At 40.2% G+C, this 118,743-nt stretch overlaps 4 protein-coding genes across 5 annotated transcripts; 2 read left to right on the forward strand and 2 right to left on the reverse strand.

The window, feature by feature from the left end:
* Nucleotides 1–1,495: 1,495 nt before the first annotated feature.
* Nucleotides 1,496–8,635, forward strand: ndufa11 (NADH:ubiquinone oxidoreductase subunit A11). The gene is made up of 4 exons (XM_031740541.2): nucleotides 1,496–1,641; nucleotides 4,038–4,130; nucleotides 7,400–7,522; nucleotides 8,447–8,635. The coding sequence occupies exons 1-4, from the start codon at nucleotides 1,563–1,565 to the stop codon at nucleotides 8,557–8,559; spliced, it is 408 nt and encodes a 135-aa protein (XP_031596401.1). The 5' UTR covers nucleotides 1,496–1,562; the 3' UTR covers nucleotides 8,560–8,635.
* Nucleotides 8,636–9,290: 655 nt separating this feature from the next.
* Nucleotides 9,291–29,517, forward strand: slc5a9 (solute carrier family 5 member 9). 2 transcript variants are annotated; one of them, XM_039601301.1, is made up of 15 exons: nucleotides 9,291–9,911; nucleotides 13,026–13,150; nucleotides 13,417–13,529; nucleotides 13,960–14,031; nucleotides 15,113–15,217; nucleotides 15,865–16,029; nucleotides 16,127–16,232; nucleotides 18,097–18,177; nucleotides 18,424–18,629; nucleotides 21,047–21,182; nucleotides 21,577–21,684; nucleotides 22,794–22,944; nucleotides 25,890–26,058; nucleotides 26,766–26,981; nucleotides 28,821–29,517. In XM_039601301.1, exons 2-15 carry the CDS (start codon nucleotides 13,144–13,146, stop codon nucleotides 29,130–29,132), a joined length of 1,947 nt encoding a protein of 648 aa, XP_039457235.1. In that variant the 5' UTR covers nucleotides 9,291–9,911; nucleotides 13,026–13,143; the 3' UTR covers nucleotides 29,133–29,517. The 2 variants fall into 2 exon arrangements, with proteins under 2 accessions (XP_039457235.1, XP_039457234.1); XM_039601300.1 differs by lacking the exon at nucleotides 13,026–13,150.
* Nucleotides 29,518–31,413: 1,896 nt separating this feature from the next.
* rad54l (RAD54 like) lies at nucleotides 31,414–42,482 on the reverse strand. Its single transcript, XM_031740588.2, has 18 exons — nucleotides 42,164–42,482; nucleotides 41,981–42,061; nucleotides 40,074–40,184; nucleotides 39,907–39,967; nucleotides 39,686–39,821; nucleotides 39,401–39,470; nucleotides 38,415–38,703; nucleotides 37,837–37,961; nucleotides 37,606–37,756; nucleotides 37,399–37,525; nucleotides 36,319–36,393; nucleotides 34,379–34,509; nucleotides 34,088–34,198; nucleotides 33,659–33,782; nucleotides 33,504–33,582; nucleotides 33,243–33,422; nucleotides 32,948–33,111; nucleotides 31,414–31,727 (listed from the first exon to the last, which is right to left on the reverse strand). The coding sequence occupies exons 1-18, from the start codon at nucleotides 42,164–42,166 to the stop codon at nucleotides 31,526–31,528; spliced, it is 2,220 nt and encodes a 739-aa protein (XP_031596448.1). The 5' UTR covers nucleotides 42,167–42,482; the 3' UTR covers nucleotides 31,414–31,525.
* Nucleotides 42,483–51,643: 9,161 nt separating this feature from the next.
* On the reverse strand, nucleotides 51,644–115,103 carry arhgap39 (Rho GTPase activating protein 39). Its single transcript, XM_031740551.2, has 11 exons — nucleotides 114,806–115,103; nucleotides 83,731–84,144; nucleotides 81,020–82,307; nucleotides 74,458–74,622; nucleotides 70,773–70,958; nucleotides 69,200–69,413; nucleotides 63,370–63,443; nucleotides 62,095–62,294; nucleotides 61,311–61,402; nucleotides 60,985–61,154; nucleotides 51,644–56,684 (listed from the first exon to the last, which is right to left on the reverse strand). Exons 1-11 carry the CDS (start codon nucleotides 114,814–114,816, stop codon nucleotides 56,490–56,492), a joined length of 3,009 nt encoding a protein of 1,002 aa, XP_031596411.1. The 5' UTR covers nucleotides 114,817–115,103; the 3' UTR covers nucleotides 51,644–56,489.
* Between the last annotated feature and the right edge of the window lie 3,640 nt (nucleotides 115,104–118,743).

Genomic DNA, 118,743 nt, shown 5'->3' on the forward strand with positions numbered 1-118,743 from the left:
AACCTATCCCCACAAGTTGCATGTCTTTGGACGGTGGGAGGAAGCCGGAGTACCCGGAGGGAACCCACGCAAACACGGGGAGAACATGCAAACTCCACACAGAAAGACCCCGGCCTGATGATGGAATTGAACTCAGGACCTTCTTGCTGTGCAGCAACAGTGCTAACCACCGTGCCACCGTGCTGCCGGTCCTAAAATGTTCTCTGAAATGTGACCTTCAGGAGACTTCAGGAAATGTTCCCTCTGAGGTTTTCACATAACCTGAGAAAGTTAAACAAAGTTTAACGTTGAGTTTTAATTTCATGTGTGGTGTACAGATATATTAGATAAATTTAATAATGCAATGAAATTATTTATATGCAATTGAGAATAACTCTTTGGAAGGAAGGGATTTTTTTTTTATTCTTGGTTTGAAAGTACCAAATATCCTACTTAATGTTTAGATCTGCATTCTGTACCAGTTGGTGGCGCTAGTGAGATAATTTGTTGTTTGGCAACCCAAAAGATTTCAAAGACGAATAAGAGTTGTTTTTTTTTAAAGAGCTTATTGAACATGTAGAAACAAACAAAGGTAGACTTCGGTAAATAAGGCGCACACTGTAACAATAACACTGATTGAATAACTATAATGAAATGTAAATTTACAAATAAAACAAAAACCAAACAAAAAGAGAAAAGCAAAATTTTTTTGCAGAGTTAACGACAATATTCAAAGTTATTAAGTAATGACAATCATTTATAGGCTCATTCATATTTGTAACTAACTTTAGAGACTTACTAAATAGCTTTATGTCTTTCTTCTACTAATTCGGATCATATTTCATTGCTTTTATTGTCTGCTGGAAAATAGTACAAATAGTCTTTTATTTTGGGAGACATTCTGACTTTTGGCTCAGGTGCTTTAAGCATCTCAGTATGCCATAATAATACACCAACATTCTTATCTACTGTGCTCAATAGAGCTTCCTAAATCCCCTTGGGAAATTATACAATTATAAAAATGATTAAAGATATATATTATTTTTGTCAACAGTAATTCTTTGACTTGAACAGCACTGTCATAGCCACACTGTTACAGAATGACCGCGATGTCATGTCATATCTATTGCAGGCTGACAAGTCATTTGATGAGTGATGGTGTTGGTTTGCTCAAAATTGCTGATGATTATTAGATAGTTACTGTAGTTAACTGTGATTTCATTATTTTTGTTAAAATGTTTTAAGATGTAACATAGCTTTTCTGCAGCCTCAGTCTTTGCAGAGCATCTAAAACACAGTACCTGATATACTGAAGAGTATATGAGGTGTTTAGTAAATTAATCATGTATTTCATATGCGCATCCTGTGTATTTCTTTAAATATTTTTTTAATCTAAATTTAAGTGCAAAATGAACTTCAGTAAACACTAAAACTATTCATTGCAATCTAGTTATATGCTAGTGCTAGTGTACTTACTTCACTCTCCAGCAGGTGTCGACAGTGCACCAGTGGGCTCGCCAGACGCCAAAAACCACACGAGCAATTCTCGCGAGAATTCGATTTGTGTCCTTGATAAGTCCGAAATGGGGTACTGGGACCTACCGGAAGGTACAGACTGTGTGGAAAAAACATGGATTACTACGAAACTTGGCACGGCTTTAGGTAACTATCGTTGTTGATATAATTACTTGCAAGTCATGTTGTGCAGGTTGGTGAAAGCAGGCCATCTGTCTGGTGGGTTAGTTAACGCTTTTGAATTTGCAGATTAAGATTGCCTAGCATGCTACATACGGCTAGGTTTGCTTTTGCTAAAGGATGGACCTGGGTTTCCTAAAATACAAACGTTCAGTGAATTACTTAGCGGTGCGTTTGCTTCAGCTCAGCAGATAATCACGTAAACCAGTACTGTAAGATTTTTACATTACAACCTAGAATACCTTGAGATAGTAATGGGCGATGAAACAATACAGATGAACATGGCGCAATAGCGTTTCCTCAATACAAAAATCAGACACGGTCATTATAAAGTCTGTACTTGACTGTTTTGTTATACTACACGAACAACCAACGACCGTGACAATAGCGCCATGCTCAACTAATAGGTTGACGCACACATGCTTGGTGGAATAACCAGGTCGTAATCTCCCAAAAAATGATTGCCCATGTTTGTGTGTTTTGTATTTGTAATATTTTTGCTTATATTGGTAAATAGGCTTTAGAGGGCATGACTTACGAAGGGGCTATATATAAAATATAGAAATGACCTGTTTCGCAACCATCTTAATCACAGGTCTCAAACGAGTTGGCGGCCACTGCTGGCACTGTCATCTCATTGGAAGTCCTCTGGAGTGTTTGACTAGTATCAAGATGGGCATCTGTAAGCCTTGACCTGTACTTGCTTTTATTAAAGTTCATTGTTAAGACCAGTTTCTCACACAGTTCCAAAAAGACACATTACACGACTGAAAACTCTGGACAGCTCTTGCAAGGATGAAGGCAGCTCTCAGGAACTTTGCAGTCTGGTCTGCTTTTCCCTGTGCCTCTCAGAACTTAGTTTTCAGTTCACTGTTGCACCACAAGTCAATAAGTTCATTTTGCCGCATGCTGGGGACACGCTCCACATCAGCTGAGAAGGGGTCTGCAAACAGCTGGACAGTGCTCCGTCAGTGGGAATGCCCACCAGTCTGTTTCATGGCACGCCAAACCGCTCACAGCTGCTAAAATATATCTCTAGCTTTGGTTGGGCCATACATGGGACACAAACTCAGCATTTCTTCTGTCACCTCAAACTTGTCATCAACACCTCTGATGAAAATTGCTGAGCATTGTCAGTTTTGTCAGTACTTTCATCAAGCGCCACAGAGCTTGCAGTGAAACTTCGACCTTTGTTCATAGATGTTACTTGATAATGTATTATTCCACTCTGCCACGTTGTTTGCCGACAGCAACGTTGTTGAACAAACTTTTTTTTTTTCTTTTTTTCTCTTCATTGAATGGCTTCCCCACTTTAGCGATTAATTCACTAACCACATAACCTGCTTTGAAGGCAGCACCAGTGTCCTTACTGGCTTTGTGGAAAAGTTCTTGCTGGGATAGTAGTCCTCTTTGTAGCTGTTTGGCTCATTTTCTCCTCTCCTCTCCCTTGTTCTTTCCATAATGCTCTTTGTGTTTAGTCGCATAATGACGCTTGAGATTATATTCCTTCAGAATAGCAAGTTTCTCCTCACCTAAAAGGCAGATCACCTTGCCACCAAACTCAACAAAAAAATACAGATGTGTCCATCTTTCCGATGTCGGCGTTCGTCATCCACTTTTCTTTTCCTTTTCAGTTCAAACATCTTCTGCTTATATAATACTGCTAATTCCTTGAGACCTCTGATCTTAATGACTGTGTTCTATATTCTAATAAATCCTTTTTAGCCACTTAAAATATCTTTATAAAACATGTTATTTGTTGCAATTTAACAACAGGTAGAAATGCAAGGGACTGAGACGAGGTTGCGGCCATGAGCGAAGTGACCACTCTGGAGCCTTGGCGCAGCTTGATGAGCGAACCAGTGCACTGGCCACATCTGCATCTTGGGCAGTGGCGTGCTGCTCCATCTCCAACCAGAATTTTAGTTAGGTCATCAGGGTCGATGAAAACCAGGGGAAAATACCCAGAGGAACGTCCAATCTCTAAGAGTTCCTCTATGGTGAAAGTGACGGAGAGGATAACGGCAAAACACGGAGTACAACAGGGTGGAAAGATGAGTGTCAAGGGTCATTTGTCACAGAAGGATTTCACAAAAGTGAAAGGGAAGGTTTACAAGACTTTAGTGAGACCTGCTTTGATGTATGGTTTGTACCTGCAGCACTAAGAAAAAGACGGGAGCTGAAGATTTTCACTGGGATTGATCAGAATAAACAGGATTATAAATAAATACAAGTTGCTCTCAATTAAAAACTCCTTCATACCAGCTGGTCTAAAGTGATTGTGATTGTCAGCCCTACAGCAAAACTGTGACTTTTTTTCTTATTCTAAAGTTTCTTAATTTGTTTATGTTTGTGTGTTTCAGGTCTGGTTGGTTCAGCTTATCACATAGTGGCGTTCCAACCTGACTCTGCAGTGGCAGCGTTACAGAGGGCTACCAACTCAACAGTTACCATGGGTAAATTTATTGTCATTCAGAACTCCACAAGAACTTCAGTATATGTGGTTTATGTTAAATCTATCTGCATGTCTGAAAACCCCACTCCTTAAGGTCAGAAGCACTGAGATTTTTCCAGTTTCTTTAGTACTGGGAAGATTAGGAATTGCAGTCACTTCTGTAATGATTCACAGGTAGTGATAATGATAATAGAAATAATTATAATGATGATAATGATAATAATAATAATAATAATAATGATATCATCAACAACTACCGAGTAAGGTTCTTTATCTATACACAGTGATTTTCTATGATTCCATACTTTAAATAATTGTGTGAAGCGCTGCCCTGATGGCAATAAAATTCTAAGCGCAAAAAACCCTCCAAACACAAGTTGTGTTTTTGTTTTTTAATTCTGTGAGCACCACTGCACTCAATATTGTCACTTCTTTGACTGACTAATTGAATTTACAACAGTAAATTCTTTTTCTAGTGCAGAAATGCCATCTGAAAACACAGCCTTAAAAGGTTATTTTATAAACAATCCCACAACACATTCATTTTCTTACAGGTCTGTAAATCATAAAAGTTTTGGCCAAACTAAAAAAGTATTCGTTAACACAAATAGTTGAATTAAGGTGTTTCACTAACTTCCATGGCCAGCGGTGTGTAAAATCAATCACCCTGGCATTCCCAGTGCTTCTGCAAACATTTTTGAAAGAATGGGTCACTCTCAGGAGCTCGGTGAATTCCAGTGTGGTACCGTGATAGGATGCCGGACACTGATAAATAGTGCACAGTCAACTGTTGGTGGTATTAGGGCTGCAGCGATTCATTGACTAATTCAATTATAAAAACATCCACAAGACAAATTCTTTGCTTCGATGCTTCATTTAATACTCGGCTCTGTAGCGTGTCGATGTGTTAAACGATGTCAACACGACTGTTTGACCCACATTTTCGACTGAAAACAGACCTGCATACAAACGTATTTAGGAACACCATATAAATATTAAAAAGTTTGACATTGAGCACATACATACACCCCAGATTTTCAGCAAAAAGACTGATAAACAACAAGTGATGATGATGGTCTCATAGTTTAACATGGCGCTGGAGTGTGTTTACACACACACCACGGGGAGCAAAGAGGAGTCATCGTTAGAGAGGTGGTGAGCTCAGGTTAAGTGAAAGAAACAGTGTTTCTAGTGCAGTTAAACTTTAAAACAATGCAATGTAAAAGAATTTCTAAAATAGAAACCAAAGAGCAGTTAATTCTGAAAAAGCTGTTTTATTTTTTCTTGTTTTTGAATATTCATTAATGCTCATTAATAACACCAGTGTTTCTTATCCAGTTAACTGAAAGAATAATGATTAGATTCATTCATTCAAACATTAGAGCTTGGCTTGGCACCTTAGTTCCAGTGAAAGGAACTATGAATCCTTCAAAATACAAGAATTTGGGGCATTTTCATGCTCCCAACTTTGTAGGAATAGTTTGGGGATGGCCCCTTCCTGTTCCAGTTGTGCACCAGTGCACAAAGCAAAGTTTTACAAATACACGGATGAGCGACTTTAGCATGGAAGTACTTAACTGGCCTGAACAAAGTCCTCAACTCAACCTGAAAAGCTGTGAGATGAATTAGAGCGGAAACTGCGAGCCGGGTCTTATCATCCAGCAGGTTGTGTCTGACCTTACAAAATGCGCTTCTGGAGGAATGGTCAAAAATTCCCACGTAGGTGCACTGCAAAGGGTGAGCCAACATCATCTTAAACCCTTTGGATTAAGAGTGGAATCTCAAGTTCATATGCGTGTGAAGGCAAACGAGCAAATACTTGTGAAAGTATAATGTATTTGTGAAGGTATTTCAAATTAGAAAATGTTTCATCTCTTGTTTGATGATGTACCAAAACATTTCCTGTATAATCCTGTTCCACCTGATGGTGGACAAGGGTGCACCCACGACAGGTTTCCAGTACATCAGAGATACGGCTCATTCAAAGGATGAATTGAGTTAAACACCAACTTTAGTTGATGAGTGAAGGAATCTTTTCCTTAAATGAAAATCACATGTAGTACTATTTACAACGAATGCATAAAAATTTTCTCGCACTGGAACGGTTCGCAGCCGAGTGTGAAGCAGCGGGAATGAGGATCAGCACCTCCAAATCTGAGGCCATGGTTCTCAGCCGGAAAAGGGTGGAGTGCCCACTCCGGGTCGGGGATGAGTTCCTGCCCCAAGTGGAGGAGTTTAAGTATCTCGGGGTCTTGTTCGCGAGTGATGGGAGAAGGGAGCCGGAGATCGACAGACGGATTGGTGCTGCGGCTGCAGTGATGCGGACGCTGCACCGGTCCGTCGTGGTGAAGAGGGAGCTGAGTGTAAAAGCGAAGCTCTCAATTTACCGGTCGATCTACGTCCCGACCCTCACCTATGGCCACGAGCTGTGGGTAGTGACCGAAAGAACGAGATCGCGGATACAAGCGACAGAAATGAGCTTCCTCCGAAGGGTGGCTGGCCTCTCCCTTAGAGATAGGGTGAGAGGTTCGGCTATCCGGGAGGGGCTCAGAGTAGAGCCGCTGCTCCTCCACATCAAAAGGAGCCAGTTGAGGTGGTTCGGGCATCTGACAAGGATGCCCCCTGGGCGCCTCCTGGGTGAGGTGTTCGGGCATGTCCCACCGGGAGGAGGCCCCGGGCAGACCCAGGACGCGCTGGAGAGATTACATCTCGGCTGGCCTGGGAACGCCTTGGTGTTCCCCCGGATGAGCTGGAGGAGGTGGCTGGGGAGAGGGAGGTCTGGGCTTCTCTGCTTAGGCTGCTGCCCCCGCGACCCGATCTCGGATAAAGCGGATGAGGATGGATGGATGGATAAAAATTTTCTTGTTGGTTGCCATGAACATTTCAGTCGCTGTATCAATATCGTTATCCACTTCATTGTCCTAAAATAAAAATGGTAAATGGCCTGTATTTGTATAGCGCTTTACTAGTCCCTAAGGACCCCAAAGCGCTTTACACATTCAGTCATCCACCCATTCACACACACATTCACACACTGGTGATGGCAAGCTACATTGTAGCCACAGCTGCCCTGGGGCGCACTGACAGAGGTGTAAAATAAGTCAGAAGGAGCCTGAATAACCTCAATCTCAGGCTTGCAGTACACAATGAGGATATATTTTCTATGTTCAGTCATGTAGTGGGTTTAGCTGTTTCAGCTGCTGACCTTTGGATGTCATGAATTTTTTAAGATGACTGAAATAATGAGGGAACTTGTCTCCCTGTTTTCAGCCGCCATGGGAGCCATCTTTGGATTGACAACATGTCTCAGTGCTCAGGCCCGTGAAGCTCCAGACGACCCACTGAATTATTTTATCGGCGGCTGTGCCTCAGGGATTTTTTTGGGAGCACGAAGTAAGTATCAGTCCTGACAGATGTGACTAGACAAGAATTCAAAATTTTTTTTTTTTTCAGTAACACAGTAAAAGGTTAGTCCTTTTTAAAGAGAAAGTGTGATGTGCAATTAACACACCACACTCTTTAGAGCATATTTGTTCTAATGTGCCACAATAATAATCAGCTGTATAACTAAAATGAACTTGGACTGCACTGGAGTGTAATTCTAGGTCTGCATAAGTTTCAAACAATCCTTTTTTGTGTTACTTATTGCTGAGAATCATGGCTGTGGATTTTCTGCACTGTTTCTTATAGCACAATGGTTTGTGGCCAAAAAAACCCGTATTGGCCAGTATGAAGAATATATAAATATAAAATAAAAAAAACTCACAAGGATTTAAAAATATCTGTTCTGTATAATTTCTTTAAATCTTAGAGTAAGTCCCAGTTCTTGGTGTAAACCCAGCTCTGCTGCTTGAGGGGAAAAAATAATGAGAAGTTTAGGAATTGCAGTGACCCCTATAATCACTAACAGGTGATGATGGTAGACGGCTTGTTATGGCTGATTAAATCTGTTCTGGACATTTTACATTTAAAGTCATTGCACAGTAGGGATGGGAATTGATAAGAATTTAGCGATTCCGATTCTAATATCAATATCTCTTATTGATTCCCTTCATGATGCTCATTGGCTCCACTTTGAGTCACCACCATCTCTAAGCAGCTTTTCAAAGACATTATTAATGCAAATTAATAATGTGCTGTGTGGTCAAATGTTTGTGCATGTTGGACAACCAATTTCCCTCAGGGGAAAACGACAAGATCATACATACTGTTAGATTCTGTTTAGTAACTGAGAAAATGTCTCTGCAGTTCTACAGTAGCATTTGGTTTGCCTAATTAAAATCATATTGTGTGCTGTGTCTGTGTGCGTATCTCCAGCCCACAGTGCTGTAACTGGTACATCCGCGTGCCTGGGTCTTGGAACACTGGCTTTCTTTACAAAAGTGGGCAAGATGGAGGGATGGAAACTTGCTGGACCACCTGAACTATAAGAGGAAGATGCCTGGAAGATCGTTATATTGTAAAAAATACCTAATGTAATAAAGTTTTTTGAAAAGGCCAAAAGAATGTTGGTTCATTTTATTTGATTTCATTTTACCTTTGAAAACACTTTTAATTTAACTAGCTGTTGATCTAGAAACTGGAAAAAATGTTCGGCTATAGCTGTGCCACATGGTTCTTATGTTTACAAGGGTTTGTGTCCTTTTTTAAAAAAAGCCTGGAAGTAGCCTAGCTCCTAATAATATTGTCATTTATTTACACATTCCACAAAATGTGTAAAAACATTGTATTTCTGTGTAATTTAGTGTTAAATATTATTGTTAATGACATTAACAAGTATTTTTGTTAGATAGCAGGAAAGTAGGATGGTTGCCAGAATTGATCTCTTGAAAATTTGCCAACAGCACAACGAAAAGGCAATTCACAACAACACTGAGTGAAATGCTGAGTACAGTACAAATGCATCACCTTCTAATTTTCTACTTTTCACCTATGTTTGTGGATGCTGACAAGAATTTTAACTTTTTCTCGAGTTCAAGACTCATTTCCAATTTTTTGGAAAACAAACAAAAACAAAACTGATGTAGTGCTGACTACAAAAGCATACTTCAGAAGATAGCACTGGTCACTGCAAACTCATAAAACAGGTTCTTCCGGTAGAAAGCTGCAATTTTGCTGTATAAGTAGCTATTGTGTCTTTTTTTTTTTTTTTTTTTTTTTTTCCCCAATGAAGGAAAAAACAACTTCAATAAAAGTTATGGAATCCAGCACCAGCTCCCCACTTTACTGATGCTTGGTTGCAGGTGCTTCAAGTCACATCAGAATTACTAAAACTAGCATTACCAAGCAGGAAGAGCCATTCCTGAGTAGATTATGCTCGAAGAATACATCAAAGTACAAGATGCTTCCAGACTCCCAACATCTTTATTCAGTTAAACATCAGTAGAATGCAAAGGAATAACAATGTACCATGCAGCGTACAGGTTCAAAATATGGTAAGAGGACTAGTTCTTATGTGGCGCTTTTCTACTCGAGCACTCAAACTGCTCAGGAAAACCACCAGTTTTCTTCTGTCATAGGTAATCCCAATTGACCTGCGATAGATCTGTATGTCTATTGTCAAGATATAATAGCTAACCAGTGGAGTTTGACAGTCTCATTAACGAACTTATTAATCATTGACCAGCTGAGTGCACAGATGCACATACCTTTGTCAGGTTTAGAGGAAGGAAAAACAAATGCTTCAGTCAGAGGATTCATGCATATGAATAACTGTAAAATAAACGTTGTGTGATCATTGTCTGGGAGATTGGAATCAACATGTCTACCAGTTTTACAACAGGTAAAAGCTTTTTTGTTTTAATTAAATTTGTTCTTCTATATACAGAATGCTTTTTTTTTTTTTAATGAGAGAAAAACTGTTTTGTATGCAGCTTTGCAAAGCATAAAATGGTCAATAAAAATCAGAGAAGCAGCTTATAACACTAAACGTCCAGGAGTTTTTTATACAGTTAATTTAGCTACTTTCAGCCTCTACAGTCTGTCACCACAATAGTTTAATCTTTTCTTTAAAGACCTTTGACCAAGGGTTATTATAAGGACAATGAAACCAAAGAAAGCTGGAGGCAAAGTAGGACAGATTCAAAATGATTACTTTTACCATTTACACTGTCTAAAGTACTGAGACTTTTTCAATAACATCTACCAACATTTTTACACACTGGTTACAGTCAAAGCATAGATTCATACAGTTCATCCACTTACTGGACTGCACTGTATCATTTTCCTCAAAAAAGCATATTAATTCATTTTTTAAATTCACATCTTTGAGGTCTGTTTATTTATGTATTTATTCTTTTATTAGGGTTCACAAGCTTTCAAGCACCACAGTCTATCTATTTGTGTAGGAGTGAAAGCTGTCAGATTGGGTTTTTTAAGGATTTGTAAACTGACAAAAAGGCCTTTGTATAGCATAATTTAATACTGCAATACTTTATTCTGTGTACTTACAGGACTTTATCTAAAAGCACAACATGGCCAGTTTGCAATTACCAATTAAAAATTTACTTTTACTTTTGATCAGAGGAAGTCAGAGTAGAGGAAAGACACACACACAGGCATCAGACGACAGCTTTGCTTTTGTGCTCAGCTCTCTCTTCAACATGACGGGTACAGCATCCACACCACTGCAGACGCCACCCCAATCCATCTGTCAATCTCTTGCTTCCCCCTCACTTTTGAACAAGACTGCAAAATACTCAAGTGAGCATTCCCGTCTTTTCTGGCTGAGGACCATGGCCTCAGATTTGGAGGTGCTAATTGTCATTCCAAGGCTTCACACTTGGCTGCAAACCACTCCGTTGTGAGCCGGAGGCCACCACTTGATGCAGCTAACAGAACCACATCATCTGCAAAAAGCAGAGATGCAATTCTAAGCCAACCACATTGTAAGCCTTCCACCACCTGGCTCCGTCAAGAAATTCTGTCCATAAAGATTATGAACCAAATCAGTGACAAAGGGCAGCCCTGGTGGAGTCCAACACCAGCTGAGAATGAGTCTGACTTCCTACAGCCAATGCTGATCAAGCTACGGTTGTACAGAGACTAAATGGCTTTCCAGCAAGGGGCGAGACACCCCATACTCCCAAAGCACCCCCCAAAGGACACCCTGTGTGATGCATTTGAATACCTTCATGTTCACAAAATGCATGTAGACTATAAGCCTTTCAAATAACCTTGACAGGATAAAGAGCTGGCCTAGTGTTCTTGACCAGGGCGAAAATCACATTGTTCGTCCTGTATCCAAGGTTCGACTAACCGACAAACTCTCCTACCCAGCATCCTGACATAGAGGGTGTTGGCTGACATTAAAGATGGGAATTCAGCAGGACCCAACCTCCACTGTACACTGTGTGAGTGGAACACTGCTTCCCCTTTCTGAGTCAGTTTGCCAGAATCTGAGTCACAATTATACTGACATTGGCCTGCCGTTACCCATTCACTGTCTCCGAAGTCCCACAGGTAGCAGCGGACCATCCTGGCCGCCGTATTGTGCAGCAGCCTGGCTTACGCAAAGAGTTGATCATCCAACCCCATCTGATCTCCCCAGTAATTGTGGTAGTAGTCTTCTGGGGTAAGCCCCAGCCAGTCCACACAGTGAATGTCTCCAAAACTGGCCCTCGCCGTCGTGGGGAGGCTGAGAGCTACCACATGGGCCTCCCTAGAGCAAAGTGAGCATCCTCGGCAGGCCTCCCTTGACACCACACCACTGCTCCACCCCTCCCCTGTAGCTGAACCACAAACCACACCCCAGACCACACGACAGATTGAAAAAAGGAAAGAATCAAGGTATTGCAATGGCCCAGGTAAAGTCCAGACCCCAACTTAAAATGCTATGATAAGACCTTAAGAAAGCTGTGCATAAATGAATGCCCACAAACTTCAGTGAACTGAAGCACAACACTGTAAAGAACACTGGACTAAAATTCCTCTTTTTTAGGACAATGAAGTGGGCTAAATTGTGCGAAGGTGACATAATTCAGGGGGCCTGAAAAATAAATTAAAGCCCATATAGATAAATAACGTAGTTTAACTGAAGAAACAAATGTTGTACTGAATTTAAATTTTGCAGACATGTATGCATGGATTTTACTTAGATCGGGAATAATTTTTTTTCCAACGTTTACATTGGCACAGCTTTGTGGTGACCTTTGGGTTGGCGTTAGATCTTTTTAGCCTTAATTAAAACACAGTTGTAGCTTATTTTAACTGTATATTTAAGTAAAGAAGAAGTGTGTGTGTGAGTGGGGGGTGGATTTCTTTTCTTTCTTTTTTTTCGTTTGAAGATAAAGAATTTAACTTTATCTAATCCATTCTGGTTAAAGTGGTTATGATCTGTCTATCTAACAGAAGAAAATGCTGCCTAGGTTGCTATCTCCTTTAAGCCCCAAGATGTTTCCAAGCTACAGATTTACGTGCATAGACTCCTTTAGAGGTTGAATGGCTGATAACTTTCTTCAACTTAATGAGGAGAAAGCTGAAGTCCTTGTTTGTGCTCCCGAAAAATTTGTGCCCAAAGTTATGGAAAAATGAGGTCCTCTTGCAACATTTGCCAGATCTTCTAGTAGGAATCTTGGTGTTACTTTTGACTCAGCTCTGACTTTGGACGCTCATGTTAAATCCCTGGTTCACTGCTGTTTTTAATCATTTAAGAAACATTACTAAGCTGAGTCCCATTGTGTCACACTCAGAACTTGAAATTGTCATTTCATCTCGTTTGGACTATTGTAATTCTTTGTTCACTTGTGTATGTAAGCCCTCCTTGGAATGAATGCAGGGTGTTCAGAATGCTGCTGCAAGGCTTCTGACCAATTCCTTCAAGTACTCTCATGTAACACTCAGGCTGCACTGGCTCCCCATTAAATTCAGAATTTAAGATTATGACTCTGTAATTCAGGGCTCTGCATGGACAAGCACCGGCATACATCAGTGATCTTTTACATCCATACATCCCCAGCAGGTCCCTGAGGTCATGTGATCAGGGCTTGCTGGTTGATCATCACACGAGGCTGAAAATGAAAGGTGACAGAGCTTTTGTAACTGTGGCCCCCAGACTCTGCAGCTCTCTCCCTTCGAGCTTGAGATCTGTGGACTCTTTAAAAAACAGCTAAAAACTCATCTTTTTAAACTTGCTTTTGGTTAATTTTTGTTTTTATGTTTTAGCTTCTGTGAAGCACTTTGTTTTTTGTTTTTTTTTATCTTGATAGGTGCTATATAAATAAAATTTTGCTTCACTTACTTTTACTTTACTTACCACACAGAGGTTCTGTTGTCTATTTTATATTTAGATGGCAGCCCCCTGCCCACCACTGCAGCTCCCAGGACAGCTCTCACTGTGGGTGCTGCTGACATTGCTATTGTTGTTGTCTACTTTATAATTGTCATGGTGGTTGGAATCTGGGTAAGAAGAGACTAAACTAATTTCATATTTACATATGAATCACTAAACAATTTAGACAAAAGCTAATTTAAGCTTGATTTCTTTGTTCCTTTATATGTAAAAAATACAAGAAAGTTCTGTACAAGTTCATGCTAAACATGTTTATATAGAAAAATACAATTATTTTTACATATGTTTTTTTCTACGTGTTTAATTAACTATAGTCATTATGAGTGCATTTCTCCATTTACTAGAAAATGATTCTTGGATGTTCTACAGAGTTCATTCTTGCGAAGAGTGAAAAGATTTTTTTGACCCAGCTAATTGAGTTTTCTGATGTGGAAATGTGGACTATGATTGTAAATGTATTTATTGTATTTCGTACCAGATCAGTCTTTGGTGTTGTTTTAAAACTGTATTATCCTAATCTTTTCTTTTGTCCTTACTATAGTCATCAATGCGTGTCAATCGCAGCACTGTTGGGGGGTACTTCTTGGCTGGTCGTTCAGTGACTTGGTGGCCTGTGAGTAACAAACGATTGACTGTTGTGCATCATATAAAGCTCTTGATTTCAAATCGATTGTCACGCCCTGTGCTATGAGGACCCTGTACGGCACACACACAGCCAATGTTCTAATGCAAGCGACTGTTTATTTACAATAAACAACACGCTTAAGTCAAAGTCAAATTTATTTGTGAAGCACATTTAAAACAACTGTTGACCAAGATGCTTTAAAATTAAGATAATCAAAAGAAATAAAAACATAGGGAGACATGATAAGAGTTAAGAAAAAGAATCATAACATTAGAAGATTTGAGTAAATGATAAGATATATAAAAGTAATACAAACTCAGTCTGGTTTGCAGCCATCATGTCTCCAGCTCAGCTCTCCTCTCCTCCTGGTCCGAGAAAAGTGCTGCCAGTCTCAATGACACTGCCCCTGAATCCACTGCAACACCTCCTCCTCTGCAGCCGAGCTGCAGACCACACGCCACCACACTGATATATTCCACACTACATGTAGTTATGTAGATTGCATGGCTTTATTAGAAATAAATAAGCACATTATATTATATTATACTGCCAGGTAGTAGGAGGGAAGAAGAAGCTTTTAGGCATGTGCTCTCTGGGGAAGTGTTGCTGTTACACAGAGTCAAGGTACAGACTTGGAATCTAAACAAAACCAAAAAATAAATACAAAATGAACATTTGCAACATGAATTATAATATATAACTAGAAAACTGGAAATCCTACGGAAGAGAATTGGGGCCACTGAAAAAAAGGGATGTCAGAATTCTGAAAAGAAAAAAGACATCCCCACTTTTTTTCAGTGGCCCTAATCCTCTTTCGTAAAATCCACCCTGGAGAGTGACTGAAGACAAAACTTTGTTAAAATTAAAATAAAAATGAGAAATACAAAATTATAACATCTAATATTTCAAGTTATGGTAGGAATTGTGTTGATTCTCTGTATAAACTAAATATGACGAAAGTGCATTCACAGGCTGTCATTTAAAAATGTTATTATGTAGTTGTAAGTATTTTAAGCAACTATTCTAAAAGCTTTTGTTGTTATTGTCTAATATCCCTATTCAATTACAGATTGGAGCCTCTCTGATGTCCAGTAATGTTGGCAGTGGTTTATTTATTGGTCTAGCAGGGACAGGAGCAGCTGGAGGGATTGCTGTTGGGGGATTTGAATGGAACGTAAGAGTTGCATATACACACACACACACACACACACACACACACACACACACACACACACACACACACACACACACACACACACACACACACACACACACACACACACACGCACACACACACACACGCACATGCAATCAGTCTCTTGAACCTCAACTGGGAGCTAATTCCACAGGGGAAGGGGCTGAAGTGCCCTGTTGGGCACTGTAGGCAGTATTTAAAATAATAACATGATCATTCAGTAGTTTCTTTGTAAGGACAATGATTTCATAATCAGTTTGTGATTCAATCGGGTGGCAATGAAACTAATATGGGAGAAATATGATTTTTTTTCTTCTAATCCCTGGAAGTATTCTCAGTTAAGTATTTTGGATCAACTGAAGGATTTTCAGAAAACATTTAGGACAACATGACTATTATCTAAACATGCCACTGTCCGACCTGGATCACTACGAGACTAAAGATTTAGATATGCTATGTAAATAGGGCGAAAACTCATAGTACACGCTTGTTTCTTCATTTATGCTATTCCAAACTTTGCAATGTCCACTTGAAAAACTGAAAAACATGAACAAGTGTTATATTTACTTTTGACAACACGTACAATGTCTCAGTGCAACATTTTGTGTTTCTGTGTGTTTCTGTAGGCAGCATGGGTTCTGGTAGCTCTGGGTTGGATATTTATCCCCGTTTACATCGCTGCTGAAGTGGTAACAATGCCTGAATACCTGGCCAAACGCTTTGGAGGCCAGAGGATACGCATATACATGTCTGTTCTCTCACTTATTCTCTACATTTTCACCAAAATATCAGTAAGACATTTATTTTTTTTCCAAAAATATAAATGATCTTATTATGATACAGTAGCCACATTACCTGTGTGTGCATGTGTGTGTGTGTGTTTCCCAGACAGATATTTTTTCCGGGGCATTGTTTATCCAGGTGTCATTTGGTTGGAATCTGTATCTGTCTACAGTCATACTGTTGCTGGTGACTGCTGTCTACACTGTGGCAGGTAAAACACAAACACGTTTTGACTGTTTTTAATATTAATGTTAAAAGTTATGTCAGTGCAAGCTTTCAACAGCATAACTGTTTGCCATCATTTAAAAGAAATTACATCAGTTTTTTATCTGATCTGTTTTTTCTGGACGAGAACCAATTTTTTTTATCCCACATGCAGTATCCCAGTGTTAATTTTGACAGCAAATTTTGATTTACTTAGTCTCTTGACATTTGGTCATAATTATTTTTGGTTTAATCAATTTTTTTTTCAACAAAATATCAGAAGATTATTATATACTATAGCAGGAGTGATGCTGATGAGTACCAAACACAACACTGGAGACATTAATCCAAGTGTCTAATCAAAGGGCTTCCAGGAGGTAGTAATGAAGAGAGTCGACTGTCCATGGGATCGTCAGACACTTCTTTTCCACAATATTATACCTACCTGATGTAAACCACAGGGCAGTCAACCCCCTTCCTGCTAGGGCAAAATGGCCCCCAGGCCTCTGCTCTGCAGCACAAAAAGGGAGGGAGTAGTTAGGAGCAGGGGTTTCTCATGTCCCAAGTGGGCCCTAGATACTGTACCTCCCTCCGTCCAGCCGCACACTTCTTTGTGTTGGCCATGTGCTTCACCTGCCTCAGGAAATCCAGGACCGCAACCACTGAATATGCTCCACCCAGGTGTTACTATGGATGATGATGTGTTCCAGATAGGCGTCAGTATACAAAGTGTGCGGTTGCAGCACTCGGTCCATGAGGCGCTGCAAAGTGCCTATTTTTTCCTGGACTCTGCAGACAAGGCAATCTGCCAGTAGCCCTTGGTCAAATTCTGTGTTGTGAAAAAATGAGCTGTGCCTAACCAGTCCAGTAGTTTGCTTACCCTGGCACATGGGAAAAGCAGACGTGGGATCCACCCAGCAGCCACGGTGCAGAAGCCACAGGGGGCTGCAGTGACGATCCCGCAGGCATGGGGACAAACAAAAATGGACACTGTACACACACTGACACTCCCCAAATATACTCTATACCTCAGGTCCAGGTACCTTTGCCCCCAGAGGGGCAATCTGCCCCGAGACTCAGGAGAAGTTACCCTTTTGCCTGGGGTGGGGACAGTCCTGCAGCAGCAGGGAGGCCCAGCATCCCAGACCCCAACCAGGAGGCCAACTCCTCCTCCCAGCCCCCTGCCCCGATGGCGAAGAGAGAACGGGAGTGTGAAGACCCCATACCTCTCTCTGCCCACTCATGTGTAGTGTTGCTGCGTGTTGTTCTAAAGTGCATTTAAAACACGGGAGGGGCATGGTGTTTTCTGCCAGAGAGCAGCAGGCGACACCACGGCCTCACCAGCTGCGGGAGAACAATTGTATTAAATGCTAACTTAAGGTCAGCAAGAGGTGATGATGAAACATTGTCATCTACTGTTTTTCAAAGTGTCTGTAATTATGATTAAGGAAAATGAAAATGTTACCATGTTTGTTCAGTGCTCAGAGTGCAGTATATTTCTCTTTAGTAACTCACTGTGACGGGAATGATGGACCCGACCACATATTTTGCTCTTTACACACTTCGTTATTCCTGGTTGCTGCTCTCCCAACAATCGGCTGCAGCATTTAAGCTACAGCCACACACAACAACAACAACAACATCACCCTCAGGTCCTGGCACATTTGACATAGGGTGATGAGCTGATGGAGCTCAGGTGTGTCAGCCTCCACCCACAGCCGGGCCACAAATCACACCCCGTCACACTCACCTAGTTCAACTGTTTTTGAAATAAGAATTTGTTAAATTATTTCTGTTGAAAACTGTCTAAATAACTCTATTACCCTAACACAGATAATCTGACAATAATATAAAAATCTGTATTTATGTAGGTGGTTTGGCAGCTGTGATCTACACTGATGCTCTCCAGACTTTGATCATGGTTGGGGGAGCTTTTGCCTTAATGTTCATAGGTATGGTACACAGACTTATGCAGATACACAAACACAATCATGGGTTCTTAATTACATGACGTACATAGTACTGAAAGTTTGGATTAAAAGGTGTTATTGGCTGAAATGTTTCAAGTTAAGTATCAATCAAAAAATAGAAAACTGTTTCTCTACATCCAATTATCCTCACTGAAGGTGTCATGTCATAATATTTATTAGCTAATAAGTGAAGTTATAAAATTGTAAATGTCATTGTACATTTTCCAGCATTCTCCAAGGTGGGCTGGTATGAGGGCCTTGTGGATCGTTACATGTCAAGTATTCCCAATGTGACTGTTCCCAACACCACCTGCCACTTACCCCGTAGTGATGCCTTCCACATGTTCAGAGACCCTGTAACAGGGGATTTACCCTGGCCAGGTCTACTGTTTGGGCTCACCGTACTGGCTACATGGGTCTGGTGCACAGATCAGGTGATTTGATCTACACTAAAGCTCAGCATGGTGCAGTAATGTTATTGTAGCGCCAAACTGCTGTGGGAATTATCCTGGAGGTGGCGGTCTCAAAAACTGATAACATTCGTCTTTGTGAGTCTAAAAAATATGTCTCTGTGAAGGTTCTCAGTCATCCAGGTCATCGTAGTCTAAGGAGCTTGGAAAGAAAAGCGTCTGGACTTCTTTAAGTTGCTTGAAGACGTTTCACCTCTCATCCAAGAAGCTTCTTCAGTTCTAAGGGTCAAATGGTGGATCTGGGACTCTCCACCATTTGACCCTTAGAACTGAAGAAGCTTCTCGGATGACAGGTGAAACGTCTTCAAGCAACTTAAAGAAGTCCAGACGCTTTTCTTTCCAAGCTCCTTAGACTAAAAAATATGTCCCAATACAAATAAATAATGCAATTGAGTTGAATTTTTAATTCCTCAAAACACACCTTGAACTCTAAATACAGGGACTAAAGAATAGAATAGACTAGCCCTTTATTGTCATTGTACATGAACAAGAAAGTAGTGGGTGCTCCACACCAACTGCACCACAATAGAATATAAATAGTACACAGGAGGAATAAATAGCAAACAGTAGAAATATATATATAGTCAAGAGGGATATACACAAAACAAGAGAAATATATTTAAAAAAATAAGAGAAAGGCACACATTAGAGAAGAAAATAATTGCAAAGTGCTCAAAAGTGGTGCAAAGAAAAGACTTGCTCTGAGTATAGATTCAGGCTGGTTTGTGAGGAAATCTTTGCCTGTACTTCACTCGTCTTCCAAGGTTTTCGGTTAGGAAAAACTAGCTGGAGGCAAGCATCATCTGGTTATGTTTTAGTGACCTTTGAGGGGTTTATTTACTGAGTGGGGTGTAGGCAGGGACAGAGGAAAGAGTACAAGGAGACTTGGTGGTGGAATGAGGAAGTAAAGCAAAGTATTCAAAGGAAGAAGTTACCAAAGAAAAAGCTGGATAGACAGATAAAGAAAGTAGACATGAGTACTGGGAAATTCGGCATACCACACAGAGAAATGCTTATAAGGAGTTGTATGTGAGGTGGGATACTAAGGAAGAAGGAAAGGACTTGTATCAGTTGGGTAGGCAAAGAGATTGAGCTGGAGCAGACATGTAAAAGGTTATATTAATTAAGGATAGAGATGGAAACAAGTGAACAGTTTTTTGAGGAAGGAGGAGTATTTTGAAGAGCTGATATAGAAAATGAGAGAGAGAGGAGGACACTCATTTTGTCCCTGTGTTACAACACTAACTATGAAACATCCCCTCCCTTTTTTTAAATTAAAAATGTCAGTGAATTGCATTACTTATTTGAATTCAAACATATTTTTTAAACTCAAAAAGTTATTCGTTATAAGTTTTTTGAGACTATCACCTCTATTGATCATTCTCACAGTAATTTGGCGATGCAATATTCTTACTGCATAACCCTGTTTTGCACAAGGAGATTACTTCTCATTGCATCACTTCCAAACTCATCCTGCCTTTTTACAAAACGTAATTATTTCTGATCGGAGAGATGAGAATCTCTCAAGTACATCTTCATCTCAATTTTATTTGTTGATGAAAGTGTCAAGTGTCATTGTGCATTAGTTTTTGTTCAGCTATCATTTTGTTTATGTCACAAAAAAAAGATCATTGACAAAGACTTTGACAAGAATTATTGGTCAATACAATAAACAGTGTTTAACTGTATGGTAATGTCATTTTTGAGACAGTGTTGACACTTCACAAACCAGAAACCACAGCAACATTTCAGAAAATGCTATAACGAAAAAGAAACACAACAAGAATATACAAAAGTACATTATCTGAACTACAGTTAAGATACAGGGATGCATACAGAAATGCATACACCTGTAAAGGCCAGCTTGCCAATAGTTACTCTTAATCATTAACCAACATTCATAAAAGATGAGAGCTGATTCATATAATCATGTCTGTGTTCTCTGCTACTAGCTTTATATAACTGGGCAATGACATATAACCCACAAGCAAGGCAGCTGAAAATCACATTTCTCCTTCTGAATGTGACAGACTTTCACTAAAATTTTCAACAGCTTGCGAGTGTTACCAGCGTTATGAGCAAAAGACCTGATGCATTTGTGAGGTTTGCATGCACTGACTGTAGAAGTGTAATTACATTTTTGAGTGTTTAACTCTCTGCTATTATCATTAAAACTAGAATCTGTGTGCACACACACTCGGTTTCTATAGGATATAAAAATAAAATCTTGCATATTTTAATACAGTATTTATTTCTATTACTTATATTTGTATTGCTTATTGTGTATAAGTAATACACAAGGTTTGCAAAAGTACAAAATGTGTAATGCGATGATGGATAAAAATGATTACATGTTTATGCTGCTGTGTTTGTTTCTTCAGGTTATAGTCCAAAGGTCTCTGTCAGCCAAATCTTTGTCTCATGCTAAAGCAGGCAGCGTGTTGGGTGGCTATCTCAAACTGCTCCCTATGTTCTTCGTTGTGATGCCAGGAATGATAAGTCAAGCACTATTCCCAAGTCAGTTGTATTCCTCTCAGAGTGGGAATGTTATGCGAAATATTTTTTAATATTGTACTATATGCATACTTATATAATATAATTTTGATTACCTTGGTATTATTATATATATTATAACAGATTATGCATCTCTTATTATTGTTATTATGGTTTTAAAGAGATTGTTAGCAACTCCTTTTTCAACAAACCTATACACTGACGCCATTCTAAGCAGGTCTCCACTAAACTTTACATTGGAAAAATTATCACATTTTTACTTTTGTTGACACTTTCAGTTCATGTAAATGGAGTGTGGATTTGTAGGTAACACATTTGTGGTGTTTTGTCTCATTTAATTCAAACTAAATTGTTATTTTTTCAGCCCCTCCTTCTTTGTTTTCTTCTTTATTTGTAGATGAGGTTGGTTGCGTGGACCCAGATATCTGTCAAAGTGTGTGTGGTGCTTCAGTTGGTTGCTCTAACATTGCTTACCCTAAACTAGTAATAGAGCTAATGCCTGTGGGTAAGACACACACACACACACACACACACACACACACACACACACACACACACACACACACACACACACACACACACACACACACACACACACACACATTTTGATATCTTAGTGAAGACATCTAAAAATCTAACTGACATAATGCTTTCCCTAGCCGCTTACCCTAACTCTAACTATCAAAAATGAATGCTTAACCCTAACCCTTAGCCTAAACCATAACCTAATAGTAACCCTGACACTAAGACCACATTTTAAAGTTTCAAAAATGCCATCAAACCCGTGAGGACAGGCACTTTCCTCACAAGTGACTGTTGGTCCCCACAAGTATAGTAACATTCCAATTTTTGGTCCCTACTAAGACGTCTGAACAGGTACACACACACACACACACACACACACACACACACACACACCTATCTATCTATGTATGGCACAAGAAGTAAGAACATTTTTGTTTGTACTAAATACTAAACAGCTTATTCTGCTATTGACTCTTCTTTTGAGCTTCTGGTACCCAAGATGCTGACAATCAGGTGTGCGACTGGTGCCTAATTAAAAGCAACTGTAAGCAGGGACCCTGCTAAAGCACTCAGTTGGTGCCTCCTCCAAGCATGCCACATTTGACTGATCTCAATAGGGACTGTACCAACCTGGAGCTGGTCTCCCATAGAACCAAGTTCAATTCGATTTATTTCAATTCTTTTTAAATAGCACCAAATCACATCAGCAGTCACGTGCATGCTCTTCATTATTTGGAGTGAGCCCCAGAACCATCTCTAAATTGAAGGCCAAGTTCCATGGGATGTCAGCCACAGGCCACATCCCAAGAAGATGGCACAACAGGGAGACAGTTTCCTCACCCTGTCAGTAGTAGACAGTCTTTTACAGATTTGCAGTCAAGGTTTACAGGACGATACGGCTGATGGCTCTTTACTGAGATAATCCAGAACAGATCTTTTGCATTTTTATCTGTATTGTCTTGATGTTCTCAGAGATAAACACGTGCGTTAAGAGAGTTTATAAAAATCTGTGTTCTTTTTCCATGGCAACAACTGACAATAAGCAGATTTTATAAAATGATGTGCCATCATTTTTTTTCTTCTTCACAGGACTTCGTGGTCTGATGCTGGCAGTGATGTTAGCTGCTCTTATGTCATCCCTGACTTCCATTTTTAATAGCAGCTCTACTCTGTTTACACTGGACCTCTACCACAAAGCCAGGCCTAAAGCTTCTGAGTTGGAACTTATGATAGTTGGAAGGTAAGATTGACAAGAATACCTAATATGCTTTGGAAAACCAATACAAAACTCAGATGTTCTACAACATTAATACCAAACCTATACTTACCCTAAATACAGTTTTCAATTGAGCAAATTAAACAAAAATAAATAAAAAGATAGTAACATAGGGTTGAAGAGCCCAGAGGCCAGAATTGGTATGTGGACCTACAAACAGATTAAAATACAGGAAGCAATAGTAAGATGTCTCACAAACTTTATTGAGCGACAGAGTGTAAAACTAAGGCAGAGGGAATGAATGTCTGGCGTGGAATCTGGACGTGGGAGATGGTGAAACAGATGGAGTCTATGGCTTACTTGACAAGTGGAGTGGCAGTGGCAGTGGGGGAAGTAGTGTTGGCCGGGTGAGTGTCCGACAAAGTGGAGCGGAGTGAGTCCAACCTGAATGACCCAGAGATGCAGAGCTACGAATGTAGGAGAGCAGGCAGGTGGTGAATAGTGAGTCTGTGCACGAGAGGCTGTGAGTGGAGTCCAGTGGAGAAGGTGACCAACGTCCAGGGAGGTATGTGTTCTGCAGACAATGAAAGAAGGGATCCAAGAGGCTATTGAGGGCACAAGAGAACAAGGTAAGTTTACAAAGAACTAAGCACTAGAGACAAAGGCAGCCTGCTACTAACATGTGGTTAGTCTACGAACTGGCGAAGAATAGATGTCGGCGCTGGTCTTAAATACTGCCTTAGATTAGCCTGGATCTCCAACAGGTGCAAGTAGCAGATGTACTCACCAGGGCTCTGCCCAGAGGAGGAAACACAGGGACACCATGGAAAAATCCAGATAACTCACCTGGACCATGACAGTAGTATTAACCAGAGCCAAGACTGGGTTTGGCTCCAAGGGCTGAACAGAATGTTTTCCAAACCTGGGAGGTGCACTGTGGTCCTCTGTCTGACACGATCTCAGTCAGGATGCTGTGCAGCCTAAACACATGATCCACCAGGATGTTAGCAGTCTCGGATGCTGTGGGAAGTTTTTTTAGGGTGATGAAGTGCTCGGATTTGGAGAACCTGTCACCAACAGTCAAAATGGTCGACTTCCTGGAGAAAACAGGCAGGCCGCTAACAAAATCTAAAGCAATGTGGGATCAAGGCTGATTGGGAGTGGACGATTGGACAAATGATGCCAGCCTTGAGGGACTCATCTGGGATTAATTAAAATTCCAAGGGGGTCAGGAGCATTTGGTTATTATTTGTGGAACTGAACCCTTATCCCTGTTTTGTTGCAGCTTTCCCAGTAAACGGGAGTGCTTAGCTGAGCTGCATCTGCTGCTCTTCCACTGAATACTCGTGTTTTGTTTTACTTTATTCTTTTTTAGGTAATCCTGCACGTAGACATAGACAGGTAAAGTGTGGATAAGATAGGATCTGGGGAAGTTTTCATGTTGGGGTAACTTTCTTGTTGATGGTATCTGGTGTTGTGATCTTCTGTTTAGTAAGCATGGTATTTATTGTGGGTGAGTTTGTTACTGAACCTAGTTGGGATAAGCTGAGGAAGTGTAAGAAGGCTGATTTGGTTGCCCTCGCCAAACATTATGATATCCCTATGGTTTCTTCACTCAGGAAGTGATCTGAGAGCTGCACTTTTGGACTGCACTTTTAATTGATAGAGGTGGCTGCCACACCCGGGTTACTGGGTGGCAGTACTGAGGACAAGCTTGTTATCCTACCACGGTTCGATCCAGACTCTGATTAGTCATCTCTAGGTTCTAGATTAGATGGAAGGGTAAAACTGTGTCTTACCATGGAGAAGGAAAGAGAAATAAATTTCTGTTTAAACAAGCGGGTGTCCACCTTGAGGCAAGCTGCTTCTCTGCCTAATGTTGCAGGGAAGGCCCTATCATCTGCCCAGGCCTCAGTGAAACATCTGTATGATAAGACTGCAGTGTCCTAGTCCTGCCCCAGGTAAAAAAAAATGTTAGTTTCATTACCTATTCCTGTCTTAGCCTTCTCAGGCTCATTTCTCAGGACCTTATGTGGTCAAAAAGAAGGTATGTGAACCTGATTATGAGGTTAAAGACCCCTGACTGAAAGCAACAAACCCATGTACCACACCAGAGATGACATTTCCTCAGATGTTGCAAAACCGCTAGTTGTACCTTTGGCAACTGTATCAGCTGGTGACCCTGAGACCTCTCCAGTTCCCATCTCCTCACTCATCTTTAAGGAGTTTAAGTTTCCATGTTACCACTGTAGAGTGCTCTGAGAGTACAATGGATCTAAAACTGTTTAAATCTTCATTTTTATATGTCATCATCAGTCTTATGTTAAAATTTCAAAGGACAACATTTCATTTCCAGATAATTCTGCTATTAATAGCAACTCCGGGCCTCTGCGGAGTCTGACTAAAATAGCTAGCAAAGCGCTAACACAATGCGTATGCTAATTAGCTAATGGTTAATATAGGTAACGAATTAACAATAGGAATTACAGAGTGATGTTAGATGTTGTATAGAACTATAAGATGATAAGATCTGTCTTGTTAATTATAGTGATGTGGCTGTATTTTCTGTTAATTTAATGAACCGTCAGTCACAGTATCATCAGCAGACATCCTCAAAGCTGAAGGAGCCAGACTATGTAAAAAGTGTACGGGGGCATGTTTGCGGGCATTCCAGCGCAAGTCACTACTGCGCCGACTCTGGCTCCAAAAGTGCAGCATGGCAGCCCCTACAAACAGGAAATCTTGACTATCTTGTCTATATCTTACATCTTTCCTACAGTCTTCATTCGAAGATTCTAAATTACCGATAGGTGTGAATGGAAGTCAAATGGTTGTTTGTCTCTCTGTGTTAGCACGCTACTCGCCCTATAGTAGCTGGGATAGGCTCAAGCCCTCCATGACCCTGATATGGATAAAAGGTAGAGAATTGGATGGATGGATAATAATAACAATAATGTGTGTGTTTTCAGGGTGTTCATCCTTGTCTTGGTGTGTCTTAGCCTGCTGTGGATTCCTGTTGTCCAGACAGCCAATAGTGGACAGCTGTTTGACTATATTCAGTCAGTGACCAGCTTTTTAGCACCTCCCATTACTGCTGTATTCCTAATGGCTATCTTTTGGCCACGAGCCAACGAGCAGGTATGTTTGCCTCTTTAGATTCAATCCAATTGAAGTTTATTGGTCTCTGTCTCATTCTATCCTTTATCCAACATATCCACTATCCAATCCTCTTATTAAAGTATGTGTTTACTTCAGTCATTTCTATCCCTTTCAAAAATCACCACAGCAATCAATTTTCACAAAGAATGGAAAAGGCTAAATACATAATTATATATAATATGAATGGTGTGTGTGTGTGTGTGCGCCATTCCCTAGTCTTGAGATTCTTGCAAGTTGATATATATATAGATATGTCCTGTCTCCTCTTAATTTAATTTAGAGCTCGTTCTTTTTTTACTGCAGTCACTGTTATGATGATACCAAGGTTCGGGCCATGGCTGAGAGCTGCATTTCAGCCAGTGGTGTTCGAGAGTTTTGAAAGCATCTGATTAACAGCAGCTTCATTTTTCAGCATGACGATGATCCCAAAAATACTGCCAATACAGTGAAAGCATACTGGATAGAAAAATACACAATAGAATACTACCAGTGGTTGACTGGGCCTCTCAAAGCTTCAACATTACTAAAGCAGTATGAAATCACTTTGACAGAGAATTTAACAGAAAATAATAGAAAGATAAACACAATTTTAAAAACAAGCGGGAGCCTTAATAACTTGGGTTTTTTTTCTTTGCCAGTTCCAAATTATTCAGCCTCCAACGTGTTGTGTATGTCCTCTTTCTCAGGGTGCATTCTGGGGTCTGATGGCTGGACTAGTGATAGGACTGATCCGAATGGTTCTGGAGTTCTCCTATTTACCTCCTTCCTGTGGTCAGCCTGATCGTCGGCCTGCAGTCCTAGCTGATGTCCACTACTTATACTTTGCTCTTATCCTGTTGGCTCTCACGTGCCTCATCATTGTTGCTGTAAGCCTGGCCACTGCCCCAATACCTAAAGAACATGTAAGGAAAATTCCATATAATTATTTTATTTATGTTCTGATCTCTGGAGTGGTAATCAGAAGGTGTCTACTGAACAATATCCAGGATTCATATAACATATGATTCCTGTTGCAAAACAATAGAAAGAAAGAAATGCAAAGGGAAAGTGTAACCAAGTTGCAGTTAAGCAATTCATTCTGATTATGTGGATTTCAACCTTCTTTTGACTGCTTCCTTTAGGGGTTAACAAAACAGATCATCTTTCTTTCATCTGTATGAACTATTGAACCCTTGAGCATGCTTAACCTACAGAAATTGAAGTTGCAAGATTTTTTTTTTCCATTCTCAAACTTATACGTTTAAGGCTGTTCTGGGATCATCATAGGTTACTTTAAACATACAGATCTGAAAAAAAAAATACTTGATCAGGTCTATACAAATATACTGACAGCATATAAGGCACATCCACCTGCGCACCTTGGACTATCAGATCATATCCTTCTCATTCTGATCCCAATGTATACACTGTGGGTGCGCATTGAAAGAACTGCAGTCAAAACAGTGCAGGTGTGGAAGTGAAGAAACCACCTCAGTGCTGCAAGACTGTTTTGATAAAAGGAACTGGGAACTGTTTGCAGGTGAGAGTTATGTGGAAAACTGTGTCTGTTCAGTTTAGGGGGTACATAGAGTTTTGCACTGAAAACAATACAACGAAAAGAACAATAAATCTATTTCCTCACTGAAAAGCCATGGTTGAACAGTAATTTTAGGGCTCTACTTAAAAAAGGCATGCAGCCTTCAGGACAGGGGACAGACAAACCTACAGCACAGGCAAAACTCCAGAGAAGCATCAGGGAAGCAAAGCAAACCATAGAAAATGACAATCCCGGCGGTATGTCGACGAGCTTTAAGGTACTGACAGACTACAAGACCATCAGAATGCTGCCAGTGAGCATGAGCATATAGGATGGGGACTAGCTGACTATGTGGTGTAAGGAAAATGATCTACTCTTTAACACATCAAAATCAAGGGGGATGCTTATTGACTTCAGGAGGTCGAGGGTCAAGAAATGACATCTTCCACTACATATTCATGGTGAAATAGTGGAGATTGTGGAGAACCGTAAGTAGCTGGGAGTCACCTTCTCTGCACAGCTGACTTGGTTTACAAGAGATTCTTCTTTCCTAGAAAGTTGAAGCAGGCCAGATGTCCACAGAAGCTCTTGCTGAAGTTCTACAGGAGTATATACTGATAACTCATGCAACAGTGTGGTATGCCAGCTTTTCTGCTGGTGAAACGAAAGAGCTGCACAGAGTGGTGCAGACAGCAAAGTGCATTGCTGGGATGGAGCACCCACATCTGGAGTCAAGGAGGCTGACAGTATCAGCAAAGACAGTACACTCCCGGGATATTCTCTGTTTGAACCGCTTCCATCTGGCAAACAGTTCATTTTTTCCATCTAGAGTGGTAGCTTCCACCACCCCAATTGCCACTACACTACCAATGTAAAGATGGCACAGAAATACTCAGACATTTCAATACAAACAAATGTAATATGGCACTGAGGGCATTTTAATTGGCTCGACACAACCTTATACAATCGTGTATAATGCTGCTATTTTACTCCTCTGTTGATGCTGCTTAAGTTTGCTACTAACTTTATTTTTATCTCTTAAATTTGCTTCTAAGTTTAAGTTGTTTTTGTTTTTTTCTTGTATTGGTTTGTCCTAAGAGAGAAAGCCAAACCAAATTGAATTGTACTAAGTATAATTAAATTGAAATCATTCAGTCAGTCATGTATTTGATCATTGGTAATCTGTAATCATTGTTTTTCATTCTTCGTCTCTTTTCATGCGTAGCTGCATAGGCTGACCTGGTGGTCCAGACATAGTCTTGAACCACGGATGGATCTCTCAAGTCTTCAGATCACCTCTGACCAAGTGGACTCTAACCTCAGCTCTGAGTCTGAGCAATTGCAAGAATCCACTTGGAAGAAAATTGTTCTGTGGCTTTGTGGTTTGGCTAGTTCACGCTCCGAGTCGGCTGCTCCAGTGACTCAAAACAGTGAAAGAAACTTCCTCCAGGAGAAGTCACTCTGGAGAATAGTCTGCGATGTTAATGCCCTGCTACTGCTGGTTGTTAACGTGTTTCTCTGGGGATACTTTGCTTAATGTGGATGTGTCATGAAATCTTGAACATGTTGTTTTTCTTACTTCTTACTCTTCTTAATAACTTTACTTTTCTAAACTATTGAGGAAAGAAGAAGTGGGACAGAAAAGGGATTCTCAGATATGAAACAATGAACTAATTATTCTCTATTGATTCATATAGTGCTCAAGGTTGCTCTCAAGTAATATTATCTATAATTACATGATCTACTATACAATTCTCTGTTCATTAAATGGGAAATTACTTTTGTCTGTCAGGTTGTTACTTTTGTCGCCAACTCATTCTATTGTAAGTTACCACTGGATAAACATGAATATCATCTGAATTTTTTATGTCAATTAATTACTGGGAAGGAGATTAAAGTAGAGGATCTACTCAACAACAGAATTCCTGTTTTTATAGCATTCTGAATAGTTTTAAACTCATACGGCAGAAATTTATCAACATCAAGAACCGAAAAAAAAATGTTACTATAAAATTACCATCCTGTACAAAACTACTTCTTGCAGGCTAAACAGATAGATAGATCACACCTGACACTTGTCTACAGCCACTTCACCTTGCTTATACTCTCTCCTCACCTCCTGTGGACCCTGCATTGCTTCCTATGCCTAACCCCGGAATTTAAACTCATCTACCATCACTATGTCTACTCCTTCACTGTTACACCCATCTCCCACTCAATCACACAAATAGATCCCGTCTTTCACTCCTCCTCTTCAGAGCATAGCTCCACCTCTCTAGGCTTTCTTCTATCCACCCAATCCCTAGTCTCAATACAGATCACAATGTCCTGTAAGCCCACTGAGATTCCTTCCTGACCTCATCTGCCAACCTGTCCATCGCCACTGCAAATGAGAAGATGTTCATAGCCGAACCGTGATGTAATCCAATCTCCACCCTGAACTGACCTGAAACCCATCTGTCACTCCTACTGCACACCTCACCAGTGTTTCACTGTCCTCATACATGTTCTGCACTAGTCTTTCTCTAGATCCACAATGACACTGGCTGTCTTTCACAGCACGTCTTTTGTCCTGACTTCCTCCCCTTACAACATGGTGATGGCCGTCCATCCTTGAGACTAGTTCTGTTGGAGGATTCTTCCTGTTAAAAGGGTTTTTTTTCTTCCCACTGTTGCCAAAACACTTGCTTATAAGGGGGTTATAGGATTGTTAGGGTTTTTCTATTTTCTTTGTATTATTGTAAGGTGTTTACCTTACAATATAAAGCCCCTTGAGGCAACTGCTGTTGTGATTTGGCGCTATATAAATAAAACTGAACTTAACTCCTTTTGTCTGCAACCTCAGCAACCTGAATCTCCTGCCAGACGGTAGCAGCTTAAACACCCGGTGTTCTGGGTGTGTGTGTAATGCCGTAGGATGGTGCGTGCCCTCCTGAGACAGAAATTGTTGTAACACTGTTGCATACAGAAATTAAACAGAAGAACTCTCAGTACTGCTGTTTATCTCTATGGTGATGCATATTAGAGGTCTGGAGCCTTTAAATTGGATCAATTTAACTCCCACAGCCTAATAAACAAGATGTGGAAACTGCTTGCGTTTAACGCAGATCAAAGTGAAATTAATTTGATCCCTGGTGTGTGTTCTGTGTTCTCACAGTTACAATTCTGATCTTGAGAGTTTAACTAAGTACAAACATTTTATACATTTTCTGAATCACCAAAATATTACATGCACATTCCTGTGATAATGCAACAGTTTGCCTTACTTAAAAAAAAGTGCAAAGTTAAGCTTCACATAGAAAATGCATACCCCCAGCAGAGAATCTATATTGTGCCATTATCACCAGCAGGAGGTGAACCAACACTCTAAGTGTTGGTTCACTTAGTCTCTGAAGTGGAATCTGTTCACGGAGCCAGCGATGAACAAAGGTAGAATTTACATTGTGAAAGACCACATATTAAATGTCCATTCTCAATAATTGTTCATTTATTAAAACACAATCAAGTGGAAAGAAAGTACAACTGTAGACCATGGTACATTGCTTGGAGCCAGGCCCAGGGGAGGGGCTGGTCAACAAGTGCCTGGTGGTCAGGCTAGCCTGAGCAGCCAGCCCGGGCTCAGTCACATCTTAACATAACATATTAATGTAATATGCCTGTCTTAAAGAAGGTGCACACCTCTTTTCTATTACAGAAGGCTATGATGACTAACTGAAACCAGACAAAATTTTTTTATCTATACAGTAAGGTGCATCACAGCTTGTAAATCATAGCACATTTTCCATAAATGCAAAAATGTGAAGAAATAACTGCCTTCATGACTGATTATCAACCTTTATTTTTTCTGTTTAAAACAAGTGGAAAAACTCAACAAAACATAAATATCCATATTTACAGCATATGTGGTCGTGTAACTCAGTCTTCTTTCTTCTATACTACACCCATCTGGTCCTCATGAGAGCGCTGGTGGAAGACAAAGGATACAGCAGCATCCCAAGACGCTTTCAGCACTTGGTCCCTCAGGCCCTTCTTGTCAGAACAGTGGTTCCAATGGGAGAGGTCACTGTTACAGTCTGCATCATTGTCAGGTTGTCTTATTTCTCTGCCATTCACACAGCGGCGACAGCGAAACCTAATACAGGAGGGGAAAGAGGCTGATTAAGGGTGTGCCATACATTATGATCCATAGTGTGGGATTATTTTTCAATCATAAGTTGTGCAGAGAAAAGACATAATCGTGAGCAAATCATTTTGTTTCAGCGGAGCAATTAAATTTCTCACGTGTGAAGAACTCAGCAGCAATCAACACAGTGTCTGCTTTGTGCTGCTACAGTTTCACGCCCTCGCGGGAGGCTTTTTGCACTTATACAGGAATACTGCTAATGTGAATCAACTGACTTTTGACTGGATGCCCATAGGAAGCAGCGATCCTTTAACACAATAACCTGAACTGTTGATCAAACAGTTAGATTGGTTATTTACTGCGTAGTTCAAAGGTAAGTTCTGAAGCCTCTGCACTGCTGTCCCATTAATCTGTTATACAATACTGCATGCCCTTAAATAACAAGGATGAGGCAAGGAAGCGTGCATCATAATCTATCAATTATAATTATAGCCAAAACAGAAATATAAACATGCCACCAAAAAGCTGCTCAGTCAGCAGCAAACACATTCACTTTAATGGGACGTGCAGCTAAAGGTGATAAATCAGTACAGACCGAGAAACTGTAGCAGTGGCCACAAAGCGCACACCCCGGCAGGTGCGACGGCTTCTTTGTGTGGCTGTTGAGTTTTACATGCGAGGGTCGTTAAATTTACACGCGAAGAATTTTATTGTGCCGATGAAATTAAATTATTTTCTTGGATTATGTTTTTTCTTGAATGCAACTTATAATAGAAAAATAATTCCATATATAGCATAATAATGGCTTCAAACTATTACCATCCACGTCAACCTAGCAATCAGAAATGCCATAACTAACAACGTGCAAAGTTCGAATCACTTCTTACGACAGTGTCAAACCCTCTCAGTTTTGCTCAAATAACTATTATCTCGAAAACTTACATTAAACTCACTTGGTGTCAGTTCTTGTACGAAAGCCCATAAAATCTAAAAGCACATGATACGCTGCCCAGAAGATGATAGGTGCAAGGATCTAACTGCAGCTGGACAGAGCTCTCAACTCAGACAAGAACACATAACTTTTTACAGCTATGTCACCTGTGCCAAGAAAATTTCTACAAGATATTTGGGCTTTAATTTTAATTTACTATTTCTAGAGTAAATTAAGTTCTCTGGACAATTAGTAGACTGAACAGCACAGACAACGTGTGTGAGTAAATGTGTTGTACTTGTCGTGTGTGTCACTAGTGGTCTCTTCGTTGAGAGTGAAGAGTTCTCGGAGTTCGCCCAGAGAGAAGTGACGCTCCACATCCTGCTCTTCATCCACCACACAGCTGCTCAGGGCTTTTTTATGGGCCTGCCTTTGCAGGATCTTCTCTTCAATTGTTCCCGTCTATCAGGAAACAAGCACATGTCAAAACTGGTAAATCTGTAACCAGCTCAGTGTAGATTTCAAAAGTAACCTGCTGCACTAAAACACTGAATGTGAGGTCGTAAACATTGTTGAAAATGCATTGAACTGACAGAGAGAAGTCGGTAGATGTAGCAGGTCTTCTTCTGACCATCTCTCCACACTCGAGCCATTGCTTGCTCGTCATTCGCTGGGTTCCAGTCGGGATCAAACATCACCAAGCGGTTAGCACCAATCAGATTGAGGCCACATCCACCAGCCTTGCTACTCAGCATGAAGATGAACTCTGGGTTCTGAGAAAAAGATGGCTTCAGACGCTGTTCAGAAATCTTTCAAAGCTCTCAATATTGCTTCAAACTGATTTTCCAACTCACCGATGGGCTGTTGAACTTTTCCACAATCTTGGCTCTTTTCTTGATGGACATTGTGCCATCCAGCCGAACATAGAGGTATCTGACAAAGACATAAAGGAGGAGGAATTAAAATCATTTGAATAACACACTTAAAATAGTGATTTCTGCAAATATACCTTCTAGATCTGCAGAGCTTTTCAAAGAGATCCAGAGTCTGTGTGTAGTTAGAGACAAGCACCACTTTGTCTGTTGTTGTGGTCTTTGTCATTGCCAGAATGTAGTCGAGAACCAGCATTTTCCCTGAAATAAACAAAGCAATAAATAGAGAAATATCAAAGAGAAATTAAAAATGCATGCCATGGAAGAGTTCGGGTCTTGGGAGGTTAACAAAGGAAGGCAATAAAAAATTTACATTCTTATAAAACAATATTTTTTTAATATTATGTAAATGTAAAATGTAAACATTAGACAAGCTATTAAATTGTGAAAACAACCCTGTCCACATGACTTTATGTTCTGATTACATTCTACTAATCTAATGCTGATCTTCTTCCAACTAGTAAGTGTGGATGACTTTGGAGCTGCACCACGATACACGTTCTTACCAGAGAGCTGAGGTTCAACATCTTTGGTGGAGTAGTTTGGAGGAAAAAGTTCTAATGCCCCCTCAAATCCCTCCTCACGTTCCACACACTTCTCATAGATAAGAGCTGGATCTGAGAAAGATGGCACTCATTTGTATTTTTTCCAAGCAGAAGATTGTCATAGATGTAAGACAACAATCTTGTTTTCTATTAATAGTTTACATTTTAGCTCAATTGTGAGAGGACAATTTTTCTGATGATCACTGTAGTGTTCACAGATGCAACGTTTTGTGTTACATTTTTCTCACTTACGATTGCACAGTTTCTTGAGTGATGTGATGGAAGACAGGGAGGAGACGCTTATTTTGCCCTTTTGTAATGTCTCAATGGGTTTGGCCTGCTTTAGAAAGTGTTTATAGAGCTCTGTCTGTAGAGGGGTCAGCCTGCAAGGAACCATAAAGAGACACAAATTCAAATGAAATTCCATGTAAATTAAATCCTGTTTACATTTTGGTTTTGGGACACTCCATACTCCCAAAACACCTTCCACAGGACACCCTGAGGGACATGCTCGAATGCCTTCTTCAAGTCTACAAAACACATGTAGACTGGTTGGGCACCAGTCATGCTCCCTCGAGTATCCTCGAGTGGGTAAAGACCTGGTCCAGTCCTCCACGATCGGGACAAAAACTGCTCGAGTAAACCTCAAGTATATAACAAAAGTATCATAATTTATCAGAAAAATAAATAAATTATGGCAGCCCCAATACTACCCCTCAGCCTCCTGGGAGTAGAATTTTGCTCTGTACGTTTCCTCTGAAAAGTTCAGGTTCTAGAAGATATAATTAGCAAGTCACTAACCCTACCCTTATTTTTTTCATATCTTGCACCAGGTGTTCAATATTCTAACAATACTGCTAATTGTAACCAATGTGTTAATTAGAGCATGCAGGAACATAAAAATATGTCCTTCCAACACCATAAGAAAATGAGACATGAGCTATTTTACGAGGTTTAAAAAAAAAAAAAACTTTCATTCTAGCGATTCTGCTAGCTACGTTTTAGACCGGATGGTCATAATTTTTTATTGCTAAAACTAAGCAAGCTTCATAATCACTTAAAAACCCTAATTTTCAATTTTGCAAAAGCAACAAATGCAATGTAAAATGTAAAAAACACTGGTGGCTGGCAGTGCTACACCTCAGCGTCCTATGAGAGGATATTATGCACCTATAATAGCAGATGCAGTTATTTGTCCAAGGTCTATGTAAACAAATCAACTAGCCTTATTTGTAATTGGTAACAAATAATAAAAAAATAATGTTATGCTTTAATCTATGCACTATTTAAGTCAGTCTGTTGAACCTCAGTATCATTCTCACTACAAACTGTAGCATTACTGACAGAACACTCCACATCAGGTTTACATAAAGTAAAACACTAATAAATGAAACAATAAGCATGTAATATCTTTTAACACTTATATCAAATTGTACCCTGGCCTTAAGATCCATACAGTTACAGCAATCTGACAGCATAAGGTTTAATTTCATCATTATAAAAACTCACTGTAAAACAATAGTTACTCAAAAAATGCTTTGAATATCATTTTGTCAAAAGACTGAAACAATGACGCTGGTAGATTATATTGTGTCACTGATAAACATGAACATTTAAAAAAAATGCATGAATTGTATCAAAGTTGCCAAATTCCAAAGTGTCACAGACTGTCCACAGATGCAGCTTTGCTGTTGGTATGAGAAGCCTATGATATCCTTCCTGAGTACTACATATAAGGCATGGTATTTTTCATTTATTAATTTTTAACTTTTTTTTTTTTTTTTTTTTTTTAAATCCTACAATACTGCTTTCTTGAGCTATTGTGTTTTCAAAACTTGGCTCTGACACGAGATTTTTAGTAGATGTATGTATGGTTTCAATTTGAAAACCCTAATTTTCATCTTAATTGATTCGCCGTGTTCACAAGATTTTCAGACAACTTGATCAATAACCTTGAGGTCAAAGTCACCAAGATTTTTAATAGACGCACCTATAATATCAATCTGAAAAAACCCTACATCACCTCGTACTCAAGTTATTGTGTTCACAAAGTTGGGTGTCCATGGTGCCCAGCACCCACCCAGCCAGCAGAGTGATGACAATTTATAAAAATTAAAATATTAAAGAAGTTATCTCTGCTTAAAAAAAAAAAAAAAAAGAGGGTTCTTCATGTTGAGCACCAATCTACCTACCTGCAGCACACAATCTGCTCAATTTTCATAGGAAGATACTTGGACAAGATATCAGATGTCCTCCTTATCAAACACCTGTTGATACAGAATATGGTCATTATAACAGAAGCAGAATAAAAGAGCTCAATTTAGTGAAGACATTTGTCTAAACACAAAACATATAAATAAATAATTAATTTTAGGATGCTTATGTTTAATTGACTCTGTCTGACAAAGACAAAACAAAGGAGCAGAAATTAATATAATTTAATTAACACAATTAAAATAGTTGTTTCTCCAAATGTATCAGAGACAGATTATCCTGCATAATCTCATTTTAAATCTAATCTATGAAAATCAGATAATGAAACAAAAACATTCTGCATTAAATTACAAAATTATATCTTAAAAGAAATCAAAATAAAAGCTAAAAGCCTAGAAATTAAAGGAACAGGTCATAGGATTAAATAAAGTTTCATCCCCTCTGTGTGTGTCCCAAGGATCCCAGGGGCTATGTTGTCTGGGGGGAGGGGGAGCCATTCAAAACCCCCTATGCTGCTTTTTGAACAAGATGAAACAAGTGTGGACATTTCAGCAAGACAATGATGCCAAACATGCAGCCGAGGAAACTTTCAATTGGTTTCAGAGAAAGAAAATAAAGCTGCTGCAATTACCCAGCCAATCACCTGACCTGAATTGAAATGAAAATCTGTGGAAAGACCTAAAGCTCAGAGTTCATAGAAGTGGCCCACAGAACCTTCAGAACCTGAGAAATGCATGAAACTAGTTTCTCCGTACAGGAAATGTTGAAGCTGTCATTGCCATCAAAGGCTTTTGTATGAAGTATGAAATCAATTTCAGGAAGTGTGTCAAATACTTTTTTCCTGTATCATTTCTCATTATTACACATAACTTAATTTATGAACAGCTATGGGTTCTTTACATGAGTGGATTGAATGGATTGTTACTGACATCTGGTGAGAATTTCATGTCAATAGCACTCTTAAAAATATATTTACTAAGAAAATAGCACCAGCACCTGCCTCAAGGCAGTTTATATTATAAGGTAAAGTACTTTAGTGTCGTGTTGCATGAACTTACCTGTTGACTATGCTGATTAGCTCCTTCAGTTTTTCTTCCCCACTCAGTCTTTCTTTATCACTGGCATCTGCATCCCGTCCCTTAAGGATGGGAAGTTCGAATCGCTTTTTAAATTCCTGGGATGTGCCTGCCATCCAGATGAAACGTTAAACAAATCTGATCAGAAAAGAGCTTTTTACCTATTTCTGTATTTGTAATGCTGCTTACCAAGAATACCAGCATTAACAAAGTGGACCAGGCTGAAGTACTCCAGAAGGTCATTCTGTATGGGTGTGCCTGATATCAGCACTCTCCTCTGGGCACTCATGGTGTTCAGGGCCTGATATGTCTGGTTATCAGAGTTCTTAAGCCGATGGCCCTGTAGCATACAATAGTACCGTTACATCCTAACTTCGAGAGTTCTTGATAGCTCTGAATTGTATAGATAGAGTGAAATACTTCGTCACAGATGATAAGTCCAACTTTTCCCCTGTGCAGAACCTCAGCATGCAGTCGAAATGTCTCATATGAAATGATGAGGATGGGTGTGTGTGCTCTCAAGCTGCGCTGCGAAACGAAACTCTCTGAAAGAACAGAAAACAAACAAATGACCCTTTAGGGAAAGCTAATCATGTTTTGCTATTTAAACAATATCAGCAATAGCTCTCAAGTAAAACCATCTTCTCTTAAACTAAAGTCTGCCTGGGCAACAATTTCAATCATGTACACTCTATGACAATGTTTAGAATATTTTTATTCTACTGAAAAAAACCATTTCACTGACAATCACTGAAAGGTCTTCCTTAAGCTAGCAAAGGATATAATTCTGAGATCAAAGATTATTATACTCAGACAATCTGGGGATACACTTCTTTTGCCAGTTTTTGCTTGGCCAGCTGACCAATCAGAGACTAAGCTTTTTAACAGGGAGGGCTTGAAGAGACAGGAGCTAAGACTAGAACTTTGGTCCATCACAAGGCTTTTCCAACAACCTTTCTGTGGATGTTTATAATGAAAGAGAAATGAAAGTTAAATACCTAGTTGTTTATTAATGCCTTCCTTTGATCCTCCATCAATGGCCAATGGTGTGATACGTGTTCCCAGCCACTTTCTGACTTCATTATACCAGTTATGTACCAAGCTCGAAGGTGACACCACAATGGCCTTGTCTATCTCTGGCTTAGTATCAGGGCTTTGGCGTAGCAGGGTCCACATGAGGGTGATGCACTGCAAGGTCTTTCCCAACCCCATCTCATCTGCCATGATGCAGCCATAAGATCCTGGTATGCGTCGGCCCGTCACACACTCCCACATGAACTTTACACCCTTAAGAAATTAAAGACATTCAATGTGAACTTCAAAGAAAAAAATATGACTTAAGGTGAACTACACTGCTTTTTTGGAGCTGAGTCGCACTTCACTGTCTTCCTACTAGTTGGCATAAGATATCAAAGTTTCAGAAGCAGCTTCCAAACTACTTTTGGAGGACTGAAACAAGCTGAATTTGTGGTTAGCTGTGCCATGAGGTGCAAATACAATGTTAAATTTTCAGAGATGTTAATGTTGCAAATCAAAATGTGTGTGCAACAGGTGTGAAGGTAACTTTGGAGAGTCTGTTTGATGATTTACACTAGTGACCACAAAAGCACACTGTGACAACAACCAAAACAGTTGAAGACATTAAGAATAACAAATCTGTGATTCATTACCATTTTCATACCTGAATTCATATTTTACAAACAAATTTAGCAATGCCTCTAAACATGTGTGGAAACAAATGAAGACTTTAATTTAAAGTAAGTATTTAAAGACAAAAACTTTTACTTTACAGTTTTTTAATATTCTTGGTTAATATGACTAACATTTTCTTCTCTTATAATAATTTAGAGATGATTTGTTTTTGTAAATCTAGAGTCAAGCATGAAATATTCCACAGTATATGTTTAATACTATGATACTGTTGTATGATATGTGCAATACAGTAGCATAGAGTAGTTTATGTGTAAAGATATCTTGTGTTTACCTGTCTCTGATGGGGTCTGAGCACTTTGCCTAACACTGGATCCACAACCACATGAACGGGTAGTTTTTCTCTGAAAAGAGCAAAGATAGCTCGTGTCACACGAGTATTTTTTAAATCACAAACATGAACAGCACTCTGATATAAATCAATTAATAAACTTTCTGCTAGTACCATGTGCTAGTTTTCAAGCACTCACTTAAAATCTCATGTACAAATGGGCCTGTTTCAACTTTGACAAACAAGTAAAGATGATGTATTGGAGAAGGAGTTGTGTTTTTGACCTACTTGTCAGCTTTGATCAGGTCATGGGCACTCAGAGCTGGAGGCTCGTAAAGAATCAGAGCATCTTCGGCAAAAGGATCATGGAGTGGTCTTCTCACTCCTGCACGCTTTAAACCAAGTGCCCTGATTCCCAGTGATCCTGTGGGTATTTCATTAACACAGCAGTGAAGTAATTTAACTGCTGTACAAAAACTGAAAGAACCATAGTGAGAGAAAAATGTTACCTGCATAATTTGGAATAGGAATTTTAAACGGCTTGGACAGGATACTTTGAATAAATGCCTCCTGCAGAAAAGATTTTTAACAGGTAAGCCTCGTTAAATCATTAAACTTTATTCACATACAAAATCTATACAAAGATATTTATCTGACAGCTTTCAACAATGCTTACATGTTTTTCACCATCCATACATGCAGGACGGTTGTTGATCTGCGTCAGAGGCTTTCTATGGAAAGAAATGTGGTTCTCTCTCATTTCATTATCGCCTTTTCTTCTTTTCTCCTGCATAAAAAATATAAATAAATAATTAAAATGTTTTTTTTTAAATATCTGTAAATGGCATACACCATAAATTAGGTCCCTCACTTTCTTCCATAGCTCTTACAAAAAAAAAAAAAAAAACATTCAGCAGGTTAACCACTGCTCCAATTTTCTACAATATATATAATCTAAAAGATATTTTTTGAAAATCCTTCAAACACCTCTGCATGCACCTTGGTATTAGAATTTGGCCCAGACAGGGCAGACACAGCTAGCCTGTTATGTATGGGTGGGTATCAGGTGAGCAACTGGAGAAAGCCAAACATAGGAGGTCAAAGCACCAAACTATTAGGTCACAGTTGATGGTTTGAATCCCTGTTCATACACTGACATTTCTGGATGTTTGTTTTGTAATTCATAATTCCTGAAAAAAATGAGCACATTATATTTTTGTGTGTGTGTGTGTGTGTGTGTGTGTGTGTGTCTTTTAAAAACAAAAACACTAATGAGGAAGCTGGTTACAGTCTTATAATAACATACACGAGTGGAAAAAATTGATGGCTGGATGGATGTGTATAACTCATATTTGTATAATTAAACATATAAAATTACTGTAGCATCTTTACCTTACAATATTAAGCGTCTTGAGACGACTGTTGTTGTGATTTGGCGCTACAGTGGTCCCTCGTTTATCGCGGGAGTTACGTTCTAAAAATAACCCGCGATAGGTGAAATCCGCGAAATAGCCAACTTTATATTTTACAATTATTATAGATGTTTTAAGGCTGTAAAACCGCTCACTACACACTTTATACACTTTTCTCAGACAGGCACGAACATTTTCACATCTATCTCTCTTGTTTAAACACTCTCAAAGTTCAAACCTTCGTAGAAAAATAAGTCCAGTATTATAGAATGAAACCAAAGGCACCCACAGGTACATTTGACAGTGCAAAAAGTTTTGTTGACATTGTGTTTTTTGGGGAGAAAACTTACAAGCATACACAGGGGCGTAATTTCTAGGGGGGTCAGGGGTGTTATGACCCCCCCAATAATCAGACCCAGCCAATATAACCCCCCCAATAAAATTATGAATGATCTTTTTTTTTTCATTCAAATAAAAATTATGAATTATCTTGCATAAATAGGCTGTTGATTTTCTTTACTCATTTCACTTATTACCAGCAAAATAGTTGCATGTTTAATCATCTGGAAATTTATCCAGATTTATTTATTTATTTAGACAGAGATCTTGACCCCCCCAATGTTCAGCACAAAGTTACGCCCATGAACATACAGTACAGCACTTCAGAGTCACACTGCTAGCGATCAAAGATTTATGTAAATTTGACCAGCTGGACGCATTCTGTGCTGTACAGGAGATACGGTACGGAGGAGACGGATTGACAGTGGTCTACAGCCAATCAGGTCGCAGAACACGATGTGCTATAAAAAAAAAAAAAACAACAACAAAAAAAAAAACATGCAAAATTGCACAAAAAAATCCGCGAAACAGCGAGGCCGCGAAAGGCGAACCGCGTTATAGCGAGGGACCACTGTATACAAATAAACCTGAATTGAATTGAAAGTTTTAATAGGAAAAACCTTAATCTAAGAAATCAACTTGGGATGTAACACCTAAAATTTAAAACATCCTATTCTCCTAGCATGCCTAAAGGCTAAATAGGAAAGTAAACGCTTACTTTCTTATTTGAAACGATGTCTAAAGGCAGGTTTGAAAAGGTGTGTCACAGGTCAAAAAGCACTCCAACATTAACACCTTAGCTCCAGATATACAGCAGTGGTCCTGTACTTACAGGTTTATGTGTCCACTCATCTTCACAGTAGTCTCCCTCCTGCTTGCGTTTGGCAATCTGACTGGGAGCGAGACTCCTCCGCTGGGACGGAGGTTCATATATTGGCATTACAATTTGTTAATCAACACCTTTATGTAGTGTGTAGGCCAAATGAAATAACTACGGATATGGCTTATTACTTACCATTTTCCACGTCTATTCTATGTGGCTGTGGTAATGCTGAGACGTCTCGCCTCACCGTGTTGCTAGCGTTTGTCCGTAGTTACCACCTCTGTCTGCTTCTTGTCTGTGCCGGTGTACTCCTCCGGTACTATAAACACTCGTTTAACAAATACGTGTTCCTAGCGTTAACATGAAACGCACTACTAGGTGTATATAGTTAAGTTAATAGCAAAATCACGATAACGTCAGTATACATAAAGTATACGGCGCATTTTCCTCCTCGATTCAACTTGGCGCTAATTGTTGTACAACACTACGGAAAGCCGGAAGGGCAACAAACTGTTGTAGGCTCGATCTTTATTCGTCCTGTTCAATGAAGCAGAGTACCTGTTGAGTTCAGTCTGTTATTAGTGACATTTTTTTTTAGAACTTTTTGAAGTTATAAAGTGAACAGTCGGTCATTCCAGTTCAGTTTGTACAGTAGACATACAGGGCAAATAAGAGTAACAATTAGCAGTACAAATAAAATAAGAAGGGTAAATAAGTAAAAGGGGGGGAGAAAAAAAGAGGGATGTGACAACCTTCATAATAGCTTTGTACTTGAAAATTGTATCTGTGACAGCTCATTTGTTGCTGTTATTAGTGACATTGCAAACATCCTTCAGTAACCATTCCGTCATTGACAGGAAGCTCAGTCATGCTTTTCAGTTTTGAAATTGAACAAAAAGTAACAAAAAGTAATATCAATGACATTCTGACACTTTGTAACAAAAGGTGTGGTTGGTTGTCCCGATGAAAAAGTTTTTTGTTTTTTTCCCCAATTTTTTTAGAACGTGTTGATAGATCAATAAGTTTAGAAATTAACACCACCTAATGTTGATTTATTTAAACTGTGAATATGAATCAATGACTATTTAGAATTATTCTATTCTGTCGCTGTGGCTGGCTTTTGTAAACAGAACTCTGTAGCACCTGCCTAACGGCAGCAGTTTGGATGGTTTATGTCCGTGATTTGAGGGGTATGCATGTTCTCTGTCGGTTTCCTAACACTCAACCAACCTTTTTACCCCGTAAGCAAACTGCAGGGGGTGCAACAGGGCCTCTGTGATGTCCTTAAAGTAGCTTAACACCAGGATTGACTCCCTTCATGACCACAAATGTCAGGGTGATAGTTAAAGCAACGTTTGACAAAACAATGCAGAATGTATGGGAAACTGTATTAAAATGTAGGAACTGACTGAAGCCCTTTTCGGCTTTCTTAAGACTGATGATGAATAAAAAAAATTAACACGTTCATAAAATGTACTATATAGATGTCTTAAAACTAGTTTTACTAATAATGTATGGATTGCATAATTTTAAAATGCAGTAAATTGCCCACTGTGAACCAGTTGTACATATTTTTCTTTATCTCCTTCCACGCTTTGCACATCTCTGGTAAATCACTACATTAATTTTTCAGGGCAAATTCAACTTTTACAGTAAGAGTGCTGCTTGCTCAACTGTCTGTATAATTTGCATTACATTAAAACTATTGTCACTTCTTAATGATTCAGACAAGCAGCAACCCACTCGCTGCCTATTCTTATTTCTGTTAATGATAAGAGACAATAATGATTGGGGGCATCAAAACCACCCTGGCACACCCTCTAGCAGATCGTTAGATCTGCTAGAGGGTGTGGGGAGCCATAGCCCCATCCCCCAGGGCATGAAGCAGGCATAGAGGAGATCCAGGCCCCAGACATCCAGAGGCCACCAGAGCGCAAGAGCCCAAGGAGGACCATCAGAGGGGCAACCGTGCCACCCTCCTGGAAAAAACTGACGAGAGCCCCAGACATGGGGTCACCCAGCAGCCATGGTGCAGAAGCCACAGGGGGCTGCAGTGATGTGCCCGTGGGCTCTGCCAGTAGCCAGAGTGGACCGAGCACCAGGCCCAGAGGCCCGAGGTCCGAGAGCCCCCCAGCTCCCAGAAGACTTCCGACTGAGCCACGGGCACCCAGCCCCGGCAAGCAGCCACCAGGAGTGAGCCAGTACATACCTGAGCACCCAGCCCCAGACAATGAGAACAAGCAAAGCACCGATGCCTGAGGGCATCAGCCACCAGCCACCAGTAGGGAGTGTGGTGGGGTAGATAGGCCCCCATACCTGGGAGGGCCTGAGATGTTCCCAGAAAGGCAGAGTCTCGAGCTGGGAAAAGTTTCATGCATCTATTTTTACGTTTTTACATTTTAACAGCTGAAAATATTTAAGAATGAAAGCTATCAAAAGAATGTAAAATCCAACTTATCCATAAAAATCCCGACTCTTTTTACCCTAAGGACAAATATTGCCATCTTCCCACAAACAGATGTAAAAATATTATATAATAACACTTTTTTTTTTTTTCATTTTAAATCTCAAAGTCTTTTAAAAATACTTCAGCCTGAAATATAAATATCAAATACTAATTATAGTTTTGGGATTTTAACCCCTAACTCCAGCTGAGGTGTCGCAGAGGCTGCAAATGGACAGACTATGGTCTTTGCATGCAAGGTGGTGCTGCCACCTCTTCTGTTTCTGTCAGAAGAGTCGTACTGCCCTTACATGTGCGGATGAGAAGAGTAACTAATCAGGTAATTACAACCTTTTCCCTGAGATTAGGAGCTTTGAGAGGAAATCACTTTTGACTTCAAACAGCAGGGGTCACAGGGTCAAAGTTAAATATATGACATCTGTAAGCAGCATTATTATGTTAGATTCTTTGAATCACAGTTTCATTATGAAAATTGGGGGAAACACTTGTTCTATCTAACAGAAATTATCTCCTTTTTGTTTTTCCTGTGCAGCAACTTCTAGTGACTTTGATGTATTGTCGCTGGTGTTGGGAATAATTTTTCAGTGCCTCAATAATGCTATGTTTTTTATTAATAAGTGTTATAAAATTATATAGTGTAGTATTAAGTGGACACAGCCCTGAAAAATAAAGGCATGAGACCATGTGTCCTTGGGGAGTAGAAAGCTGCAGACTCTCGCTCACGCTTGCCTGGGAAAATGTAGATAAGAGGGGACCATCTCTAGTGGAAAGTTACTGAGACACTGTTGTTTAGACTAGAATGAGAGAGCTTCTGTAATAAAACTGTTGGGGGCACACCACCATTTTGAGATCCGCAGCAGTGTGTCATGCAGGACGCATCTCGCGTCTAGAAGTAATGTGAAAGAGAAATAAAGTGTTAAATGATCTATCGAGCAGTGTTTTGTCTTCCATCGGATGCCTCTGAGGAATCAAAAGAACTCGGTGAAGTGTTGATATTTACACTGGCCAGAGCCCTGAAACAGCTATCTTACAGATCCTGCAACTGCATCACTGTCCTGAGCATTAGCGTTCTGCCAAGCTCCAAGTTTGATGAGATCCTGCTTGACTCAAGACCCAATGTGGCATCCCTGCATGTGATGATCCATACAGTGATGTGGGGACCATACTTCTTGGATCATCCTAGGTCTGCCGAGCCAGACACACTAGGTACTATCAAGTAACAACGATTGAAACTTAGTAACAGAACAGCTTATAAACTACAGACTAAAGGTTCTTAATGTTGTAACAAGTAGAGGAAATTATACAAACAAACTTTTGTATTCTAATCCCCTAAATGTTTGTTATCGTTGTTGTTGTTTAATAAGGAATCAGGTCATGAATAAATGCCACTACTTTGAGTCTGTATAATTCAATTACCGCGCAATTTTAATTTTAATTCAAATAATTTTAATTACTGAGCCTTCACTTCCATTCAGTGAGCTTTGACCATGTCTTTGGTCTACCTGTTGTTCTTTTCGATACTAACCACCAGTTTTGGACTTTGACTTCAGTTCACAGCAACCGCTGTTGGCAACCATCATCTCAGCATCTGTCAGCTGTAGAAAAGGATCCGTAACCATCAAACGTGATTCCCTATCAGCAAGCTCTTGGTGATGGTAGGAATGAAGAGCCAATAATGATATTTGGTGATTTGAAAATTGGATTTTTTTTTCAGACACAGAAAAAAATATAAAGAATTATGTGTATTCATGGCTCACAAAAATAATATGAGTGTGAAATTTAAAAATAAACTTCACTATCATATTATTACAAGGTTGTTATTGTGGATGTCCAAGCATCTCTCTTGCCAACACGAAAGTTTCAGAGAGCCCTCTAGTGGAAAAATTATGCAAGATCAACACTCATAACATGGTTGAAGGGAGTTTCACCCATCTCACCTTTACTGATTTAATGTTAATTTATTGACTGTTATAAATGCTTATAGATCGGCAAATAGCTAATAGAAGCATCGACCTCACCCTATTTACTTCACTGTTTTTAAAATTGTAGCTTTGTTTTTATAAATTAATAATGTTGAGGTTTCTAACACACCGAAACTCTTCATATTTCACTGAAGTGCATGAATGAATACTAAAAAATATTTTTTAATATTAAGTTTCAAGTTAATGTCTCCCTTCCCTAACCCTCTCTGAGCAGAGCTCCCCATGGACAAACTGACAGCTGAACTCCAGACAGATCTGCACTTCATGATACTTTTGCTGAAATAGTCTCCACATTTCGTTATATTTTATATAACCAGTTTTATCAATTTATAATAATGACATAATCAAATCCTTTTAAATTTTAAAGAAAAGGAAAAATTGTAAAAAAAACAAAACAAAAAAACAAAAAAATAAAAAAAACAACTGAAACAATCAATTCTAAACTGCTGCTAAATATACCCACCGCAGATTAATTCTTTCCCTAGCCATGCAGAATAAAATCCCTTTGAGGATGCAGAACTCCAAAAAAGTTCCCAAACTTCCTCCAAGTTCCAGTCCAATACAGGAGCAATGAGTAGAGCAAATCAAAAAAAGTAAATCGAATTTTTAAACTACAGTGGATTAAAAAAAAGAAGCTAAATCCTCTGTAAAATCCAGCACATATTCCAGGGTCTTCTAATCTTCTGCTCACTTTGACGAAATCCTGAGGAAATAAAACGTAATTGTTTTTATACAGTTTTACATCCTCTTCTTCTCCCCATCGAATCACTCGATGTCCAACCTCTCTCTCTCTCTCTCTCTCTCTCTCTCTCTCAGACTTTTCACGTATAATTACATGTTCTGCTTTTTATGTTGTAATTTAACATGATCTAAAACTTTATTTGGTGACACAGAAACAGAGTATTTTAAAACTTTACATGTCGTTTGGATACACACAAGTCTATATGGTCTGTGTGTAGGCCTATTGAGAAATGCCCACAAAAAATTGGACACATCGGTGTAACTTTGTGCTGAACATTGGGGGGGGTCAAGATCTCTGTCTAAATAAATAAATAAATCTGGGTAAATTCCCAGATGATTAAACCTGCAACAGTTTTGCTGGTAATAACTGAAGTGAGTAAAGAAAATCAACAGCCTATTTATGCAAGATCATTCATAATTTTATTGGGAGGGGGGTTATATTGGTAGGGTCTGATTATTGGGGGGGGGGGTCATAACACCCCTAACCCCCCTGGAAATTATGCCCCTGCACCACACAATGGTTTGTACTCACTCAGCATTAGCCCCACCACCTGACTTTCATGGGTGAGGTTGACAGATAAAATTACTTCATGATCACTGCAGCACAAGAACATTGAAATAATGAATTAAATTGTGAAATAATTAACAATTCGTCAGTTAAAACACACAGGAAATGAATACATGAATTATATTTTTAAGGAAATAAACTGATATTTAATCACTTAAATATTAATTATTTCCCATGTTTATTAATTAATATCACATCACATTAATGAATTCACTAGTGATGAATTTATTCAGTTTTCAGTACTTGTGGCCCTCCATATTTAAATGAGATCCAATCCAATCCAGTTTTGGATGATGATTCAAAAGCTGTAACATAGATTAGGACATTACATGTAAACACTCTCTTGAGCTTTAAATTTCCATTTTATAAAAGTCACTTCCCCAGCTGCACAGGTTGCTGTTTTGTGACAAACTGCACAGAAAGGACAAAAGGGAATGAGGTGGCTGTCACTGTAGGTGATGGAGCAGGTCACCTCATCAGGTTGGTGGTTTGATCCTCATCTGCTCCAGTATATGTAAATATCTTTGGGCAAGATAATAATCCCAATTTGCTCTCCGATGCCTCCATCAGAGTATTTATTGTCTGACCGTTTTCTTCTTCCCACATTTTTACACAAACACATGTACTTTCTACTCCTTATATTTTCAAAACTGACTCCTTAATTTCTGTTTAATCCACCTGAGGGAAGTTTTTATTTTACGTCGCTGCACACGGTCAACCAATAAACCAATTTGAGCTGAAATGGAGGGGACAATTACACAGAAAAGGCAATCCTATTCATGTATCTGTCACCAGGGCTTATTGCATACAAACAAGTGAAAGAGGCAAAAACATAATTTATGCATCATTTATAGCACTGTGCTCAGGGGTTAAAGTGGGATAGAACGACTGCAGATGTCCACAAAATGTTGTTGCGGTACTTCAGCATCTACCTAGCACAAGAGTAGCAAGCATTAAAAGCAGTAACATTTGTTTTTCAAATGCAGCACTTTTTTCAAATAACAGCAAATACACTATGTGCAGTTTGTTGAATACTTGAATACTGTGTCTGCTAGCTAATGAAATGCTGTATTTCTCAGGGAAAGAAGATTGTGAGATAAATTCACTCAGAGAAAGATGGAAGAAAGACAGGAGAGGAAGAAAAGAGCTTAAATGTAAAGATAAAGATAAAGTTGTGTTTTATTTATGTTGTAAAACCTCCTGCAAAACAAACTGAGGTAACTAACTTTGTATTATTCCAATCAAAAGGCAGTGTCGTCCAGGATAAATGGGTTACCTTCTTATACTGTTGTGAATTTACAATAATGCATTGAGTTGCACTGGTGTAAGTAGGTGTGGTGTTCATGGTCAGACTTAGATAACATCTAGTGTAAGGAGATTCAGTGAATCATCCTTTACAAGAACTGTATACTGTCTAGTATAAAGACAGAACAAACAGTAGGGAATGGAAATTTTAGAGGATTTTCAGTGTTTTCGACAACCTTGAGCATATTATTAAGTATATATTAATGGGAAAATGTTAATATATCCAGTCTTGTTACTTTTCATCATGTGTTTATCTGAAAACACTTGGTCCTCGTTGAAACACCCTCTACAGATAAATGGATATAGTCCAACCAGCTCTGCCATCATGTCAGCATCAGTTTTTCACTGTGAAAATTCAACATTTTATATTTAAAAGATATATTGTTGTATTTGTAACTACCAAGCCCCATCGAGAGTAGTTAAAACTTAGAGCGCTAGAGTTGTAATATAGTATAATTAACAATAAAAGCCAATATAACAGACTCAGTTATTCTATACCATTAGGAACTTTTATCTTTTACATTTGGACAAGTAATATTTCATGGGTATTACAGGTATAATAGGAATGTTTTGATACTTTGTATCATTCTTATAGCATTCTTTTTCTGCTCTGACTTTGTGCAGCTCAAACTTCATTCAGCCTGTTGCTGCAGGAGTTTGCTGTGAGATTTAGGATGCATCGCACTAAAGATGTTCTACGTATTTTTTCGTTATTTCGTTGCCCTGTACTTATACATGTGTAATGACAATAAAGTTGTGCTAGTTGAAGAATGGAAATCCATCATGGTAGACTACGTGAGCAACACGTGAAGACAGCTAGCAAAGAATAAAATATTCCATGCACATGTAAAGTCAGAACTTTCTTGAAAGCTCTTTTCTTTTTGCCAGTGCAGGGTGACTGTGGTCACTAACTTGGTATGAATCCCAAGAAAGCCGTATGACATCATACAGCATGAGTCCCTCTCAGCTATCTGAGAGATTATATGAAGCAGTGATCCTAACAGTCTGAACCACAAATCAGTCTCTGCTCTGGAGGTTTCAAAAGACGCATGATTATAGAACACCGAGTGTTCTGCTTTATAATGAGTTGTGCGACAACATATTAGTTTGCCATATGAATTGTTTATTAAACCAGCATCTGTTACACTTCCAGAGTCTTCTTTAAGACAGAGTGTGAGTGACAGTGGACAATTAGATACAAATGAAAACCCGGAGAGCTGAAGTGGAGAGCAGTCTTCTGTTCATCTTTGTTTTATTTCATCTACACTGACTACAAATTCATTAGTAGGAACTGTTAGAAAACAGTTTTCTGAAAGCAGTCAGAAAAAATGGATTAAAACCAGCTTCCTCTTAGTATTGGATTTTTAGATCTAAATACTAAAACAAGTATTTAATGTAATTCAGCTTGTTTTTCTAATGTCTTGTAAATTCAAGACAGTTAAGACCCTACTTCTGCATGCTCACTGGTTGATTTACTGGGTCTATCTACAACCATCTTTTCCAATTAACACAAACACACAACATGAGTCTGGTCCTCCGTGAGGATTTTCACCTACTAAGTGGTGTCAAATGAACATTTGGTTGTGTTCATACATACATACAAAAAATAGCTGTCGTGGGAAACAAGTTTAAGTTTTGTCTATGATTTCAACGTCTGACAACTTTAACTCTTAAAAACTTTTAAGAGTTCACTGGTCACATGTGAGGAGTGTCAGTGTTGTGACATCTGACCTGGATGGGGAGCACTAGCTCACTACTTTTATTGTCCATTTTAATAGTTTTTCTTTTTCTTTGAAGGTTTAGCTGAGTTTTGTCATAAGTAAGGAGTCTTTAGAGCTCGAATGAGGAACTTCATCCCACTGTGTCATCAAGAAACAACTTCAGCTAAATTGGTTTCTTATGCTTCCATTTCTCAGTGACAAAAAACGTACAAGTAGATCTACAAACCACAAATGTGTTTTTAATGAATTAGTGCATTTTGAGATTTTGGTTTGTTTGTTTACACACCACGTCTTATTTCAGACTGAAAAACTTTGCTGTACTTTGTCTGTTTGATATTGTTGCATAATTAACGAGAGAATTCTTACTGGGAAACAGAAAAATTCAGAAATTCTTTGTAATATAATAGTAGTACATAAAGTATTGTAATACTTCAAACAAATTCTTTCCTAGATCCAAAGACACTTCATTTCAAACATACCAGAGCACTTTGAGTCAACTCCTGTTTACAAGTCATGATTAATAAAGTACACCCTCTGTCAATTCTTAGGTTTACATATCAAGACAGAATAAAACATTAAGTAGTTCTTACCTGGTTTTCTTAAATTTAGTTAAATGCAACATCAGATGAACAACACATTCACTGTGTAATTATATATTTTCCAAAAAAACAAACTGCAGACGCAGTGTGCAGAAAAATTAGGTAGACTGCATCATTTTAGAGCTTTTATCAGCAAGCTCTAACACACTGTGGTGGATGCATCCTGGTCATCTTGGGGTTCACCATCTTGCCCAGTGATGCTTCAGCAGTAAACCAGTTGCTTTAAGATTACTGATTACTTTTCTCCTTTGAATTGTGTTAACACAATGCCAAGACTTTTATAGGGTTGGTCAAATGTGCTGATGAGCTGCTACCTTACAGAAAATAAGCCAAAATGGAAACCAGCGCGTACAGAAATTATGATGCATTTCATATATTGTAATGATCTAACGAATTAGACACCCTCGGGTGCCTTTTACTAATTAAGAAATGCTAAGGACCAGAATTTTTTATTATGCCCTGACATGTAAAACCTTATAATTTAAGGAGGGTATACTGTCTTTTTATTGTGACTGTATATTTTCCATAATTCAGAGGCAGTTTCCCCAATCATGCTTATGCCTCAAGCTTCCTTATTTGGAAGAAGGGAAAATGAAATTTTATACAAAAAACATATGTTTAGTTTGAATTAATAGTTGACTGACAGTACATTTAAGTAAGCTTTACTTAGAAATTGTTCAGCTAGCCCTGCAAATGGTGAATTGTCCATGGTGTGCCTCTCACCCTGTGAGAGCCGGGATCGGCACCAGCCGCTGTCTTAAAAGTTGATATCCTTCTCTAGACAAATGACTTCTCTGGGCTTTAAAATACTTTCTGTTTTTTAACAGGTGGTAGGTAGAAACCTGAGGATGTTAGAGGAAATGAGTTAAAATTGCCACTTTGATTAATGTAACAGTACACTTTAATTAGACTTAAATAAAACTGAAAAAACCTCACTCACCCTGGTCCTTTCACAACAATCTCTACTATTACATATGGTGCCTTTTTATCTGTTTTTCTGTACATACTTCTTTTTACATAGTATGTACAGTGACAGTGTACATTTGATCTATGTGGAGTGTGTATTTATGAGTCAGTGAGCTGTATAGACACACTATGACTTTCAGCTGTATTATGGAAAGAAACACATCCAAATTGAGATTCACAGTCAGACATCACCATGTGTGAAAACATATGCAGACACACTTGTGCAATAACACAAGTGCTCATCTTCGGGAGGCATTAAGCAAATATCCTTAAATAAATACAAAATAAGTTAAATCATATAAAAGAATGTGTTAAAAAAAAACAGAAATTCTGTTACATATTAAACAAAATCTCAAACACAAGTAACAACAGTACTTGCTCATAGACAAAGAGCACAAAGAGTACAGATGGCTACAATCTGTAAACAATGATGGACAGAAGGACAAACATGCATGGAGACAGACACATCCACATGTCATCAGTGTGTAGAAAGGACTAGTGGACCTAAGGTGGTGGTGGATGAGGACTTTTTCTCTGGGATGGGAGTATTATGGAAGAGCTGTCACTTCTCACTTCCCTGTCAAGAGGTATGGGCTGCAGTGCTGTGTTTGACACAGCATTATTGGCAGTGCTGCTATCAGCTGCTTTCCTGGATGTGTTGCTCATAGATGGCTCAGGAGGGATGTGGTCAACAACCGGACTGACTGAACAGCACCAACTACTATGGCAGAGTGAAAGGACATGAGCGTTTCATCAAAATTTCCCGAGTGCAAGGTCATTTACATTTTTTCCACACCAGAAACCACTGAAGGTTGCTATTTTGTTCACACTATAACTGTGTACAAATTTTACTGTAATTTTATGGTGATAACATAGCCATCGTTGATACAGGAAGAATGAACATGTTCTGCTTAAGGCGAGACACTACCGTTAGTGTTTTTGTGTTATTTTGGTTTCATGGTATGTCTTCTTTTGGAATAGTGGAAAGAATACAAAAAGATATACACATTTAGATTTATTTTTCTGCACTGGACATTTATGCAATTATTTCATAATGCAGAATTTCTCAAATGTGAGTTCTCTCAGTCAGATACCGGGCAACTCAGTGTTCAATATTCTTTGAGACATGCACAGGAGGAGCCAGAGATTTATCCACCAATCTTTCAGATAGTCACAACTCTACCACCTGACCCACAGCTGCCACAACTACAAGCTGTCCCAGGTGGGCTGTCATCCATGTACTGACCAGACCAGAAGTCTTTCTTAACTTCTGAGATCGGACAAGCTTAGGTGTGCTCAGGGTGGTATCGCCTCATGCTATCAGTAGTGACACTCAACCTAGTGATCCATACACTGCTTAAAAAAATTAAAGGTACACTTTGAAACCACATCAAGTCAACTCAGTGGGGAAAAAAGTCATGCTGGATCTTTATATTAATATGGACTGGGTAATGTTAGGAATTGAAGAATGCCACATCATTTGAGGGAAATAAAAATTGTCAACATACAGACGTTCGAATTCGAAGATGCCCCGAAATCAGAGTAAAAAATGATGCAGCAGGTTAGTCCATTTCACAGAAATTTCATTGCAGCAACTCAAAATGCTGCAATATTTTAATAGTTTGTATGGCCCCATGGCCCCCTTAACACCATCGAAGCATGCTCCTAATGAGATGACCGATAGTGTCCTGGGGGATCTCCGTCCAGATCTGGACCAGGGCATCAATGGGCTCCTGTTTTGTGTGGGCTGAAACATAATGTCCCAGAGGCGTTCTACTAGTTTAGGTCAGGAGAGGGTGGGGGCCATAAGTAGTATCAAATCCTTCACCCACCAACAACTGGGGAGGAAACCAGGACCCACTCCACCAGCGTAGGGTCTGACAATCGTTCCAAGGCTTTCCTCCCGATACCTAATGGCAGTCAGGATTCTGTTGCCTAGCCTGTAGAGGTCCGTGTGTCCTTCCAAGGATATGCCTTCGCAGACAGTCACCACTCACCACCAAACTGGTCATGATGAATAATATTACAGGTTCTCCATGGCTTCTCCAGACCCTTTCATATCTGTAACATGTGCTAGTGGTGGACTGGCAAATTCTGGTATTCTATGGCAAATGCCAATCGGACTCCCTGGTGCCAGGCAATGACCATAGGGCCCACTAGAGGACGTCAGCCATCCTCATAAAATCTATTTCTGACTGTTTGGTCAGAGACATTCCCACCAGTGGCCTGCTAGAGGTCATTCTGTAGGGCTTTGGGTTGTCCTACTGGTGGATCTCCTGGAGTAAGTACTTGTCTCCTGGAATCTCCAGACATAGCAAACTTTCTGGCAATGGCACGTCTTGATGTGCCATCTTGGTGGTGTTGGACTACCTGTGCAACCTCTAGAAGATGCAGGCATTGCCAATGTCACCAGTAGTGACAATGACCCTAACCAAATGCAAAACTAGTGGATATAAACCGTCAGAAAAGACGAGGAGGGAAAAAATGTCATTCACCTGCAAAGCCATTCCTTTTTGGGGGGTTTTCTCATTGACGCTCCTCTAGTCCACCCAAACTTAATGAAATGTTAATTGAATTAACATCAAAACAATTAATACAACCTTCTCTGCTACTTATCTGACGAGCTCAATATCACAGAAGTTGGTTGACTTGATGCTATACGCTGATTAAAAAGCATTCCTTTAATTTTTTTAGAGTTTTAGACTGTATATGAGGAGATTGAGGTATTAGTGTGCAAGATTTCTTTTAACCATTTTCAGTTTGTTCAAATGTGGAAAGTCCACTTTAATAGAATTTTCATATACTAAACAGTTTCGTTCCTCGCCTCTCCTCCCTTTTTTTAACAGATGCAGGGCTTTCTATGCGTTATTCAGAGCCTAGTTTGTGATAAAGTATTGCAGAAGATGAAATAGTTGTCTCCTGAAAAAGTATTCTCCTGCACTGTGTCACTCATCTTACCTGGTCTGACCTTTAGTTCTGTAATTCCAGACTTTTCAGGATCTGCATGTTGGAAGTAACTTGTTATGTTAACATTTCTCAACAGTGAGCCACATAAACAGCCAGCTTTTTTCATAATGCGGCAAACAAAATGTTTTGTTCAATTCAGACCTCATGTGTAGCACGTACAAACAATTATAGTGATCAGAGCAGTCTAAGTGCTGTCACATCCAAAAAAACAAGGAGTCTGTGAGCTAGTGTTCATGCTCTCTTCACAAATTGTCTAATTAGTCAGAAAGGCTGTCATATTATCTCTTGCTTTAAAACCACAGGTGTTTAAATCATGTTTAATTATTACTTGTTATTAAACCCTGTCTTTCTTCCACAGTGTGTCTTTTGTTATCGCTCACTCAGCTCTGTTTTTTCCCCTTACTCCCAACCAGCTACAGCAGATGGCTGTTCCTTCTATCGGAGGGTTCTTCCTCCTAAAAGAGATTTTTTTTTCTTCCCACCGTCATTAAGTGCTTGCTCTTAGGGGCCTGATTGTTGGGAATTTCTGTCTATCATTGTAGGGTCTTTACCTGACAGTATACAGCGCCTTGAGGCGACTATTGTTGTGATTTGGTGCTGCATAAATAAAATGAAATTGATTTGTGTTTGATTGTTGCAGACACACACAATGCAGCAGGCAGTGTTTGAACAGCAGCTCTGTTCTCACTGACAGCAAACAAAATTTAAAATGTTTTCAACTTGGCCCGATCCCTGTGCTGATGATCTTTACTGCTCTATAACTGTTTGGACATTACTGAAGCCTGCAGAACTCCAAGAGTGCCACTGAAATGAACCTGTGAATCTAATGAGCTGAGATCTTTCCTAAATCCCTCCTATTCCTCTACCCTATGTGTATACTGTAGAAATGTATGTGAAGGCACACACTGTATTGTCATGTGAAAACCTTGTAACGCTAATATAAAACATAAGTGTTAACTACACCTGGAGAAACAGAAAAATAGCAGTTTCATCTGAAAATGAATGGACATATTCAAATCAAGGCAGTTTTCTGATACTTTTAGGAAAGTAAACACGTTGGAGATTAAGCATCCAGCAGCAATAAAATGTGTATTCCGATGTTCCTGTGCTGGGGGACAGTACTGAAATGTGATGGAGCAAGTTAAAGGGAGTGCGGAGGAAGCAGGAGTGAGTGAGTATGGAGGATGGCTGTGTGCAGCTGGGGGTTATAGGATTCCATCCATGAAACTGGTGTCTAGCCGCTGGACGAGCACCCGGATAAAGGACATCTCCTTGCGAGTATTTTCAAAGATGACCCTAGGATCATCAGACTGGCAGCGCAGACAGTTGGGAGCCATAACCATGGCCAGGTTGTTCACATCCATTTTGGTGATGGCCACATTAGCAGGCTGGGCAAATACCTAGACAAACACAAGGAGAGATCGCTATCTAATAAATGCAATAACATTTCAAGGTCTTAAGCATACTGTGATGATCCGGCAGGCATAATATTACAGTGCTGGAAAAAGATTGTGTTTTGTGTTTCTAGAAAGCTCATATATGATCATGAATATAATTTAGCAACACTATTGTGCTGCAGCTTTTTGTGTTTTAACAACAGTTCTAAGCTTTTCAGAACTGTTGAGACCAACTGCTGTAATTTTAAAAGCCAAATGTTTTCAGATTCTTTAAATAAAATTTCATAGTATTCATAGTTGTCCATAATCTCCTTTGTTGTAGTTTCTGCCAAAATTCACAACATATTTTCAGTGGTAATAGATCAGTTTAGTGTGTAGATTGTGGATTGGTATTAAGATAACCAAATATCAGATATGTTCCTCAAAAATGTTATACATCATTATATATCATTCAGAAAAACTTTGAAATGTGCACTCTTTATAAATGGTTGTTCTTGTCTCAGTCAGAGAACAAGCTTTCCACTCAGTCCATCTCAAATTAGCTTGGGCCCAGGCAGAACACACTGTTTCTGGATTTTACCTGTTGCAACACAAATACTGAAACGTAGATGATAAAATAGCAAAGTTCTTTGCAGGTTTACACTGAGAATCATTAAGATTATCAGTCTTTTATCTGCTCTACATACATTCTTCTTTCTAACTCACCCGCTCTCAGATGCTGTTTTAATATCCAGTCATGTTCAGTTCAATTCAACTTTATTTATTTGGCAGCAAATCAAAACAACAGTTGCCTCAAGGTGCTTTATTTATTTATAACCAGGACTAGGGAGGGGCATGTACGGTGGGGGTGAAGGTAGGATGACAGATGTTGTGAAGGGGGGCGTGTCCCATTTTGACCTTGGGACTTCCAGGACACAGATGTTAGAACTGAAGAAGTTTCTTGGATGAGAGAAGTGAAACGTCTTCAAGAAACTTAAAGGAGTTCAGACGCTTTTCTTTCCAAGCTCCTTAGACAACCCAGAACATAAGTCCAAGCTATGCCAGAACTACCTCAGCAAAAAAGAACAAGATGTTAAGCTTGAAAACATGGAGTGGCCAGCACAGTCTCCAGACTTAAACCCCATTAAGATGATTTGTGAACTGGACAGAAGAGTGAAAGCAAAGCACACTACAAGTGCCAACATTTATGGGAACTTCAACAACAGATATGGAAGAAGTTTCTGAAGAATATTTGATTTCTATTGTAGACAGAATGCCACGGGTGTGTTTAGCTGTTACATCTGCCAAAGGTGGCTACTTTGATGAGTCCAAAGTTTAGAGTACATTTTGGTCTATAAATTGATTCCATGACTTCTTTTTTAACTCCAACTGCTTATTTGTACGATGCTTTCATTTCAGAGTGCAATGAGACATTAAACTCCATAATTTTTAATTAAAAACTGGAAAAATTGGGGTGTTCTAAAACTTTTGACCAGTTGTGTATATGATCATATTTAAGACTGAAGCAATAATTAATGGTAGGACTTCTTTGAGCAGTCTTGTGGGAATGAGGTCTAAAAGACTCATTGATGGTTAGGAGGAAGTAATTACTGAAGTTAATTCAGAAAGATCAATAGGAGAAAGAGTCTAAATACATATCAATGGTACTGAAAGTAGCTGGACATAATGTTACATCTGTAAGATGGTTATGAATAATTTTTTATTTAATGCTTAAAATTTTATATCTCTGACTCTCTCACATCTGGAATCATCCGTCCCTCTTCTTCACCATTTGGTGTTTCTTTTTGGTTGAAAAGAAATACAAAACTCTCCACCCTGTATTTATTTCCCTGGTCTAAAAAAAAAATCACAATTTAAAAACAAATACCAGTTTCATCTGTTGTCTTCTGAACCAGATGGTTGGCTTGATGGTTTTGGATAACCATCTTCTCCAAACTGGACCTGCGTAATGCTGATCACTTGGTGAGAAAAAAGGAGGGGGACAAGTGGAACGCAGCATTCAACACTCACCTCGGACAATTTAAGTATCTGGTAATGACATTCAGTCTCACCAGCGTCCCTTCTGTGTTTAGGGGCTCTCGTCAACAGCATTCTCTGAGATTTCTTCACCTATCTCAATGACATCTGGATCTTCTCAGAGTCAGTCCAGGAACATGAAAGCCTTGTCTGACAAGTGCTTCGACAACTTCTTGGGAACAAGCTCTACGTTAAAGGTGAGAAGTAGGAGTTCCACGCAGAACTTTTGTCATTGCTTGGTTTCATTGTGGAGAAAGGACAAATAAAGGCCGATCCAACAATAGAGGCAGTAGTTCTGCAGATTGGTACCCATCTTTACTTCTAAGAAACACTCTCTCTCTAAGGTGCTTTTATACCCAGTCATAATACTGATGATTAACTTGATTACTTGCAAATATTCATCCTTTCTAGTATAACATACTTTTCAAACCTTTTGTTACCCCTGTGCTAACTTTCTTGAGGTGTGTTGCTGCCATTACATTCAAAATTAGCTAATATCTTTATTAAAAGTGTAAAAAGTGTCTAAGTTTGAACATTTGATATATTTTATATGTTCTATTGTGAATAAAATATGGGTTTATAAAATTTGCAAATCATTGCATTCTGTTTTTATTTATTTCACACAGCATCCAAATCTTTACGGAATTGGGGTTGAAGTATAAGTTGTGCTAACATGTCTCTATCCAGGTCATGGTAGTCTAAGGAGTCTAAGGAGCTTGGAAAGAAAGCAACTTCTTTAAATTACTTGAAGACATTTCACCTCTCACGCTTCAGTTATAAAACAAAATGGTAGAAAGCCCCAGGTATTTAAATCCTAGTTAGGGTTTAAATATACGGACTACAGAAACCACCTGTGCTTTAACCTTAATCCGGACTGCTTCCCAAGAGTTTGCACCTTGAGTCTACAGTCAAGGGACAAGAGCTGAGGCAGATCTTATAGAGAGCAAAGTAAGTAAGTATGAAGAGCACTCCAAAGTGAGATCAACCTGACCCTGCAGGAACTCACAACACTTCTACCTTCCATCATTTTACAAGAGGTTTGTGGACAAGGCACAGTTGGCACAACACACGAAAGAGACAACTCCAGAAATTCCAAACACTCCAAACCAAAACTTACTACTTTCAATTAATGCCCAGACTATTTCGGTGAAAACAGGAAGACATCACAACCAAAGACAGCCAGCACAATTTATCAAGTTCAGCTTTACAAATCTGATCATTTTACCATCCAAAAACCTTTCTGTGCACACAAATGTCTGTGCAGATAACCATTTGTAAATCTTAGTTTATGCTTGTGGATCATATTGTACACAATTGCAACCCTTTTGAGGTAAATTGTGTATAAATGATCAATATTTATTCAGGTTTGGGCGTACATATTTTTAAAATAGTTTTATATGTGGTCAAATTGCTTTGTATTTGAGTCTGAATCGAAACACATGCTTGTGAGTCTTCAAAAGTTAAACACAAATCACTGCACACATTTTTAAATCTTCATTTATGTTTGTGGACCATACTGTACACATTTGTAACCCTTTTTAATCATATTTCTCTTCTATCTGCCCAAATGAAAAGTGTAGGGGACGGACACATTTGCAGCACTATAAATCCCACTTCACATCTAAGTGCTTTCTATCTACTATTCACACACATTCATACTCTGATGTATGCATCAGAGAGGAACTTGGGGTTAGTATCTTACCCAAGCATATTTGGCATTTTGACTGGAGCAGCCAGGGATCGAACCACCAACCTTACAATTAGCAGATGACCTGCTCTACCTCCTGAGCTAAAGTAAAAAGGTCAGTCTGGGGATGATGCAAAAGTTAAAATTTTGGATGGAGAAGACTGATGGTTTGACATAGAAGAAAAATGGTCCATATATGTCCACTGTGAATGACCACCTTTGAACACAGTGGGTGGTTTATGCCATCAGCTGTCTACAATTCAGTCTTGAGATCCCAAGTGCCTAAACTCATGTTGCATGAGGTGATCTCAATAGGTCACATGACAGGGTGAGGCAAAGTCTCAAACTGGTTTCACTTGAAACCAGTGTAATGACCCATACCTTTTCACACACTGGCAGATGTGCATGATTAATAGTAAGTCAGGTTAAGGGACAGCCCCCACTAGGTTTAAATCCCTGGGATTTTCCACCATTTGGTTTTAGAAATTAAGAAGCCTCTTGGATGAGAGGTGAAATGTGCTCAAGAAATTTAAAAAAGTCCACTCGCTTTCTTTCCAACTCCTTAGACAAGCTGTGCAAACCTGTGCATATTTGTGTTACCTGTAGGAATCGAATGAGATAGCAGAGCACCAGTTTGTTGATATGTGGCAGGCCCAGCACCACACCGACAGCTGCCTCTGGGTTGTCATAGTGACTGATACACTCCTCATAAAACTCGTGAGGGATAAGCGGTTCTTCGAGCTCCCTGTACCAGAGTTTCAGCAGAGAGGCTGCAGACACAGAAGAGGACACCAAGTGAGACTTCTAAGAAAGCACTTATTCAGGAATGAAAGTCATTTGAACATCTCATACTACTGCAGGCGGATCATATCTGGGCTGCAGAGACACAGTGTTCAGTAGCACTATCCAACAGTGTGTACATGTACCAGGAATGTGTGGGTCTTCCAGTCCTGTAGGGATTTTCCATTGATCCACTTGCAGCTTGAGGGCATTGACTTCATCTATGTCCCCTGGTACTCTGGAGATCAAATGTCACAGGATATTTACACTTACAGGCCCTCTTCTTATGCTACATAGTTGTTTTGCATAAAGAGTGTGAGAACCAGAAACACAAGGATGTACAAGAGCTTCATCTCAGACATGCAGAAAGCAGATACAACACACACAACCTGCTGACCACATGACTGCTCACAAAGACTTGTAGCACCTCTTATACAAACACAAATGTTTCTTCATCATTTTTGAAATGCATTAAAAATATGTTGAAAACTGACACATAACTGCTAGAAGATAAATCTGATATCCAAATACATGTATTAAAAGATTATATGTCATTAACTTGCCCAACTTTGCACTTTTTTTCTTCAAGTTTTAAACTGACTGTTTGTCAACCCTGAAAATTTAATCTGGTTACCTTCTGTAATTAAGAAGTTTGAGGGCTGGCAAAAATAATGCAACATGACAAGCACCAAATTTTGACCAAGACTTATGTACTTTAGGAGCCTGTAATCAAGAAATTATTTAACGTAAGATTTTGCATGGTTCCACTAACTAATGACACATTAAACAGACATTAAATGCTTCACAGAATTTAATGTCTGTAAAGCATTAATTTTATTTTGTTTCATTTTTTTCCCCTTTCACATCTGTTTTCACACTGTGCAGTCCTCTATCGACTATTTGGTCCCATTAGCTCCCTTCCTCACTCACCTGAAAATGCCCTCTGTTTGGTCTCCATTGAGACACAGAACCTCTTCAGAGAGGCGAGTCTGTACCCATGGCAATTGGCGGTCTGGATATCTCTCCTTCTGGAGTGCCATGACCTCCTCAAGGGAGGACCCGAACATGGAAGGGTTGAAGATGGCGTTCCTGGCATGCTTGATTTCCTCTATGCAGGGTTTCTGCACACCCTGAAAAAGTGTGACAGAAACGCACACACAGACACACACAGATAACTTACTGCAGGCCAGCTGAGGCAGAGCGGAGAGCAGTTTGAGTACTAAAGGAATGTTCAAGAAAGTGTAATCAAGTATTAAGATGTCAGTGAAAAAATCCACAAATATAGTTAAACAGTACTTGAGCGATTATGGACTTTGGCGATCTCTACACGTCAACCATGGGAATATACTTTCTTCTCACATGAGTATACTTTCTAACTCTTGTCTGGATTATTTCCTAGTCAGCAGCTCACTGTTGAGTGACATTTCAAACACTGAAATACATCTTATACCTGTCAAGGATCATGCTCCCTTGTCTTTAATTCTAATACCTAAGTAGGTCATTCAGCCAAGTAAAAATTGGAAATTTAAAACATTATTGCTTATAAATGAAGATTTTATTAAATATTTTAAAAACAGAGTGGGCTTTATATTTAGACTATAATGACCTGCCTGGAACATCAGTATGTTGTCTCTGGGAGGCAGGAAAAGCTGTGATGAGAGGAAAAATAAGTTCATTCTCATCTTATCAGAAAACAAATATATATTCACCACAGATGAGCTCATCTAAACACAAAATTGATCTGTTTCTTGATAACATAGCCCTTCCAAAATTATTAGCAATTAGGTTATAGCGATCGAGGGTATAAAATGTGTTGTTGATGTTTTACTTTTTCTCCAGCATTCACTAACCACCCTCTCTGAGGTAATGACATTAATAAACCTTCTCAAGAGCTTTAGATTATTCAATAAACTGGCTGAAATGTACAGTTCTTCCGATTAATTGCTCCTTCCATTTCTTCCTCCACCCCACTGCAACCTGGAAATACTAAATAGTCAGGTATTGTTTCTCCTAGGCTTGCAGATTTAACTACACTAAACTACATACTACGTATTTATGAGTATATTTATACTCATAAATATCATGTCTACATGTTCTTCTTTTGCAGGCTGCATCACTGAAATGAACTGGCTGCATTTGTGTCAATAAAGACTAGGTTGAAAAGGGGAAGTAAAAACATGTGGACAGACAGTCAGCACTCTGTACCTTCTTGGCTCCAGTGAGTGCAGCTTTTGTCAGTTTCCTGTAGCAGTATTTAGCATAACTGCTAATGGCCACACCTTGAGCAACAGAAAAAGACAACATATTAACAACATTAGGAGACTGTTTCGGTTGTCTTAAATTGATTCATTAGCACGACAACAACTCAAACATTCTTCCAATCTGTGGAGATCCTGCATCTCACCATGTCAATCACTGGTGTTGGATTACCATTTTGTACCATATGTGGATGACAAGGTGGAGCTGGTGAATAAGACTTCAATGCTCAAGCCAGCGCTCAATATATGTATATCAATGATAATTTGCATCGGACAACCATTTCTTATTTCAATAATTGCTTAGGCAATGGTCGCAACTATTACTGTGTTTTGAAAAAGCAAAATGAAATAAAAATTTTATTAGTACAACAACAGTAATTGTAATCTCCGAGTAAAAGAGAGATGGAGTATCAGTTGTTTATGAGAGCCTTTGAAAATAGTGCTGAAAGTAAATCTGACAGCCATAGTGACTGTCTGTGTTTTGTTGCAATTTACTCGAGGTCACCCACGGGAAATAGCAAAAGAAGTTATACTCAAGCTAAGGCTTTGTTACAGGAACATTTTGGAAATGAGCAAAGGATCGTCAATGAAACTGAGCTCATTAAATCAGAGGATGTTAAGGTACTTCAGGACTACAGTTTATTTCTTAGAGAAATGGTAAATGTTAAATGAACTGATTCTTACAGTGGTGTCAAAAAATGTTTGCCCCCTTCCTGATTTCCTAGCGTTTTGCATTTTTGTCACACTTACATGTTTCAGATCGCCAAACAAATAATTAATATTAGACAACTATAATCCGAGTAAATACAGTTTTTAAATGATGATTTCATTGATTAAAGGAGAAAAGTTATGCAAACCTAACTGGTCCTGTGTAAAAATAGTAATTGAGTTCAGTTTCACTAAACAAACCTGATTACTGGCAGAGCTGTTAAATCAAGAAAACACTTAAATAGAACCTTTCTGACAAAGTGAGGCAGACTGAAAGATCTCAAAAAGCCAGACATCATGCCACAATCTAAAGAAACACCTGAGAAACAAGTCTGGAAAAGGTTATAAAGCCATTGCTAAAGCTGTGATGCTCCAGTGAGCCACGGTGAGAGCCATTATACACCAGTGGAGAAAACCTGGAACCATGCCTGTAAATAAGGAAAACATTCCACATCAGAAGGATATTCGAACATGGCTTCATTTAAGACACACTCAACTTCTAGAAATCGAGTCAGAGATTGAGTCACTGTTAGGGGTAAATGTACCAAAGGCACTGGCAAATTGAAAGTAGCTGTACATAATGTTTGTCTGTGAGATGGTTATGAGTATTTTTTCTCTAATGGATAACATTTTGTTTGTAAAGAAATTCATTAAGTTATTACCAGTTAAATGAATATTTAGTTCAACAGAGCTCTGAATTCTGGTCACCTTGGCTACAGTGCTGAAGAGAAACCTAGGGTTATTCTTATTTTCTTCAATCAGTAATGAATAGTAAGATTTTCTAGTAAGTAGGATTTTTTGTTTGTTTTTAAAAGCCATCCCTAAATAGACGAACTTAGACATACATTGTTTATTTGCTCTACATAGAACAGGGGTGTCGAACTCCAGGCCTCGAGGGCCGGTGTCCTGCAGGTTTTTGATATAAATCTGGGTCAACACACCTGAATCAAATGATTAGTTCATTACCAGGCCTCTGGAGAACTTCAAGACATGTTGAGGAGGTAACTTAGCCATTTAAATCAGCTGTGTTGGATCAAGGACACATCTAAAACCTGCAGGACATCGGCCCTCGAGGCCTGGAGTTCGACTCCTGTGCCACAGAATATAGAGCAAAATACTGTTTTTCCAGGCTAAATGAAGATCTTCTAAATAAGTGAGACACCATTTCCTCTCCAGTTTAGAGTTATCTGCTTTAGGGTGTGAGTTTGAGAGTTATACCAGGGAGTCAAGCACTTTTGATTTGAGGCTGTCTTTTTCAGATGAGCCACAGTATCCAGAGTCGCATGTAGTGAAAATGTAAAGCTATTAGCAGGATAATCAACCTCTATGGGAGCAGAGTTCAGGTGCTGCTTTGCACTGTGTTAGCACATGGCAACGAAGATGATAACAGTAGAGGAATCATATCCTTAATCTTAGTTACAACACTTTCAGACAGACATCTACTGTGATGAAATGTCTTCACCACTTCTATAGCCATGACACCAGTTTTCCCATGCTTCACTCGTGTACGTTCATTTGAAGAGGAAAAAACTTCCACAGGGACTCCGATGTGAAAAGATACAAACTCAAATTTATTCCACAACTTGTAAATCTTCCTACAGGAGTAATCAGGTCTAAGTTATCCTCAACAACAAACAAACTATGGTAGGAAAACAATGTGGCTCTGTCCTTCCCTGCTGCAGCGTCTTACCTCTGCTATACTAACCTTTTTCTCTTTTTCTCTCTTTCTCGAAATGTAAAAACACAATGACCACTTAATTCAACTCAATTTTATTTCTGTAGCTCTAAATCAAAAAACAGTCGGCCCAAGTCACTCTGTACTGTTCATGGGGCCCAGCTGGACGCATCCCAAAGAGACGACATGGGCCCAACATCCCGTAGGCCTGCCACTCACAGGGGGCATCATAGCGGTCAGGGGCAGCCAAGAGTGGAGGCCTTGGCGGACCAATCCCCTCCCATCGAGGCTGGTGATCGAGACATGGAACGTCACCTCTCTGGTGGGGACGGACCCTGAGCTGGTGCATGAGGTTGAGAGATACCGGGTAGATGTAGTCAGGCTCACCTCATTGAATGTCTTGGGCTCTGGAACAAGCCTCCTTGAGAAAGGCTTGACTCCTGAAGGCTCTGGATGTTGTAGGAATGTCTTGTTTGACACTCCTTTGTAACATTGTGTGGAGATCTGGGGTAGTGTCTCTGGATTTGCAGACTGGGATGGTGATTGCCATCTTTACGAAAGGGGATTGGAGGGTGTGCTTCAACTGTGCCAGGATATTGGAAAGGACAATTTGTCTGCTAGAAAAACCCCAGATCCAGGACAACAACGCAGTTTTCATCCTAGTAGTGGAACCATGGGCCAGCTCTTTATCCTCTCAAGGATATTACAGCGTGAATATATGTGGAAGTTTGTCCAACCAGTCTACGTGTGCTTTGTGGACTTTAAGAAGGCATTTAACCACATCTCTCGGAGTATGCTGTGGAGGGCGCTGTAGGAGTATGGGGTGTCTGGCCTGTTGTTATTAGCCATTCCCTGTCCATGTACAACCGCAGCGAAAGCTTGATCCCTTATTGCCAGCAATCTGTTAGACTAATTTACAGTGGGTGTTGGACTCCACCAAGACTGCTCTTTGTCACTTTTGTTCACAAAATGTATGGACAGTATTTCTAGGTATAAGCAAGTAGCGGCCTCAGAATCTCATCTCTGCTTTTTGTGGATGACGTGGATGACTCCTTTTTAATGTATACGTCAAAGTCAGCAGAGAGGTATTAAATCACCACTTGGTACTTGTTTTAGTCACACATCTTCACCAAATATAAAATCATTCTTATAGTATTTAATTATTTCTTTGGATTGTGAGTTATGTAGATGTTTGTTGGAACTATCTGGTGATAGAATCTCCTCCAATAACAATAGAATAGAATAGAATAGAATAGAATAGAATAGAATAGAATAGAATAGACATTTATTGTCATTGTACATGTACATGAAATTGTGGGTGCTTCACACCAAGTGTGCTAGAATAAAATATAAAAGTAGACAGCAGGAATAAATAACACCTGAAGGTGGAGACAGATTCCACCTGTTCTCCATTTACATTGACAGGGGAATGGACCTGTCACTGCCTCCTGAAGTCCATTATGAGTTCTTTTGTTTTAAGGACATTCAGCTTCAGGTTGTTTTCTGAGCACCAGTGGGACAAATTCTCTCGCTCCGCCCTGTACGCTGTCTCATCTCCAGTTAGGAAATCCTGTGATCCAGGAGCAGGTGGCGGGGGGGATGTTGAGGTGGTCCAGTTTGTTGGTAAGGATGTCTGGAATGATGGTGCTGAATGCTGAGCTGTAGTCCATGAAGAACATCCTCACGTAGCTCTTCCTGTCATCCTCCATGGACTGATTTGGTCTGTAAACAAACTGGTAGAGATCGAGATAGGGCAGTAGGCAGCCTCTGATGTGCTGACAGACTATCCGCCTCAAACACTGGTGAGGGCTTGACTGTTGTCAGTGAGGAAGCCCTCTATACTCCTCCTGCAGGCCTTCTTCGGCCCGTTTGATGCTCCTCCTCAGGTTGTCCCTGGCAGTGCTGTACAGAGAACTGTCCCTCAGCATGAAGGCTCAGATTGTCCTAGGTGGGGGAGGGGTGTCGGATTGTAGGCCCACTTGATGTTATTCTACACATGGTCCAGAGTCCTGTCCCCTCTGCTCATGTACACTTAACATGTTGGTGGAATTTGGGGAGTACTGATTTTAAATATGTCTTATTAACAGCAACAATATTGCCTTTTTTTATGTTTTTCCATCTGCCCCATAAACCAGCTCCCTTTTGTTAAATTCAGTTCCGCCTGTGTTGTCTGCATTTGGTCCTCCCTTAAAACACACGCCAGTGATCGTGACACCATTAGCTTGCGAGGTAGATAGAAGCGTCTGCACTGGCTGGACATGGCCTCTAAGTACGGTTAGGAGTGACTGTCTATAATTCTACTGTTGGCATCAGTTCTGAAGGACATAAGGACAGAACGCTCCGCCCCTTCCCTTACCAGATTCACTCCAGTCCTGGCGGTGTAGATTCCGGACCGGTAACTCCACTGAGGCACTGGATTCAGTTACAATCTTAGACAACACTCCCAGACAAAGCAGTTGTAGTAAATCTCTGATTGTAGCTCCTCCGTTGTGTTTGCGAGGGATGCATTGGTGAGGAAGATTAATGAAAGCGGGGGTTCATGTTGTTGTTTTCGCAGCTGGACGCGATAGCCAGCTCTGCATCCCTGCTGTTTTTTTCATCTTCTCGCTTGCTGTTCCTGACAACAACCCACGAAAAACCCGATGGTCTTGTAATCGCGGGTGGGATACTTTGGTTGCAATCTAAAGTTAAGTCGGAACCTAGGTTGAGGCCAATGCCAGTTCTTAACAAGTGAAAGTGATCAGTGCTTTGCAGGAAGACGCAACAAAAAGGCATAAAGGAGTATGAGTAAAAGCAGTTGATTCGTGTAGTAAAATAGCTACCCCTGAGTAGGTTTTTTTTTTTATATCTGAGAGTCAGTTTACAATAAATGTAAACAATGTAAGCTTTAAGTTTATTTATGTGGCGGGTGCTTTGAGTCTCTGTGGTTCCAATACCACAGATATTGCCAAGTTACAAAACTTGGCAATATCATTATGAGAGATTGCAAATGATCTTATTTATAAAGTAGTGTAGAAAGAAAAATGTTTGTGCATGTGTGAATATATGTGTTTGTGTCTTGCGCCTGTATGTTGAGGGGATATAAATTAAACATGTACGGAATAAAGAAGTTCATAAAAATCAAAAAGACAAGGAAAGGCGAATGCTGTGTCAATTTCTTTTCAATGAAAAATTCCTGTGTTACTTTTACAAAATGCTTTGTCAATATCCATTTGCACCATGAAGTGCTGTCCTGTCAATTTTTAAGCATTTGGCTAAATAAGAGTAGAGAGTGTAAATTATCCCAGTCTTTCTGTCAACAGCCACCTCAATAAAATACCATCAAAGTGACTTGGTTCCAGTCAGATCATGTGTCACTGGTACTAAATAGCAAAGATGTGTGTTGCACCCTCACCTTTGGTGTCATTCAGAGGGTCCATGTGTCGATAAATATAGCCCTCCAGGTAAGTGTGGAAACGGGGTGTTGGGGGGAAGAAAGCTAGACAGATGGCCATCAATTCCCAGCCTCGCTCTAGGCTGTCGTAGCGGAAGTTCTCTGTAGTTTGACGACACAGCTGGATGTAGAGCTCATCACGCAAACCCTGATTACTCCACCCACGCACCACAACCTGACAGACAGGCAGAGAACCATGTAACTTTAAAAATTTGAGGTCATTTTAACTTTTCTGTCCAACTGATTTACCTCAATTCTACAAAAACTGGAATGGTGCGTAAAATGTATATGAAAACACAATGCAATGATTTGCAGCTGTCATAAACCTGTATTTTATGCACAATAGAGCTGGAGTTGAGTGTTCCATAGGCAGGATGCAGGATTTTGAACTGAATGTTAATAACAAGCCAGATGGTCTCTCTCCTATTTAATGCAGGAGAATTTCAAACGTTGATTCATCTGACCACAGAACAGTCTTCTACTTAGCCCAGTCCATTTTAAAAGGACCCTTAGCCCAGAGAACATCATATCACATCTTCTTTGCATGATAAACCTTTAACCTGCATTTGTGAATATCGCAGGAATGTTCACAGACAATGATTTCTCAAAGTGTTTCTGAGCCTGTGCAGTCATTTCCATGAGAGAATAATGACTGTTTTCAATGTAGTGCCACCAGAGGGCATAAATAACACAGGGATCTAATACTGCTTTTTCAACTTCATACTTTCTGAATCTTTTGATGATCTTATGTTCTGCAGATAATGAAATATTCAAGTTTTTTTTAACTCAATTTTACATTGAGGAACATTATTGTGTCTCTTTTCATAGTCTTTTTAAACCAAGTTGTGTTACTGACCTGTTGACAATTAACCAAATTAGCTAATATTTTAATGAAATAGTAAAACGTCTCACTTTAAACAATTTGCTAAAATACTGTGCAAAAGTCACGATCCACCCCTCATTTCTTTTTATGTTGGTAGGAAAATGGGAAATGGAACAGTGATCTATTGAACTCTATAAAACATGGAAATACAGTATAAGGTAAAGGGTACGAACAGAGTTTGTAAACTTGAAATGAGCTTGAAAGTCAATATTTGGCATGACCGCCTTTATTGTTCAACAGCCTGAACTGTCTTGAGGAAGGCAAATTAATTTCTTTAAGCAGTCTTCAAGACGAGTTCTCGGTTTTCTTGTAAAACGTCCCATGGCTATTCTTTCTTTGGCTGACTTGATCTATTCTATGATTCTGATGATGATTAAAACTAAAGTTTGATCCTTTATTCCATTAAAAGTCTGAATGTGCCAGGTCACTGGATAATATTTTTCATATTATCCTTATTTAGTGTAGATAGGGTTGTTGGCCTTCCAGTTCTTCTTTTGGCCTATATTTGGCCAGTTTACTCATTTTTTTTAAACAGCACAGTGGCTGTGTACACACTGTACCAAACCTCTGGACTAAGTGTCAGTTTTCTAGTGAAGGTGCTGAAATAAAATAAATTTATAAGGACATAATGAGAAAGTTAGAGAAACTCACCTCCAGAGCCACAGAAAGGGGGTCGGCCTTGGAGCGACGGTCTCCCATGTAGGTCTGGATGAGTTTAAAGATCTCGACTGCCTCCTTTTTCACGCTGCGGTCTGAAGTCACAATCATGGGCTTCTTGATAGGCTCACTGCTCCAGGCCAACATGTTGGCAATAGAGACCTTTCTTCTAAAAAGACCCTGAGGAAAGAAATAAGGGATTGAGAGAAATATAAAGTTGTTTAAGTGACACAGAAACAGATGCTGAGAGTGCAACTGACATTTTAATTGCCCTTGTCTTAGCAGAGAATTTTGGCTGCCATTCCCTGAGCATCTTCCTGAAGTCTCTTCTAGTTAAAAGGATTTCTTCTGCACTACTATCACCAAATACTTGTTAATGAGGATCATCTTGGATTCATATTTTAAGGTCTTTTTTTTTTACAGTATAAAACCATTGAAGAACCTGTTGCTATGAACTGACATTGTATAAATTAAAATGTAATTTAATTTAATTATAGTTGTGCATTTTCCCTTTTTTGTTGAAATTATTACATATTCATAGCCCTAAAAGGCTACGAGATATTTTTAAGTTAAGTGAAAGGTAAAGATTATCAGTTTGGATATGATATGATATGAGTTCATCACTCTTTCACTATATTTTGGCAACAGCTGCACCAAGTGTATAAAGTACTGACAGTCCAAAGCTGAATATGCCTCTACTGAATATAGCAAGAAAGGTTGACCTTTGAGAAATTAGCATGTACTTTACATAACTACAGGCGTTTCATCAAGATATTGCTACCATTCACAAACACATTAAATCCATCTGGGTTAGACCTTCTAATTAACAACCTGGAAGCAAGCTTTAACCATCTGGGGAACAGATGGTTAAAACAGACACAGATTGAAATCAAAATGACCGTGCAGTTTCTGGAGAAACTGCAGGGGGATTGTTGTTACTGTCTGTTTCATTGTCCACTGTAGCAACTTACAGGTTGCATTCATTATTAGGTATACTAATTTAGCAAAAGCGGGGCTCAGGAAGGAACCGGCAGAAACACCAGAGGGTCCCAGCCCCTGGTAGATAGAGTTGTCACTCAAGACTGTAAGACCAGACTGACCAACCAGTGCACTGCCCAAAAACATATAACTCAGTGGCTTACACATGGATCCTGGAATGCCTTTAACATCAACATGACCTCAAGAGCCTTCATCAGTAATTTGATGGGGATGTGGCAAAAAAACACTTAAGGTCAAATTCAACCCAAATACACAAGTCGCCATCAAATGCAGGATCTACCGAGGATCTACCCTGTACCCACTGCTGTTCTGCATAGGCCTGAACCCCTTCAGTGAGATGATTAACAAGACTGGCTTCTGATACCAGCAACTTCAAGCTATATGCCAGGAGTTCTTGAGACATCGATTCACTGACCCACACCACTGGGATCTACAGCAGTGACATTGGAATGTCATTCAGACTGGAGAAGTGCAGTTGATAGTAACAAAGTGGCATAACAAGCTGGTCAAAGGAGGAGACAGAAGCTGCTGACATCAAGACAACAAAGGTCCTTCGCTGTTCCTAGGACTGCACTCTTCTGGACAAGGATCTCCGATATTGTTCCTGGGATCTGCTGGAGCCACTCGCCTAGCTTGGGAGTCACCGCACCTAGTGCTCCAATTACCACTCGGAGGTACAGGTACCACTGTTACCTTCACCCTCCACATCTTCTCCAGTTCTTCTCTGAGCCCTTGGTAATTCTCAAGCTTTTTGCGTTCTTTCTTCCTGATGTTACCGTCATTCAGTATCGCTACATCTATCACTATGGCCGTCTTCTTCTGCTTGTTAATCCACCACTATGTCTGGCTGGTTAGCCACCACCATTTTATCTGTCTGTATCTGGAAGTCCCACAGGATTTTAGCTCGGTCATTCTCCACCACCTTCCATTTTGACCTAGGGACTTCCAGGCCATACTCGGCACAGACGTTTCAGTATACTATGCCGGCCACTTGGTTATGGCGTTCCATGTATGGCCAGCTAGTATCTTGCACCCTGCTGTTAAGTGCTGGATTGTCTCAGGGGCATCTTTACACAACCTGCACCTGTGTGATAGACCCCAGCCTCTATGGATCTCGTGCTCAGAGCTTGTTCCTGTGCTGCCATGATTAGTGCCTCTGTGCTGTCTTTCAGTCCAGCTTTTTCCAGCCGTTGGTAGGACCTCTGGATGTCAGCCACTGCCTCTATCTGCCGGTGGTACATACCATGCAGGGGTCTATCTTTTCATGTTGGTTCCTCCTCTTCTTTCTTGGGTTTCTGCTGCCTGGGCATAGGCGTTCTTACCTACAGATAGGATCTTGTTCTTACCATTCAGCTGACTTCTTAGAACTTGCCTGAACCCTCTGCAGGTAATTGGTGGTTGCAGCTTTCCTTACAGCCTCTTCATGGGTCCCATTTGCCTGTGGGGTTCCCAGGTACTTGAAGGTGTCCTCAGTGTCTGCAATGTTGCCTTCTGTTAGTTCGATCAGTTCTGACTACCTTCCCTTTCTATGTTACCATCCAACTACACTTTCCAGTCCAAACTACATTCCGATATCCTTGATCCCGGTAGGGTGGATCAGTGAATCAATGTCTTGTTCACTGGTTTGATTGCTCCGTTCCGTAGTCGGTATCCGTAGCCAGTCTTGTCAATGATCTCACTGAGGGGGCTCAGGCTTATACAGAACAGCAGTGGGGACAGTGCATCTTCTTGGTAGATCCAGCACTTGAAGGCAACCTGTGCTATAGGCTTGAAGATGGCTTCTAGTGTTGTATGTCACATATTGAGTTCCTGATGAAGGCTCTCAGGGTCCTGTTGATCTTGTACAATTTTGGGCATTCCAGGATCCAGGTGTTGGGTGTCGAGTCATAGGCCTTCTTGTAGTCAATCCAGGCAGTGCACAGTTTGGTCAGCCTAGTCTTGCAGTCTCAGGCCACTGCTCTGTTTACCAGTACTCCTTCACTCCTTTGGTATTCCTCCCAATTCCTTTCTGTGCCTTGCTCGGGTTGCACATCCTCTTCAAGTAACCCCTTCCGCTGGGGTTACTTGTGTAGTAGCATTCCAACAATGCCCTGTGTTTATATCTTGTGCCTTCATGTTCCAGCAGCACACTTCTCATTAGTGTGTCCTGGTTCCTCAGCACCTGACCTAACCTTTTTAATCCAGGCAAGTCCGAGTCGGTATGTCTTCACTTGTATGTGAAGTATGCTTTATTGGCATAGGGGGTCTAGCCTATGGACCCATCTGAATACAGACACCCCCAACCTGAAGATCCAAAGGTGTGTCTATGCTTTGGATAGATAATTACTGTATATTTATTATAATAAAACCTTTTTACTCTCAGTATGTGAGACAATCAACAGAATCATTTAAATCAACAGTGTTATTAATGCGATGCTGTTATTACAGTCTTACTATAATGTTAATTGACTGTTAATTCATTTGTTTCACATGTATAGAAATTCATTAATTAAAAGCATGAACTGGATAATGTTAAATAGTCAGATAACTGTAAAAGTGAAATGACGTTGTCCTTTAGAGATCTTGAAAACAGACCATTAGGGTAAAGTATAGGATACATAAAGCGTTTTTATACAGTAGAGATATCAGGTTCAGAATCACTAAAAGGAAACAGGCTTGTGTTTTATATTTTTGTGAATACCTGTGTGTGTTTATTGAAGTGCTTGGATGCCCAGTTCTCAATGTCGGTCTCCGAGGACGGCTTCCTCAGGGAGAACTCTGGGAAAATGCCACAGCTGGCGCTAGGCATCATATTCCTTGCATTTCGACTGGCTTCAAATTGGGCACAAGCTCCGAGGTCCTCTGACTTAAAGTTGGACAAACAGAGAGGGAGTGAGGAAACAGACAATTAATCTTGTGCCGCTGCTGCAAAACATTTATAAAGTTTCTTTAGCACTTATTAACACTCAGGTAGCGAATTCAAGACTGACATTTTAATTTGTCAATGTTGACAAGGTTATTTCAGAGCAAAGTCTAGTCATTCTTTGAACAGCTTTGAACAAAAGAAAGATATTCAAAGGCATCATAGCTGTAAGAACCACTATGATTATATTATGTTTGTTTGCATATCATTTAAAAAAAATTATATGGGTTTGGCATTAGAATTAAAGCAGGAAATTGATAAGGTTATCCAACTAAAACTAATTGCTGAATCTAATATTATATTCTCTGAAATATGAAAACATTGAAATAAACTTTTCTTCAAATATAAATGCAAAGAGTTAAATAAAATATACAGTACAGTATCAAAGTTCAGTATTGAATATTACGTAATATAAGTTATATACAAAGTGCCTCTGAATGGCAGGCCTGAATGTGCGTTTGAAGCCGATTCTAAATTCCAAAGTAATTAAGCAATAAACAATTAAATGACAGAAGTTTTTCAGTTTCTGCTATAGACATGTCAGTTTTTTCTTACATATTTGTAAACTGTACTTTCAACAATAAAAAGCATAATTTAAGGAGAAATATTCATGACTAACTGCCTTTTGAAAGAACAGGGGTCAGATGTAGTTTATCGTGCTTTACTATGTTAGTCCTGCAACAGTATAAATTAAACTGGAGAACACTAAGAGTTCTATAAATAAAGATACAGTAAAGCACATTACTTTAAATAAAGATACGCTACAAATAATCTAAATACAGTAACTGTAAAATGTAGACAATATAGCAAATTGGTTATTGTAAATTCTAAAATAACATCCTGCTGCCAGGAATTTGCTGTTGAATTTACAGCAAAGCTAATTTAAATTCAAAATGGTTGCTGTGATTACCAAAAAAATACTGTATATTAAATTTACAGTAAATTTACTGTTGATAAAATTTACTGTAGCTTTACTGTAAATAAAATTATAGCAAACTGCAGTAAAATCCAGTTACAGCAATTTTATTGTAAATGTAATTACGGGAGGATGTAAAAAGTATTTACAGTAAATTGCACTTTTTACAGTAAATTATGACGCAGCTCCAGCTGCCATTAAATTTCTTTAAAATTTACGTGTGTCTGTCCTCATCCACTTAAGTCGGAAAGAGGGGCGAGAGGGATTTTCACCTACCTGAGGCGCGCTCCTTTGCAGTCCTTCAAGATCTTGGTTGTTTCTCAACATACAAACTTGTGTATGCCTGTATTCTTGTGGACTTGTGAAATGTCATCAGTTGCAGCCCAAGTACTACTCCAATTCAATTCAAGTCATGCAGGCTTAAAACATCCAGATGTGTTCTCACTTTGCCCACTCTACTGAGCATGCACTGGGGGTGACCTTTGTGTGCTTGGTGCAGCCAAGTTTTTCACAACGCATTTCATCCAAAATCAAAAGCGGCAATAACAGATGACGGCTAAAACTGTAAGGTTTGAAATATTCTGGTATTAACAAGACAATTCTAACATCTGACATGTTTGTTTCTGTTCAGTATGCAGACTGAACTGTGCATGTCGAATGTTTTTATTAAGAGAGATGAAGTTTGTGTTTCAGTGATGTAATGACTGTGCCCAGAGGCATCCTTGTCAGATCCCCGACCCACCTCATTCAGCTCCTTTCAATGTGAAGGAGTAGCGGCTCTACTCTGAGCCCCTCCCGGATGACCAAACTCCTCACCCTATTTCTTAAGGGAGAGGTCATCCACCCTTTGGAGAAAGCTTATTTCTGCTGCTTGTTTCCGCAATCTTATTCTTTTGGAGAGGCCACAGGAAAAGACTTTTGGACTGTCTCAAAAAAATTCTGGCAAACTGTCAGGCGACTCAGGAGGGGGAAACAGTGCTCTACCTACACTGTGTATAGTGGTGACTTGCTGCTGACTTCGACTAAGGATATTGTCAAGCAATGGAATGAATTATAAGAAGTTAACATTCTGTTTCAAGAAAAAAGTCAAAATATGGACATTATGTGTAGGCTGCTACGCTCTAGAAAATGCCTTGTGTAGATGAGTTAGTGCAAGAAATTGATCAGCCGTCCTATTGTGTCTCGTGATAAAACACATCCTTTTATTGAAAAAGGTGTAACCATCGGTATCCCTGCATCTGTCCACTGCCAGCCACTTCATTTTATACAAATCAGGCCAGCTCTTACATTTTTGTGCTTTTTCTTACTTATCACCACACTGTGTTTGCTAAAAAAGGAAATAATTTCCTTTCTTGTAACTAAAACCTATTTTGAAGTACGATTTTACTAACTTATCTACAAAAGGCATTTTAAAGGAAGTATATCATTGCTTCAAGGAAGACTGCCTTGAAACAACAGTAACCTCCACATTTAAACTTTTTTCTTAAAATAGTATTTTAACTTTACTCTCAAAATGATCAATAAAATTTTTTTCTTAATGTGGCCCTAATACTCATTTGTCAGCTTAGACACTATGAAACAGATCAGTAAATCTCTGAATGTTAGACGACAACGACCATGAACACTAAAGGCGAGCAGATGTTCTGTACATCTAAAAAAAAGATTTATATAATAGTAATCAGCATCTCTAGATAATGTAGTTTATATGGCACGTGTATGCATGTAATGACTAAATCAGTCCAGTCTTTACTGCATCTTTTTTAATCCATTTTACATCAATGATCCTGTTATAGCCAAACATTTTGCCAAAGTGCTTAAAAACACAAATAATCTAGTTTAATTCTAAGGAAATCTAGTAATTTCTATTGTAAATATTAATCAATCTATTGGGAGGGAATGACAGTAAAAAGACACTGGAGCTGAGCTGTGATGTTATCAACTGTACTGCCTCCATTTGTAGAATGATTGTGCTGGATTCTCTGTTCTCAGGAAGTCCAGACAAGCAGGAACACAAGTACTAACTTGTTCTTGGGTATTGAGAAACAGCTCCTGGCTCACTGTAGATTTTTCACTTGGAAAACGTAAAGGTCAAATCACATCTTTAACAAACTCCAGCATGAAGGAAAAAAGCTGCTCCTATCAGCTGCCTTTTGTTTTACAAAGTAAAGGTTGTTATGCTGATCATAATTTCAAAATCTGCAAAAAGGCTGCATAAGAGACTTCCAGACTCACCTTTTATCAAGGTGTCATGCATCTTTTGTATAAGAAGGGCTGCCTGATGACTCCCTGGTTGATAATTATAGACATCTGGCCAATATGAATACAGCCTATAAAATTCTAATCATATGATTTGCTGCTTACTCGTTAAGATTGAGGAAGACCTTCATTCTACACCTGGTCGCTAAGCTAATGGCAATTAATAAAGTCGGCTCCTCTTACCTAAATGTTCATGTGCTTTTGATTTAATGACCTCGACTCACCTCTGCACGAGATTTCTGGATGAATTGTAAGTGAGTTACTGAGAGTTTTCGTGTGGAGAAACCCTCTGTAGACCTTTCTGAACTGGAGTCTAGGAATCACTAACTAGAATTTTTTTTTTTGTCACATCTTGTTTTTGCTTCATTTTTAAACAAACAAAATAACTTTAATTTTTCCTCAGCTAATCAGTAATATTTACATTTGCATCCAAAGCAACTGACAGGGCACAAAAGAGGTGGAAAAGAGAGGGGGGCAGGGTAGAGTTGCTGGAGACAAGTGTCAGGAGTTATTTGTTGCAAAAGGATAGCAGCAAGAGTGAAGGTTGAAAGGTTTACAAGATGGTACCTGAGGCTTGTGTCTATTTGTGGACATTAGGTTTGAGATAAACTGAGTCTTTGCAGTCTGTACAGCCTCTTGATAAACAGAGAGACAGTCCCTGAGTATGTGTAAGGAAACATACAGCCCATCCTTTTTCCATCTTCTCTCAGCACGTCTGCAATCATGTCTAAGCCTCTGCATATGTTCATTCAATCACTGCTGTGACAAAGGCAGAGCACATGCTTTCTTGAAGAATGTTAAGACCTGCAGCAGGTGACTGAAAATGAGGCACTAAAGCCTCTTTTTTATATGAGAAACAGAAACGTCATTGGGCCTGCCTGGTCACGAACTAGTGTTATCCTTACTGTGCTTTTATTATGGGCATTATACTTTAACAGGCTTCTCTTCTCAAGCTCAAGCTCATCATCAACTGCCTGTAGTATCAGTCCAGTTTTTTGCTAATACCTCAGTTTGGTGATAACACTGCTGATGTCCACCAAATAAAAGTAACATGATTAATAAAAAAATGTGACTAAGATGTGTCTCCATATGTTTTGCTGTTTTCCTGTCAGTGACCATGACTCATCGCGACTGAACTAGGGTGTACTACGAAGCCAGTACACCCTGGCTGAAAGTCAGTTTTCCGTGTGGCTCTTTTTACTTGGATAAATTATCAATGTAACTTATGCTAAGCCCTTAACCTGGTCGGGAGTGGTTTGTGTTCGATTTTAGTTTAAAAATCATCTGGAAGCGCCACATTTTCACTGATTCTTTTATTCTAAGCATGTAGTGTGCAGTGCACCATCATCATTTTTTTAATCATCATCTGGTAACATCTTTGACTGAAGCGTGGATCATTTTGTGTTTTAGTAAGGAACAGCTTGGCTTCTTCCACAGAGATCTACGAAACACCAATTTTTACCCAAGTACACTTAAAGCTTGAAGCAGAAAGCCTGGCTTAGTGGGAAAAGTTCATAATCACCATTGTGATACCCACTATTTCCAACTAAGGTTTTACGTATTATAGAGTCAGCTAATGCAAAGCAAGCCAGACTGTGTTGAATTTCATTCAGTGTATACCCCTCAGAACTGCACTAATATCTCATCGTTGCAGCTCTCCATTTAAAAACCACCACTGAGTCAAAGGTTATTGGTGGTTTTTACAGTAATGGATAATCTGTTAGTATATAAAGTTTTTTTTAAACAGTTCACATTTCAGGTGTCAGCAGAGGTGTACAAAAAGTGTAAGAGCAGAACTTCAGAACTTGTAGTCTGTCAGGGAAGAGAAAGATCACCTTTATTTCAGCTCTGAGGTGTAATTAAGTGGCGTTTACACCAGGGTAACCAGAGAGGATAATATGTATTTGAAATATATAATTTAGCCTAATTTCTGCTGTCCAATACAAAGAAATGTAAACTTTTACAAATGATTCCAAATTGCAAAACTCTTAGTTGTGTCTCTAATAAAACCTCTGTAACTTTGCTCTGCTTCACTTCAGCAGCATCAGGTAATGTTCATATGCTGATTCATAGTTTTCTTCCATTTCTGATCTACTGCAGAATATTTTTAAGACGGTTGTCTGCTATAAAAAGCTAGACCAGCAAAATCTCCTTCATGTTTTTCTGTGTTTTATCCTCAGTTACTTTGACACAAAGGCATCTGCTGTGATGCTTACACCTTTGATGAAGTCTCGCAAGTGTCAGCTTTGATTTTATACATAGATATAAAATATGGATATGTACTGATAAATGAACAGAATTATAATATTTTGAAACCGAATCGAGTCAAATCAGGACCTTGTGAATTGGAGTCAAATCAGAGAAATCAAAATCGATGCCCAGCAATATATATTTGCCTCACAAAAACAGTTATTTAAATCTCACTTAAAGTTTTGTGGCCACTCTCATCTGCCATTGCTGCTTTTGAGTTTCAAACAAAATACATTCTGGAATAACTGGCTGTACCAAGCACATCCAAGTCCACATGAAAGTCAAAGAAGATGTCTGTGCTTTTTGAGCATAGTTGACTTGATGCATACGCTGAACTTCAACAGTACTTGAGCTGCGACTGACAACATTTCACAGTTACACAAAAATACACACAAGGACTCATATTGAGAAAAAGACAGTGTGTATGCTAACTGCTAAGCTAGCTAATGCATTAAAACTATCAGCTACAAAATGATGTAGTATAGGCCTATAGTATGTTATGTTGGGTGCCTTTTTAAATATCTGGATGTGGTTGTATTTACCTTAATTTAATGAGCCGTCAGTTCCACTAAATACACCACCAGATTGCCGGGCACATGAAAAGTGCAAGGGGAGGTGTGTTGACAGTCATGTCCAGCATGTGTATGGGAGTTTGACACAACGACTTACAGACTCCAAAAATCAAGATGGCAGCCCCCATAAGTGGGAAATTTTGTCTTTACTCTTGTACAAAGGAAGTGGAGCCACGTTATCCATCTCTTACACATTTATTCATACACATATACACAATAAATCCCCCATTAAGTAAGGCTGTTATAGATTAGCAATGGTAACTCAACTACAAAAGCAGTTATTAATAATAATGGAATTATCCTATCCTTCTAAATATGGCTAGAAAATTCTAGCATGCAGCAGTACCTGTGAGGGATGAAGGTAAGGTTCAGGGGAGGCCAGGTTGGTCTGAACAGAGAGGCTTTTCTCCAGCAGGGCCTGAGGGAACCCCAGCCGCTCAAAGGTACTGCGTTTCCAGTGGTGGCCATCGCTCTGTGCTAGTGCCTCGTCCTCACTGAACGCCCTCACCACTGGTCCCGGTAACGGCAGAGGCACTGCTCCGTCACTCTCATAGCCATCTTTAGAGCTGCCAGCTTGGGAAGCACCACCTCCTTGCCCAGAATCCCAACTGCACCTCTGTTTCATCACCTGCTGAGCCTCCCATGCAAGTCTGGCCTGAGCCAGCATGGCCTCAGATGCTGTCCCTGTAAGCTCCACCTCCCCATAGCGAGTCAGTTCCTGTGGGAGGGATGGCTTGCGGCTTTTGCGTTTGCGGTTGCCAGAGGGAGAGAAAGCCCCAGGCCTGGCTGTAGAAGAAGAAGACAGGGAGTGTGTCTGGCTGGACGTCCAGGATATGGAGTCCTCATAAACTAACCTCTGGCTTCCCTCTCCACCCTCTCCACTGTAGTCCAGTAGGAGGCGGGGGTCTCTGATCAGAGATTGGCTGTGTTGCAGAGTGTAGGACCCCCCATATGAACTTCCATAGCCACCGGTTGTGCCGTAACGCAGAAGACGGTCTGCTGTCTTGAATCGAGGACTGGAAGATGACTGCTCCACGTACACCAGCTGCTTAACATATTCCTTGCCCACAGGACTGTACTCCAAACTCTGAGTCTTTTCGGGACACTTCTGCCTGGTCAGAACCAGCTGGCCATAGGGTGACTGGCCCTGCTTGGGGGAGTGGTAAAGGGGGACTGAAGATTTTCGAGCAGGTGACTTGCCAGTGCTGTAGAAGGAAGAAGAATCAGAGAGGTGCATGTCAGTGGGAGGCTCTTCATAGATGGGTGGGGGCTGAAAGTCTGATGGCGGCTCCTCATATAGTGGGGGCTCATAGGTGTAGCGGGGTGAAGGAGGCTGGGAGTCAGCTGAAGTGAGTCGATGGGTGTTTGAGCCACCCAGCTCTGCCCGCTTAAGAAAAGGAGACTGACGGCGGTCGGCATAAAGAACTGGGGAGCTGTCAGGTTCTGAAGAAGGGTTTCCTCCAGAGGAACAGCGGGCTCGTGAGGTGGTGCCCCCTCCAGAAGGAGTGCTAGGGCTGGAGGGGTCACAGGGAGAGTAACCATTTCCCTGATGAGCCAAGAAGCTGGGCTCTCTGTCTGTCACCTTGATCAGCATTCGCTCTTTTGTACCAGTATTCCACCTGAAGGGAGAGGTCCTGATAGAGAGAACAGAAAAAAGAGAGGAGAGACATTTTGATAAAGAAAAAAATAGATGCAGTTACAGGATATTCAAGTTCGTTTTGAAGCTTATCAGTTCCTGTTCCAGTTACTCTGTTGCAATTAATCTTGTAATTATTAGAAAAATACCTCATAATCACATTTATCTGAAAATGATTTTTATTATAAGGTAAAAATAAAACCAAGATTAACTTATTCCTAAATGATGGGAAGAGAGAAGTATGCAGAAAGAGAGCAAAAACTCATGATATGAAGTAGTATCCCTGCAACAGAACGGGATCACTACCATTTAATGATGATGTCACTGCTGACAACAGTAGTAGAATATAATCTGAACTGTGCAGGACTAAACTCTGCTCAGATTTGACCAAATGCGGCAAATGTGATTGGACATTTGGACAACCAAAGGGTTTCTCAAAGGAAGTTATATTTCTGTGAGCCAGCCAGTCACTCAGTCACAACAGAGCATTCCTTTCACTTACAGAAACAAAAGTAAAGGCAGAAAGACCAAAAGACAAACAGCAACTGGATTTTAAACTTCAGCAAGGTTTGAAACTAATTTTAAAATTAGAGTTTGAGTTCAGGGAACAGACTAGATCAGAGCATGCATCAGCAGCATCTATTCGGTATGCTTAAACATCTGCAAAAAAGACACTGTCTGGATGGGAGCATATTTTGATCTAAAACCTTTAATACGTACAACCTAGCAGTTATACAGGCGCTGTCACAGGCTTTGGAACTGAGAAATGATAACAAGCTGGATGGTCTGTCTCCTCTAAAGCTTAGAGGATGTTGAACACATGCTTTTAAAAAATGATTTCATGTTTTTATTTCTCTGGCCACAGAACAGTTTTCCATTTTGCTCCAGTCATTTTGACATGGGATTTTGCCCAGAGAAGTTGGGTGTTTCTACATCATATTCACATATGGCTTCTTCTTTCCATGATAAAGCTTCAACGTGCAGATAAAAATGATTTGGCATAACAGAATTGTAGATCTGAATTAAAAAGGTAAAGTACCACTATTTTATGACTTACTGTCATGCTGTTTTAGCTCTTTAGCTGATATTAATCCATATGTTAGCATAAAGGAATTATTGTTGTATTTTGGACATTAAAAATCTCTGTGTTGAAAGTGAGAAATACATTAGTTCCTGTCTCATATTCATATAACTGAGTGGGGTTTTTTGGGTTGACTGGGGGGGGGGGGTTCACACATTGAGCATCATGGAGGTTGCACAGTGCCATTCTAATGGCTGAACATTACCCTAAGCATTGTTCTAGTGTGCTGTATACCTGTACCTAACTCACCTTTAAGTGTGGCTAAATGGCCTACTAAATACAGAATTAATGCCTCCTGCATGTTTCTATTTCTTAGTCCCTGTCAGGTGAACAGTCTTACCTGTCTGCCTCCTCTCTGTTGCCTTGTTTTTCGGACAGCTCCTGGTCAAGGGAGGACGAGGTGCTTCCTTCTCGGCTGACCTCGCTGTTCCGTCCTGGGCTGTTGTCAGCAGATGCTCGCCGCCCGCCACCTGGAGGACGAGTGATGGTGGCATCTGTGTGCTGCTTCAGAGTCTGCAGCTTGGCCAAGGGTATGATGTCACATCCCTGAGGCCGATGCCACACTGTGCGTTGGGTAGAGGCATTATAGTAGTAGAAGCGTGAAGTATTGGGGTCAAACAGCTCCCACCACTGGTTCTCACCAGTACGCTTGATGCAAACACCCTGTGGTGGGTCCCACACGCACTCACCCGTTAGCAGATTGGCATACATATGCTCCCGTGTGCGTGGCTCAATGATTTCCACCCACTCCAACCTGTAGGGGCAGATTGCAAAATGACAGCTTTAGAATTACAGTGGCTACATACTCCATCTGCCAGCCTAACTAGCTGGTCAACAGAGCCCATCCACACCTCCCTCCTAAAACCCTCAATGTCTAAGGTGCAGATAAACTTGAGAGGCAAATAGCCAAAGACCCCCCAGAAAGGACCTGCAGACAACCAAGGACCCCAGAGGCGTAAACCAGACATTCTGAAGGAGACTAAGGACAACCCACCCTACATTTTTGAGTGCCAGGGCCACAGATCCATACCCGACCCACGCAAAAGAGGCAAGCCACCCAGCCCAGTGCAAGCACCCCTGACTACAAGAATCCCAGACCCAACATTCCAGGACAGCAAGGCAGCAATCACTCATGCTCCCCACCACCACCAATCAAGACAGACACACATATACCCAGAAACAGCAGCCCCAGCTCTCAAGCTCCCTGAAAAGTCGCCAAAGATCCAAAGACCAACCCCGGCCCCCTGTAAGGCACATAGGTAGATAAGACTAAAGCCGAGCTCCCCCTAAAACAGATTCATCCAACTGCTTTTTTATGGAGGCAGATATTCTCTCCAGATTAATGTGACCGCGAATTAAATTTGTAGTCAACTAAAGTTAATAACGGAGTTCCACAGGGTTCCATGGTAGGACCATTTCTATTTACATTATACATGCTTCCCCTAGACAGTGTCTTTAGAAAGCATAGCAAACATCTTTACTGCTATGCAGATGATACCCAACTTTATCTATGAAGCCAGATAACACACACCAATTAGTTAACCTGCAGAAATGTCTTAAAGACATAAAAACTAGTTGATGCATTTATAACCTCTAGGCTGGTCTACTGCAATTCTTATTATCAGGATGTTTCCCTGAACTCCCTGAAAAGCTGATCCGAAATAATGCAGCAGAATGCTGACAGGGACTAGAAAGTGAGAACATATTTCCCTTTATTGGCTCCCCAGTTAAATCCAAAATTGAATTTAAAAACAAAGTACTGCACCACCCCATTAGGTCACTCTCAGACTGGGAGCTTACTTGTGTTTCCAAGTGTATTTACAAGTGGAATGGGGGTTAAGAGGCTTCAGCCTTGTGCAAACAGTCTGGATTTGGGCAGCAGACACCCTTTCTACTTTCAGGATTAGAATTCAAACTTTCCATTTTGATAAAGCATATAGTTAGGCCTGGGTCAGGTGACCTTGAATCCTCCCTTAGCTATGCTGCAATAGATCTAAGCTTCTGGAGGACTCCCATTTTAATGAACTGCATTTAATCATTAGTTCATATTAATATCTGGCTCCTGTCCACAGCATGTCTTTTGTCCTATCTTCCTCCCTTTACTGCCAAACGGTGGTGGCAGATTGCCTGAGCCTGGTTCTGCTGGAGGTTTCTTCCTGTTAAAAGAGATTTTTCCCACTCGCCTCTGTCGCCAAAGCACTTCTTACAGGGGCTCATCTAATTGGTTTTCTCTTTTTTCTCTGTATCATTGTAGGCTCTTTATTTTACAACATAAAACACTTTTAGACAACTGTTATAGTAATTTGGTGCTAAATAAATAAAACTGAATTAAACTGAACTGAATCTGCTTGCTAAAACTGCCGGACAGGACAGGTTTAAAAAAACTAAATAAAAAATGTTGTCATCCACCCTCTTTTTTGAAAAAATCTTGACCCTTCTCTTCTTTAAAGAATTTAAAGACCAATTTGAAAATTACAGTTTATTGCTAAGATTTGAAACTTAGAAGTTTACATCTTATAACTGTTCCAAAGAGACAGCCCTTCTTAGAGTCTCCAGTGACATCTTGCATACTGATGCAGGCAAAGTTTTGTTCTGCCTTGACCTCTGCCTTTGATACTGTTGAACATTTTGATCAATAGGCTGAGATAGTAATGTCTAGTTTTGGATGATCGTACTGATATCTGTCTCAATGTTTCTTGTGTGTGGCTGTTTTTAAGTTCTGGTCCTCCTCCACTTCTCCTACTATAAGGTTCTGTTTTGGGCCTTTATTGTTTCTGTTATGATTTCTCCCTCTTCAGCACATTTTAACCACTTTTAAGGAAATCTCAGTGACAATTCTCGCTGCTATGAAGGCGACATTCAGTTGCATATCTCTTTAAAGCCCAAAGATGTTTCCAAGCTGGATATTTTGAAGTACTCACATGCCACAACATCACTAATTCAATTGCACTAGCTCACAATTCAGAGTACACATTAATTCTGGCTCTGGTTTTGACTTTTAGACCTGTGGATGGAAAAGCACCAGTGTCCTTCCAACCATTACACTGGTTGGATGGACACCAGAGAACTTTTGATCTACAGCAACTTCCACGCTGTCTTCACAGCTAACAAAGTGTTGTGATGGCAGAAGGGAGAAGATGTTGAGTGCTGGAGGATCCCTGTCCCTAGACGCACAGCAGTGGCTGACTACAACTGCTAGATGGGAGGAATGGACTCATCAATTCATATGCTTGGGACCCACCAAGTCCACTGGAAAACCAGGAGGTGGTACATTACAGGGCTCCAGCAGCTACAACAGCTGCACGATTCACAAAATGTTATGCGCCAAACAGCACAACAAGCAGCAGAGTCACCAGGAGGACTTGTGTGCTCATCTCCTTGGTATTTCATTCGAATCCAGGTGCCCACCAACACCCAGCAGCAGCTATTTTCCTGCCTCCACAAGTAACTGCAGAAGACAACAAGGCAAGCATGGCCACCAAAGCAAGGTAAAATTGCGCTCTGTAAAGCAAAAGCCATCCAGTGTGAGCATGCAAAACGAGTCTCTGTCTCTAAGTAGACAGGGACTGCTTTACCATCTACCATACATCTACCATGTTTTCTTGTATTTGTTTTTTTTTTTATAAATAGTCCTTTTGTGCACTTTGGGAGGCCAGCATAACAAATTACATGTTCATAACATCTTCTGACTATGCCTGCATTTTATATTATATAAGTATATAAAAGAACCCGCAACAATTTTGTCTTCAAAGCTAATGTATTAGAAGCAGGAAAATTAGGCAAGTGCAAACTGGTGTGAGAATAGAAAGTGCAGTGCATATGTGTCTGCAAAGCTGCAGATCATTCAAGATGCCCGCTGCCCAGTATGGTGCTCAGTATGGACATTTTCACTACTCAGACTTACATTTGTAATGTATTGTCATGTCATGTGCTCCAAGTTCAAGATCCTTAGTTCCAGTTTATCTTTTGTTTGCTTCTTTTAGTACGTATGTACTTAGTTTCAGTTTGTTTTTTCCAGCAGTAAAGCTGACACTTTAAGTTAAATGATCAAGGAACTGACCTCACAGCCCACTGTTCATTCAGTAGGCTGGTTTCAGTTATTGTGCAAATGTACTGCTTATAAGGTTGGGAAAACCAGCAGTCAGCTGAGACTGAAGAAGTCACTTTGATGAGTGACGAAAAGTTTCTCCCGCTAAAAAAGCTACGTCCAGATGAACAGAATCAACTTTTTGGGACACTTTAAGTTAAGTTTACCATCTGTGAGTCCAGCGTTTGGGTCCAACCCCTGCCTGCCACACAGCTCACCTTGACACATTCCTCTGCAGACGATCAGTTAGCTGTTCGACGACTACTCTTTCTAGAATTTTCAAGATTAAAGGAAGGTTGCAGATTGGCCTGTAATTAGCTAAGACACCTGGGGCAAGTGATGGCTTTTTAAGTAACGGTTAAACTACTGTCGGCTTGAAGGCCTGTGGTAGATAGCTGATTATCAGAGGTAGGTTGATCATATTTAAGTTTCAAGAATTAATTAAAACCCGTGTGGTGTCCTCGGGATTCCCATATACTTGTTTGCCATTCACCTAGGGACCATTTTTGACCCGAGGACACCACAAGGGATAGGATTTCTGAGGAGTCTTGTAGGAAAGAGAAAGAGGGCTGAAAGACACGTTGATGGTTTGGAGGAAGTAATTACTGAAGTTAACCCAGAAAGATCAGTAGGAGAAAAGGAGCCTAAAAAAATATCAGTGGTACTGAAAGTAACTGTAGCTAATGTTATGCCTGTGAGATGGTAAAGAGTAATATTTTCAACTAATTGTAAAATTTTATTTGTGAAGAAGTTCATGTAGTCATTACTAGTAAAGGTTGTAGGACTGCTTGGCACAACAGAGCTCTGACTTTTTTGTCAGCCTGACTAAATTGCTGAAGGGAAATCTAGGGTTGTTCTTATTTTCTTCAATCAATGATGAGTCAAAAGAAGTTCTAGCTTTAAAGAGGGTTTTTTATAGAACAAACTATTTTTCAAGGCTAAATGATGATCTTCTAAATTAGTGGATGCCATTTCCTCTGTAGCTTGCGAATTATCTACTTTAAGGTGCACATTTGAGAGTTATACCAAGGACTCAAGTATTTCTGATTTAAGGCTTTCTTTTTCAGAGGAACTACAGTATCCAGGGTCAGAGACCGTGAAGATGTAAAATTATCAACAAGATAATCGACCTTGGATGGAGCAGAGTTCAGGTAACTGCTCCACACTGTTTGTACATGGCACTGAAGATGACAAAAGCCGATTAATTATATCTTTAAATTTAGTTATAACACTTAGAAAGACATCTACTGTGGTGAAATCTATTCCCAACTGCTGTGTAATCCATTATTGTAAATCTATGGTAAATAACCATAGACCCAGATGGAGTTTGAAAGTATAACTCTTAGCCTTGTCCATCCTAATTGGAAAACTCAAAAACCCACTGACTTTTTTTCTGATTTAGTACTCACTTCATATCAAATAATTATTGTGTGTGATTTTAACATCCATATAGATCAGGGGTCCCCAATCCTAGTCCACGAGGGCCGGTGTCCCTGCAGGTTTTAGATGTGTCCTTGATCCATCACAGCTGATTTAAATGGATAAATTACCTTCTCAACATGTCTTGAAGTTCTCCAGAGGCTGGTAATGAGCTAATCATGTGATTCAGGTGTGTTGACCCAGGGTGAGATGTAAAACCTGCAGGGACACCGGCCCTCATGGACTGGGATTGGGGACCCCTGATATAGATGCTGAAAGTGGCAGAATCAACAGAGCGTTTAATCTATTATTAGACTCAATTGGCTTCACTAAAATTATAAAAGAGCCCACCCACCACTTCAATTACACTCTGGATCTCGTTCAGCGTTGTTGTTGAACTTTACATTTACAATAATGGATTCTAGAGCACCACCACATTAACCAATTATGGCCAATTAATCCTACTATCTCTGCTCTGGATCTTTATTTAACTGGCCTGTTCCGCTTCATCTGACAAGGATTCACTCTGACAACTGGTGTAGCATTTCTTTCTCTCTTTTCTCTCTCATACACAAGGAGCACACATAGTACCTCGCATAACTATAGCTGCTCAAGTCTCGGCATGGCTTTCTTTAAGAGTTCAATTCAGTTTTATTTATAAAGTACGAAATCACAACAGCAGTCACTGCAAAGCGCTTTATATTTATATAAGGTAAAAACCCTGTACTAATGGAGACAAAATTCCCGAAATCAAGCTGGGAGCTGGTTCCACAGAAGAGGGGCATGAAGTCTTTTTAGAGAGTTTTTGAGACACTCCGACAATAATTAAATACAATAGTCCACCCAAAAAGTAATAAAATCATAAACAAGTTTTTTTAACATCAGGGTTGACACGATGTTTATAATTTTAGAGATATTGCGCAAATGCAAGAAAGTAGTAGTTTGTTTAATAAGCACAATAAAGTCAAAAAAACACTTCAAGATTTCTCAGTGTTACTGAGTAATCCAGAGTAAGTGGATTCGAGGATTTATAGGGCCAAGTACAATAACCTAATCTGAGTGATGTGAACGCTGAGATGGTGTTACAGTTTTGTTTTGTGGATGTGTGAATTTCAGAATTTGAGTGGGACCTGTTAGCTTCAGGTCCCACTTACAGAGAGGCACTGGTTTGACTGAGTTAGTAGTGTGTCCATACAGCTTCAGCCTTAATGACCCATGTGAGCATCAAACCTCCAAATGAACACTCAGACTGTGGCTGGTGCATGAAAGTAAATTCAATCTCTATAGAAGTTTCCCGGAGAAATGATAACGTCCAACCCAAGCTCTTTATTAAACCCATGATGCATTGTGCATTACAGGTTAAATAAACAGTAAATTGTGGATTAATTAAATGTAAAAGGCTTTCATTCTAGCTAGATAAAATTCTTTATCAGTGGACACAGGAAAAGCATTAAAAATATAGTTAATTAGTTTGAATAACTTTGATTTTCTGAGATCTCTATTGCAACAACTCAACCTTTAAAACACGGAATAGAGGCTATAACCCTGGCATTGCTAAAAGCTCCTCCTCCCTCCTCTTAAAAAGGTCAACTTGCACAGATTGCATTTCTTCTCCCCAACCATTTGTCTTTATAAAATCACTGCTCTCCGTTGCTGGGAGACCACTGAGCAGACTGGCAACACTTTCATGAGGATTAAATAGGAAGAGGGTCTTGGACGAGGACAGATGAGGAGTCGAGGTGGTGTGGGATAAAGAGATAAAGAAGTGGACATAAAGGCTATGATATTTCATTTCCTGCTCCTTACATAAGCAGAACCAAAATGTTCACACCTACTGGAGCTTTTACTACAAGCCCATCCTTAACAGCACATGAGGGATTTGTAGGTTTTATTTAAAGTTATCAAAATAAATATTTTTTTTAAAAAAACAAAATGGGTTTTATTTTGGTAAAAACCATATTTATTAGGTCATAGGTGAATTATGACCAGTTGAAATGACCCATGTCCCACTGAGACTACTGACAGTCTTAAGTCTGACCAAGGTTCAGAGATTGTTTAGCAGAGGATCAAGAAACTTTTTTTTAGTGTTTTCTGTACTCTGTGCTGCTGTGAATATAGTTAACTGATGCCAAGATAACAGAGGGGCAGAGTAACAGGTTTGCAGTGCTCGCTGAGTCTGAGGATTATGATGTTAATGAGACAGAACTTTCTTGCTGAAAATTGCTGAGCTATTGAATAGTCGAAGTATTGGAGCCTGTTCCTGCTAAGACACAATGTGACAGATACTTCTTTGAGGGTTTTTTTAAAACCCTTAAAGAGCTGAGGTAGAGCTGAGGCTCTACCATCAACCAGCAGGCCACAACCAGACTCCACCATCAGCCAGCAGGCCACAACCAGGCTCCACCATCAGCCAGCAGGCCACAACCAGGCTCCACCATCAGCCAGCAGGCCACAACCAGGCTCCACCATCAGCCAGCAGGCCACAACCAGGCTCCACCATCAGCCAGCAGGCCACAACCAGGCTCCACCATCAGCCAGCAGGCCACAACCAGGCTCCACCATCAGCCAGCAGGCCACAACCAGGCTCCACCATCAGCTAACAGGCCACAGCCAGGCTCCACCATCAGCCAGCAGGCCACACAGCCAGGCTCCACCATCAGCCAGCAGGCCACAGCCAGGCTCCACCATCAGTTAGCTGGTCTAGCCAGCAGGCCACAACTAGGCTCTACCATCAGCTAGCAGGCCACACAACCAGGCTCCACCATCAGCCAGCAGGCCACACAACCAGGCTCCACCATCAGCCAGCAGGCCACACAGCCAGGCTCCACCATCAGCCAGCAGGCCACAACCAGGCTCCACCATCAGCCCACAGCCAGGCTCCACTATCACCTAGCAGGCCACAACCAGGCTCTACCACAGGTCTACCGGGTCTATCTGTCAGTCAGCATGTTATCCTCAGTAGCCTTTTTTCCTTTATTGCTTTTATTAACAGCTTTTTGTCTACATGAGGTGCAGGAACAGTCTGTGGAGCAAGAGAAACCATACTTCTTACTCCTCTCAAAGGGAACAAGGTGGGATTTTACATCTTTTAGAAGCTTCTCAAACGTGATCATCAGCAGAGATCTCATTTCAACTGATTTAACTGATTTATTCATTCCATATCACTGGTTTATTTCCCAATCCTCTCACGCCCCAAAGAGATTGGGCACTAAGAGAAATCAGTCTGTAATCCTACAAAAAAAATCTGTGAAAAGAAAATGTTTTATTGTTCTTCTGCTTCTTTTATCTGGAAATGTGCAACCTAATCCCGGTCCAGATTGCAAATGCTTAATAGAATAGAATAGAATAGAATAGAATAGAATTCAACTTTATTGTCATTGCACATGTCACAGGTACAGGGCAACGAAATGCAGTTTGCATCCATCCAGAAAGTGCTTTAGTCGTGATATAGATATATTACAATATAAATTAGCAATAATAGAGATGTGTAAGTATATTACAGAAATGGGTCTATTATGGTATGTTATAATGTACACAGTGTGAAGTATGTTATGAATATTCTATAACTATAAGTATGTACAGGCTGTAGTGAGTACAAGCTATGTACAGGCTATGAACAGGATATAAATATGAAATAAAAACTATACAGAAATCTGAGATATACAGCTATACAGAATGTGAACTATGTAAGTTATAAACAGTTGTGGGATTAAAAATTATCGTATGTACAGAATGATTATCTACACAGAACTATACAGTAGTGGTAAAGTGCTAGTGGTTGTGGGTGTGTGTATGTTCAGTCCATGAGTTTAACATGGGTCAGATGTCAGGAGGCAGAGTTCAGGAGTCTGACAGCTGTGGGGAAGAAGCTGTTCCGGTACCTGGTGGTCTTAGTCCGGAGGCTCCTGTAGCGCCTCCCAGAGGGCAGGAGGGTGAAGAGTCTATGTGATGGGTGACTGGGGTCTCTGATGATTTTCCCAGCCCATTTCAGACACCGCTTCCTGTAGATGTCCTTTATGGCAGGAAGTGGTGCTCCGGCGATGCGCTGGGCAGTTTTCACGACCCTCTGCAACGCCTTCCGGTCCGAGGCAGAGCAGTTCCTTGTTCCTTAAGTACTCCTTGTGATTTTAAAACTCGAACAGGTCTTGGTATCACTCATTTAAATGTCAGAAGTCTTCTTCCCAAACTTGATTTTGTGAAAATTTGGATGAAAGAGTTAGATACTGATATTCTTATATTATCAGAAACCTGGCTTACTAAATCGATTACTGACAAAGACATTGCAATAACAGGCTATAATCTTTTCCGTTGCGACCGCCCCAGAAAGGGTGGCGGTGTTGCAATTTATGTAAAAAGCAAATTCCATGTTACTGTCGATTCATCAGTATCTGTTTGTAAACAGTTTAAACTGCTTGCCCTCAAGCTCCAACTTTTCAAGGGCTATTTTATTACCATTGTGGGCTGTTATAGACCCCCCTCGGCTAGTAGTGAGGCTTTAGTTTCACTTAGTGAAAAACTATCTACTTTAGATTTTAATGAAATTGTGCTGGCCGGAGATTTCAACTGGGACTGGTTGTCCTCTGCCTCAGACAGTTTTAAATCCATGTGTGATATAATCTCACACAACTAATTTACAGCACAACTCTTCCAAATCTTAAATGCCCAGAAAAGTCATCACTTACTGATTTATTTTTAACTAATATGCCATATAAATATTCTCACATTGGGGTTTTCGCAAATGATATCAGTGACCACTGTGTGGTAGCTGCAGTCAGACAATTGAAGCTCCCAAAATCAAGGCCACAAATAGCTTTTAAACGAGATTTTAAGCATTTCTGTGGGCAAGCTTTCTTTCATGATTTATGGGACTATAACTGGAATAGAATCTACCTGATAACTGATCTTGAGCTGGCATGGAATTATTTTTATGAGACTTTTATCAAAATTATAAATAAACATGCCCCCATCCGCAAATTTAGAGTAAAATGCAGAAACAACCCTTGGTTTTCTCCTCAGCTCTCCAGTCTACTCAAAAAAAGGGATGCTGCCTGGAGTAAGGCCAGAAAAACTAAATCCGAAGCAGATTGGCTGATTTTTAGACAGCTCAGAAACCGTTCAACTTCCTTAATTAAAAAGGCCAAATCAAAATTCTATCTTTCAAAAACTACTAAACATTTGAACGATCCTAAAAAATTCTGGAAAATAATAAAATCTTCTTATGGGGACATAACTACAAATGAGATGCCAACTCTTGTTGTAAAAGACTCCTGCACTTTAACAGAGAAATGTGACATTCTAAACTGCTTTAATGAGCATTTTGTTTCTTCAGGATCTCTATTTGAATCTTTATATCCAGATTTAAAACAGCTTAATCAACAGGAGGCTCTCTCTGCAACCACTCAAACTGAATCCGTGGTCCAACCCTTCAGTTTTTCTCCGCTAAATGTTTTTGAGGTCCACAGGGCTTTAAATCTGTTGGATCTAAATAAATCTGCAGGACCAGATCAACTTGATCCCTATTTTCTTAAGTTGGCTGCAGATTTTATAGCAGAAGCAATAACTTACATTTTTAATCTTAGCCTCTCGAACAGTGAGATCCCTGTGATATGGAAATCTGCCTATGTTCTCCCTTTGCTGAAAGGAGGTGATCCTTCAGATGTTAATAACTACAGGCCCATATCTAAATTGTGTGTTCTAGCAAAAGTTCTAGAAAAGTTCATTAGTGAACAACTGAAAGACTTTTTGGACAAAAATTCAGTTCTTTCCCAACATCAGTCAGGATTCAGAAAACAACACAGCACAATAACTGCTGCTATTAAAGTGGTTAATGACATCGTTGATTCAATGGACTGCAAAAAATACTGTGCTGCTCTTTTTCTTGATTTGTCAAAGGCTTTTGTTACAGTTGACCATGCTATTTTATTAAATAGACTAAACAATATTGGTCTATCTGTAAATGCTGTAAGTTGGTTTTCAAATTACTTGTCAGCAAGAAAACAGTGTGTCCATGCTGCTGGGTCTTCTTCCTCTTTTCTCCCAGTATCCAAAGGAGTTCATGAGGGCTCCATATTAGGCCATTGCTATTTTCTCTTTACATAAACAACCTTTGTGATAATTTGTCAAATGCAGCATTTCATCTTTATGCAGATGATACAATTGTTTATTGTTCATCCCCTTCAGTAGCACAAACCCTGCAATTTCTGCAGTCTGCCTTTGATGTCGTTCAGTCCCATTTAACTCAACTTAAGTTGGTGTTAAATCCAGAGAAATCCAAGTTCATGTTATTCTCAAATGGCAAAGAGTTGTTAGCTACGTCTCCTAAGATTAAAACAATTCAAGGAACTGAAATTGAAATGGTCACATCTTACAAGTTTCTAGGGATCATTATAGATGAGAATTTGTCATTTAAGACTCACATTCAAAGGCTTGTGTCGAAGTTAAAACTAAAACTAGGTTACTTTTTTAGAAATCAATACTGTTTCTCCCTCCAAGTGAGAAAACACTTGATTCATGCAACTTTTTTACCTTTATTGGATTATGGTGACCTGCTTTTTATGAATGCACCTGCCCACTACCTAAAGAGGTTGGATACTGTGTACCATTGTGCTTTACGTTTTATTACTGGCTATGGAAATCGTGTACATCATTGTTCTTTGTATGCTGCTGCTAAATGTCCATCTTTGCATATTCGCAGACTCTCCCATTGGTTGCTCTTTATCTATAAATCTCTCCTTGGGCTGGTTCCATCTTATTTATGTGTTTATATGTGTAAAAACCACAACCAATACAGCCTTCATTCGCACAATATCATACAATTGATTGTCCCAAAAATCAGAACAGAATTGGGGAAAAAGGCTTTTAAATACGCTGCCCCTGCTTCCTGGAATAATCTGCAGAAGGAACTGAAATTATCAGAATTGGTTACCTTGGGAGAGTTTAAGTCTGTCTTAAATGAACAAGAGAACAGCTCTTTTACTCAGTGTGATTGTTTTTAATGTACTCTTAATTTGATCTGTTATTGTATATTTTACACATGTTGGTATGGGATATTGTATTTGTTTTAAATGTTATATACCTATGTGGTATGTGACTTTTGTTGCCATGATGCCAGGTCTCTCTTGGAAATTAGATTTTTAATCTCAATGAGATTTTTACCTGGATAAATAAAGGACTAATAAAAAATAATAAAGGTGTCATGGCACTAATGTTGCTGATAATTTCAGAAGTTGTGAAGAAAAGTTACATTTATGGAGAAACACATATCAAAGACTGCTCTCAGCTAGATCAACATCTTTTTGAACTGCTGCCTTGATGTCACCGAGTATGGCAGCCTCGTCGCGGGCTCCCTCAAAACTACGATATTTTATGCCCTCCATATTGCACAATATTCACCTGCTGACTTTCTGTATATGCTATATGTATGTATAGACACGCATACACACACACACATATATATATACATGTCATTACATAGGTTTACAGTGTTTTAAACATTAAACATTTGATTTACTTACCAAACCAAGGCAAAAGAACAAAAAAGGTGCTCAAAAGAAGAAGGCAAAGAGACAGCAGGATGAGTATACTGCCACGAGAATGAACTTAAGAGGTGCAGTCAGTGATTTTGCTTAGCAAAAGACCTAAATGATGACATTCAAATAGGCAAGCAGTAGGGGTGGATGATACAGTCTCAAAATTATATAAAATTATAAATTATAGCGGCCTCCTCGTGGTTAACCAGGAGGTCAAGGGTGGAGAGTAAGCAGGTCAGGGGCCCAACTGGAGACCAGCAATAATTCAGAAGGGGGCTGGCCAGAAGACCGGGGGGGGGAATGGAGCTATTCTGTGGGCCAGCTGGTAATGGAAAAAGGGTTTTTCTGGGGACCAACGAGGAAGCCAGAAATTGAGCTTTGTGGGGTTTGCCCAGGCAGCCAGCACTGATATCACAATAGGACTTTGTTTATATCACATAAAAATGTACTAATATTATCTTAGACAAAATGATAATATTGCACAGCTCTAGTTTGTCTTTGTGTTTTTGTAAAGGCTTGAAACATTATTACTTCATTATTACTTCTATTACTATATCTTATATGCTCAAAATACACATTAATATTGTAATATTTGACTGTGATAAATATATTCAATTTTATTTATATCGCACCAAATGACAACAGTCAACTCAAGGTGCTTTATATTGTAAGGTAAACTCTCTACAGTAATACAGAGAAAACCAACTATTTAACAGTCATATGATCCCCTATCAGCAAGTACTTGGCAACAATGGGAAAGAAAACACCCCTTTTCAACAGGAAGAAACCCCCACAGGGGCAAGCTGAAGGCTCTTCCTATCGTTGTACTTTAAAAAAAAAAAATTATTTATTTTTTTTGCCTTTCAGCATTTATTGGATAGAGAGACAGTGTAGATAGACAGGAAAGCGGGAAGAGAGAGAGGGGATGACATGTAACAAAGGGCCGTGGATCGGACTCAAACCCGGGCCTACTGCTCTCCGGCCATAAGGCATATGGTCGCCTGCTCACCCACTGAGCTAAAACGGCGCCACCTCCCATTGTACTTTTAAATATGCTAGGAACCACGAGTACGCTTGCAGTTTGAGAGTAAAGTCCTCGATTAGCAGTGATATGATATTATGCGGACTTTAAGATAAGCTGGGGCCTTCAAATGTTGTTCTGGGTTCTTTTGTGACCTCCTAGATTGGTTGTCAGCGTGCTCTGGGAGAAATTTTGGTAGGCCAGTCACTCCTGGGATGGTTCAACACTGTTCCAAGATTTTTCCATTTGTGGATAATGGCTTTCACTGTGGTTCACTGGAGTACTAAGCCCTAAAGAAATGATGTTGTAACCCTTCCTAGAGTGATAAACGTCAATGCCTTTGTTTATCAGCTGTTTCTTTAGGTCAGGGCATGATGTGTTGCTATGTGAGGTTTTTTAGCCTACCTTATTTTATCAGACTGGTTCTATTTAAGTGATTTTTTGATTCAACAGGCCTGGCTGTAATCAGGCCTGGGTGTGGTAGTGCAATTAAACTCAGCTTTCCAAAACAGGAGGAAATAAAGAAGATTAAAGCTGCAAGCAGCGAGGAGAAGGATCTTGCAGTTGTGGCTAACCCCTGCCGAACACCTTAAATGCCCACTAGGTGGCAATGGAGGTGGCAAGAAATTCCAAAAATGAACCCTGACAAGGCACACCTGGGAAGTGAAAACCATTTCAGGTGACTACATCATGAAGCTTATTGAGAGAAGGCCAAGGGTTTGCAGCGCTGTCAACAAATAGTGGCTTCTTTGAGAAATCTAAAATATAAGACATATTTAGAGTTATTTATCAACTTTTTTTCTTTTCTACATAATTCCATATATCTTGCTTCATATATTTGATGTCTTCAATATTTATATAGTGGTAAAAATAAAGGAAAAACATTAAATGAGAAGGTGTGTCCAAACTTTTGACTGTTTGGTGTTCATTAGAATGCTTTCAGAATATAGCAAATGTACAATGATTCAGCTCATAAATCATGACACACTGCTCTCCCCTACATGAGCTCACTTAATAGGCTGAAAGTATCAGTATCGGTATCAGTAATACTTCCCTTAATTTACTTGGTATCAGATTGATACCAAACTCGGTGGTATCACACAGCACTAGCACAAACAGGTCAGGCCAAAACTGTACATCTTAAAGAATATATACCAGGAAAGCTAATCTGGCAACCGTATCAGGCTTTAAGGATGTCCTGTGGCAGGTTACAATGTTCCAACTGCAACTACAAATGCTTTCAGATGGGGAGCTGGTGGCTGGCACACAAAGGTATTTCTTGGCCAGATATCTAACTGCTGAATAGGCAACTTTGTGTTCCTTCCACCATTTAAGAGGGTCAGCATTACTCTCTACACAAACTGCCAATAAGTAGGTAGAAATGTAATTTTTCATTTGCTCCCACTGTATGAAAGCAGTGGCTACAGGGATACATTTAAAAATGTATCTCTGTCTTGTCTCAGCTGAGTCCTCACTCAGTGTCACAATCCTCAGTCTAATACAAGCACAGACACACACCTGACACAGTTCAGGGGGTTGGGAAGCTCATCTTGTAACCGGAAGGTTGCCGGTTCAATCTCCATCTGTCCTGGTCGTTGTGTCCTTGGGCAAGACACTTCACCCTACCGCCTACTGGTGTTGGCCAGAGGGTACAACTGTGGTTTGCCTCCACCAGTGTGTGAATGTGAGAGTGAATGAATAGTGGAATTGTAAAGCGCTTTGGGTGTCTAGAAAAGCGCTATATAAATGCAATCCATTATAAGACCGATAGTTTATGTAAGTTTCAGTTGCATAAGTGGTAGATCTATAAGTTGGCTATCACTTATGAAAATACTTGTCTTGTGGTCAATAGACATATTTAGCTCTGTAGATGATTCTATAAACTTTGTATTTAACATTATGCCTAGCATATTTTTTTTCTTACTTCAAATCAACTGATTCAGTATTGCACTCACCAAAGGCCAGATAAAGTCTGTGACCAAAACACTTTAAGCTCAGCCACTTGGTCAGCTGAACCACCTTGACTATATGTCAGTCACTATAGCAACCGGTCCCTTCAGGTTGAACTTCCAGCTTACGAGGCCAACTTGCAGAGCTTCACTTATATGCGCTCCCATGTGGTGTTGGAGAAAGTAGCTGGTATGGAAACAGGCACTTTTCAGTTTACAATTAAATGTTTTTGAGTGTCACTGAAAACATTTAATTGTAAACTGAAATGTGCCTGGCACACATCGCCACTGATATGTGGTCCAGCGTTTTTAGTGCTGTGATAGGCCACTGCTTTAGTAATGTCACTCCACGTCTCACTTTTTCACTCACAGCACAGATATATTTGTTTTTTAGCGTGGTTTGTTGGGGCAGGAGATTGAAAATACTGCACGGTCTGGGCTACAGCACGCAGTTTCACACATTCTTCATACTGCACTTTATGGTGCTGTTGTAAATGGTGGAAAAGATTAGTAGTGGTTGAAACTTTTGTTGGGACATTTTTTTCACCATTCTCCACAGAATACATCGTTCTGCTGACTCTAATCTCCCACTTTGAATCCAAACCATCTCCAAATAACTGAGCCATTGTTTTTCTTTCTACCAACCAGCTCCTCTTCGATAGCTACCATCCAGTTCAGATCCGTCTCCAGTCTGTCACTGGCTGCAGGTGAAGCAATTGGGGAGGGGGGGTTTGTTCAGTGAGGAGTATATCAGTATTTCTTAAAAACACTATATCTCACCCATTCCTAATATAAACATACATACGCAATGTTTACTATAGCAAAGATATGAAGTGATTTATTAGGCAGCAGTTCAGTTATGTATCATCATCCTGATAATAATTGTGTTTTTTAACTGCAACGTCTGGTTGTGATTGCTGCATACAAATTACATGCAACAATAATATACATTATGTATTAGAAAAGATGTAAACTTACCACACACCCATTTGGGTGAGGAAAAGTTAAATTAAAGGGGAGCTGCCAGTAATTTGGACCTCATATAAACAACAACAAGAATTGAGGCTGAATAATGATCAATCGGTTCAAGGATGGTGTGTTGAAATTAGGTTTAAAATATTGTGATCCAGGGATCTTTACAACTGATGAAATTCCCAAGTTGATCAGACTCTAAAGACATATATTTATGGCAGATTAAGACAAATTAAAAATACTTATGACTTTTTCTAAGTTGGAAACATCAATGTTACTGCTGTTGGAGACACATATTACACATAAAATGCAGGTGTAATGCATGGTCTAAAACAGCGGTCCCCAACCTTTTTTGCGCCACGGACCGGTTTATGCCCGACAATATTTTCACGGACCGGCAATGAGGTGTCGCGGATGAATACAACAAAATAAAACTAGTGCCGGTACCGAAAAAAAGAAGATTTATTCATAACACACGTGAAAAGACCCAGGAAAACCGAGTTAACGATAAAAACGATAACAAAATAACGTTGAAAACCGATAAAAACCCTGAAAACCATACGTTTCACACCTGAGCCTCAACTCTCGCGGCCCGGTACCAAACGACTCACGGACCGGTACCGGTCCGAGGCCCGGGGGTTGGGGACCGCTGGTCTAAAAAGCTTCCTTAGAACAGTGGTCTTCAGGCACTTACTTACAAGGAAACACAAGAAACACAGGATAAACTAAATGTGGGATGAACTAAATCTAAGAAATTCTTGTTTTATTCTTCTTGTCTTATTTTTTTTGCACAGCACTTTCATCAGCTGTTATGTTGTTTTAAAGTGCTTTAGAAATAAAGTGGAAGTGGAAAGTTTATAAAGACTCATGTGATGCATAGTTGGGCATGTGAAATTAGCCTAACAGCTAAACCATCAAAATCACATGTTGTGAACACATGCTCCTAAAATTTAGGGCAACATTCCAGACCTGTAGCAAGTAGTTGTGATTGGAAACATAGTAAACTCCCACGAGAAATTACCGAACAGGCAGGACTGAAACAGGATCTGGAACTTTTGCCACAAGGTCCAGTATTTAGGTTAGTAAAGACCCTCCATAAAAGTAGGACTGGACAGATGGTTTGAAAGAGTAAAAGAGGCCATTTATGCCCACTGTAAATGACCATCATTAAACAGGTGTTGGCTTACCACACCAATTGTTAACCAAGTACAATGCAGACTTGAGATCCCTTCCAACACCAGTTTTGGGTGTGTTTGTTTGTTTTGTTTTTTGTTTGTTTGTTTTTTAAACTCAGTTTAAGTTTATTTTATAGAAAACATCCAGTCACCAAGTTATCAGTTAATCAGCTCTAGTGTCAGAAGCCTGGAGAAGATTGTTTTGCTCAGCTTTCCCATAACTGGTACATGAACTCATTCTTATATAGCGCTTTTCTACTCTACAAGCACTGAAAGCGCTTTATACAACATTCCTCATTAACCTATTTGCACCCTTTCATTCAACACTTCTTGTGCTTAAGTGCTTTCTATCAGACATTCACACTCTGCTGGACACATTGGAGAGTAACTTGGGGTTAGTATCTTGGCCAAGGATATTTGGCATACAGACTGGAGCAGCCAGGGATCGAATCACCAATCTTCAGATTAGAAGGTGACCAGTTCTACCTTCTTGCTACTACAGCAAGTGTAAAAGCATTCACAACTGATTAAACCTAAAAATATCAATTATTGATAGTCAATTTGCTGCTTAAAGGACCATGCTGAATCAATCCTGTGCACTGAGTAAGCCAAAGGCCTACCATGGTCTTTCAATTAGTGAAACGTAAAGACCTGCTTGACCTCTAATTTTCTGCTTCTAAATTGAGATAAAACTGAGGTTATTGTACTCAGCCCTAAAAGTCTTAGAAATATGGAGTCTAATCTTACTCTGGGTGGCATTACCGTAGCCTCCAGTAACACAGTGAGGAATGTTGGAGTCATTTTTGAGTAACGTAAGTCTAATGTGCCTTGTAAACAAATATGTAATACTGCTTTTTTCCAATTAGAAGCGTCCTGTGTGAGAGCAAGCTGAAAAACTAGTTTATGCTATTATTACTTCTAGGCTAGAACACTGTAATTTATTATTGTCAAAACTCCCTAAAAACTTCAGTTAAACCAAAATGTTGCAGCAAGAGTACTTAGAGCATATTTCACCCACACTGGCTCCCTGTTAAATCCAGAATCAAATTTAAAATCCTTCTCACCACATACAAGGTCTTGAATAATCAAGCCTCATCTTATTTTAAAGACCTTACAGTATCGTATCACCCCAATAGAGCACTTCACTTTCAGACTGCTGGTGTATTTGTTGTTCCTAGAGTATTTAAAAGTGGAATGGGAGGGCCTTCTCTTCCTAAGTCTGTTCTGTTAGAGGTTTCTTCCTGTTAAAAGGGAGTTTTTCCCATTGTCACCAAAGTATTTGCTCATAGGCAGTCATCTGATTATTAGGTTTTTTCCCTATTTTTTCTCTATAATTGTACGGCCTTTACCTGACAGTTTAAAGCAGCTTGAGGGAGCTGCTGTTGTGATTGTGGCAGTATATAAATAAAATAGAATTGAACTCAATAATGAAGTCAGGTTAAAGGAACATTGCATTGCCACGTAATGCGCTATAACACCAGACCTTAAAGAAACACTCTAAGATAGAGAAACAACAACAAGACCTTCTCCATGATACAGTCACTCTCCTTCAGATGCCCACCCCTATCCCCGGTTCACAGGATGGTGGAAGAGGATTCCATGGCTGAAACAGAGGGCGTAGCAGAGGCAGCTGACATGGCAACTACTCTGACACCTGTTCTTACTGCCTGTGACTGCCCCATGAAGAGGGGCTAGAAGTGTTACTGGACCAACTGACACTCTGACTGACTGACTGACACACACAGAGCGGACGGCGAGGTGTTCCAGAGGAGGAAGCCACAGCTGCATATAACACACACACACGCTCCTGCACTGAAGAAGTACTTGCTACTAACCTTGATACACCTACACCAATACAGATAGCAATTAAGCATTTAGAGCAGAAGAATGATTCTTTGACTTCTTATGTAAAATACTCACATAAAGCTTATAAAGCTTTCCCCAACTATACTTTGAATATTAGTGGCAAAGACACTGATTGTCTGACAGATTCTGGTACCATCTACTGTTATCAGAGTAGTTGGATTTCCTGCTTTGAGTGACAGTTTTCTGTTTGATCCTGTAGTACTGTTGTTAAAGAAAATTTCACTGCCCCCTTGCGTTGTGGTGGTGCTGATGACACATTCATTTTTGTGCTCCCATCTCGCCCCAGTTCATCTGCTGGTTGGCGATTTGATGTTTCCTGATGGTGTGTGTGTGTGTGTGTGTGTGTGTGTGTGTGTGTGTGTGTGTGTGTGCATGCAGACACACACAGACAGACACACACAGACAAATATCTGTAATCACACTCCTTCTGCAGCTGTTCTGGATTGTACTACTACTGATTTGATTTATATTGTGATTTGTTTCCATATCCAAAGATAATAAAAATAATACTGGCAACTACCACTGCTACCCCTGAGCCTCCTAGTAGACACACCTATGGTAACAGTTTGAAAACCCTAGGTGACTTCCTTCAAGTTGTCGCAATCGCAAGATTTTCAAAAAACATATTTGAACTCATCCGAGATTTTCAGTAGATGCACCTATGATATTCATTTGAATGTCGCCTGGTTCTCAAATTATTGCATTCAAAAAACTTTGGCGTCCACGACATGCACACACCTACTCAATGGGGTGACAACAATACCCCATCAGCCTTTTATGGCTGAGGGGTAAAAATGATCGTGAATAGACTGTATATAGGGCTGTGAAAAAGCATTTGCCCCTTTTCTGACTATTAATTCGTCTACATATTTGTCACACCTAAATGTTCAGTTAAAATCAATTTTGATATTAGATAAAGATAACCACGGTAAATACAAAATGCAGTTTTTATATGATTATTTAATTATTTTATTTTTTAAAGGAAAAAGGTTTGCCAAATCTGCCTGGCTTTATGTGAAAAATGATTTGCTCTCCTTGTTAAATCATGAACTGGGACTAACCACATGTTTCGGAAAGCTGCGTTAAATTTCACCAGCCGCACTCAGGCCTGATTACTGCCAGACCTGCTGAATCAAGAAATCTCTAAATAAAACCTGTCTGCCAACATGAAAATGATGTCAAAAAGCAATCCGTCATGCCACAAACAAAAGAAAACTGAAAACTTCACATCTGATAGTCTGGAAAAGGGTTTGAGACTCAAGTGAACCACAGAGAGACTCGATTCAACTTAAAACTAAACTTAAAAAATGACCTTAGCATGAGCAGCCACCCAACTAAAATGATTTCAGCACCAGATCAACAAATAGATGATCCCCAAGAATTCTGGGAAAATATTCTGTGGGCTGACTGATGAGACAAAATCTGAACTTTCTGGCAGGTTTAAGTCCCATTTTACCTGCTGTAAAACTAAGACAGTATTTCATAAAAAGAACATCAAACTAACAGTTAAACATTGTCAGGTGAAGTGTCATGGTCTCAGGCTGCTTTGGTGCTTCAGGACCTGGATGACTTGTCCCAAGCAATGGAACCGTGAATCCTGCTCTATACCAGAAAACCCTAACGGAGAATTTCACCTGGCCATCACGTCATGCCCTGAAGCTGAAGCTCTCTTGGGACATGCAGGAAAACAATGATCTGAAACACACCAGCAAGTCCACCTCTGAATAGCTCAAAAATAAATAAATAAGGTTTAATTCATTTGATATCCTTTGAAACAAACCTTAATACTCTCCAGTGTGGCTGAAAATAAATGATTAGGCAAAGACGGCTCATTTTCAGGGCTCACTGCCAGTTTTCGAAAACTTGCAGATCTTGCTGCCACGGCTGGCAAATATGCAAAAACTATGCAAAAACTAAGAGATCAGGAAGAGGGAAAATACTTTTAGTAGATAGTAGATGTACATACATAACAGATGACAGATAACTCTTTGTAGTCGTTGCACAGTCATACCTAGAACAACAGTACAACGAAATTGGAAACTATCCCGCATCTGCACGACGCACAACACACAACACAACACAACACAACACAACACAAACTAAACAACAGAACACAGTAACTTAAAGTAATAAATAAAAAGAAGAAACAAAAAGAATGAGTGTATGAATAAAAGGAATGAGTGTATGTTTTATTGCACGTTGTTGTTGTTGTTGTTGTCCCCAAAAAGTCCAGAGAGGCAGCCAATCAGGTCAGCTGTTACCATTGCTTAGGGCTATTGCTCTGTTGTAAAAGCTGTCCTGAACAGCCTGAACCTCCTGCCAGACGGCAGCAGCTTAAACACCCGGTGTCCTGGGTGTGTGCAGTCCCATAGGATGGTGCGTGCCCTCCTGAGACAGCGCGTGCTGTGCAGGTCCTTCAGGGAGGGAAGAGGATGTCCAATGATTTTTTGGGCCATATTAATGACCCTCTGAAATGTCTTTTTGTGTGCCATGGTGCAGATGGAGAACCACACACAAATGCAGTCAGCACACTTTCAGTGGAGCAACAGTAGAAGACAATCAGCAGCTCCTTCTTCAGGTCCATTTTTCTGAGGATCCTCAGAAAATGGAGGTGCTGTTGGGCCTTCTTTGCAACCGCCGAGGTGTTTGAGCTCCACTGGAGGTCTGTTTCTATGTGCACACCCAGGAACCTGAAGCTGGACACCCTTTTCACGCACTCCCCGTTGATGCTGACAGGTTGCAGCTCAGACTTCCTCCTTCTGAAGTAGACTACCAGCTCTTTTGTCTTGGTGGTATTGAGGTCCAAGTTGTTGTCTGCACATCAATCCGACAGCCTCTCTATATGCTCTATATGCTGTCTCGTTTCCCTCAGAGATGAGCCCCACCACGGTGGTATCATCTGTGAACTTAATGACTGCATTGTCTGTGTGGGTACTGACAGAGTCATGTGTGTACAGAGTGTATAGTAGGGGACTCGGTACACAGCCTTGTGGAGAGCCAGTGTTAAGGCTGAGGGCTGAGGAAAGATGAGGCCCCACTCTAACTCTCTGTACACCAGAGGTGTCCAACTCCAGGCCTCAAGGGCCGGTGTCCTGCAGGTTTTAGATGTGTCCTTGATCCAACACAGCTGATTTAAATGGATAAATTACCTCCTCAACATGTCTTGAAGTTCTCCAGAGGCCTGGTAATGAACTAATGACTTGTTGACCCAGGGTGATATCTAAAACTTGCAGGACAATGGCCCTTGAGGCCTGGAGTTGGACACCCCTGCTGTACACGGTCTGAGAGAAAGTCTCTGATCCAGTGGCAGGTGGTAGAATATAGCAATACGGTGGTTAGCACTGTTGCCTCACTGGAAGAAGGTCCCAAGTTCACCTCCACCACCTGGCCATATTCTTCCTGTGTTTGTGTGGGTTCTCTCTGGGTGCTCCGGCTTCCTCCCACCATCCACAGACATGCGTTTTTTTGAGGGTTAATTTATGATACTAAATTGCCTATAGGTGTGAATGTGAGTGTGAATGGTTGTCTGTCCCTCTGCGTTTAGCTCTGCATCATCTGCTGGCAATCTATCCAGCGTCTACCTGGCCTCTCAACCTTTGTTAGCTGGGATAGGCTCTAGCCCCCACAACTGTGATAAGCAGAAGAGAATGGATGGATGGAATATATCTCTAAAACCTTTTTGCAAAAGAGTAAATGCCACTGTGAGCAAAGTAAAGCACAAAGGATTCCCTTTGTCTTCTCAAAGCTGCTGTAGTGCAGCCGCTAGCATATTTCTGATATAATCAGTAAAGGGTTGCCTTTAAAATAATTTACCAGTTCCATAAAATAGAGAAAAAATAGACCAGTCTTCTATTCTAAAACACATTCAGAAAACTTTCAGAAAATTTAATGGACAGAAATATAAATACTGTGTGGATGTTTTAAAAGCATTATGAAACTAGCTATATGAAACTCTCTTTAATTAAACATTTACTTATATTTTACATATTACTTCTTTTCTTAAACGAATACATATAGTGTTGTGTTCACACACAACACACAACTGCTGCTACTAGCAGCAGCAGCAGCAGCAGCCTTGTTTTCTTCTATGCCAGAGTACAGAAAAAATGGTTATTATTTTCCAGTTTATTCTTCATACAGATGCTTGTAACATGTAATTGGCATGTTATGCCAATTAACATGGCTGTCATCCATTTACTTTTCAGCTTCCTTTTTTTCTCTGTCAGGGCTGCATCCCCAGTTAGTAGCCAGTGGAGTCGTAACACTTTGTTGTCTTCAACAGGTCTTCCCTAATCAGCCAATCACATGACAGCAACTCAGTGCATTTAGGCATGTAAATGTAGTTGAGATTCCTGAGACAACCTATTTTCTGTTAGCTTCCAGCAGGATTACATCGCATGTCACATAGATCGAATAATCTCAAACTGGTTTCTTGACCATGACAGTGATTTCACTGTGCTCAAATGGCCTCCAGAGTCCTCACATCGTAATCCAACAGAGTACCTCTGGGATGTGGTGGAATGAGTCATGTACATCATGGATGTGCATGAGGTACAAATCTGCAACATTTGTTTGAGGTTATCATGTAAATACAATCAAAATCTGTGAGGAATGTCTCCAGCACCTTGATGAATCTATGTCACAACAATTAGGGCAGTTCTTAAGACAAAAGGGGATTGAGCCTGGTATATGCAAGGAGTAGCTAAAAGTGTCCAGTTAAAGTATACTCCATTTTACTACAGCTAAATTTCCTATAAATCTGTTTTCCTGGACATGAGTTTCTATTTCATTATTAGGCAACAGAATTAGCATGAAACAGGGCTGATTAACAACTATGTGTTAACCAGTGATGTTCCACCCTGATGAAAGCAGTGCTTGACTTGTGAAATCTAAAAGCAGAAATCATTTAAAACATACAAGAGTAAAGCAATCTGTCTCTTTTTATCTCATACAGCACTGCCATAAAGCTCCTCACCTGTCAATATGTATATACAGCCTTTAAATTACTGCTATCTTGTGGTTGACTGCTGCAATTATTTCATTGAAGACGAGCTGTCTCTGTAATGCGGGCGTGTCCATCTCCAGTACTGACTGGAGCTGGGAAAGCTGAGAGGCCAGCAGCACTGTGGATAAAACCAGAGTGCGAGGCAAGCTGCTGCTGGTCTGCTTTCACTGCTCTGAAATCAGTTACTATCCACGCTTTGTATAGAAACACACCTAGGATTAGCAAGTAAACAAGCTTCATTGATTTAGCATAGTAACGGATGAGTTTCCTGTTGCCAACCACTTTGGGCAACGTATGTAATAATGTGATGTAGACAATGAAAAGAGAACATGACGGCGTACCGCTCAGAGGTCTTCCATTCAGTGATCTTTTTGTTTGTTTTTGTATATCTGTTATACTATTTCATCAATGGTATGTTGGACAAACCTCATGTTCAGCAGACACGACCTCTTGTTACTGGGTCTACAGAGTGATGGGATTCTTATAACAGAGGTTCTTCACTCCCACAACATAAGGATAACAAACAGAAACAAAGCTGTAGAGCCAGTGTGAAGGGAGGAATAAGGAAAACCCTTCAAAAGCCTCCTCAGCCTTTTCCTTACAAAAGCCAGGCCTACTGTGAACAAAAATGGATGAGCTGAGGCTACAGTTGGAAGACAATAGTTCATTGGGGACTGCTGCACCCAGCAATACCTGATGAAACGCCCCCTACTTCAAAAACAGTTAAAACATGGGCTGGGTTCTTCCTTGCAGCTACAAGACTGTGTTGAGAATACAGACTGGAGTATTTGTGAATCTCAGGACCTGGAGGAGTACAATATATCCATACTCTCCTAACCACTGCCACTGTCACCGCTGACAAATGCATCCGGGTGTATGCCAGCCACAAGCCCTGGATGACAAGTGAGGTTAGGACCCTGCTTCGTAACAGAAACACTGCTTTCAGGTCGGATGACTTGGAACTGTACAATGCAGCCACGCCAAACCTGAAAAGGGGCATCAGAGAGGCCGAGCTGGATTCTAACAACTGAGGACTATCTCCAGAACAACAACTTGAGGCAACTGAGGCGGGAGGCCCAAAACATCACTAACTACAACCCCAGACCAGTGCTGTGGATGGTGATGTTGTGCTAGCGGAGACGTTGAACTGCTTCTTTGGCCGCTTTGAAAAAAAAAAACACCAGACGCAGTCACACCACATACACAGGCCAACACCAGCCACATCTTTGCGTTGGAGAATCATGACATGAGACGCATGTTAAGGACAGTTAACAGGACCCCAGAAATGCAGCAGGACCTGATTGCATCAGGTGCTGAAGGTCTGTACAGACCAGCTCACAGCCTGTCCTTAGCACAGACCACTGTCCCACCCTGCCTGAAGGCCTCAACCATTCATGCCTGTCCCAAAAAGATACACCACCAGCAGACTAATTGACTTCCACCCAGTGGTTCTCACTCCATTCGTTATTGAGTGTTTTGAGAACCTGGTCAAAAGTCACGTCATGTAAATTCAACCCCCACAAGTTTACATAGAGGGATAATAGAGGATGCCGTAGCCACCGCTATCCGCACAACCTTGACTCATCTAGAGCACAAGGAAAGTTATGCTAGGCTTCTTTTCACTGACTTCAGCTCAGCATTTAACACAATCACCCCTAGCAGACTGGGAACAAAACTAATCAACCTCCCATACTCCATCTGACTCTGGTTTAAGGACTTCCTAAGAGCCCGCCCACAGAGAGTTAAAGAAGGGCCCAAACTTAACCCAACATTCAGCCTCAACATTGGCTTGCCACAGGGATGTGTGCTGACTCTCCTGCTGTACACTCTCTACACACCCGACTGCACCCCACTCACTCAAGCAACTCAACAGTGAATTTCACAGATGACACGGCAGCGGTTGGACTCATCATGGGGGAAGATGAGTCTGCATACAGGGACAAGGTAGAGAAACTGGCATCATGGTGCAGCACTAACGACCTTTTCCTCAACACCACAAAAACGAAAGAAATAATAGTGAACTTCAGGAGAAGCACATCTAATCGTCATATACATTAATGGGTACTGTGTGGAGAGGCTCTGACTAGAAGTTTCTGGACCTGCATCTGGGTGATGACCTAACCCGGAAAAACAAACACCAGTGCGATGACCAAGAACCCACAGCAGCAGCTCCCCTTCCTGAGGGTCCTGAAAAACATTGCCCCAGCCAAGGAGCTCCTGGTGTCCTTCTATAGACTGATTACTGTTCAGTGTCCTGGCACACATGCCAGTGTGGTCTGCCATGTGTACTGCTCAGCTGTTACTGTCAGGAAGGCGTCACACACAATAAAAGCCAAAACAAACAGACTGAAAAACAGCACACAGTTGTGTAATGGAAGCTTCGAACAATAACCAAGATAGATGTCATTAAAACTGAACATTTACTTGCTGAAAATGCTGCTGTTTACAAATTACAAATGAGCAGGAAGCATTCTTATGACTTGGATCATTTCCTGCACTTCAAAATAAACACTTCCTGTAAACGATTTTCACAATAGAAGAAAAAAATGACCATGAGCAGTTAAAACACACAATCCAGATATTCACTGCAATGAAACGACAAGTATAGCATGCTTCAATATTTCCTGCATAACCAAGTGAACTTAACAACATCTAAAGAATAATTAAATCAAATATTCACAACACACATATGGCAAGGCTGTTGCAATAATAAATAATAAACAATTAATGAACATTGTTATATATCTTCACTAACCTGTGCAATACCCAACCTATGTAATCAATAATGACTCAAGCACACACATGCATGTATATATGTATTTATTTATATTTTTATACTGTTTCTACTGTGTTTATTTACTAGAAACTTTTTTATTTTTGTATTTTTGTGAATAGTTAGATTGCTTTCTTTGCCCTGAATGACACTGCATATAATTTTGTTGCACTTTTGGCATATTGACGATAAAAATGACTTCTCGTTGCTTGCCTTCGTGTAAAAGTCATCACACACTGCTGGTGATAAACAGTATCCATTTCCAAGGTCCAGACCTTAGAAAATTGTCATACAAAATGGTTTACAAAGTGTGAGGCTACTGTAGTTATAATTTATTTAGTTATTACACTTTAAATAATTACTCAGAGAGGCAATTAGTCCAGCTCATTCAGTTACATTATCTTGTCCATCTATCCATTTTCTTCTGCTTCTCCTTATTACGGTTGCATGGCACTAGAGCTATTCCAGCTACCATAGAGCATAGGGTGAGAGGCAGGGCACACCCTGGACAGGTCGCCAGTCTGTGGCAGGGATAAAACAGAGAGACAGAAACCATTCGACTCACATTCACACCAATGGGTAATTTAGAATCACCAGTGAGAAATACAGGGTGAACATGCAAAATCCACACAGAAAGGCCTTGGAGTTGGACAGGACATTCTTGCTGTGAGGCAACTAAGTACAGTGGTGCTAACCACCGCACCACTGTACTGCCTTCAGTATCTTGTAATTCGCTAAAATGTTGACAGTGGACACTCAATCCCTCACCAGTAACATATCTGCTTGCTTTTTTCTGCAAAATATGCCAAATCAGACTTTTTTATCTGCTTTTGGTGTCTTCAGCAGCATTAACTTTTCATGGTTATGTTTAGGCATTATTAACCAGACTTTGGGTGCGGTGACAGAAGGATTGTGAGTCTGTTGTGAACAAGACACAACATATTCATCTGATCACTACTTATACAACACTATTACACGTTTCATTCACCCAGCGAAACACACATTCATGCCTAAGCATATGGATGATTACACTATCTTACACAAGGAAGACAAGGGATGGGAATTTGTAACAAGTTAGCAGTTCCGATTCCAATATCACTTATTGATTCAATTCCTTATCGATTCTCATTGTGTTCTTAAAGATATCAATGGTCATCAGTGTTGGAGTCATTACTCAAAAAAGTAATGGATTACACAAAACACTTTTCTTAAAAGTAACGCAGTACATTACTTAATTACTCCCAGGAGAAAGTAATTCATTATTCAACTCGTTACATTACATTGAGTTTCTCCATAACAATGACATGAAACAGATTGTTAACTAGTAATTGTGAGACAATTTAAACCTTTAGGTTACAGTTCCACACACCAACACAAATCCCCATCTTAATGAGGACACACATATGATCTTTAGGTATAAACACAAAGCCGACAAGACAAAGCAAAGATAAAAACCAGCCCAAAGAGACTTCAAAGCGATGCCCACAGTGATTCTACTTTAGAAACATGAAATGGTAGAAACGGAGGCTGCAGCCTGACTGTTCATCACTGCTTTTGTTACCAGTTAAAGTTCAGGGTCTGGCTGCTGTGGTCGGTCAGCAGTTACTCAGCTTTAACATAACTCTGGGTTCTTGCTAGCTTAGCATTAGCATGCTGTCTGTGCAGGCGCTTGCAGAGAGGCAAAGTTGTGTTAGCACCATAACGCAGCTGTTTCTGTCTTGGATCCAGTTTGCACTTTACAACTGGGCTCTCATCATTCTATGCAATAGAAATAAAAGTTAAGTCCATATCCCTGCTGTAGACTGCTCTACTGCACACAAACTGAAATCAGCTGATTGTAGTGCAAGTGGAACCAATAAGCATGATCAATAGGTAAGCAGACTAACAATTCCAAGGAAGTGAGCTGCTGGGAACACTGGCTCTCAAATCCCTACTTAAGAACTCAAGGAGCATGGGATCAATTTATCCACCTTCCAACTGGTGGACAACCCGCGCTACCACCTGAGCCACAGGTACCAGTTTAACTTCTACAAGACTGCGGTGGCAATTCTTAGTTTGCATTACTTTTACTTCTTATCCTCAACCTTTAATTACACCATCCAATCATCACTGGCTAATACAGCAAATAAAGCAGATATGTGAGTGTGAGTTTTCTTTTGATTTGGTTCTCTGTGAAAGCAATATATGAAACATAAAAACTCACACAATCAGGGTGGCGAGAAGAAGGTGGTGTAAAGCGGGCTACACTTCTGATGCTTTTGATTCAAACAACAAGAACAACTGCATTTGAGTCCAAAACTACTTATCTCAAACCTTTCAGTTATTGCTGTACTCGTGGATTCAGATTTGTTTAAAATTACCCTTTTCGAACAAATCAATAATCTCCATGGACTGACCTGCAGTAATGATTTGTATGAGGCTAAATGACCCCTGGAACAGATATTCCCACCTTTCATTTATTAACACACCCACGTGAGCTTGGTAAGTTCTGGGGACAAACTGCCGAGATGTGTTCCACACCCTCACTTTCAAGGCAATCAGCGTGATAAAAACACATCCATATTTTTGACGTTGGCAGCTGAAGAACACCGGCCTGGGAGGCTGGATTCACCTCGACTCTACACTCTATTCAAATTCAGCCTGTTTTGTTTATATCAGGAAAGACAGATTTACATGAACAGCATAAGAACCTGTTCGGCCTCATTAAAAAAAATTACTATTAAATAGGAGCATGGAGGAAACAGGAGGATTTGCACATACACCAAACAAGTCCTGATCCAGCTGGATTTCTATCGTTAATTTCCCACCTCCCTGCACTGATCATGGAAGATCATGGCGAACAGAGGGGTGCGATTTTACTCCATCAATGTGGTTAATTCATTATATGAACACCGAACCTCCCACGCAGAACTACTAAATCAGAAAAAGCTGTTCACGCCTGTGTTATAAAAAAAACATTGATGTGTTGGGATTTGGCGGAATTTGCTGTTGCGTTTTCTCTACGCTCGAGAGTTAACCACTCATTAACTGAGCTGAGAAACTATTTTGTTTGTTGTTCACCGTCTTCATAATTATAGTGTAATAAATAAGGAGACATAGATGTAGTTCTGACTGTGATCTGGCCATGCACCTCTAATTCTAGTGCCGCGCCATGGGAGTCGCCTCGATCCATCACAAGGACGAGAGATGCTGCAAAGGAGGATTTCTCTATTCGAGCTTCCTCTCGAAGTGATAAGGTGCATTTCCTGTCGGCATCTACTTATAAAAGCAGGTTAGCAGCATTCCAGCAAAGAGATGGGAATTTAGACCGACAGGTGCAACAGCATCATCATCTAGCCTCCACGCATCGCTCCTTCCACGCTGACAAATATCCAGATGCAACCACCCCAGCGAATAACTAACAACCGAGGGAGATGACAGGGAAAGACACTACATTCGCACATATGTTCTGCGTGGAAATCCTTGAATCGTGGGAGCGAATACGTGGCGAACTAGCTAGTGAGCACAGCCACCAAGCGAACCGCGGCTGCTAGTCTCATCTCTGGGCTGGCTGCCTCCCTTGGTTCGTGCTCGTTTTCCCCCTCAACAAGCAAAACAGTGCGAGTGTTGCTGGACTTACCTCTCGGCCATTTTCCCGACGGTTTTTAAAATCCGTTCAAGATAAATCCCACAACATCTCCCATGTTGCCTAAATTGCGGTTACCGTCACCGAGTCGGTCATCCGTTCCAGACTTCTATCAAGCTGCCAAAATTAAGGTACAACACATCCGACCATTACTTTCAGCATAAAAGCTTCTCGCCAACGATATAGTGTCCCAATGACTGGAGAAACGTTTTATGCAGTTGGGAAGTCCACCGAATTTATGTCAACAAGCACTATACTGCAGCCTGGATGATCTTATGTCAGCTGTTGTAACATGACAGCAGTTTACTACACTGTTATCCCACAATACGAAGCTCATGTAAAATCACAACCAGAATATTTGAACGGCAAGATCTCAAGTTTTACCGAGGGACCTCTGGAAACCGTCCCTAATGACACACCTATCAACAAAAGCACAAGAGGAAAAATATATATAAAATTTCTGATAGCATCTGCTGTGGGCTTCTTTTTAGCACCATAATGCTTTCCACAGCTTTCAAGGCGGAACATTTGTATTCACTCCCTGAATGTAAATCAGTGCATTCTCGGTGAGTATGCATACTTCATGAAGCTGCAACAGAAACACAGACACGTCCTTTATCGTCATTAAACATTAGATGTCCCAGCACCTCCCTGGTAGCAGCAGGTAGCAATAAAAACATTTTTAAAAACACAAACTATAAAAATGTACAAGGTTTATACAGATGTGCTTCTCATATTTGTTATTTCTTCTGAGCATTGCCAGGTAGTGCAGATGCCTTTCTCATAATAGTGGAGGTGTTTGTATTCCAGAAAAGGTTGGAATGTGAAATCCTGAACTCCCTTTATGTGGAGGGGAGGCGGGTCTACTCTGTGCCTCCGAAAGTCCACGATCATCTCCTTCATTCATTGATCTGAAATCAATCTCAAATATGCCCGTCTAGACATATACTGACAGTAGGTTATTATTAGGTACTATTTGTGCCGTTAAAGTGCTGAACTAAATCCTGTACTTACTAGAGAACCTCTGGTGGACGCCTTAGGACTGGGGTTAGAATTGGGTTTAAGGCTGGCTGACAATTGAGATTGTTTTTTATGGTTTTGTGACCAGTTTTTATTGTTGCAGTTGTGCTAGCAGGATAAGAAATGTATTTGGTGTCCTCACAAAGACAGTGGACATCTATCCGTGCGTACTGTTTTTAACCCTAAGTGGACATTCAGAGCGTTTGCTGCCTAGACCTGCTTCCTAGATTTTTCCATTGTTAAGAGTTTCTATGCTCCTGTTAACACATCAACATTTGGTCATTTGGTTTATTTTATTTCATGTTATTATTAGAGTGGATATTATGTTGTATAGGAAAAGGGGTGAGAGCCAGGTTGTAGAAAGACAGGAGAAAGTGGCAGAGGAATATAAAAGGGTCAGAAAGACGAGAGTGGCAAAAGTCTAGGATGTAACCGTTGCATCTGCAACAGAACACACAGAGAGAAACACACAACAAGTGAACAAAACAGAGTTAGGTACACAAACAAACATACAATTTTGCTGTGATTTGTGTGTGTGCATATGTGGGAAAGAGTGAGAATGTGTGTGTCTTTGTATGAGCGTTCATCATGAAACGTACTTGAGGATGAGAGACTGGAACAAGGCCGCCAAGGAGCTAGAGGCAGACGGCCCCAGACCCAATAGATCTGGGGTGTCTGCACCCACCCCAACAGTGCTGAAGACCCAATGCCACACATTCTGATAAAATGTGAATCCCAGAAAACAGCGGAAAGTGGGGGGTAGGGGGGGTGACCTTTTGGATTGGGAACAGGACCTTGGTTGCTCCAGGATTTCTTTGAGAAACTGGCTGTTCACACTGAAGTCCACTCCTCTCAGCTTTTGGCCTCAGCTCTTCACCAGCTCTTCTTCTTTAATATTTAAAAAGTTTTCTTCCGAGAGCCAGATCATTCATTCAGCGAGGGATTTCACCAACTCGCTGAGGGCCGCGTTTTCAGTAACGGATGTTTCCACCTGCTGCTGGGTGAACTCGACTCACGCGGCGCCTAAAAGTCTTTATGAAGGAGTTCCAGCCAGGCATGTTTCAAAGCTGGATAGCTTTTGCATCTATGGACGCCAAAATGTACATCATATCACTGTTGTGTGGAGAAACCGGTTCCGACAGAGTTTTCGAGGCAGTTTCATTTCAAGAATGGCATTCCTTTGCTGCCTAACAATTTATAGTTAGGATGATTTTTCCTTTCATGCACAACCCCCATACACACAGCTAACCTCCACCCACTCTGCCTCCAACTACACCCGAGCCAAACCAGGGTTTGATGGACCAGGGTCTCTGTGTGGCCTGGGTCCACCATAGCCTGGTGTATACACCCTTGGAACCTTACTGGTATGCAGGTACATCCCCCTCAGACCAAGGGAGAGTGTTGTAGGGCCGGGAACATGGAGCACCTGTCCCATCTTCATCCGCAGGTGCACTGGGACTGCCTCCCAGTGGTCGCCCACACCTCCAACACTCCTGTCCCAATGCTTGTACAGCTCCCGGTGGGTGGGGTATACCATTTCTAACCGCTGGGACCTGTGGAGAAAGAGCAGATAGAGTAGGATTAGATGGCTCTGCCAGCCACTGCTGCAGCGGATCACAGGGATGATCCACCATCATCTGGGCTAGCACCTCCACCGGTAATGCCCTTCACCAGTCTGTAATCACACAGACTGAGTTTCAGACAACACTGTAGCATGAAGGACCCACTCAGGCAGAGAGCTGTAATGATGACAGTTTATTTACTTTTACAAAAATATTTGACAAAAAATGTCCTCAGGAGTTTTCAGTTTACACAGGCCACAGCATCTGGCTTTGTCAGCTGGCCCCACCCCTGCATCCTGCTTACGGCTCAGCACCCCTCTCCAGGTCCATGCCAACGTGCGTCTACTCACAAAGGGAAAGCATGATTGGATTATGAGGGTCAGCTGTGTGGGTCAGCCTTCCCTGACACCACACCCTGCTCCACCCATCCCCTACACCTAAGCCACAAACCACAACCCGCCACACTTAGCTAATTAAAGGCAAATCTCCAACCTTCGTTTTATCTCTAAAATTCTTGAAAGAGTAGTTGTAAAACAGCTAACAAACCATTTGCAGATAAATAATTTATTTGAAGCATTTCAGTCCTGTTTCAGAACTCATCACAGCACAGAAACAGTGATAGTGAAGGTTACTAATGGCCTCACACAGTTGGCTCATTTCTACGTGAGTCCTGCTGGACCTCAGTGCAATACTGCATACTGGTGAACACAATATTTTATTACAGGGATTAGAGCATGTCATAAGAATTAAAGGTGCAGTAGCTTCGGTCATAGCTATCTAATAGACTCCAATATATCCATGTACATGGGAAGTTGTCTTCATACACAAAGGATAATTATCAGTTCCACACGATTCCATGCTAGGACTAATTCCGTTTACATTATGCTTCCCTTAGGTAGTATCATTTGAAGGCATACAATACATTTTCATTGCTATGTAGTTGACACCCAGCTTAATCTATCCATGAAGCCAGATGACACACGCCAATTAGTTAAACTGCAGAAATGTCTTAAAGACATAAAGACCTGGATCACCTGTAATTTCCCCCTTCTAGAACTGAGGTTCTTGCACTCGGTTTAAAAAATCTTAGAAACATGGTGTCTGATCATACGTATTCTGGATGGCATTACCTTGGCCTCCAGTAACACTGTGAGGAATCTTGTATTCATTTCTCACCATGATATGTCCTTTAATGTGCATATTAGGTAAATATGAAGGACTGATTTCTTGCATTTGCACAAGAGCTCTAAAATCAGAAACATCCTGTCTCAGAGTGATGCTGAAAAGCCAGTTCATGCATTTACTACTTCTAGGCTGGACTATTGTAATTGGTTATTATTGGGCTGTCCT

Source organism: Oreochromis aureus, linkage group 17 (assembly GCF_013358895.1).
Source record: "Oreochromis aureus strain Israel breed Guangdong linkage group 17, ZZ_aureus, whole genome shotgun sequence".
NCBI lineage: Eukaryota > Metazoa > Chordata > Actinopteri > Cichliformes > Cichlidae > Oreochromis > Oreochromis aureus.

Excerpts from the sequence above, each read along its gene's own strand:
- ndufa11 (XM_031740541.2), top strand. The coding sequence starts at position 1,563 with ATGGGGTACTGGGACCTACCGGAAGGTACAGACTGTGTGGAAAAAACA. Across the intron at positions 4,131-7,399 it reads CAACTCAACAGTTACCATGG|CCGCCATGGGAGCCATCTTT; the intron begins GTAAATTTATTG and ends CCCTGTTTTCAG. Across the intron at positions 7,523-8,446 it reads GATTTTTTTGGGAGCACGAA|CCCACAGTGCTGTAACTGGT; the intron begins GTAAGTATCAGT and ends GCGTATCTCCAG.
- slc5a9 (XM_039601300.1), top strand. The coding sequence starts at position 9,890 with ATGTCTACCAGTTTTACAACAG. Across the intron at positions 18,178-18,423 it reads TTTTGCCTTAATGTTCATAG|CATTCTCCAAGGTGGGCTGG; the intron begins GTATGGTACACA and ends TACATTTTCCAG. Across the intron at positions 26,982-28,820 it reads CCCCAATACCTAAAGAACAT|CTGCATAGGCTGACCTGGTG; the intron begins GTAAGGAAAATT and ends TTTCATGCGTAG.
- rad54l (XM_031740588.2), bottom strand. Across the intron at positions 39,968-40,073 it reads GTATGGATGGTGAAAAACAT|GAGGCATTTATTCAAAGTAT; the intron begins GTAAGCATTGTT and ends TCTTTTCTGCAG. Across the intron at positions 39,471-39,685 it reads GACCTGATCAAAGCTGACAA|AGAAAAACTACCCGTTCATG; the intron begins GTAGGTCAAAAA and ends TGCTCTTTTCAG.
- arhgap39 (XM_031740551.2), bottom strand. Across the intron at positions 70,959-74,457 it reads ACTTCAATAAACACACACAG|GGTCTTTTTAGAAGAAAGGT; the intron begins GTATTCACAAAA and ends TTCTTTCCTCAG. Across the intron at positions 69,414-70,772 it reads CCCTTTCTGTGGCTCTGGAG|GTTGTGGTGCGTGGGTGGAG; the intron begins GTGAGTTTCTCT and ends CCTGTCTGTCAG.